At 41.3% G+C, this 119,500-nt stretch overlaps 5 protein-coding genes across 7 annotated transcripts; 4 read left to right on the forward strand and 1 right to left on the reverse strand.

Moving 5' to 3' along the window:
- Positions 1 to 40,984: 40,984 nt before the first annotated feature.
- On the forward strand, positions 40,985 to 50,005 carry ifnlr1 (interferon lambda receptor 1). Of its 2 annotated transcripts, none has more exons than XM_086217982.1 (7): positions 40,985 to 41,266; positions 41,976 to 42,108; positions 42,938 to 43,107; positions 43,198 to 43,382; positions 44,109 to 44,244; positions 45,404 to 45,534; positions 46,423 to 50,005. In XM_086217982.1, the coding sequence occupies exons 1-7, from the start codon at positions 41,224 to 41,226 to the stop codon at positions 47,347 to 47,349; spliced, it is 1,725 nt and encodes a 574-aa protein (XP_086074108.1). In that variant the 5' UTR covers positions 40,985 to 41,223; the 3' UTR covers positions 47,350 to 50,005. The 2 variants fall into 2 exon arrangements, with proteins under 2 accessions (XP_086074108.1, XP_086074109.1); XM_086217983.1 differs by lacking the exon at positions 40,985 to 41,266 and adding an exon at positions 42,205 to 42,261 and having other exon boundaries at positions 42,023 to 42,108.
- Positions 50,006 to 56,501: 6,496 nt separating this feature from the next.
- myom3 (myomesin 3) lies at positions 56,502 to 105,733 on the forward strand. Its single transcript, XM_086217984.1, has 37 exons — positions 56,502 to 56,712; positions 60,630 to 60,756; positions 67,728 to 67,832; positions 72,954 to 73,107; positions 73,465 to 73,622; positions 74,463 to 74,555; positions 74,646 to 74,734; positions 76,087 to 76,131; positions 78,420 to 78,560; positions 78,959 to 79,120; positions 80,549 to 80,690; positions 81,841 to 82,040; positions 83,435 to 83,488; positions 84,759 to 84,886; positions 86,452 to 86,635; positions 87,410 to 87,584; positions 87,708 to 87,829; positions 88,889 to 89,076; positions 90,313 to 90,439; positions 92,721 to 92,902; positions 93,266 to 93,380; positions 93,565 to 93,721; positions 94,888 to 94,994; positions 95,364 to 95,408; positions 95,695 to 95,831; positions 98,237 to 98,381; positions 100,376 to 100,435; positions 100,941 to 101,008; positions 101,230 to 101,340; positions 101,576 to 101,663; positions 101,830 to 101,868; positions 102,111 to 102,216; positions 103,350 to 103,513; positions 103,702 to 103,738; positions 103,925 to 103,947; positions 104,033 to 104,088; positions 104,187 to 105,733. The coding sequence occupies exons 2-37, from the start codon at positions 60,650 to 60,652 to the stop codon at positions 104,457 to 104,459; spliced, it is 4,287 nt and encodes a 1,428-aa protein (XP_086074110.1). The 5' UTR covers positions 56,502 to 56,712; positions 60,630 to 60,649; the 3' UTR covers positions 104,460 to 105,733.
- Positions 105,734 to 105,958: 225 nt separating this feature from the next.
- On the forward strand, positions 105,959 to 107,232 carry fabp10a (fatty acid binding protein 10a, liver basic). Its single transcript, XM_086217985.1, has 4 exons — positions 105,959 to 106,117; positions 106,238 to 106,410; positions 106,921 to 107,010; positions 107,142 to 107,232. Exons 1-4 carry the CDS (start codon positions 106,051 to 106,053, stop codon positions 107,190 to 107,192), a joined length of 381 nt encoding a protein of 126 aa, XP_086074111.1. The 5' UTR covers positions 105,959 to 106,050; the 3' UTR covers positions 107,193 to 107,232.
- Positions 107,233 to 108,272: 1,040 nt separating this feature from the next.
- srsf10a (serine and arginine rich splicing factor 10a) lies at positions 108,273 to 112,222 on the forward strand. 2 transcript variants are annotated; one of them, XM_086217987.1, is made up of 6 exons: positions 108,273 to 108,480; positions 109,722 to 109,825; positions 110,729 to 110,833; positions 110,910 to 111,084; positions 111,212 to 111,262; positions 111,348 to 112,222. In XM_086217987.1, exons 1-6 carry the CDS (start codon positions 108,416 to 108,418, stop codon positions 111,613 to 111,615), a joined length of 768 nt encoding a protein of 255 aa, XP_086074113.1. In that variant the 5' UTR covers positions 108,273 to 108,415; the 3' UTR covers positions 111,616 to 112,222. The 2 variants fall into 2 exon arrangements, with proteins under 2 accessions (XP_086074113.1, XP_086074112.1); XM_086217986.1 differs by having other exon boundaries at positions 108,274 to 108,480; positions 111,345 to 112,222.
- Positions 112,223 to 112,308: 86 nt separating this feature from the next.
- pnrc2 (proline-rich nuclear receptor coactivator 2) lies at positions 112,309 to 116,095 on the reverse strand. Its single transcript, XM_086217988.1, has 3 exons — positions 115,882 to 116,095; positions 115,159 to 115,377; positions 112,309 to 114,941 (listed from the first exon to the last, which is right to left on the reverse strand). Exon 3 carries the CDS (start codon positions 114,916 to 114,918, stop codon positions 114,442 to 114,444), a length of 477 nt encoding a protein of 158 aa, XP_086074114.1. The 5' UTR covers positions 114,919 to 114,941; positions 115,159 to 115,377; positions 115,882 to 116,095; the 3' UTR covers positions 112,309 to 114,441.
- Between the last annotated feature and the right edge of the window lie 3,405 nt (positions 116,096 to 119,500).

Here is a 119,500-nt window from a genome sequence, read left to right on the forward strand (position 1 = left end):
ATTGCATATTTGATTTTCCTTTGTGAGTCCACTCTTTGACCAAAGGTTTCTTTGCATTATACTTCCCTCTTTTCTAGTCATGTGATATTGGTGAGATTTGGCAGATAGTAAAGTTTTACTATAAAGACTGAACTGTAATGAATTAATGTACAGACATACATGATATGTGATTCTTAAATCCACCTCCAATGTTGATGTCATGTTTCTCGCTGAAACGAGCTTGAATGCATTTTTTTTTTTTTTTTTTTTAAGTCAGGAGGCGTCAGGAAAGTGGTTTTGTGTGTTGTGCATCTAGGGACCATTTAAAAAAAAAAAAGAAAAAAAGGTAAGCTTATGTTTCCACAGGTTTGCCTGAGTTTTGGGGTTTTGTTTTGGAACAGGAAAATGCTCTCTCAGTCCTCTCAGCCTTTTTCAAATCAAAGTAACAAATGGAGCACCGTCAGCTGTGTGACTGCGGTACAAGAGTAAGGGAGCGTAAGGAAAGCGCCGTTTGCTAGCCAACGCCAAATGAGTTTCCCTGTTTCTGTTCTTCTGCCATTACATGTGAATCCACGGCTGCCAATCCTGACGTTAAAGGCTCTAAGCGACGTGTCATTTCCATCGCTGTTCTTTTCACCACAGTTGTGGAGTGAATGTGCTGTACATACAGATGAAGCGAGTGACCCCTGTATGAGCTTGTCTTGATTTATTTGGTGATCTCTCTCTCTCTCTCTATCTCTCTCTCTCTCTCTCTCTCTTTTTTTTCTAAACTTCAGTGGTTATTTTTTCTGGGTTCTCTTTTGATTTGCTTCCCTCAGGTGTTTCAGTAAAAAAAAAAAAAAAAAGTTTGGAAAAAAAAACAAACTAAAAAAAAAAAGGTCTGATTTTAAGTCTAGCTTTTGCTGATATTAATTATTATTACTTATTCTTACTGTTTGATTTAAATTTCATTGTTGAGTATTTTCAAATACTTATAAAAAAAAAAGACCCGTGCAACTTTGTACATTTAAAACATTCAGTTGTTATGTCATTTTTATTGGACTTGTTTGTTTACTTATATACTAACTCCAAAATGTCAAATGTCCTGCTCTCTGGTATTTTAAATTGTTCACTTTTGACTATTTTAAGTATTATAATTATTGATTTTTACATAAAAAGTTGGGATGCCCCCCCCCCACCCTTACCATCAAGTATTTACAGAAAATGACAAGTTTATTTATTTATCATAATCTAAAGAATATAGTTAGTATATTTAAAAAAAAATAGAAAAACAAAATAAATGAATTACGGCTCACATTTTAAAATGAGATTTTTTTATTATTTTTTTTTAAAGCTGCTGTGATTTTATTGATCGTCACTCAATGATTTCAACTTATCACTTTTCAAGAATCATATAAAAAGCTCCTAAATCTTTCTCAATTTCTTTGGTTGATCTCTCCAAGGCAGGACATCCCTTCCCGTTCCCACACTGCCAGTGAAGAGGCAAGTATTTAGGCGATTGTCCACCTCAGCTCTCTTTCACTCTCCCAGTTGAACTGTTCAAATGGTCCAGAGCTCTGGTGGAATTTTGAAGGCTCGACCCGGAGTGAGCAAGGACGGGTACCACACTGGCTTGCTGCCTGCATTTGTTCCAATATTTGCTTCCAGGAAGTTCATTACAGGTTTGATTAAAGGAAGACATGTCAGAGTTGTCAACACTTTCAACAAATTTGATCTGAAAAATTACTAATGAGACTGAGCGATTACCTCTCTCTCTCTCTCTCTGTCCGTCTCCATCTCTCCATCCCTCTCTTTCTCCCTCTCTCCCCGTCTGTCACCTTCTCCTGTCAGGCCAGCAAATCAAGATTTAATATCATCCTCCAGAGATGATGGAGTTCTACTCACTGTCATCTGAATCCTAATTTCAGTCTGATAGCGTGAAATGATTTAACATTACCTTTAAATAGAATCATCAAGCGTTATTGGCATGTAGCAGTAATTTGAGCTATTGCTCTCAAATTCCACACAGGGACATTAATCTTTGTGACGTCTAGTTTAATTATTAAGTAGAAATTTCTGGGAATGCTCACTTATTCTCTCCAGGTTTGGCATGGCAATGAAAGGAAGGGGTGTAATCGAAGGGCGCAATTTGTACGTGGGCTTGTATGATCTCGCCAACGGACGTAAGTGGGAGGATCGCATTCCGTTTAAATGCACTTGAAACTGATGGTGAAGGACAAACACTGCAAAATAATCTCCTCCCTTCCTGTTTCTCTAAAGTCCTTGGCAAGCAGAAATGTCAGAGCTATGGTCCGGCTTGGCAAGACCTCCGTCCATCGAGGAGGGGACGAGCCGTCACTATCTCCACGCCACACTTGTCCTCTGGCTGTCCTGATCTGTGACGCCAGTTAAGGGGGAATAACCGGCATGTGGCGGATATCCTGTTTTTCCAGTTTAATGTCATTACACCTTGACTCCGCCCACCCAGGAGAACAGAAGAACAACACAACATTTTGTTTTCACTCCAGCTGAAGAAAACAGAGAAAATCGGAGTAAACTGGAACAGAGCACCTTTTAAATACTGATCTGTGTGATGAGTCGAATTAGGGAACGTACTCTGAAAATGTAATATGAACAAATTACAGGCTTCTGTTAATGATGTTGCATTTTATTTCCTCTGTTAAAGATAATGGATTAATCATAAATAAGGCCGTACAAAACCTGATATCAGAGAGTGAAACAGCGCTTTAGAGGGAGAAAGTTACGAACCAGCAGACGTTTCAACAGTGAATACTTGAAGACCTCATGGACACTTCAGCACTGCCACAGTCGTGCTACAGGGTGTGTATTGGCCAACAGTCAAAATTACCATCCCAAATACTCAGGCTAATTTCCACGGCATAAAAAGTACACTTTAAAAAAAAAAAAGTCTGATACAATTCCGACAACAGAGCCCCTTAAAAACATTATTTGCAGATTTAATGGAAAATACAAACATTACATTGATTGAATTGTATATAAAAATATATACAAATACATTCAATTTAAAAGTATTTCCAGGTAAGTGTATTTGACCAGTGTATGGATCGCCAAAATATCTCATGTTTCAGCAGTTTCAAAGTCCAGAAGAAGCCATGCAATGGGATCTGGGTCAGTACTTGTTAGTTGCAATATCGTGCTTAAATTTTATCTGTGCATGAAGTCAGCTCTGTCAACATGTGAATAAACTCAGTGTATATATATATATATATATATATATATATATATATATATATATATATATATATAAGCAAAGACACTATCTTCTCTAACCAATCATGCAGTTCACTTTATAGCTACATAGCGAACATTAGCATTAGCACCTGTTGACCAGTCCACATGAAATGTTACAAGTTCAGCGCCAATCATCGCTCAGGTGCATGACAGCAGAGCAACAACAGTCAAACAAGTCTTTTCTTAACAACAGTTGCCAACTTTTTCCAGTCCCTTTAACATCCCCCCCCCCCCCCCCTCCAAAAAAACAACAACCACCCATCAAGTCCGACCTCAGTTACGGTGAAATGCTCTATGGTTTGTAACCAGATGGTGGCGCTGCATGGTGAGAATGCACAGCATTTGTCTTAAAGACTTTGTTTGTTTTTGTCAGACTTTCCTCTGAGGGTGGGTTCAGAAATATAAGATCATGAGCATTAGCCATGAAAGAACACAAATCCTAATGTTCTTATATATTTATTTTCCCAGCTGACAACAGGAAGGAGTGTGATCAGAGCTTAAATTTCAAGTAATAAAGTCATGAGCTGACTTCACTTTGTCTCCTTTGATAGCAACAGTGAACTGACAGGTTCAGCCTCTTAATCCCACCTACCGCCACCTTTAGAGGCTTTGAATCAAAATCCCTCAGATGTATTCTGGGACAGAATGTCTTCTTACGTAGTTCTCCAAATACGTCTGCCCTGAAATGTCACTGTCTGACAAATACATTTTGTCGTGAAAAATAGTCGTGTTTGACATCTCATGCCAGATTATATTTTGTCACATTTTGTAGCTGTTGACTGTCTGTTGTGGGGTTTTTTGTTTCATTTTTTTTTCCAAACGATGTCCTTCAAGAATCGTCTATTTCACACTCCTGTTGCTCTTCACGCTCATGTCCTCCCTGTAAGGTTTGGTGAGCACCACTGTGTGTGTTGATCAAAGAAAATACCTGGCCTTGTAATTGGAAAAAAAAAAGACATTTTAAAAAACTGCAACCTTCCTACTGTACAGTAAATTCTCCCACATACAATGGGCTTTGCAGCAGGAGGTAGGTGTTCCATCTACAGCGCTGTTTCATAGCTTATACACAAATGCTTTTTTTTTTTTTTCCTAAACTCAACTAAGTTTTTTTTAATGACTAAAGATAAACAGAACTCAACTGATTTTGCATTTCATACATTTTCAAGCAACGAATTGTCACCTTAACCGATGCCCTCGCCTTCCGTGTACAGTGACAAAAGGCATTTTACCAACTTCTCAGCAGTTTTTGTTTCTCTGGCCTCTCAGAAAGCCTTCGCTGGACGAGCACTGCTAGAGGACAAGGGCTGCCACTAGTGGTAGTAGTAGCATGAGCATGACCACTTTAGGATTAGCATTGTTAGTTTTTTATTATTGTATCTCTTTAAACTAAATAAATGTACTTCTTCTACTTCGAAAACAGGTAGACACAGCGCATCCATGGTGCACCGCTGCCCTCGTCAGTCCAGACATCATAACTACAAGTCGGTGGCGTGGACGAGTGGGAAGGTGGTTTGGTGTATGTTTTTGGGTTTTTTTCCTCTGAGAATCCTGCTCGGCACGCTAAAGAGATTGAAGGCGATTCTAAACATCTACTCAAATGTTAATGAAAAAAGGGTTTCATCGAGTCCACAGTGGCCTGTGATTTAGGATTAGGAGCAAGAAGAACATTTGCATTTACAACCAAAATAAAAATGAGCAATGTTTCCTTTTAATGCTTTCATCCCTGTTCAGTGATACTTCATTAATTACATGTTTAATGTAATTGGGGGAAATAATAGAAAGAGTGTAACTGTGGACCAAACAGAACGGATTTGAAGAAGAAGGAATTTGTCAGCACAACAGATTTTCACTCTGTTTAATGGCATCGAGTCAGTCGACGCTTCTTTCTTGGACAGATTGTTGGGAAAAAAACAACTATATTGGATTAGTGCAACAACTGATTATCAAAGTCATTTATCCAGCCAATGTACACCCCCACGCTGCTTCGTCCCCAGCCATTGTTTAAATTTTAGACTCTTAACACGTTAATGTGATTTTACTAGATTCTGATCTGGTGAGATGATACTGTTTAGCCCAGTCATGCTGTCGTTTAATATTCATATTTAATTATACCTTTTAATTAGAGAACTAAAGTTAGCGGTCTTTCTTTTGCAAGTGAACGTTTCATTGACTCTTTCTCGAAATGACTGAGTGAATGAGTCTACAGCTCATGTTTTGGATATGCCGGCTTAGATGCATATGTGTTTATGCACAGAAATTCACCCATCTGTGTACTGAGCAGATGCTTCAGCCGTCAGATGCAGCGCTGTGTACATCCTGAACACTGTGTGCTATTCTGCACTGCCAACAATTTAGAGTCGGCCAGGCCAGCCTCATCTGCTGCCCCTGCACCTTGTTAGTGGCCAGGAGGGAGCACAACTGCATAATCAGCTGCTAATACTTCTAAAAATAACACGGCACACGAAGAAGGGCACGGTTACAACTGACAGGGTAGCACGTTCATTGACACACTGAGGGCTAGTTTGCTGCAGCTTGGTAGCTTCATACCTGCAGACAGAATAAAATTAGTGAATGTAGCCATGGTGACACTTTCCACTGGTTTGTACACTCTTGTTTTGTGGGCAAGTTTGACATTTTTGGAGAAAGCAGATGAAATCTAGATTTATATATGGAGCAGCTGAAGCAGTGTTGGAATTCTCACTAATCTAATGCTCACTGGGACTGTAATTTACAATACAACCATCACACTGTGGTGAAGAAGACTTAAAACTAGTGATACTACCTCAATATGTTGATCCATCTCTTAGCTATAACATGTCCCACACACCAGAGATGCTGGGTACCATGGACAGATCACCAGTCAATCACAGGGCTAATATCCAGTGACATGCACGTACTATGGGTGGCAGGGCTCAGGAGGTGGAGTGGTCACCTAGCAACTTATTAGTTACTGGCCTGAGCCAAGACGTGTCCTTGAGCAACACAATAAGCCTCGAACTGCTCCTGATGAGTAGGCTGGCATGCCAGCACAGCCAGGATAGATAGATAGATAGATAGATAGATAGATAGATAGATAGATAGATAGATAGATAGATAGAGAGAGAGAGAGAGAGAGAGAGAGAGAGAGAGAGAGAGAGAGAGAGAGAGAGAGAGATCGCCCAGTCACCACTCAGGTAGTTCATTAAGTTAGAAGGAGGGTTGTTTTCTCATATGCTCTAGATTCAGACTTCTTTGTGCAGCCAGAGGAGTTTCCCCACATTGATCACTAGGAGGAATGAAGGTCTAAGGCATCACCTCATTATCCAGGAATGATGCCATGAATGTCAGCACCACACTGCATTTCATATTATATACATATACATATATATATGTATATATATATATATATATATATATATATATATATATATATATGTATATGTGTGTATATATATATGTGTGTGTGTGTGTGTGTATGTATATGTGTGTGTGTATATATGTATATGTGTGTATGTATGTATATATATGTGTGTGTGTATGTATGTATGTGTATGTATACATATATATACACATGTATATATGTGTGTATATATGTATGTATATATGTATGTGTGTATGTGTATATATATATATATATATATATATATATATATATGTATATATATGTATATATATATATATGTGTATGTGTGTATATATATATATATATATATATATATATATATATATATATATATATATATATATATATATCGCCCCACAGCCTAATGATCCCAGTCATTGTGTGAGAAGGTCGCCAGTTGAGTTGCATGTTGTCGACAAGTGTGTTGTCTCATTGAGACAAAATAATCAGCAATGACAGAAACTCACGGTGAGAAAGCGTCTGACAGCGTGACGTAGAGCAGCGTGACGTAGAGCAGCACGACTCGTTCAGCTTTGCTCCTCCAGTGCTAAATTCAGCGGCGTCAGCTACGCAAAGTAAACCCTCCTGTTCAGTCTGGTGTGACTGGCAGCGCATCAGCAGCTGAGAGACGCTGGTAATACAACAAAACTACGACCAGGAAACACACGTCATTTCTCTGAATGCAGAAATCAAGACCTGAGCCAGAGTTTTAGCGTGCAGGCTAGTGGGGCATGTGCACTGGAACAGGTGAAACTATGACTCGTAATTCAGGACTACAGGTTAACAGTTTAAAGCGTGTTCTGTTTGTTCTCGGGTGCAGCACGAAGTCTGACAACTTACAGGCTCAAGTGGGCGGTTGTCATCTCACGCTGTCTTTTTTTGTTCTCTGTTTGAAATGCATAGTTGATTGTATGGGATGATGACACAAAGATTGCATTTCCAAATTTAGAGTCCTGAAACTCCAGCATGTTATTATGGAAACCAAATTGCCTTGATTGCCAATCAACAAAAGAAAAAGAAAAAGGCACGGCAGATGGTTGGACAACTTCAGGTCATTGAAGAAAAAAAATAAACATTTTGGGGAAAACACTTTTTCTGTCTTTGTCACATTTAATTAGTAGCAGCGTCAGTGTGGTTCGCTGTGAGTAAGACAAAACTTGGCATTCCCAACAAATGTGTTTCCAAACAACCACATGGTAAATGTTAATCAGAAGCAGCTAAAGCTAAATGCTAGCAATGTAGCCACTGCTTTCACTGATGATTAAATGAATTGGAATAATTTTATTATTGTTATTATTATTATTATTATTATTCATAAACTACACAAAAAATATGTGGAAATGTGAAGGAAGCCCTGTACCATTTTCCTTTTCAACCTTTTTTTTTAACTAAATTAGTTTATGGTGCTAATTATATTTTTTTGGATAGGAAGAAAATCTATCCATCCATCCATCGTCATCTTCCGCTTATTCCTACACATTAAGGGTCGCAGGGGGGCTGGAGCCTATCCCAGCGTCAACGGGCGAGAGGCGGGGTTCACCCTGGACAGGTCGCCAGTCCATGGCAGGGCCAACATAGAGAGACGAACAACCATTCACTCTCACATTCATACCTACGGTCAATTTCGAGTATCAATCAGCCTAGTCCCCAATTGCATGTTTTTGGACTGTGGGAGGAAGCCGGAGTACTCGGAGAGAACCCACGCAGACACGGGGAGAACATGGAGACTCACACAGAAAGATCCTGTGCCCGAACCGGGACTCGAACCCAGAACCTTCTTGCTGTGAGGCCACAGTGCTGACCGCTGCACCACCGTGCTGCCCAGGAAGAAAATCAGTTGACCAAAATGAGGATCAACGGGTCAGACTTGGCCAACACAACTGCAATCAATGCATCTCCATCCCCTTCGATGTTCCGTCGCCACAGTGGGATTTTATAGTGGCTCATCCTCTATGTGAATGAAGTGTTGAGAGGCTTTAAGGAGCTTCACGAGTGGAGTGATTTAACCCCGATGAAAGCTAACGCTAATTGTGGTAATTCTCACCATTATGAATATTCATTTGTCAACACCGTCTCACGTATGGGACACACCGCTTACTGGATTTATAGATATGAAGAAGCCAGGATTTGTAAGAAGTGCTGCTTTTAATTGAAGTAATTGATTATTGATACTCTACTGCTTTGCTGAAAGCTCCTCTTTGACCCGACTGACACCGTTGAATTGAATAACAGACTTCATATTGCTTAGTCAGCACAGTGCATGTATCTATAACGTGAAGTTCTTTGTTGCAAAATCCTTTATTTCCACTTTGCCAGTTTGGGAAGCTTCACCAACTTTTTGTATTTTGTACTTTCTTTCCCCGCTTGTGTCCTGCTTCCCTGATGAGTTTGTTTTTTTTTATTTCCCTTCATCTGTAACTGACAACGTTATAAAAAGGTTTAAACAAAAACCATTCATGTTCAAACTTTCCTGGGTGTCAGCTACAACTCCCAGCAGCTGAATGTCTGGACGCGCTTCAAACACCCGAATTCAAACTTCTTCATTTTTAATCAGTTTGGGACAAGATACAAACAGAAGCTCATGTGGGAAGGAGTGTCAAGCAGGAAGATACGTACACAAACTGAAACAAAACTTCAAAACTTCACAATGTACTCAAATGCTCCTCAAACTGGCCTGCTGACCCTGAAGCTGACAAATGCTCTGATCCGGCTCCGACCAAGTTGTTTTTCACTTTCAGGCAAAAGGGGAACACGTTCTGTTCATTTAAGGACAATAAAAAAAGACGTAAAATAGGGTTTAAAAACTTGGTCCGGTCCCTCTGTGTGTGACATCTACATATACCGGGTGGTGGTGGAAGCCCAGTGAGGGACGCAGTCAGTGGGCAGGAGGAGAACCACGGCATCTGTATCCCCTCACTGCTGCCGAGGAAACATGATGAAATAAAGACATTTACAAATTTACAAATTTCGAAGTGAGACATTCATCCAGCTCACAACAATCAAGTGGTGAAGTGTCACGCTTTAACTCTGTTCCGGTAGAAGTTGGTGTTTCACTTATCATTTTCCAGGTTTCATTTCTTTTATATAATGCAGTTCTTATTTATTGTTACATGCTCTTTAAATTGTATTTTTTCTTTGTATCTCTCTGCTCCTTTTCATCACATATATAATTTCTTTCTTTCTTTCTCTCTCTCTCTCTCTCTCTCTCACACAATCTCGAAATATGCAATTCTATCTCAGCGGGATTCACAATCTTACATGCAGGTTAATGAATACAATACATGGCACGCAGATCTATCACTTACCTGCTTTGAACCGTTTGCCATGAAATATCATTTATTAATCAGCTACTTGAACTTGCTGACTGTACCCTTGTCAATTTAATGGTGCCTTGACCTCCTGAGCAGATTTGCCATTTAACACAATTGATGGTGGTGATAACGGAACAACAGAAACTCAGGTGTTACTCGTGCTCTTATGCTCCATAAAACGCATTTACTAGCAACAACGCTGGACGTTACATTGCTGTCATATTAGTTCGTCATCTCAGAAATAAGATAAATGACCTCGCCTCTATTTCCACTGTGAAAAAAGAGAAGAGAACACTGAAGGATTTTCTCGATAGGGAAGATGGGGTTTTTTGCCTCAGTTTCTACGTCGCTTCATCGAAGTGATTGGTTGAAGTTAGCCTGAGAGAGACAGCGGTAATCACTCGCCAAGTTTTTTTTTTTTTTTTAAAGTGTCTTTTTCTCAGCAGTTTCTACGGACCACTTCTCAAATGTTCCTGTGAAAAAAAAAAAACCATGTGACATGGCAGCTCATCCATCTTTCACTGGTTTCCAAAACAAATGCCGATGCTGCAGCCAGGCATCCCGGCAGATCAAGATCTCTGAGACGCGAGCGGCAGTGATGCTTGTGAGAAATTCACTCTTCGTTCTGGTAAACACTGCTGTTTTTGGCCAGAGGGGCAAAAAAGAAATAAATAAATGAATAAAAAAAATAAACAAAAAGAAAGTTCATTGCAGTGGCTTTAATTAGAGCTAGTAAATGGCCGCGGCCTGTTTCCATTTCACACAGCGTGAGTATCAAAACAACGTGATTGTAACAGGGGCGATTACTGCAGATCTAAAAACACAGCTGCAGCTTGATGTTATGCTCTGATTTTAATATGGTTGAATTTCCATCTATAGCAGCCCCAGAGGTTGATTACAAGTGCAGGATAGAGCTCGTGCTGCCTTTATTTGTTTTGAAGTTGTTATTGCTGTTGTTGTTTTTGCCTACAAACTACAGATGTTCACGCAGCTTTTCTGGCGTTATGTAAGAATGTATTAACTTCATTTTACAGGATTTACCTTGTAACAAAATGAACTCAGAAGCTTCTGCGTAAAGAGGAAAAAGCCCACAACAAGAGAGAGGCTATGGCCTCAGTGCATTTCTGCCTGTTAGGTCAGATTCAGTTTATACTTTGACTGTCGGTGGTCTGAAAAAAAAACCCCAGACATTTCAGGTTGTATTGAGTGCGGTTTTAGCTGGGTTTTTGTGTCACTTTCAATAGACTTAATGCTTGTATAAAAACAGAAAATATTCAAAACATCGAGTGATGATGAACATGATAAGTAGATGTCCTCCTTCTGGTACTCTTTTTGACATAAAAAGTAGTCGCACATGGTGTGTTGTGGCTTTTAAACACGATCAGACTCGACGGAACCAGAAAAGTATGCCCCCTGTCCCGGGCAACATGAACACCCCCACCCAGCCCTGGGGTCACCTACCACCTATAGGCTAGCACGAGCTAAACGCCAGCTAGGACAGGTAAAACCAGGATACAGGACTAGCTAGGACAAGAGTAATCTTGTTAAGTTTAGATTTTGTTTTGTAAGGAAAATAATGTACCTTCAGTGATGAAATTTGAAATGACATAAAGTCAAGGGGGGGGGGGGGGGGCAGCAAAAATGTAGATAAAATGATTTTGTGTTTCAGCTGGAATTATTTTGTGTGTGTCTGTGTGTGTTTTGCTTTAGGTGGGCAACAAAAAATCCTTCAAATCAGGCAAGTGAATTGCAAGAACATATTTACATGAGGAGCAAAGGCACTTCTTAATCACATCCACATTCCCTGTGCAAAAGCAGATGGTATTTATTCGATTTAAACAAAAGCTGACTGACAATGGGGCTGTTTGCCTTCACACAAAATGTGATTGAAGTCCTCGGTATGTTTAGAACGTGCTCTCAGACAGCTTTGACTGCTAGCCAGCTGGCTCACTCTCGCTCAAGACAAAATTCCCTCCCATCACATCACAAGGCTTTTCACTCTTCACACATTATAAAAACCCTATTGACCTGATCCTTAGATGTAAGACCCGGAACTTTTGCCTTTACTTAAATGCTGTCTTATTGTCGTTGGCAGCCTTTGGCTCACACAGAAATGATGCAATAAGAGCCCAGTCAGCAGATGATTCATGGGATTTTCCTAAACCCCATTTTGAAAATAATCATTTAAAAAGCAGATTTTCTTTTTTGTTTTTTGTTTTTCCGTCACAACTGATTGCAATGTTTTCACTCCCCCTGGTGATGAAATTTTTACTTTGGACTGCATATGTAGGCATAAACAGATGTGCTGTTCATCAAAATGTCTACCGAGAACGTTGTCAGCTCCATATCATCATAATTGCTTGATGCACAGCCCTAATTATCCCTGTTGTCATCAGACTGCCTGCAATGACACTCCAAGTTGGTAATATTTCTTGAGAGGAAGGCAAAAAAAACCAAAAAAACATCATTTTATATTCTGAATTAGAAAATATAATTATTCTGATGGCTATCAGCCCACGCTCACATCTTGCTAATTGCCCATGTAGTCATTTTCATAAATAATAGCTCCTGTTTGTTTTGGAGGCTTCGCGTACGATGGAGCAGTAATCAAATGGCACCTACAGGCTTGTTGGAATCCTCCTCTACACAGCAAGTAAAGTACAATTTGCAAGAGTTCAACGTGAAACTGATCAACTTCATTCAAGCCTAACATAAAACATCAACTTATGTATATTTCACTTTTTGTTATTTGTATAAAATTAACCTCTGGATTGTTTTTGCTGTCCGTTCATTTGCACCAAGTCGCAAATGTACCCATGTGCAGACATTCGCAATAAACTAGCTTGAGAATCAGCAGCTCGTCTGTGTGGCAACTGCATGTCTGATGGACTAAACTGCCCAGTTTGGCATGTTGAATTTATTATAAATGGCGTTCAACTGAAAGGAAACAATGACCCTCAATAAAGCACATCTCTCCGATAAATGATAAGCGATATTGATGGAACAAAACTAGAACAGTTTGCCAGACGACGATCTCAAAACTGGGGATTTCTACTGGACAAATACATATGTGGGATGAACACACAGATAGAAAGACGGATATAAAGGAAGTAAATGCAGACTAAAAAAAAATGTAGAAATAAGATATTGAGGCGTTTTGCTCACCTAGAACACTACAGGTATGATTATATCATTTGAGTCTGAGGCTCATTCCCAGGCTGATATATTTCTCTCCTTGGCTGCTGTGGATTGATGGCAGTTTTGTTTTGATATGTCATCAATCACTTGTGATACTGTGGCTCAGAAGAGGGCCGTGAGTGCAGGCAACAATACTCTTTCATCACCATACCATGATGACAGAGACCCATCTCAGTCTCATCATCGTCTCAAAGGGTAGTCTTCTTCACAAGGACCAACCTTTTAGCCCCGCTGGTCTTTGTAAGCATTAGATGAGGATTAAATGTGTCTTTAGTGAGCGATGTCGCATCTCAGCTGTATGCTACATTGCGGTTGTATGAAGGGCAACTGATTGTGCAAAGTTTCAAAGTCCAAACTTTAAAAATGTCTTATCAGGCATAAAAAGCCAGACTTCCACCCAAAGACTGATACCAATGTTACACTCCAGGTAGCAATTTGTAATCAGGAGAGCTCTTTAAGAGTAAATATAGATGTCGGTCACATAACCACAAAGATTTGCTCCCCACATACATACTGCATGAAGCAATCAAAAATAATAAGCAACACACCAGTAATCTGCAATCAGATACTTGTGACAACATGGGACAAGTGAGAAACTAAATACAGAGAGGGAGCAGGGAAACAGATTTAGCCAACAGCGTTGCTTGACAATCAAGGCAAGAAATACGAGAGGGCAATGAGGAGCAGCTGCCTTCTCTGTCTCCATCTTTGTCTTTTATTATTTCCTTTTTTTCCCCCTTGTTTTGTTCATAGATTTGTATATTTTCCATTGTGGTCTCTAATACCAGAGTCTGTGTTCGGTACTCCTCACCAAACGTGCTTTTCATCCGTCTTTCTCCATATTTGGTTAACTGATTATCCTGTCTCAAATACTGCAGTTTCCCGGAGTCCGATGATATCTCCACATCACTTAGCTCTTCGGTTTATCATACTTACAAACAAAAGCAGCAAAGTCTCCCATTCAAATGCTAGGAAGATGAATGTAATAACTCTCATAGAATAAATGAAACTAAATTTCCAGTTTCCGTTTTGTTTTTTGTTTTTGTTTTCAAAATAATGGACAAATCATGAGAGTTTTAAACTGGAATTACCACCTTGTGATTGTGTACTTGTTATATCACGTCTCTTTGTAGTTGACCTTTCGTACAGAGAGTAAAACCACCCCAGATAGTCCTTTTAACTGTAGATTTCTGTGTGATCTTCGGTCTTGATCGGTGGCTTCCTCAATTATGGCCAATAACAAGTTAAATGTGGACAAACCAAAAACCAGTCAGCTCATCCCCGAGCCCAACAGGACATTCGCTCCAAGTTTGAAATCTCTTCAACAATATTTAAGCTCCCTCGGGGTATTTTTGAGGAGTTAGTCAAGAGAAAGGGCCTCGCTGACAACCTGATCACATGACGCTTCCAGCTGTTGCTGACGACTCAGACACATCTGTGACTTGGCTCTCTTCTTTGAAGGAGGGTCAAAGCTCACAAACCAAGGCCACCTTTATTCATACGGGTTTGATTAACAAGTGCATTCTTGGATCGGTTTTATAGGAAACTTAATTACATACTTATTTGACTGAAAGATTAATTGCGTGCGTGAGCAAAGGAGCAGCTTCAAGCTGACGTCTCAGTGCATTGATTTTTCATTCCAAAAATACCTCTAGCCTGCAAGAACAATTTTTGATCAGCTGGTGAATTTAATCAAGAACCATTTCAGTGGCAAATGGATATTAGAGGGATGATGTTATTGTCATTAAAATGCAATACCCAGTATGTCTGCTCGTATAATCAGTGATGTAACGTGTCAGAACAGATGGATGGTGAAGGCCTGCCAGAGTTGCCGTTCTGCAAATTAACGTTTCTTCTCCTCCGTTGTCTGGTTTAAGTACACACTTCTCACTTCTTCCTGAGAGAAAATTGTGTAGAAGTGCATTCAAACTGCACCAGATTGATTTTATTTTAATTTTACTATTTTAAAGCTTCCATACATGCACAAATTAATCGCCTGAAAGATTGCGAAAGATTATCTCCCCACCTAAATCCACTTTGGAGTGCTCTTAAACTGCTAGACAATCAGATCAATGATATTCAAAGCCTTTCAGGACTTATGTTGTAATTAAGAGTTGTAATTTACTTTCTAGGTGAATCCATTTTCTCTTTGTTGTATCATCCTGTGTTGGTGATTAACAATGTTTCCCAGTAGGATTTTCAACTCTCCACAAAGACAGATAAATCAGGGAGGCTCTCATTTCTCTTTTATATCCTTCCAGGACCCTTCCAGTCTCATGTGACCAGGCAATCGATTGAGATCTTCCATCATTAAGGTCCTTTCTCTTCTCTTAAAGCTGCTCTGAAGAGATTCAAGTGAGGCGAGCAAGAGCCGGGTAATAGAGCTGAAATCAATATTGAGATATTAATAAAAGTGAGACAGCCCACATTTGGCTGCAGTAGATCTGCAATTCCCATCTGGGGCCAAAATGCACCATTTTCAAATGGAAGTAGCAAGTCCAGTTATTAATATTAGGAGTTCAGGTTGTGCTGATGGTCGTATATTGACGGTTGATGTAATGATTGGCAACTGCAATCCCTTCACCGATATCAAGACAATTTGAAATAAATCACTTTTATGTTTTTAACCAATTGCAATGTGGCCATCGGCCATTTCCAAATTGCAGAAGGTTAATTAATGCCAAAGGAAGAGTTTCTTGAATGGCTCTTTAATTTGCTATTGTAATGATTTTATGCTTTTCTTGATCAAACATTATACTTAACAGCTTTTGTTTTGGGCTTGCTGAGCGGACTAAACCATGCATCTAAAGGGACAAACAACACTTAAAATCCCCAAAAAGCAAATTTCTGTCTTGTTGCACAATTAATCCATTTATATTGTTTTAGTGAGTTAGTCAAAGTTAGGATGTGTCAGTCTTTCCTCAATAATTGTAGAATTGGATGGGGTTTGATGAATGGTGCTCAAAGCGTCCATTCACCACATGAACCCGATCACACAATAGCAGGAACGCTACAGAGATCGGCCCAACTACCCTGCTGCCGGTTTCTTCTGCAATCAAGCACTTTGATTGCCACTTGAGCAGAAATGTGGATCCACGCAGGAGAAAATCCCTCTGTTTTTACTTTCATTTGGACACTCTGAGTGACGTTTTCACATCTCAGATGAAAATCAAAATTAGAAACTTGAACGTTCAGAGGTTTCTGCGGAGCTGAAGGAGACGGGATCTAAAGGGAGCTTAAAGGAAATGTCTTATTTGTCTTATACATTTCATGATATCATGAAATATTCCATGAGCTTATTATTGCTTATTTAGTTAAGAGTTTAAGAGTAAAGGCAGATCTTCTTTATATAGTATCTCCATCATTGATCAGACACGATTGCATTTGACTGTCGCACAAAAGCACATGACATCATCCTTATCAAGCCAAGCATCCGCTCCCAACCCACGAGAAAAAAAAAAACGGTGAAAAAAGGGATAAAAATTATTTAAAGGAAAGTGTGTGTCTTTCAGGTTTTCAGTGCCTTGAAACACTTTGAAATGCTTTTCAAATGTCTCCAATTAACTCTCAGAATGTTTACATGTTCAGTTTCAAAACTATCAGTGAGATGTGGTTGGTTGTACGCCTGAGGGTCTGTGAGAATTTATATGTAAGTAGAGAGACTGCACAGATTTAGTTTGCAGAGGCTCTTTTGTTCGACCGACTGCACTCGGTTTCTGAAGTTGTGAGAGAACCTGAGGAGAAAGTGAAGTTATGAAACACTCACATTTCCCACCGACGCTTTGAAATAGGACAGATGCATTAGATCAACTATGGCGAATGAATAATTGATGACCTTCTCTATACACATGCAATAAGAGAAATCAGCTCAAAGAATTTCATGAGACAACATTCTCTCTCTCTTTCTCCTGAAACTAAAAAAGTGAAACCCTCGAGACCAAAACAAGCAGGAAAGTTCTGTTGTTCGTCAGCTCAGAGAAAACTGCTGCAGTTTCTGCTACACCTTATTTTAAAAAATGACCATGCAGAACCAAGTGGATAGAGTTGGAATAAAGTCCCAATCAAACCACAGAAATACTTTACAGTGCAACTCCAGAATCATTTAGCAAACAGGACAGCCGTAATACATATTTCCATAATTAATGTGCAGTCGATTGAGAGGAAGCATGAATTAATCATTGATGGATGATATTTCTAGGTGTTTGTTAACAGCATCTGATAGTTTAACCTCACATCCTGCTCCATGCGCCGTTTGCTGTCCAGTATTCTAGATAAGCATTTTCTCATGACTCACCTTTACAGGTTATGTTTAAATTTCAAAATTCACCACTTCATTTGCACGGCTGTGTCAAAGAGGCAGAAGCTCCAAAGACTTGAAGAATCTCAGTGACTAAGCACAAATGAGATGGAGAGGCCTTATTGACTGGACAGTTCTTAGAAATGTAACAGTGCACTTTAACTCGGGTAGCAACCATTATGAGATTAATCGATCAAAAGAAAATTAACTTTTTTAGTAATCGATCAGTTGTTTCAGCTTGTTAATTGTTTTTTTTCCCCCAAAGCAAAAATGTCAAACAATTGTTGTTTCCAGGCTGTTGAATTGAAGGTTTTAGTGCTTTTTTTGGGAGGTTTGAACGAAGGAAAGGATCAATATTAGCTTGTCAGTTTGGGCTTTGGGATATTATGATGAGTCCTTTTTTTTTTTTTTTTTTTTTAATTAAAAAATTTAAAAAATTCTTGACATTTTAAAATCAACCAATTCATCTGTTAGTCATAGAAATAAAATGTGAAAATAATCATCAGGAGCAGTCCCTTCCTGAACATCCCCGGAGCTTTAAATGGAATCTTACTTTTGCCTTTAATTAAAAAAACATTCCTCAGAACATTTGAAAATCTTCCTCTCAAAGCATCAAAATGAGTTACTTCTTATTAACATTGTGACTGATACTGCCACAGCGCCACACTGTAATTTGGTCTGTCTTGTCGCTTCATCTCAGTTTCTCAACCTTGCTTCCAGCTGGGTATCCAGATGTGTTCTCTGCTGAAGGAACTCAAGGCCCTTAGCCCACAACTAGAGAGCAACAACAAAGACAGACGCAGGCTGGTGGACACCGAGGGAAGTTGAATTGTTTCAGGAGTCCAGACCAACGACGGCTCTCACAAACACAAGTTCTGTCACAAGTGAAACCAGCTTTTAATTTTCCTGTCAAATGAATGAAAAACTACTTTTCAGGGTAGTAAATTTTAATTTGATGCTACAACGAGTTAATCTGAGACCAAAAGGAGCAGGAGGAGCTGCTTTATCTACCGAATAGGGAGAAAGAGTCGTGGCTTGTCCTCAACAGGTCATTGCTTTTAAACTGAACTGATACTTCTATACCTGTGCCATAGGAGAATGGCGAGGCTGAAGCAATGCACAAAAGCAAATCCCTGCATTTGAGATGGATTAGCTTTGTCTGTATGAAACAAATTTCCCCTCAGTATCTCTCATTAAAAAAAAACACTACGGTGCCCGTGTGGAATGGTGATAAAGTGAGATGCACAAAAAAACAAAAAAAATGGACGCACTGATACATCTTAAGCATAGCAAATATAAACTAATCAGAGAGGCAGGCCCCACAGCTCTATTCTTCATCTTATTACTCATAAACCTCTCAATTTCCCCCAGCTGCCTGTTTTCCACAGATAATAAGGAAGCCAATCATTTTGCTTCAGTCGCTCCTGTAGCCTAAGAGGACGCTGCTATTCAGACATATTCTCACGGACAGAAAAAAGGCTTTCTTTAATGTAGAAATGTGATGTGTTGGATATAAACAGGAGAAAGCTAATTAGCTTTTGCTCAGAATGAAGCTCAAATATGCAAAATTATTTCCTATATAGCTTTGATGTGCTGATTCAACTCAGTGGGTGCCAGACATAAACGTCCAAGACATTCATCTCATCCGTCTGGAGATGGTGCTTTTTTTTTTTTCTTCTCATTTTCCTAAATCCAAATATCAGAAGGAATATTGCCACGTTTTCCGCTCCACTGATTGAGAATAAGTCCATTAGTTGCATGTGAGGGTGGTAAGTGGGAGGTGAGCTAGCCTGTGAGGAACGGCGGGGTTTCTGGATGATATTTTGTCCCTGCCAGCACCATCTGCACCGTTGGAACAGATTTCCTTTTTAAGCCGTCTGACTGGTCATTACATCTGCTACAAATTCTCACACTGGTGATACAACACACAATACGCATGTGCGTTTATCTCCTATTAATGTGATGATCAGTTATCGATCTGAAACTTGGTCGTTAGCTTTAAACTCAAATTCATGGCTGTAATACAACAGTAATGCTAATGGCTGAAGCTATGGGCATTGTTGTGCCAGTATGTGGAACTTTCTTTGATAGCTGACTGTGCTGATGTTGCAAAAGAGAGAAATATTGTTATCTTTTTAAATACTTCTGGAGTTCCTCTGGTCCACCTTCACATTCCAGCTCATAATCTATGATAGGCAGCTATGAGCTGGTATTTTTCATTCTCCTCACTGGTGGATGGGCTTTGGAGTTTTGTACTTGTCATTCATTTATTTCAAGGACTCTGGTTTCCTAATGGAGTGAGTTCAAAAAAAACAATTTAAACCTTTCTTCTTCCTGATGGCAAACAGAGTAAATCTACCAGTTACAAAGAGACGTCTGGTTGTGAAAATGGCTCTACACTTGAGTTGCCACGCCGGTCGACTGATGAGTTAGTTTTACATCTTTTTCAAAACACCACATGACTCGTGATTTTAGATGTCTTGCAGTTACTTTTCTTTCTTTTTTTGGCAGCTCAAGATACTCAAGAAAGCTATTGATAATTAGAAGAGGCATACTGATCATTTTTATTGATGTTGATTAACTTATTGAGGCTGCTGCATGATCACATGCAGTCCTTATTGATACTTTAACAGAAGGTAGTAAAGGAACTCCAGGATTACACATTAATCAATTCATGCAAAACTATAAATCTCTTCGCTGCATAGTTTAATTCATTTTTTTCCTCTTAGACGTCAACTTTTTCAGCAAGATAAACAAGTTAGCACCTGAGCTCGCAGGTTCAGAGTGGTTTGGTAGTCCTGAGCCAGGCCAGGACACCACTGGTCCGTGGCTCAACCTGCTGGGTAGTAGTACTCCTCACCATCTGAGGATTTAATGAGCCCAGAACAGTCTCGCTGATGCCAACCAGTTACAGAGCTCACACCCGGTCCTCAACGTTGGTGAGACCTAAGAATGGGTTTATAGTTCCCAGGAAGCAGGAATAGTGACCCAGAATGACGTGCATTACCGTGAAGTGCTAAACACGCCATCACTCTCCATCACACATACACGCATCCTCCTTCTCTCTCTCTCTCTCTCTCTTTCTTCATGTTCTGTACATCATTAATCGAAAAGATATAAGTATAATTGCTTCAAAAACGATGAGGGAAATCTAATGTGACAGAAAGTGCCCACACATGAATGAGCAGTCGGCTTAATAACTTTACCACGGCGAAACATCTGAAATTAGCGAGTAACACAGTCTGACTTCTCATTAACCCTTCCAAATTCTTAGCTGTCTAATTTAAAAACTCTCTGCAAATGAGCAAAAGTTTTCCGGCAGTATTTCCACACGAGGACATCTGCTGAGAGTCAGAGTCATGAGCGCACTTTGGAAGCACTTTACCATTCCAAGTCTGGTTGAAATGCTTTACTTGCTCAGTGTGAGTGGCAAAAAAAAATCAATACTGCGAGTTGTTCATGTTGTGCCCTGCAGTGATTTGGTGGTGTTGTCTTGAGCGGCTCCTGGCTGCTGACACTGAGAGCAGTGATGGTGGTGCAATCCTCCCTATGATCGAGGACTTTAAAACAGCTGAGCTCTCTCAAAAGGCCCGAGTGGAGCTCGCTCTGAGCTCTCTGATGGTGTTCTTCATGTTTTTGCAAGCCAACGGGGATTTCGAGTTTACACGCGTTTAGTTAAAAGGCAAAAAAGGAAAGAAAAAAAAAACAAAGAAAAAAAAAGCCCACACAAAATACAATGCAAGAGAGTCCTACTGTTCTTTTGTATCATGTAATGCCAAACCAGAGTCATGTTTGAAATGTTTTCCATTCCATTCAGTGTGGAGAGCGGTTAGTAGCCAATGTATTTCTTTATGCTTTTTATCCAAGTACTTTCCTTAGAAAATGGGCCAGACACATTTTCAATTTGTTTAAGTGATACAATTATAAAACTACTGAGAGTTGCGCTCACGGTTGGCAAATTCAAATGGCACAAGGTTTTAGTTGCGTTTGAATTTCATGTAAATATCTTGAGGAAAAGACATGGTGTTCTTCTTTCAAAGACTTATAACACTAAACATACAAGAAGTGTCAGTGCCAATACAACTCAACATAATCCTTATCAAATTGTAAACAGAAGGGAGCTTTGATGGATTCTTAATCAAATTATGGGACCATTCATTCGAGCTAACATTGTTTTTTATCCAATTCATATTAACACAAGAAAAAAACAAATTCAAAGCTTGTCCAAGAAAAAGCAAGTCTCTGAGGCTTAGTGGAACATTAAAGTGCTGTTATATTGAGTAAGAAACCTTACAGATATTCTTGAGAATCCTAAAATAAATGTGTAAAATCTTGGTCTCCCTTCACTAAGACTAACACGTTTATATATATATATATGTGTGTGTGTGTGTGTGTGTGTGTGTGTGTGTGTGTGTGTATATACTATCATGATTAATTCTGTCCTGGTTTTTAGGAACCAAGGGGGGTGATGAAGCTATTCCATCTATGAGATGTACCCCCATGCTGGGTCCAGACCCCGGGGATCCCGTCAACTCCAAATCCACTCTTCCCTTCTGTTAACCCCACGCCTTTCATGATCGACCATTTCTGCCCGTCACATACCTCAAGGCATGACTCAATGAATGCAGCACAGGTAATGAATTAAAGGCATAGCCAACATTGTTGTCTTTGATGCTAGCAGTACTTCATGAGTACAACTGTTGCTCCGCAGGAAAAGAGAGAAAACTTGTGAATCTCCAGGTCACCAAAAACACTCCATCCATGAACCACTAACACGAGAGAACCTTCCGTTAATGCGCTGATGTACCTTCCACGTTACGTTTCTGTACCTGGGTGACGAGGCTAGATTCCGGAAAACTGCTGCCCGTGTGGATTATCTTGACAGGTTGTTCAAGAGTCTCTGAAACCATCAACATCTTCCATATTAAATCCGAACCATGAGTAGAGGGGTGAGGGACCTTGACATCATTATATAAGCACGATAATGAATGCCTTTCATGACGTCATTGTTTATACGGCGACGTATTTGCTTCAGCAGTCTATGCTTTGTGCCACCTTGATCGTCAAATACTTGTTATACCAGTTCATAACACCCCCTTATCAGTGGTCTTTGGACAGAGCAGAGTAAACAGTGTGCTTCCTGTTTTCACTGGCGAAAAGTGAATGTGCGTGTGTGTGTGTGTGTGTGTGTGTGTGTGTGTGTGTGTTACTGTGGACGGGGATTAATTCTGAAATGGTGCTCAAACTGTTGTGTGCGCAGAGATTGTGTTGGTTTTAAAACTTTGTTTTAAAATGTAAACTTATTAGCAGCCGAAGACAAACAAACATCAGAGGATAACAGGAGAACAACTTTAAAACTAAAAGTGTAACTAACTTGCACCAACTCCCTCGGATAAAAGTGGCTTCTCCTCCTTGGTAAAGCAGACTTTATCAACACCGTTTAATTACTCCTTCATTGGCCACACAGAGGGATATTTATTGATGTCGCCCATTTTATGCGCCTTTGATTCTGTTTTTCGCTTCATGAGACGTGCCAGTTATGCCCCGCAGTTGCAAATAGCTAATGAGGAACTTTGTGCCTGCTGCTTTCTGCAACACACTGTAACTGCCTCATAGTCTTCTTCCCTTCTTCTTTTCTCAGCTCACATAATGTGCTCCTCAGGAGCTCCTAAAACTGTGCTTCTGCACGGAGGTGCTCTTCTCTGTCTGCGCCTCCTCCCAGCTGAGACTGTAATTAACTTGCACTGATTGAGCCATCAAGCCCACTCGACGTGTGCTCCGACTCATTTGAATTCCGCAGACAAATCAACAGGAAATGCGAGGCCTGCTGCTGTTTAGTTGATGACAGTTGGGTTGTTGCCTCTTTCTTCAATGTATATTGTTTGTATCTGTCAGTTGATTGGCTTTTCATCCCAGCACACACTCATGTAAATGAAGAAGAGTACATCGAGAGATGAGGCAAGAGCTCAGTAACACAAACACACTCTCAGATGCAATCCATGCTTTAATCCAGGGAGCTTTATTAGCAATAACTCTGATGATCTCCCTAAAGCTTTATAGGCTCTGACTCAGTGTGAGTCATCTATCCATACGGAGGCTTCCCTACCGGGCAGCATTATTAGAGCTCAAAAAAGACTCTTCAAAGGCCTTGTAACTTAACTCCTACGGCTCACAAGAGCTGGTTTTCAAGCATGGGGCTCGTCTGGGGTCAGATAGGGATTGCAAAGATTGTTTCTGTCCAATTATGCACATAATACGCTGTGCTCAGTGCCCTGCAGGGACTAAACTACAGCTCACTGATATCATCATCAATTTGATTTAGAGAGTCTAGATGCATTTCATGGGGATCTCAGAGGTTTCATATCTCGGCAGTGTTTTATTAGTACAGTCAAGTTGGGGCATTATTTCAGAGCAGGCAAGTGAGTATCAGGACCATCTGAGATGTCAGTTTAAAGTTTCTTAAACAACTGAGATGACAAGTAAACCTCCATCACTAGACTTTACACAGGAGAACAGAATGAAGGTCTCACAACACACCTGAAACCGTGCAAGAACCCTGACTCAAATGTTATATTGACAGACTTCAACTGAGTTGAAAGTGTACAATTAAGAGGGACATACGGAATATTATATTGATTGTTTCAGGCTGATTTACAATACATGACATATGTTGAGATATATATCCACATAAGACACGTATTGCATGGCATCTAAGTGATGCGTGTGTACAATCACAACATGATTCTCGTGAACCCTGGAACGTAGGTGGAGTATATCCGAATTAAAGCATTCTTGTTGATATTCAATTGTTGTTTTTTTTCTATTGGAATGATTTAAACATGCATGAAAAAAGTGAAGAGGAGAAATCCCATCAAGTTAAATTTAAGGAGAAATCCTTTAATCCAACAAATGAATGCACACAAAGCTTTTGTTTTTTTTTAATTTTTTTAATTAAGTTTATTCAACAGGGACAATGGAGATTAACAGCCACTTCCACTTCTCTCTCTCTCACACACACACACGCGCACACACACATACACACATAGATTATAACTATTGCAAATGACCAGTACCAATCCCTAGTTTTAAATAATGTCTTAATATAGCCAACAAGAGACCATTAAAATGTTAATGGATATTTCTGGTATTTTAAAACATGCCCCCCCCCCCCCCCATCTTTTCAGTTTTGTTTCTAAAGGTTTGATAGGGACCAATATTACTAGTTCCTTCCCAGTATTAAAAGAGAACATTATGACCAGCAATTCAAACGCCTGCAATGTAATACTGAGAGGGAACTTGTCTGCGTCACGGTCCGTCTACCTGCTTTGCCAATGAAAGGCCTCGAGTGTGACTGCCAGGGTCTGACTCAGTGTCCTCTCAGGGTTTGATGCTTGATTGATTCAGATTTTATCAGAGTGATTCCAGAAATTCTGTGGCATGTTAAACAGATTGGAAAAAAACATTACAGGAGAAATGTTTGTGCCGAGCCCTATGGCTGAGAAACAAATTCTTTATGTCACAGACTAAAATGCATGTAAACTGGAAAATGTGGAAAAAGAAAACAAATAACTGATGAAATTCTTGCTCCCACATGGCTCCTCAACTTTTTAACATTTTTCCTAAGTGAACGGCTGCCATTTATCACTGAGTGTCAGTGAGGTTGTCCAACAGTTGTCGCTGCATGCCCGACACAAAACACAGGTCGAAAGCAGAGCTACTGTCTCTCCTCCATAAACACATGCTTGGTGTTGCTAGCAGGAGACACATGAAGGGAAGCTTTGAGATTCTATGCACCGTTTGGGAAACAGCCTGGAATGAAATTAGGAGAGACAGAAGTGAAATGAATCCTGGCTGGCCTCTCGTTGCAGCTAATCAGATGAAACACGCGCGCGCGCGCACACACACACACACACACACAGGCAGCAATGTATGGTGGAGTCTGTCAGCAGCACGTTATGGTCCTGAAACTCCAAGGCCGGAGCAAAGCGAGGGTGCGAGGACACGGCTAATGCGTTTGAATGAAAATGAAAGATTCCTTGGAGGACCAGGAATGAAACTGCTTTACTTATGGATGTACCAGCAGGTGTCAGGCACATACCAAACCATTTAGATGACCTCAAATACGGTGATGCGTAGAAAAAAGGCATGTATGAAGTATGAGGAAGAGTAAGTTGCGCAACATGTGACGACTCAGAACTGGTATGGTCTCTTTCAACTCAACTCTTGGCTCGTCATAATCAGCACAAATACACACACAAACATGGATATTTGCCAAAAGAACTTGATGATATTGTCATCTGCATCTTCCTCGAGGTGAAAGATCTAATGTTTTTGTGTCTTCTCAGGAAATGAAACAACAGATTTGACTGTGCCAGAATGACTCACTCTCTCAAATATGTAACAGCAGGAGGTCCCAGCTCGAGCAATAAAATGTCAGATCGCTGTGTGACATCAACGCAATCCAAAATTACACATTAATGTTCAGATCTTCTTCAAATGTCTGCAACCAACTTGTTGAGAAGGCCTTGTTACATAAAAAGGAGACGAGGGAGGAAGACACACATCAACCCAGGAAGGAAGTACAGCTCCGATTAAAGCACCGTAGTTCTCAAAGTACAATACTGATAAAATGGGGTTCGGTGGGGTAAAAACACACAGATATTATGAAGCTAGACAGAAATAATATGTGGTTTACTTCACATCAGCCAAGCTCATCAGGGCAACACCTATTGCGGTATCTTTCAAATATCAGTAAACCATGTAAGACCACTGCTGAACAGGACAGGAACACTGATCTGAATAACATTGTCTCCATCACCATCCCACCACTAGAGGGAATCTCAGTGCATCTTTGATCAAGATATGTCCTCCCTGATAAACAAGCTTCAATGAACACTTCCTTTTCTATAAAACAGCCCAAATCTGGTTTATCCTGTCTAATAATGATGCAGAACACTCCTCCATACAATTGGATTGTTCCTTATTTTGCTCTACGTCCCAAAAAAACCATGGTGATCGAGATCACTGCTGCAAGTACACAGGCAAGGAGTTTAATAGTATTAATTTAACTCATTTTACTTACCTACTGCGCTTTTGGGGTACTAGGCTACGATACATCTGTAAGAATATGTGTACATAATGTAAGAGTGATCGTAGAGAATCTGGATGACGGTGCCTCCATCCATACAGCACCAAGATTCACCGGATACTTTGATCAAGACAGAAATGATGTGAACCAGATGTCTTTGCAGCCACCAGACTGACTTAATCAACCAGACACCTGTGGGCCCCGACTCCCAGAGACCTGCAGAATCGAGGCCAAGTAGCTGTGGCGGAAGTTTGAGGTGCAGAAAACTTTTTGGGGATTTTCTCAACTTTCTCACTATATGTTGAAACTGCACATCCGCATTACATCATGTCTGCACTCCAATAACATCTGATAATAAATAGCTTTTGACAAGAGATTACCCGAGAGTGTCTCCTGCCATCAGTGCTGCGAGGAGCCGACTAATTCACGACAGCTCCTGTAGATGCAGGGAGCAGTAATTATTGATCGTCTGTTGTATAGATTGAGGCTAGAGGACGTCTTGGAGAGATTGGCATCCATCTCCTGAGTAAAGTCAAGTCCATTTGCATCCCCACACGGAGTCTGAGCTGCTTTTAGAAAACGACTGTCTGTGTCATGTCAGCTAGACCCATCCTGCCCTCCGTTGTACTGCCCCTCTATACTTGCTATTTTACAGGCTCACTCCCATGTGCATTCACTCTTGCTCTGTTGTTTTCCTCTAAGTTCCTCTTTAAAATATATCTGTCGCCTGTAAGTCTCCTCCAAAACTCAGCATGTGTCAAGATGAGATTTAAGCCTGAAAGAATGCCTGACATGAGTCTGTAAATACACGCTGGAGGATAAAGTTTCTTATTCATATATGCCCTGATCTGGTCTATAAATATATATTCCTTTATTCCTGAGTAATATCATGTCTTTTTTGCGGTCAGCAGATTGTAAAAATTGGTTTCAAATCAATGTCAAGCCTGACCTTTTCTTTGAAAATTGGCCAGCATGCCGCGGCGTACATTGCTACTGTGCAAGTGTGCATGTGTTTCGATCCATATTCATGTGTGCATGAGCATGCTCAGTCTTCTTAGATGAAAAATACACCATAATCAGAATGCCACGGTCATTTACCCTTCATTTCTCAAGGAATGAAAAAAGTGTGAGTTTACAAAAATCTATTTGTAAAAGGTCAAGCAAGACAGGCCAACACTTTGCTGTTTCATTTTTATTTTGTACCACCATCGTCCTCCTTCCACGCTGCCTCACTCTCTCCCTTCCACCACCACCACTATCTCCCAGCGCCGTCCCTCTTCCTACACACGGTTTCTCATCACACAAACAGAGCCTGTCTTGCTTTCCAAAGCAACCATAGCGAGCAGCTATCAACCTGTCACATCTTATCTGAGTTTTTGCTCTCTTTCCAGGAAGAGAAGACAGAGCTCCATAGGAATCTTGGCTCTGTGGATGTCAACTATCAATAAAAAAACAAAAAAAAAAACCTTTTTTTAAGAAGAAAAAAGGGTGAGCAGGTTCTCTCACTGACCTTTTTCCACTGTCTTAGAGTGTTTCGGAAGGCTGAGTTTGTTTCACAAGTCTTCTCTGCCTGCATTTCTTCTGACGACAGCTCTTACACAGTCAGGTCTTAATGAAATGCCAGTAACGTTTTGATTTACAAAACAGCAGTTGATAACACTGACAGAGATAATACACACACGCACACACACACACACACACACGCACACGCACAAATCACAAAAATTCCTTTCTGTGTTGCATATTTTGCTAAAGGCACTTGTTTCTCAGACCTTGGAGTGCTTTCCAAATTGACATATTTAAACAGAAGTCCTCTTTCTAAAACAGCTGGATACTGGACCAGCACTGGTTTGACATGGTATCAAACAGCATTTGTGAAGAATGCAGCAACTATCCAGTGCTACTTAATACATGACATGATGTGAAGATACTGCAAATTCACACGATGGATTGGAATCGAAACGTTCACCTGTGTGCTCAACGGAGTCACACAGTGATGACACCAGGGAAGGGAATAGGACTAAAATAAGCTCGGCGTCAAACAACTTGCACTGACATTGTTCATAATGGTTTGTCTCAATAAGCACCATTTCTACGATTTTTGGATACACAAGTGCAATGGTTCGGGGAACAAAGTTAATGTTGTGCTACACCACAAATGCAGATGACCTCACCGTCACCACAACTTTGCACTTCTGCTTTTAGCGTGCGTGTTATTGTCTAGCTTACAGAAGCTCGCATGTAAGACAAGACGCAAACATTTGAAACGTTTGATACTGACTGGTGAATGAAATAATCTATAGAACAAGAAGTTGAGACTTTCATGGTTTTAGGGCTCCATCCTGCAGGACTCTATCATCCTTGGACAACGACGCAATCAAACAATATACATGTTTGTTGGTGACAAACTACTTTTTTCTTAACAGACTAAATCTACATAATTTGTTCTCTAATCGCAAAGAAAATTGTCTTTCAGATATTTGCAAGTCCCATTTCTTCAGGTCAGGGCAAACACTTAAACCATGTGTTTTAAGCTATTTTCTAATGCAATAAATATTTTAAAATTTAATTTGTTTAACATTTCCTTCATTACACTGCGCTCCGTGACAGTGATTTGTTTAAAACAGTGTTGCTACTTCCAGGAAGGTCAGCTTATAGCAGTATTTAGTTCATTTGTCTTTATCTCACAAAATAAAAAAAGAACTGAGTGGAGCCCTGCAAAAGTACCACTTCAGTAATGAGTATCTGTAAAAGGAAATTAAGGAGCAAGAGATGCGACAAAGATTACAGTTGAAATCTTTTAAACTTCCTGAGAGGCGAACACACGTCCTCGCCAACTTCTGAACCTCGATGGCTATTGAAGAACAGAGAATGCGTCAAAGGAGGCAGAAAACCTCGAACAAGTAGTTTAGTATTTGTGTGGTTTGGAGGCCTCTTGAACAATGTGACAGAAAAATCCAGCTGCAGTTTCAGAGTCGGTTTTAAATCGTCAAGGTAAAAGTATAGAAATATATATACTGTATATAAATCAGTGGGACACAGTAGCCAGGATCTTTATTCAAAATGTATCCCTAAAATACACATGTATAATGACTTGAGTCATGGTAGTTTCCTGGTAATGTTAGAAATAACTTGAGTTCAAAGCAAGAAACTAGTAATTTAGAGTCTTCTAACCAGAAGAGAGAAAAACAGAGACAGATACTGTGTAGGGATTCCTCCCCCATAAACTCCCTGCCTTCCTGCTCCCTCTGCTGCATGAGGAGAGGGCGTGGCTCCGGTAGCTGCACACCTGAGAGGAATCACGTCATCACCTACCTACAAAACCGGCTCGTGGAGGCTTCACCCTTGCCAGTGGATTCCACGTCTTCTGTGGTTTGTTGGCCCTCTAAGGCGCTTCTTACAAATTACGCTAAGCAAGCTTGATCTCCTTCTTGGAGTATTCTGGCCTTGGCCATTAAAGTATTTATGGTGTTGTTGCCCACCTGTTCATTGGCTCTCTGCCTTTCTTCTCTCTTTGCAGTTCCTCCACGAGCCCACACCACGCCGGCCCTCCTCACAACCGTTCGCCTTACAGATTCCACCTTGTCTAATAAATACTTTTCTATTGCACCTTCAACCCGCCTCCGATTTAAGCTTTTGGGTCCTCCACTACAACCCCCGGTTTCATACCGTCACATACTGTAAAACTTTGATATCTGTGAATCTCATTTACGTCTCTGACTCTTTCAGATTTTTTGTTTTGTGGCTTTGAATTAGCTTATAAAAAGGAAAAAAAACATAAAAGAAAGAATTCACTCGGATGGTATGATCAGGTTTTTTGTTTTTTTTAAAGCAAGAAGAACACAAAGAGGACGACATCCATCCACGTGTGTCGTGTCAGTTTATGTCACGGCAAAAATGAAACTTTTTCATGCATCTGTATATTCTCCTCACCAACCTTCATACAGAGACCACCTCAACAGTTACAGCCGTTTTCAAATATTCTTTTTTATTCCGTTTTTTTTCCCCAATGTCAAGTAGAAGAGGCATGCGGTCATAAAAGCCATTTTAACTTTGCTTTTCAGCTTTGGCTTTATAGATACGGTTTCATAAGGAATTGAAGAATGAGGTTCCGTATCAAACAATTCCTTCTTATAAAAAATGTTTTATTTTTGAAAGGTTGTTTTCTTTATTTATGAGCATTGTTTTTTTAATGATGTTCATTTAAATGCAGATGAAATGGATTTAATATTATATTTAATATTATTAGACCCGGCAGGCCCAAACGAGTAGTGAGGGTTTGTTGGGAACGCCTGGCGGAAGAACCAGTCAGAACAATCTTCAACTCCCACCTCCGGCAGAGCTTTGACCACATCCCGGGGGCGGTGGGGGACACTGAGTCCGAATGGGCCATGTTCCGCTCTGCCATTGTGGAGGCAGCTGCTGTGAGCTGGGGCGGTAAGGCTGCTGGGGCCGGTTGCGGCGGTAATCCGCGAACCCGCTGGTGGACACCCGAGGTGAGGGGAGCCGTCAGGCTGAAGAAGGAGGCTTACAGGGCATGGCTGGCCTGTGGGTCTCCAGAGGGAGCCGACCGGTACCAGCAGGCCAAACGGTGTGCAGCTGTGGTGGTCGCCAAGGCAAAAACTCGGGCGCGGGAGGAGTTCGATGAGGCCATGGAGAACGACTATCGGTCGGCTCCGAAAAGTTTGTGGCAAACCGTCCGTTGCCTTGGGGGAGAAGGCGGAGGGGGAGGCTGCTGACATCAACTGGGGAGATAATTGGGCGGTGGAAGGAATACTTTGAGGAACTCCTCAATCCCACCAACACGTACTCCATGGAGGAGACAGAGTTTGGGGAGTGCTTGGGGGGGGGTTGTCCAATCTCCAGAAGTCACCGAGGCAGTTAAGCAACTCCGCGGTGGCAGAGCTCCGAGGGTGGATGAGATCCGCCCTGGGTATCTCAAGGCTCTGGATGTTGTGGGGCTGTCCTGGCTGACACGTCTCTGCAGCATTGCGTGGACACCGGGGGCGGTGCCTTTGGAGTGGCAGACAGGGGTGGTGGTCCCCGTCTTTAAGAAAGGGGACCAGAAGGTGTGTTCCAACTATCGGGGGATCACACTCCTCAGCCTCCCTGGTAAGGTCTCCGCCAGGGTACTGGAGAGGAGGGTCAGGGCGATAGTCGAACCTCAGATCGAGGAGGAGCAGTGTGGTTTTCATCCTGGCCGTGGAACCGTGGATCAGCTCTTCACCCTCGCTAGGGTGCTGGAGGGGGCATGGGAGTTTGCCCAACCAGTCCACATGTGTTTTGTGGATCTGGAGAAGGCTTACGACCGTGTTCCCAGGAGCACCCTGTAGGGGGTAGTCCGGGAGTATGGGGTGGATGGCAAAGGGCCATTCGGTCATTCTACCAGAGGAGCGAGAATCTGGTCCGCGTTGCCGGCAGTAAGTCTGACTTGTTCCCAGTGAGGGTTGGCCTGGGAACGCCTCGGGATTCCCCTGGAAGAACTGGTTGAAGTGGCTGGGGAGAGGACAGTCTGGGCTTCCTTGCTGAGGCTGCTGCCCCCGCGACCCGGACCCACCCGATAAAGAGGAGGAGGAGGAGGAGGAGGAGGAGGAGGACGACGACGACGACGACGACGACGACAATTATTATTATTATTTATTATTATTATTGTTATTATCATCATCATCATCATTATCACTCTTGATGTGGGTTTTTGTTTAGTTTTTAATTCAGAATATTTCATTATTTTTTTCTACCTCTTTTCCCTAATTTTAATTAATGAATTTATTTATTTTATTTAATTCACTGATCTATTTCCTCTCTTCCTCATTTTGCCTCTCCTTCATGATGTCACTTCCTGTACATTTTCAATTATACAATCCCAGTTGTTTGGTTGTGTACTCAAGCATTTTGAACTCTTTGTCCTGGTGAATATCCATGAGGTTAAGTGGGAGTGTTCATGATACTTTGGGAGGTGGGTGAAAGCGATTTATTCCCAGTACCACAGAGATTTGAGAGCGTGTGTGTTGTTTTCTTTCCGTACTCTGAAATCATGATGACAGTCCCATCGTCTAGAGTCAAATCTCAGCGCTGCTCATTTGAGTTTTCATGTTTCGTCATTCCCTCCCCGGCTCTCTGGCTCTCTTTTCTTCATTCTAGTTTTAAAAGGCAGGCCACGGTTGCTGGTTAAGAAATTGAATACTTTTCATTTAACGATCTTCTCTCACCCACCAGTTGGAGCCTTTTGTTCTATTATGTATCTTTCATTTGATTTCATTTCAAAGTTGACTGGTTTTGAAGGGTGGTGTTATGTGCTTTGGCTTTAAGTCTTCCATGCTGTCAAAATGAGTAAGCAGCTTTCTAAATGTGAAAGAAACCCAAGGGAGTATAGCCACACACAAAATGTCAGTAACATGCACAATAATCCTGGTGCTGAACAGCTTAGTGAATGTGGTTTAATTGAGGAGACGGTGGGAACAAGGACATGCAAGCTTTCCTCTAAACACTAAAAAGTCAAACGAGGACCGACAAGAAGAGGAAGACAGAAACCAGTCTGGTGTGTCACGACGTGAAGTCCTGCCACACATCAAGATGTTTTCAAGTTATGCAAACGGTACAGTGAGTGACAGTCAAATCTTAAGCGCAAAGAACTTCATATGCACATGCATATTTTTAGGGATCATGTGTCAAAAATGGAATCAGCCTCATTATCTACAGAAGCTAACAGACATGCTAGGTTGCTTTTCTTTAATGTGGCCCTACAAGATTTCACTGTGGACACACGTATGCATTTGCTATTGTGTATATTTTTTTTTTCTCCTTCATTTTATTGTGTTCGCTTAAAGTTATCCAGACACACACAATTTTAACCATTCTTACAAGCTCATTTTCTCACTTTTATTTCTTACAGGAAGTAACTTATTTGGCCTTTCTTGAGATAACTGAATAAATTATCACGTAATGGCAAACTGAGGGTTCCGCCTTCTGTTTCATGCCAAAGAAGTTAGCATTTGCTTGTTTCTTATTTCATATGGTAGTGGAAAGCACGTCAATTATCTAATATATGCTCTCTGCTGCCTTGGTGTGTGGACTGTGTAGCCATTGCTAAATTGAACTTTTAGACTTATTGTAAACGTCTTGATGAAGGTCACTGTCACACTGTTTTTCCTCGACAGGATTTTGATCAACAGCATTCCATAGTGTCATAATATAGATAAGTTGTCACACACCCCTATGACCTTTAGTCATACCATGTAAATATAAAGTCCTTGCAACAAAAAGCCTTAACGAGAGCAAATGGGCTTGTGATTTATTCCCTTGCCAAGGTGAAGAGCTTGGGAGGAGAGCTGTTACATAAGCTTCAGAACGGGGGCTGGTTTACGCCTCTTTATTGTCACAGTTTGATTTGTGAATCCTTCGAGAAGGCCTGAGGGCAGTTTCATTCATTTACAGTTTATTCTATTGTGATATATTCTATCTTTCAACTGCATATGAAATTCCCAATATGGCTGCTTCTCTGGGAGGAGTGATGGATGACGGTTGTCAGAGCTAAGATGAGGAATGGGCTGTGCAGTAAACCCTTGTCACTAACCAGTACCATCTTTAGCTCTCTAAGGTGTCTGTCACTGAGCACCCTCATCACTCACTAAAGTTGGGTTAAGAATGACAAGGCTGACTTTTAAACCCTCACAGCTGCTGGATACGGCCCACTCTCCTCCAGTAATCGATGATTTACTTGCTCAAGGCCTTTAAACATGAAAGTTGGCTCGGAAAGTACTGGATGTGCATTACATTTACCAGAGTCAGAGTGTCTTACAAGGAAAAAAAACAACACGTTAGTGTTCATTTCAGTACTATTGCACACACACCAATTAAACTGACATGTCACAGTCAAAAAAAATGCTGGGATCGGAGTTGGTCGATAGGCAGGAATTTGAAGGTCAATTCTTTGTTGCAAACCATTTTCAAGGACAGTCAGTTGGCTCTGGGATGAATGTGTGGTTATACAGGCGCCAAAGCACCTTTTTTTTCTTTTCCAAGCTTTATTCTCTGTTTGTCTTCATCCTCTGGATCTCCAGGGATGGGTTGAACTTTAATCAGGTGTCACTTCTCTTTTTGCCATCCTTCCTTCTCCTTCCATCTCTTTAGACTTGAACCTGACTGGTGATTCCTCACCTGTCCACCAGCGATGACAGACGACAACCCCTTCACTGGTTCAACACCTCATCAGAAAGTAACCTCAAGGTAGGTGACAAGATGGTCTGACTGATGACTTTAACGTACCAAGTCGCCATCAGCTCATGTCGGCCTGAGTGAAGTCAAAATGGTACCATGCAGAGGTCAGCTTTAGTTTGCCACCTTGAGGTCTGGAGCCTTAGGTTGGTCTCCAAGTCAAGCTTTGTTCAGCTGTTCACCACCTGCCCTTGAAAAACAAAGGAGAAGAAGAAGATTCTAAATCACCAACACAAACCCCTTGGCTATGGCTGGTAATATGTTTACCAGCAATAATCTGACTCGATTCTGGTTGAGGTTATATGAAACTACTGCTTACACAGCAGTGTCCTTTTCAGAGCAGTATCTTAATTGGTTTGTTATATCAGAAGAGACGAAGCTAACATCCATGATTCAGGGCTCATTACTGCACCACTCCATACCCGTTAAAGGCCAGAGCCAGCATCAGCCTGTCAGATTCCTTTCTGTCGTGACTTCTGCTGATCTGGGACGTGTGCTTATTGGCTAATATATTATTCAACACATAGCATAATTCATATGCGGAGCTCAGGTACCCCTCATTGTGGATGCAGTGTGAATCACCTTGTAGATTTTATAATGCTCAGTCCATCAATCAGTCTCCCCTTTTGACTTAGTGCCCCCTCAAACGCCTCCGCCCCCTTCTGAAGCTATAATGATCTGGTGTTAATTGATGGGTTTGGATAATGTCGTGGCAGCAGGCCAGCCATGCACCAAACTAATCATATTACGGATCAAAGCAAAGGCCGTAGCCTCCTGACACAATGTAGATGAGTTTCACGTGAAGAACATTCCTCATTAATTTATGAAAAGGGCACAGCTTCATATCGCCAGTCACATCGTGTTATTCAGAGGGATGCATCTATTTCCTGCTACAGTTGTTTGGACCGTATACACGCAGCTCGCCTCACGGTTTGAGTTACATATTAATGCAAGGACAAAGAATGTGATTTTTTTGTGAAGGATATGAATGTGGATTCTGTGGTTTAAAGGCTGCATATCAATATCCATGTAGTCAAGATGATCACCTTGATGTTTGTCGTCTGTTTACCTGTCGGTGTAGGGTCTCATCTCTGAATATCTATCTTTAGAGTTGTATTTTTATCTTGCGCTCATTCTGCCTGTCTGTAAATGAAGTAGTTCATCTGTTAGCCTGCCTCCCTCTTTGTCCACTTGTAACCCAACAGCCTTTCGGCAAAGACTTCCATTCAACACTGCATGAACCCTGACTTTTCTTTGTTTCCTGGAATCGCAGCTCATCTGTCAGGTTTTCATGGTGGCACAAGAGATTTCATTAATATCATTCGGAGGTTTTCAGCAGGGACAGTTGAGAGGAAGTTTTCACATTCTGGTGTCATTTAGCTTGAGTTTGATCAAAGGCTTTGCCGTGTGTCCCGTGTCTATTTGGTTTGACACGCAATACACGGCTGATAATACAGGAAGTTAAATATACTGACAGGGGTGACAGTTTACAGCAGAGAACACAGGGAAGTAATAAATGATGTTGTAAAGAAATTAAACTTAATTAAAGGTGAACTGTGCATGTGAGATTCAGGAGTCACAGTGAGAATCCCCAGATTGCTGGACGCAAATATGACGTCATTTCAGGCTAACAAAGCCAGAAACTCATTGGGAGATTCTGCAAGCAAAAACACTGCTGTGAGATTTTGCTCCGTCAACATGTAACCCTTCAGACTACGAGTACAAAAAATAAAAACAGCATGCACGCGGTCAGGTTGATCTTCACACAGCCTGCACAACATCTTTCATAATAAAAAAAAATCATTAGAGTAATAGTTTTGGCAGCTGAGGTGTTTGGCCTCTTTAAATTAATCTCTGAGTTGAGAAAATTTAAAGCGCCAGACTAGGAGAAACCTTGGGGTGACGCCAGTGTCACTCTCCTGGCATTTAGGCGATCAACCTGTCGTTTCATGTTGGGCAAGACTGCTTCACCGCTTCAGGGCACCAATGTCAGGGACTAGAAAACAAAAAAGGGACATCCTCGATAACAGGACGACAGATCTCCAAAAATCCCCCCTGTAAAACCTTGAACTCTTAACATGGCAGCATGACACGAGTCTGAAGTGAGTTCCTAGCTGTAGTTAGAACCTCACCATTCTTGGGTTTCATTATTAGATAAGCCCTCCTCTGCATTCAGGAATCATCGTATCAAAAAAAGAAAAAAATGGTTTGTGCTGTCTGGCTCAGAACTGATCGACTCATCTCAGGCATGCGGACGTTAATGTTTCAAATCAAATTTGCATCCACTTGAATATATTTTTAACAACATTTACTGTTCAAAATTAAGTAAAGAACTATTTATTGTGGCATGGATAACATAAAAAAGTAAACAACCAGTGGGATCTCTCTTTTAGGAGCTTTTTTGTGGTCATGTGACTGTCATGACCACCTGAAGAACATTGAAGTGTTCTCTGTACCTTCCCCTGTAGAACTATTCAGGTCAGAAGGCCTTGGATGTTTGTTTTTTTAACTGCCTCTCTTTACTTTCTATTATTTTTATTCTCATTTTCATTCATTTCCATATTTCTGAAGAGCACCATATTTAAATTCTATATTAGCGACACCAGTCTCCTGACGTGGTGCAGCATTCTCACATTTCAAACTCAAAATTTTGTTTGTTGTTTGATAACCACCATGAAAACACTTTGTGCAGGGGCACGCGTGACTTTTTCACCTCGGGCAAGTAGACAGTGGACTTGTGTGTGCGAGGGAGCGAGTGTTAGATAACAACGTAGAACCGTTTAAGCATCATTCTGTTCAACGTTGCACTACATTTTAAATGGAAAATCAATTTTGTGCCCTGCCTTTACTCTGAGACCTGATCCAGAGCCAGAGTCCTCCCAGGCCAACCTGTTTACTGAACTAGATCAAAAGGTTTCCCACAGCCTCTGTGACTCAGACAGGCTGGTGAGGTGAGAAGTGCCAGATCAATTTGATTTGCTGTGACAGTGCAGAAGATGATTCATTCAGGACGTTCTTGAAGCGAGAGAGCCAACAGAAGTGCGTCTTCTTCTCCCCGGTCTAGGTTCGACGACATCAAAGCTTTTCTTGCTCTCAGGGTTGCCGCCACTGTGAATTAATTTTGTGACAACAGGAAAAGGAGAGGATCTTTGGCAACAAAATTCTCTGAAGGAAGTCAAGGTGTCAAACTGGGGGACAAAAAAGTGCGTCAAACTGTGCAGGAAAGCATAGACTTAATTAATGATGTTGGTTTTACTTGCAGGCCCAAGTCACTTTGTTTCAGTTGGCATTTTCAGGCCTGAAAAAGCGGCCGATTGGCAACGAGCTGCACATCATTAACAAAACTGTTATGGACTCGAAGCAAGCTGATCTAATTAACATCTCCTGTCACAATTAATCATGCTTGCAGATGTACAGCTGACAGAAACATAATGTTGTATTAGTGAAAAGGTCAGCGGTGATATTGAGCATCTGTTTTGGATGAAAAGTCAGATGATTTTGTGTAACAAAATTACACAAATGTTTTATTTGCCGTTTTTAGCACCAAATGTCCTCGCATGGCAACTGCGTTTATGAGTAGCTTGACAACTGTTGAGAACCGGACTTCACTCCAGCGCTACTTCTGGTTTTCCACAACATGGAAGCAAAATGCAGGAAGAAAACAACACTGTTTACTGTTTCCAAAAAAAACAAAAAACACAAACTACACACAGTGCATTTTGTTCTCCATCAAGACAAACACACCTAACTTCCTCTTAAGAAAAGCTCGGAAAGTTCCTCGTAAAGGCTGCATATTGTCCAACAGCTTCATCCTATCACTCAAAAGAAGGTCCCAAATCAGAAAATAAACATTTTTCAGCATTGCAGAAGTTTTGTTTTTTGTTTTTTAGTTAGTGGAGAAGGTTGCATAAGGCAGAGATTCCTAAAGTGAGGGCTGTGAACTTATTGGGGCTTGGAGGTCCTGTGGGTGTCTAGCAACCAGGGACGATGTCGTTGAGAACCCCTAATTGCTCCTGATGCACCTTGCATCTGTGAGTTTGTGCGTGAGTGTGGGAATAAAAGACACTGGAAAAGCACTTTGAGTACCGCAAAGGTAGAAATGCGCTACACAAAAATGAGGTCACGGTGATTTATGAGAAGTAACCTGGAGGACTCCCAGATCCTGCCGGTGTGAGCAGCTGTTATTGAGAATTCAAAGTTAGATTGATCGATCAAAAAAGCAAGCAAGATGCCAAGCCCCTCTTCTTGTAATTAAAACCGCTTTAATCAATAGGCCAGTTCATGATCGAACAATGCCAACATGTTTTGAGGCACTGTTTGTCACTCTTACCATGATGAAGGCTTAGATGGTGGCCGAAACATGTTGGCATTGCTCTCAAGTCGATCATGAACTGGCCTATTGATTAAAGCGGTTTTAATTTCAAGAAGAGGGGCTTGGCATCTTTCTTGCTTTTTTGAGATTACCGTCTTTTTTGCTTAAGAGCACCTTCAAATTACTATCTTAACTACCTGAACGCCGCAGCCCTCCAGTCCTTTCATCTTTGGCTTTAGATTGATATACACATATATACACACACACACACACACACATATATATATATATATATATATATGGGGTCTGATTTTATGTTTTAAGGGTAATTATTAAATAGCGATGATATAGGCCTGTGGGCCTGGCTATTATTTGAAGTCAATGACTCAGCATTTGTTGCTTCACGAATTGTTGATATATACAAAGAGAGCGAGAGAGAAGAGAGAGGTGGATTATTCATTTGCACTCCACTGCTTGCAATCACATGCAACTGTTTTGTTCATCAAATCTGAAAAGCTTATAAAGGAGAATACTTCAACTTGCTGTCTTATGCCGGATCAGAGTTCTGATAAGATGTCGGAGTTGCCTGCAAAAGATTTTCAGGTCAGCTCCTAAGAGGACCAGGGTCTTTATGTCATAGCCGCATAGCTGGGTGACACATTTAATGATATTACCTTATTAATGTAGTCAAACAATGGCCTAATTAAAAATCAAAGGCAGGAGCAAATCCTGACGGGGGGGATGAGGTGGCACTGGCCATTACCCAGTGATAACACCTGATTACAGACAGATTGTGTACACAAAGACCATGAAATTTAAGATAAGGTAGAGGAAAAGACTACGAACAATCATTTAAATCAGGTTAGGAGATAGTTTCTGCTACGCAGGAACACATCTGTACTTTGTAATTCTGTAAGAGACAATATCAGTAAATTATTTATTTTTCAGGATTAAGCCTTTTCGAAATCCGTCAGTTTGAAACCACTTGTTTTCAGTGGATTGAATCTGAGTTGTGCACAACTAGCAGCACAATCTGAGCTGTGATAGCAACAGTTAAACTGCAAGTTAGAGAAAATTTGCTTAAAATATTTGACGCCAGCGTATATAGTTTGAACTCAGCAGAGTACATACTTACATACACACATATATGCAACACAGTCACTACATGATGCTAACCAAATGGAAATCGTTACGGAGAAGGAAATTACATATTTTGGGGAGTTGATGACACGTGCGGTATCAGAATGAAACAATACGTGAAAAGTGTTCCTACTCTGCTGCGTGTTCCTGGTGCCTTTTGCTTAGCATCTGTGCTTGAAGGAGGAAGAAGCAGTCAAATGTAGGGTGATTAAAGTGCATCAAAGTAAAATGTTCCAATTTTCAGATTAATCGCAGGATTAACACATAAACATTCACGGCAGTAGTTTCAACTAGAGGAGCAATTTTTTTTTACGAAAACGTGAGTTCACCGTGAACTTTAGTTGGATGGCATTTCCATATCTCATGAATCCATACTTTCATAACTCAATCTATTTAGTTCTACACCTCTGAATTAACTCATTATGAAAATAATTTATGAAAAAACACATGGGTGGAAACGTTTTGAACAGAACTACGATGTGCAATCGGACGCGTTCATTCAGCGCGAAACTACACCAGATGATAACAGATGTTTTATCAACCATGTGTGCACTCGTCAACCAGAAACATTCTTCTCATCTGTGATCACGTTCTTTCACTTTCTGTTTTAAACTCCTGGAACGGTGAATGAACTTTCTCCAGAACCTAAAGCAGCCTGAAGTTACAGTAAATAAAAGGGGGAGGAAGTGAGAGAGAGAGAGAGAGAGAGAGAGAGGTGGGGGAAAACAGTAGAAGGCACAAGTCAAAGGTTCACAGAGAAAATAAAAATGGGCGGGACATACAAGTAAGGACCAAAAACAAAAGGGAAGGAATGAAAGATCAAGTACACCTGCACACCTGAGCGAGGCCACTCCTTTCCCACTTTCTAGAGACGGTTGAGGAGCAATGCCAGGAAAATACACTGAGATCTGTCACGCAGCCACTTTGAAGCCGATACTCAGTTTATTTGAAAAACTTTAGGGGATTACTTTTTTTTAACTCAACTATTATGAGCGGCAACTTTAGAGTTCGACTGTGATAATCTTTTTGGGACTAAAACGCTCACTGAAAATGCGGTCAGTGTACGTCACCATCCTGCTTCTCTTCTGCTATGGTATGTAGATGCTGCCTTTTTCAAGTACACCAGTGGATTATTGGGCTGTATTGAATTATTTTACTTTGTAAAGGACTCCTAAGAGGAGAAAAACACACTAACACCAACGCCATAAAGCCTAGAATATATATCTGACAGAAAGTGATTCCCTCTCATTTGAAATGAATGAGTCCCAGAACATAATGGAGGTACTGGTCATTTTAAATGATAGTGATCGATGGAAAATGTGATGGCGGTTGATGTAATATTGACTATATAATTGTAAAGCTTATAAAAATGCTAATTTCAAATTGGACCTCTCAGTGTGTGATTTGCAACCTTTTATTTTTCACAGAGGCTATAAAATCAAAACTGTATCATGCTCTGGGTTGGTCCAGCAGAATTCTGAATATATGGTTCGACATGGCGACAGTTTGGTCCATGAGTTAAACGTTTACCATGTAAAAAAAAAATAAAAATAAAAAAATGATGGTATTTCTCAACCAACCAGGAAGATCACATTAATTTTCTGAGAATAAGGATTTGCAACTGCAAAATTTAAGAAAGCGTGTTTAGCGTGCAATCTCCCTGTGTTACTGTGTCGCTCGAGCAACAGCACAAAAAAAAATAAAAATGAATGAAGATCAAGAGGCAGGTGTGCTCATATATAATTTTGAACAAATAGCATTATCTGCTATGACTCAAGTAGACTTTGGCCTTTGACTTACAGCATCAGCCAGTCTTTCTTCCTGCAATGGGAAAGTGTTTTTCGAGTCAAGGAACTTCTTCAATGTACTCCACTGGGACCCGGTGAGACCAAACTTCCCCGGCGAAAAGGTCCTCTACAGCATCAAGTTCTTGAGGTAAGATGAGTATATTATGTTATTGTATAATTATAATCCATCAGGACGCAATTAATCCACAGCAAAGCATTCTGCCATTTGCTTTTGTCATTAAAGTCACATCTCGTGCTGACAGCAAATGTTCAAGGAAGCACAAGCCCAGTGGGAAAGAATGTATGTATCTATGCCCTCAAAATCGGAGGGGTTCTCCCTCGGCTCAACTGCAGTCCGCCACCAAGTTTAGAGAAAAACTGGCGTCATAATTTCTGGATAATCCTGCTGAAAGACAGACCAAATGCCAGTAAAGTATTAACTCCTTAACAGGAGCAATAACTTCAACCTTTCAGGTAATTTAAAAATGTATTTATAATTACAGTTAATGACTGAAAGGAAACATTTTGTTGTGTTGGGTTGATCCAATAATTACTGCACTCTGATTAGGAACGAAACTTTTTTTTAACGACAAGCAAAAATATTTTTGTTTTCATCTTTTCACTTTTGACAAATTGCCTCAACAAAGTGGCAATGTAACCTGGCATAAGTGCTGATCTCCAGGAAAAGTGCCTTCTCCTGCTGCTTCTGCACCAGGCTACCGTCACCTGGATGATTTCAACCATCACGTCTGCTGCCAGTTTATCAATGCCCACTCAATAACATCCTTCCTCGAACAAATTGCTGTCTTTTCGCTTTTATCTCCACCTCCTACGGCGTGCTTACACCGGTGACTGCGCGGCGTGTCGGTTGTCAGAATTTTACAAGCTCAATAATGTTGGCTTGTGGCAGACATCACTCAGGAATTCAACAGCATGTTTTGATGTTCAGTAACACATTTGTGCTGCGTTTATTACAGGTATGCAAATGAGCAGCCGTATCAGATAAAGGAGTGTCAGAACATTACTGCGCTGCACTGTAACCTGACTGCAGAGACTCCATCAGTTCCTAGTGTTCAGTACCTGGCTTGGGTGTTTGTTAACGACGTCTGTCATGGCCGCACCAACAGGTTTACACCTATCACTCAAAGTAAGAAGTTTCAAAGATAATCTGCACTTTCCAATGAAAAGATCTTTTTTTTTTTTTCAATTCTTACACACTTCTCTTTGTGTTTCCTAGCTAATTTTAGTAAACCCATCTTGTATAAACGAGTGACAGTGACATCGTTGCATGTGAATGTCACGCTACCTTTGGGGCCCAACGGGACCTCAGTTGGGGACATTATCACCGGAAGCAAAAGTGGACCTGTCAAACCTTCAATTGATTATACCTTAAACATCACCTCACCAAAGTGGGCTGCACAGGTGAGTGCACTAATGCAATGTGGCAATACTGTAATACAGGCTTTCCAATATGAGAGTGGTACAGAGAGCTGAGAAAAGAAGGATTTATACTCCCAAAAACTAAAGGATTGAAGAGTCAAACGGTGAGGTTCTGGAAGTGGAGGTCCCATTCATATACTCTACAGAGATTATTATTCCTAATCTCATAACCATGCGGGGAAGAGTGTCCATGAGGTGAGAGATTTTGAAACGATGCGCTGCGGGAGAGGCCTCAAGATTTTGTTGTTATCTCTGATCTCATGCACTACGTTACCCACAATCCTAACGAGGAACAGCAATTTACCAACACAGTTAATCAGAGTTCCCCGCACCACAGAACTCCACAGTCCTTCCCCTTTTCTTTTCCTTCAGAATCAAATTATTTTATGGTGACGTTCTATTCATCAAGTAGATGGTTGTTCACAAAGCTCTATTTTGCCTCCTCATTTTTTTGTCCTTCCGACCCCGATTATTTGCATTGGTTTGGATTTTTTTCATCTGATTTTTGGCGTGTGCTTGTTTTTTCGTTTTTTTAACTCGTCCAACCTTCAGTGAACAAAAATCAGACAATTAATATCCATTAAAAAAAAATGCCGTTACAGTTAGTCTCCTCTCTGCACATACGTTCTGTTTGAGTGGTAATCAGGACCAAAGCAATTAATGATTCATGTTACTCATTAATTACAGTGTGAACTGTTGTGTTTCTAGGTCAACAGAAGCAAAACTGGGAGGTTTGTCCTGGACTTTAAAAATAACGGGACCGAGTACTGTGGCTACGTCGTCTACAAGCCTTCATTTGAATGGCGAGAGAGTGAGAAAGCCCACATCTGTTTCACACTACCAGGTAACAACAATAGTGACTAGTATTTTTCTAGTACTTGTTAATATCTGTGCAGTAAATCGTGTAAATTGTGGATCTTTTCCTCAGACTGTCTTACTGGTACCTGAGGCAACAACCCCCAACAAAAGGGAACAAAAAGAAGAGCTTGGAAAATATTGCTTGCTAAATTTGATATTCTTAACCTTGGATCCATTATTTAACAAATTATTTTAAGTCAAATGCAAATTTAAATTTGTTCATTTTTAGAGACTGATTTTCAAATGAAGAAATGAATCATTCCTCTTCTTAGGGAATAAGAACAGCCAGTAAACAATAGGCCACAGAAACAGTTTCATGATAAAAGAACGTACACATTTTCTGGTGAATATTTTATATAATCAACCAGTATTGAACATCAAATAACTGATGATTGCTTGAAAAAAATGTCATCTTTAAATCAGAGAAAAGAAAACAGATGCAAACAACTAGGCCTTTTTGGGGGGGGGGGGGGGGGGGGCTTGATTAAAAGTGTAGATGATTCAATCCTTCATATACGAGTGCAGTTGAACAGTTACTAGCAGATTATATAAGACAATGTTCATTAAATGTACAGTTCTTAACTTGACTGGTATTTTTTCAAATCTAAAATTAAAAAAACCCATACACACAGGAAGGAACGTGTAACATTTAAGCGGACCTGCTGTGAGGAATTGATTGTTAAAGAGCCTTTCTCAGAAATGTGCTCTGACAAAGTGCCTGTGACATTGCTCCCCTCTCTTATTGTGCCACTGCACAGACAGAATATTACACGACGCAATCTGCTTGCAAAGGCGACGTCCTCAGATTAGCCTGCCTTAATGTTCATTCACTACTGTTAGACCTGTTCATGACATCACACTTGTTCATACTGAACACATCAGCGCATTAATAACCTTAACTAGCAAGGGGAATTCAGGTCAGAGCCTTGTGTGGTAAAGTTCCTGCCAAGCCGTGAATGAGTACCTGGAAAGTAATTTTATGAATATACTGCTGTTCCAGTATCACAGAAACTACACTTCCACTTACTTAGAACAGGCCTGAGCTTGTGTGCCATCATGTTACTTAATGTTCCTAACTTGCTGGAGGGTTTTTTTTTTTTTTTTTTTTCCCTTACTGCATTATGTTCTCCTCTCTTCTTGCCCAGTGGATCCTAAGATGCTTCTGCCATGGTCGCTCGTGGGCTCCGCTCTTCTGGGGACCGTCATCATAATTGCCATTGTGTGTTCACACATCTATATTACCGGGGGAAAGAAAACTAGCATGCCTCCGTCTTTGGTAAGCTTGTTCTTTCTCCAGAGTCCAAGGTAGCAACGAGGAAATGTTCTTGAAATTCAAGGCCTTGTGGCCCAAGAGTTACATAACACTTAATCAGCATGCCAATGTGAGGCGTACTTGAGCGCACAAAAATATTGCAGATGTTGTTTCAGAGAGGTGTGATGGTGTTTCAGTGACTCAAGGTGCACAAATGATGACAAGTGTCATATGATTGAGGGCTGGTGTTGTTATTTTAATCTTCATGAATTTCATTGTTCAGAATGTTGTTTTTGTACAGGACAGACTGTACAGGGACTGTACACTGGCTCAGCGGTGACGCTCATCCAAAAATTAAATTATCATTTGATTATCAGTTTCTCACCATTCCGTGTTTTAAATTCAAGATTTTTATTTTTTGTATTTTTTTTAATCCAGCATGATTTAGAGGTGAATCCAGAATTCAAAAACACGTGTTGATGAAAGCTCCTGGAGACCAAAAATGACTAATCGCAAAAGTATTCAAAACGTCCATTTACATACTCTCAATCACATGGTACAGTAGAGTCAAAGTCCTCTTTATTCACTCATGGTCTAAGTAATTCACATACTCTTGAGATTCGTGAGGTACAAAACAACTGACTATGAAGAGGAAGAATTATTCCTCAAGATGTGTTTGAATTTTGAATTCTGGATTCACCAAAACATTCACTAAAAACAAAAATCTTCATGAATTCAAGACATCCAAAAGGCAACTAACTGATAATAAAAAAATGATGACATTTAGTTGAATTATCGGTTTAAGTTTCCACATTTTATATTGTGCATCTGTATTTCTGTACCATACATCCATTTTTCTTAATCTGCAAAAGCCGTCATTTCCATTAATCTCTCTTCTATGTCTTCAAACAGGAAATCGTGCCCAGCAAAGCACCAAAAGTACTGCTCAATCCAGATAGTCATGAGATCATTTCCAAATCTGTGGTCTGCTCTCAAAATGATGAGATCGTGTACGCCACAATCAGTGTGAAGCCAGATGTGCCACCAGCTGCGTTTGGAGGTTACTCTGCACAGGACATCCCCAGGATTGGCTCATCTGTGGGCAGAGTGGTACAAAGCCCAACCCCAAATCAGCAGGACAGCAGCTCCCAGTCTTCTGAAATCTACAGTTCAGTGACTGTACATGTCTCAGCTGAAGAAAGCAAAGGGCTTCAGCCGGTAAATATGGATGACTCTCCCTTCAGCAAAAGAGGAACCCGGGATGAATGTGGAAGCAGTCCTGAGCTGACCTCCTGCAGTGCAGCACCATTACCAGATGTGCACAGCCAGCTGTTGTTGCACACAGTGCGGGACCTGAATGGAAAACTCGTATTGCCTTCGCTTAATTTCCAGGTCCGGGGCAGCACAGATGGAACGGTCTCATTTTCCAACCCTGAGGGACAACCTCTTTTATCTGACCTCATAGACTCCAAGGAGGAGCTCTCGCTAGCATCCTTGCAGTGCTTGGACAGCTCAGAGTGGTCTGACTCTGGCTGTGACGAAAGCACAGTGAACACACCTACCCAGCCCTACTGCAACACCCACTGTTTCCCAACTCAAGTGACTCCAAGTCTCCACCTAGAACATCAGAACTCCTCGTACAGTCATGGACATTTTGAATCTGGTTACAAACCAAACTGGATTGATGAAATCTCTCTTGGAGGTCCATGCAAAGACAATTGTGACTACGACAAAGTGAAATTTCCTTGGACCTTTACTGGCCCGGAGGAAGGAGGGGATGAAGAAGTACAGGCAGAGCAAATTCTTCTGAGAAATTGGGTGGTAACATTTCAAGACTAATTCTTGATTCCAAGGTCTCTACGGCACTTTTCCTCATAGTGGTCCTCAAATATCACAGGAGACATTTCAACCCAATATCCTTTACATAAGCAGTACGAGTTACTGTGGTGACGATGCAAAACTCAGTGACTGGGTGGTAAGGAAAGGTAAGGAAGACGGGCAAAGCAATATCAGGCAATGGAAAACCAAAGTTTGCTCTGAGCTTCATTACCCCTAGCACCTTCTGGATCTTTTAAATCAGGCTTTTCTGGAAATCTGAAGACAAGAAATGACTCACTTCTTGTGACATATTTTCGGAAAGATCAAACATTTTTACTGACTGAAAATGTGAACTTAAATCACGATAACTGATTGCTTATTGACTTTCTTTTCACATATATTTATTCCAATTCTTTGTAAGTGCATTTCCATATTCTTTAACTATTTCTAAGATGTCATTGCTCCACCCCCTCTGCTGTTCTGGGAGGGCCTTAAACACATTCTTCCTCCATTATATGCCGAGTCGCCAGTAGATTTCCAGCATTGTAAATGATTTATTACTTCATGTGCACTGATATTGTTTGTATAACCAAGTTTGTACTTTCTGTCAGTTTCATTCTCTTTATGTGAAGCACTTTAAGCTTTGTTACGTGTGTACGTATAGTGTAGATAAGTGACTGCCTTGTGCCTCCATGTATAAATGTATAGTAGCCATCAAGGGTGGTACTGAATTTAGCCTTTAGTTGAATACACACGTATCAGAGGAGCAGTGATGTCTATTGAGCTGCAGTGACACTGAGAGCTCAACAAACTCCAGAGTTCAATAAAACACAAGCAAATTAAGACAATGCATAGTGCTGCAAAGGTACAACACAATGGATGCGTTTCCAGGAGCATTTCAAGGCCAGAGATCACACTTATTTAAGGCGGAACTACATTCAAATGGCTGCTGGCTTGACCCTGTCAGCAGTGGGTGGCTCATTTTACCGCAGGACTGAAGAAAAGCATCATGAGCTGAACTCTGATCACTAACTAAGGCAACAACAAAAAAACAACGACAAAAAATAACAAGCATATCCAGATGTTTTCCCTCGTCTTCACTGTGTTTTTTTTTTTTAATGCTGCACATTTGCGTGTTTTAAGTGTGTTCAGCTCTGCATGGCCTCTGCACACGTGTAGACTAATAAATCAGATTTGTTTGCATATGCAAAAACCTGATCAGATGTTTTGTGATGGTTTTAAATATGATTCAAATGACATTCGATTCAACACAATCTGATCAACTACCAAACCTGCAGCCTGTACACTGGGAACTCGTTTATGTGTAAGAAAATTGAGGGTACATGTCTTGGGGCAAGATATTTGTGTGTCATCCCTATGACAACAAATTATTGTAATTTATTGCTCACTCCGTATAAACAACGCCAATCTGCTCATGTTTACCTTACAATATGGACAGTCAGGCTGAAAGATTAGATATGAAAACAAGTGTATCTCAACAGAGCAGGAGCCAAAGTCCAACGTCTCATTCTGAGCTGTTTTGCTTTGTATTTCCTTGACCTGCAGAGTTAATGGAGCCATTTTTTTCACTTCATTGTTTGCTGTTCTGTCTGAAGAAAAAGAGTGTAAAAAAACAACAACTGAATGACGGGTCGCTGTGACAGTTGCTGATGACAGTTTTAAATGGACAAATAGAAGCACAGCCTTGTACACACAGCTGTAAAGTAATAATGTCAAGTATGTGACTTATACAGACACATTTACAGCAGGACAGAGAGAACAGAGTGTTTCTAAAGAAATTAGATATAATAAGTTAAACATTTTCTATCTTGTTTTATGCAATTATTCATCAATTTAATCGTGGGAGGTTGTAATATTGTTTTAAACTCTGACTTTTAGCATCTTTTTTAATGCGACTATCTCAGAAACACAGAGCAGCTATTGCATCCAGTCAGGGCTTTGACCGATGATTTAAATGCAGCGCCTCTTTTATTTTCTTCTCTGAGCAGCTACAAGCCATCCTCCCATTTAACTGGCCGCCACACAGAGGTAAAAAGTGCATCTATCTGCCTCCCTCCCACGTTTTAAAAGGGGTAATATAAGCCCTGGATGGATCCTGGGTTTATTACCTGGTGTGCTCAGTTATGCAACTGCTTCCAGATGGAATATTTTACAATAAAAGTTTGACCTTTATGCAGGTAACAGGAAAGAAATGGAGTAGCAGATACCGTACACCTGCCTTGAAAGGGTAGGTCTGAGTTATTTCCAGTCCGTCTAAATAATGCACATTAAAATATGACTGCAGCCTCAGTACATAGGGGGCACGCTACCAGCTGAGCTATCAGGCCACCACAAGTCTCACAACTGATGATAGATTGTAATCAGTTGGGTGACCAAATCTACAACCCTTGTTGAACTTTACAGAATGCCTTTGTAAAGTTCAGCTCAGGCTAAAACTGGGCTTCAGCTGTTGGAATTAGCTAAGTAGAATCAGTAGCTTTCTGTGTCACAGTCTCTTACACCAAAATTTAACACAAAAAAAAACAAAACAAAACCCATAGCAATCAAGCACTTAGCTGTGATGTAACTGAAGTTTGGATAGTTTTTGGTGGGTATGAACATTTCTGTTGTAATTCTTGTTTTTTAATCTCAATAGATGATCTCTGGCTTTACCCATTTCCAGGTTTTTGATTAACTGAGTAAGAAATGTTTACATAAACCAGCCTTGCATTTGGTTTTAAAGCCAAATGACTCGTAAGTAAATGCCTCCATCTTGTCCACTTGCAAAAACCTGTGTTGTTCAGGAGCAGCAAATAAGTAAATTATTAACGACGAGAAAAGAGACCGTTCCATAAATAAATTCAACAAACCTCACTGACTGAACAGACAAAGCTTTTAAGAGAATTATGAAATGCAACAAATCTCATGAGTACTCAAGGGGTTATATTTATGGCCGGGTTACCTTTTAGAAATAATTGTAGGTCTGAGGATTGTTAGAAGCTGCTATGAAATGTCAATATGTTTCTCTTATGTCAAAACCTTTTCACATTCTGTCCATCAAAGTTAAAGAATGTCAATTAACAATGTGCTTTTGTTCACCTCCTGTTTTTTCAGATGGACTTTTAAAAAAAAACCTCAGTGTTACGTGTGTGTTGTGAGTGGGAGTGAGCGGGAGGTAGAGAGATAAAGGAAATGGATCGATTTACTTAAAATAATTTACGGCCGCTAAATAATCACGCAGGGTGTAAAACTGCAAAGAAGAGCCAGAACAAAAGGAGAATTGAATCTTGACAGCACAGCAAAGGTTAAAAGAAAATGTATTTGTAGCGAGAGCTGTGTTCGGAAGAGGAGAAAACGTGTCCACCTTTTACCCTGCTCTTTTAGTCTTCTTTTCTGGCTTCTCTTTCGACATGTATCTTAAAACAGAGTTCTTTTATGTCTGACTTCCAGAAGGCTGTCGTTCTCCTCTTTCAACTCCTGAGGTTCTGAGAGGATCAAAGAGGAGACTGCAGGGCAAAGTGCCGAAGGCGTGATAGAGAGGCAGGAACCGTGGTTTGGATTAGCACAGTGCTTCTGCACAAATAAACTAATTTCAGTCACTACACAGGATGTGTGTGATCAATGACTACATTGATAGACCGGATGTCTTGACCACTTAATTAGTTTTTCATATTGAGAGCACACGGAGACCAACCAGGCTTGAACTTTGTACACGAATGTACTTTGAATAATTACAGCTAGAAAAGTTCTGACCGGAAAATCCAGAAATGCAAACTTTAGCCATCTGAAATGAAGACTCACTGCTACGCGTCCTTGAAACTTTATGAAGGAAGGATAACACAAACCTATCCGGCCGATTTACATAAAACAGGGGAAAGGAGTTTTCACAGTAGCCAAGGAAGAACCCATTTAATCTTGGGCTGGATCCAGTTAATGATCAGTTGTATCTGTCATTGCAAACTATTTGCATGAGATTCAAGAGGTGTTTCACCAAAACCTGTGACACTTTACATGCGTGTCAGTTAAAGTCATAGCTTTTGTCACTGTTGCCAATGTTTTGAGGCAGACATATTGCCTATCATGCAAAGTTACCAACACTGATTTTCAAGTACATAATGGTGCCATCAAGTTACTAATGTTTGCAAAATAGAACATTTTTTAAAATGTGGGAGACCACAGGCAAAATGTATTGTAATGCACGTGTGTGTGTGTCTGCACGTGTGTGTGCGCGTGTGTGCGTGTGTGTGTGTGTGTGTGTGTGTGTAAGGATGGACACACGACACAACCAAGATGCAGAGATGCACACTCGGCTTTCATCCTCCAGAGCGGTGACTTAGGATCACAGGCACTCGTGTGATCAAACATGTCTTTACAAATGAATGGAATGAATTGGAATAAAGGTTTTACTGTTGTGAACTGAGGCCAGTGTGAGCTACCAGCTAAACTTATGAGTACACAACAGCCGGCTACTGTTCCTCTCATTGGCTATTGTGTGTTCCTCTTCTATGTTCCATCTCTGTTCCCTTCACACTAGAGGAATTTGAGATCAGACCCCAGATCAGCCTGATTATCCTCAAATGTGTGTCCAGCATTAATGAATGTTTCTCATGTGCTCCCATAATTGGCAGCGAAAAAGCGATGCGTTTATGAGGACAAGCAGGAGCATACATCTTCTTCACCAAATCATAAGCTTGGTTTAGCCAGAGGTTATAAGGGAAACAAGCTTTCCCCTTTATCTCTTCCAACATTGTTGATGAGACATCATTGTACTTTTCTACTCTGATGTGACAAATCACACCAAAAGGCCTTTTTTTCCTCCTACCGTCCCCATTAAGAATGCACCAAACTTCCTCTCCTAGCAGACTTGATGAATTGAAGTGTGCATGTAAATGGTTGCAATCACTCCTCCCCTCCATTTCCTCTCTTGCATTCTAATGAACTCTTAATGGGTCCTTGATTAGAAAAAAAAAGACAAAAAAGACACGACAACAGCTGTCAAGTCCAACCAGGAAATGATTGATCGTCCACAAGTCTCTGGTGTCCATTAAGGTCCACCCTGTGGGTGAGATGATGATGGAACACTTCAACAAGGATATGAGCATTAACTAAATTTATCCCCCAAAAATTCTACTTGCCCAGATACTGAAGAGTTGACATGCATGAACATGAGCTCCTCTATGAGAGCTTTGTGGCTGCGGTGCTGCTGGCTCCAGTGGTCAAGGTCACTGAAAATAACTAAAATCTCAGCAAATATACTTCAAATAAATGAAAGAGAATGAGCCAAACTACATACATTTTATGTTAAATACTTCTTGTTATAAATTGGGGGGGGGGGGGGGGTGAACCCAAACGCAGACGTGACAGGCAGGCAATTTGGAACTTGGTGAATTTTTAAAATCTTCTAAAATAACAAAATGTAACTAAAAATGACCACAGCAAGGACAGACACTGGAAACTGATGTCACATACAACCTGCAGAAGCAGGGCTCATGTCCATCCTCAGATCGTGCAGCATTGCTCTAAGCATAAACTTGCTAATTCTAGCATTTGCACAACTAAATGCACACAGAGAACAGAGAACATCATCTGATGTAATGCTGCTTTCCGACCACAGGAGTTGTTTGAGAGGGCAAGGGGGCGTTGGGGGGGGGGGGGGCAGGCATGCTTTTTCTGTGGCCGTGCAAACTTGATGAAAGGCCCCTGTGTGTGTGCGATCATTATTCACGCAACTTGTTTTGCATCTCAGTGAAAAACCTGGTTTTCTCTGGCTTTCAAAAGGCTCTTCAATGTGCGTTTAAGTGTGTGACATTTAGTCTTTAATTTCTGTGTGCTTCCCCTTTTTTAGGGTGTTAAAGACCTTTGGTCAACTTCTGTATTTGATTTCATATGTGGACATTTTCTGTGAGCTGAGATTTTCTTAATACAAATTGCACACAGCCAACTCGTGTTGTAATAGATTTGATCCAAACACCTGTAACAACCAATGGTTATTCAACGCATGATTTTTTTTTTTACAAATCCACATGAAATATTTTAGGGGATTGGCCCTTCAACAAGTTCTACTAGTCAAAACTTTCAAGGTTGTTCCACAATCTCATCTTTCTTCCTGCAGCGTGACCTGAATGTGGCGTCAGACATAGCTGAGATATCCTAGACGGTTCTCTCCTCAGAGACCCATCCACTAAGGGTATAATATTCTCTGCATCTATCAGGTGCACATTAATACAATAACATCCAACAATGAATAAATGTCACACAGCCAGAATGATGATGGCTTTTATTCATAATTTATGTGCAGAGAGCAAGCGTGAATTGTGAATAAGCATGAATGATTGATAAAACACAAAAAAAAAAAAAAAACGTTTGAGTGTGCAGCAAATATTCATTTCATGTTGGCGTGCCATACATGTTTCACCTGGCACATGTGCAAACAAATTACATACTTTGTCTCTTAAGGTGCTCTGGGAGAATGCATAAGTAATCTGAAGGAAGCTGAACAGGAAGGATTTTGAGCAAGCGGAAACAAATTCGAATACAGTATTTGGCACAACACAAAGCCGGTATTTATGCATATTGTTTTTCTCCACAATATCCGGAAAATGATGAATCTTTGGGCAAAAAAACAAAAACAAAAACCCTACATCAAATAATAGTTCTTCCCAGTAACTGAGGGCACGGTACTAATACACACACAAGTAATACACAATAATATGTATGCTCTTATATCTGTAACCAAGTGTTGTTTGTCCCTGGACTGATCGAGACCTGAACCCACCGGCACTGTCACAACTATCTCAGAATAATACATTTTGGCCTGAGAATGAAAGGAATCTTGCTTGAGACTCTCACAGGAGGAGTTTGTGCATGGCACACCGATAATGTGGATTGATATTTAAAAGATTATACGCACATAAAGTGTGCATGACTTTATAAGAGAAGGTTTTTCATACGTTTATTGATTTTACTGTAGGAGGAACTTAAAATCAAAGTGGAGGTGATTTAGCTGTTTAGCACTTAGAGAGCAGTTTCTTGCTAGTTCACTTATTCTGGCTACATTCATGGCAATGGAAGAAAACATTAGCACAGACAAAGCTGGCTAACATCTGTCAAGATCTGCAGACCACAATCGCTTGTGTTTCAATAATCCAGTATCCATGGAAACCAGCCAACTTCTCACATGTGACCACACGACAACACAGCCACATTCCACTCCTGTAAGTGTGTTTGTCCTTTTATTAGAAAGCACTGACAACTGAATGCTCATTTTGAAATTGTTTATTTTCTGGAATGGAAGATGTTGTAAATGTTTAGTGCCGGGTTTATGAAAAGCACAATCCAATATCACAATAAAGTGTTTATAATTATCATCTTATTGCAGTTTATTGAAGAACACATTAAAAATGTAGTATTCTAAAAGTCGACATCATAACCTCTCTTAACATCCCTGGCAGTTACTTCAGCAGCGTTGTTATCAGGCTGTTGAAATAAGTCAATTTAATCAGAGCCCCCACCATCAGGAACCCTTTCAACAAAACTGCCATAAGAAATTGAAGGTGACACTGACATGAGATGTCAGGTAGATGCGGGAGCCAAGGAGTCTTTCAAAGCAAAAGGAACCAATAAAGGTGGCGCTCAGCTGCTTTGTCCCTGTAGTTATTCTTAGTCTGACAGTCAGTGCTAATGTATGATGAGAGGAACAGGCCTGGCAACTCTCGCTTGTATTGTGAGCTGATATTCCAGAGGCAGGTGTGCCCACTAAAAGCATATAAATAACCTCCAACCTTCCATAAAGTGATGCAGCCTCGAATGATGCCATCTTTCCTCACAGCTCCTGTGTGCTTTTAGTCCCTGTCACTCAGCAGCAGCACTAAAGAACTCATCACCATGACAACATAGATAATTATGATAAAAAATTTGGACCCCTTTAATTATTTGCTAGTGAGAATTATATTACATCAATTAGCAAATACCAACAAGAACCTGGATCACGAGTTGGGCATCTCCTCTTTGAAGAACGGTCAAGTTTTGCTGATCTTGTTGAAGGCTAATGTATAGAGAGAGAATAGCATCAGCCCGAGGACCGAGCCCTGAGGGATACCAGAGTTATGTGTGCTGGATCTGGAGAGATAAAAGTAGGTGAAAATAGTATGTTAGGTTTATAGGTCAGCTAAGCTCTGCTATTACACTTGTACATGTATGAGCCATGTCTACGCTTCACACACAGCATGGAGTGAGAAAATGAGTGCACAGATATTACATAATCAACACGCAAAGACATCAGCTCAGCTGTCTTTTTGTGAACAAATTACTAAAACCATTTGAAAAACAATATCCATGAAAATACTGAAAGGAAACCTTTTAGCATTGGTCATTTCCAGGTATTTTGTCCAACCCTAGCCACATAGTTAAAGAATTAATAGTGTCAGTAGCTTAATATCACACGCTGTACTTACAAACAAGATATAAGGGTGAGTGAGTAAAGGAGAAGGAAAAAGAAGAGAGGTATTATATGGGATGTCTCAGGTGTCGCTGATGCACAGTCGTCATTAACCTTTTGATGTTTTGTTTTGTTTTTTTAAAAAGAGTTCCGATTTTTAATGAGGAGGTACCAGGTGGTTTGTCTTGACAGGCTGTCTTCCATTTGCTTCAGATTCTACCGCCCTCTTACCCTCCCCATCCCCCTCTGAATCTTCCTTCAGTCTCCACGGCACTCTTTCATTTGCCAGCTATAGTTTTGTATTCTTTTACCAGAGTCGGATAGTGAAGAGAAGGCTGAAATAAATTCCATGTGCCATAGTTATGGAGCAGACATTTGTGGTTCTTCTGCTGTCCGTTGTTCTCCTGAGGCCATTCCAGCTGTTTCTTTCAGCTGCTCAGGTCATTCGGTTTAGCCTCTCTTATTGTACAGGGAGCTATTGTGTTGTGCCCTAGCTGTTTGTCTGCAGAGTCGTCTGTAAATCGATCCGGCTGATGGCAGGGATGTGAGACTGTTTGCACCCGTGGTGCCATTGTATGTCCATTTAGGACTAAGTGCTCTTTAAAATACAGTGTGCAGTCACGTGTGTGTGTGATTGTGTGTGTGTATGTGTGTGTATGAACATCCTAGGGAGATGTCATTGGTCTATATTTAAGAATGAGAGGGCATTGTGTTGTCCACATTCTTGGCACGGAAGGGCACTTTGTGCTCACTGCTTCGTCAAGACAGGGCGAGGGAAAGGAGAGTGTGGGCAAGACAGACAGGAGTGACAGTGAGAGGTATTAAAGAGGTGAGACAGCAAGACTGAACAAGGTCTTCAAGGAAACAGACAGACAGGTAGACAGAAAAGGAAGTGGGGTGGATCCGTCCCACAGAGGCCCAGAGGACTTCAACTGTTACAGAAACGAGTGAGTGGGGCTTCCTTAACTCATCCTTCATCTAGATTTTTTTTTGTCACAAACAGCTTCCAGCTTTTCTGCCTTTACTGAAACATTTGAGTATGCAATTACTCTCAATAAATATATAACTACAACAATCAGCCTTGGGAACAATCACGACCAACTCTACAGTGCATCTGCATGTTGATCATTGGTCTCTGTGTGTTGTTTTATTGCCCTTGTTTCTCTCAAGAGTTTTTATTCTGTGGTTCGTTTAACTTCTCCCTAACATTTTTACTTCTTCAATAGATATACAGATACTGTAAAAGGGGGAAAAAAAAACTGACTAAAAATGGAAATACGGGCCTCCATAACGCAAAAGGGACCAAAGACATTCATGTAAATCGTGTGTCTCTGCCTTCACAGTCAAATTGTCCTGAGCACCTCTGGAATACATTTTGGAACAATATCTCAAGGTCTTTTACCACTTACAATGAATGCGCATGTCTCTTTTGTTGGGTGACCCTGCTTTCATACAAAACACAAATGTTATGCAGTGAAAAAGGGACCTTTAGTTCCAACAGTGAACGCATGTTGTGCAGAAAGAAAGCCAGTCTCGAGAACAATGTCCCAACTACAGCAGACCTGTGCACTCTACTCCAGGTTGATAGGATCCCAAGAGTTGATCCTCTGCCTCCTCAGATTCAGCAACCCAGAGGGACCTCAAACTACCCAACGATACCCTAAATCATGTCAGGAAATGGCCTTAGTTGTGACCATTTCTTGTTATAGATAGATCTTTCTCCACTTTATGAAATGGGATTTACCCAAAATCTCCTCATATTTTAACCCTGTAAGGAAGGAGTTTTGAAGGTCAAATCCATCAACCTTGCTGCTTTTGATTCGAAACGCTTGCAGTCAAGTATTTCACGTTTTCATGTCGTTTATCCATCCGTCCCCTGGTGTGTAAAGACCTCTGAACTACAGGGCCACCATCTTCAAAACACCAAGTGAGTTCCAGAGACATGTTGAATGAATGCCCAGACGCACTGAAGCTGTTCTAGGGGCCCGGGATGGCCCAACATCCCCCTCAGACATTACAGGTTGTTTTTTTCCTTTAATTTGACATCCGTTTCTGGTAACAACAAAAAAAAAGCACGCTTCTCTTGTCCTCTGACACTTTTTTCCCTTCAACAAGTAAAATAACAAATCATTTGTCCCTTTGCTCCTCTGTTGCCTCTCTTTTTATACTGTTATTTTCGGAAACCTGCAAACTGAGCTCTTATTTCACTCTGGAGACTAAAAATTGCATTGTGTGAGCTCTGCTTTATTTGTGCTTCCCCTCACTCCAGGGGCCCAGAATCCAAGCCTCCCCATGGAGACTGGTCAATTTTAATTTGCCAGAGGTCAACCTTCCATTAACAGTGTACAAACAATCATCTCCCCTTGTGCAACAAATAAGCCCCAAAAAGTCAACAAGGGAATGAGTTGGTAGATCCACCGATTCGCCTGCTTCCCATTGTGCAACTGAATGAGATGAGAAGGAATAACACGTTAGACTTGTTTATGGTGCCAACACAGGTGGCTGCTATTGGGAGAGGGCGAATGAAGCTATAACTCAGCTGCAACCTGATTCTGTTTGTTGCGTGCGTCCTGCATTCACTTCCCCAGAGCAGCCACATGATTAATGATGGGCAGGGTATGAGCAGCAGCATGGCAAACCTCAACTGATGAATTATTAGGATGCTCAGTGGAAAACAAAGGGGTGATTCATTTAACATGGGACTGAAATACATCTCTCCTCCTCACCTACTCCTAAACTCAGTCTGGAGTCCAGTGACAGCGGGACACTGAGGTGTACACCTGAGATATTTCATTGCAAAACAACTACAGCCTCCAAACTGGGATAAACAAAAACTTCAGGTGCAAAGTTGCAAGCGCAGAGCTAAATATTTAGTCGGTGGTGTCTGGACTGTACTGGGTTTTTAGTTTCGGATTCTCACTTAACTTAGTATTATGACGGATTTCTTGGTCTTTAATCTTTTTGTTGTTCCTCGTTTTCCTTGGTGTCCACTTCATGTTTCATGTTCTGATCAGATCTTGGGTTAGTTCCTGATTTATTTTGAAAATCTTGTTACTGTTTTCTGTTTCTCCTGTGTCCCACTATTAAGTGATTTCTATGTGTCCATCCATCCAAATTTGAGCTCCAGCAGGGAACGTCCCTAACCTGAACTACATCCACCAGCTGTGACTTGGGGATCCACTCCCAGGCCACCATGGAATTATAATCCCCTCCACCTGGTCCTCAGTTTGCCTGAACCTCCTCCTGAACTGGATCCATTTGAAGTGAAGGAGTCGCAGCTCTACTCCAAGTCCCCCCCGAGACTGAGCCTCCCACCGTATTCGTAAGGGAGAGGCCAGCCAGCCTCCTGGGTGAACCCATTTCGGCTCTCGTATTTATGATCTTGTTCCGCCAGTCACGACCAACATTTCATGACCACATGTGAGAGTAGAAATGAAGACTGAAGACTTTGCCTTTGGGCTCAGCTGTCTTTTTGTCATAAAGCGAAAGCCTCCACTGCAACAATTCTTCGGCCCATCTCACGCTCACTAAAGATCAGGACCCTGAGATGCTTCAGCAGCTTTATTTGGGACTCATTTCTGACTTGAAGTGGGCAGTCTGTCGTTTTCCCGTGAGCCGTCACTTCCCTTTTGTTCCTCATCCAATCAGCTCCTTCCCAGCCCTCGCCTTCTCTCATCCACAGACTTTGTATTTTAGTTTGATCTTCTGTTCCTTTATTTGTTCTGTCCTGCAGTTTTCCATGTTTCTCTCCATGGTTCAATTATTTTGTAACATAAGTTTTGTATATTTCATATTATGAATAAATCATCTTCACATTATTGATGCTGCCTGTCTCTGGAGTTCACATTTGGGTCCACCTGACACCTCTTCATATCCACCAAACATGATCTTTTTCGTGTTGAAAGAAAATCTTTTTGTAAGGATGCCAAAACATTACTAGTTCTAGCTTCTGAGACGTGAAAGCAGCTGTCTCAGTGTTCCGTGTGTACACTGAGCATCTTTGGGTTTCGGACTGTTGGCAAGACAAGATGAAACATTTTAGATGTCATCTCGGGCTCTGAAGGAAAACATTTCTGACATAGTTCCACTAAAAGTTTGGCAGTTTTGAAAAATAACAATTTGAAGATTGATCTGTTTACATGTTGGCTCTTGGAATTCTAGAGCATAAATGACACTCAGAATCGAAATCCACTTGTGCTTTGTGTTAAGTACTTCTTCGCAGATGGAAGTCAGGAAGGTGACTTAAGTTTAAAACACGATTCTTTTTGATCCAGAGTAATTGTGACAGATATTGATTCAGAAACATCATGTTATCAAAGAGCATCCTTCTCTGGCTCAACAACATGCACTTTCGTTGATTTTCCCCAGACGCTGAGATTTTGGAATAGTGATTCTTCTTTATACAACTGTAATCTATCTGGGAGATAAATGGCGAAGCTACCGTTTTCCATACACTTCTCACACTCTTTGGGCTCAATAATAACTCTCTGAGAATGGCAATGGAGACCAATTTATATTTCTGCATGGCCACGATGAGGAATAGTAATTACTTCACCACTTCCAAAGAGCATTCTACTAGAAATCTGAATACAAACTGGAATAGAAATAGCTGTGCCTCCTGCCAAGGCTGAAGTAGCTTCGGTGTAAAGCAGACCTTAATTTGGCAACTCATCTTCACTGAATATAAAAAATAGAGCTTTGAGCTGTTCCAGAGGATAGTGTCTGTTGAATGCTTACATAATGATGATGTATTATGCTCTTAGCTGAGGCTACAGCACCTTTAGTCTCATACTGACTTCCAGTGACTCTGAACTGACTGCCTCCTACGCACCTCTGCATCCAAACTTCTGCCCTTCCTCCACAGGTGCTGGTTGCGGGGTTACCATGGAAACCAGGATGGTGATGCAGCGAGAGAAGGAGGAGAACTTGTCAAAGATGTCTCATGGCATGGAAATGTCCTCCCAGGCCACAAAGAGGACCTTTACCTCCAGGTACACTCTCGTGTCATAAAGTATGGGACATTTTGTGTCTAATGCATTCTTCCTCATCTCCACCCTGAACACTTCCATAAAATAACACAGCTGAGGGACCAGTAAATGACAGAGGAACACTATTGTCAGGGAAGAAGAAGAATTGAAGACAATACGTGTTACACTTCTCCTATGAAAACACTGGAAACCATCCTGCTGATGTTAACAGGTCATCGTGTCTCACAGTCAGCTCCTTACCCTCTTTTTAATTCAACCAAGAGACAAATCTGACTGGAGATAATTTGGTTATTCGAGTGGAGTTTCTCTACAGGCATTTTTCAGAAATTAGTAGTTTAAAATGAGGACAATTGCTGCACTGGTAACAGGAAAATGGCACTGCAGGCGACTCAGTCCATGATTAATACTAGAAATAGGTTAAATTATTTGAGTTTGGGGCATATTTACCTCTGATAAAGAGCTTATGTGATCGGTTTGGGCTGTCAGAGGGATTATGTAAAAACCAGCGGGCAAATATAACTTGGTGGAGGAAAGAAGCCTGGACCAAAGAACAACCCCCCGAAGTTGAGGACAGAGAAGATTTTTCTTGATGTTTTGCTCACCATCTGTACCATTAGCAGGTAGGGCACGTTTGGCATTTTCACGGGACACAGCACTGTACATGAGTGAAAGCAACTCTGGATCATTTCAAGCACATTTGGAAATATCGCTAGACACAGATGATGGTTTCACTTGCTAATTTGGATTCATTTCTTCCTTCTAGCATTGCGAGCTTGGTCATTCTTTGAAGATTCTTGTGACTTTACTCAGAAAATGCACCTTATTGAAAAGAATATTAATGGGAAGTATTTTGTGCAGAACAAGGCCACTTCCAAGTGCAATTCTATGTTGTCCATCTGAAGAATTTCACACAGTTTAAGGGAAGATTTTTAAAAACATTTCACCATGGAACACAAAAAAAGAACTCATCTGATCATGAGAGTGATCCAGATCTAATCTTGAGGAGTTCTTTACCATCATGGTCCCAATTTGGCATTTGAGTTAAATGTAAAAATTTAACAAGGAGGTTTATGGAAACATCTGGCACATCTTTTTTTGTAGTTTTAGAAATATGTGATGGTTTAAGTTACCTGCATATATACTTATAGGAGAGTAGACTATTGGAGGTGGAAGTCTGCACTCACTTTCAAGTGTATTTCTATTTTTTTCCACTCTCGAGCACGATCTTGGTTTTTGGAATAAATTTAACAAATTTGCATAAATGAATTTGTTTCTCTATATTTACACCGCTACTTTGATGATTAATACACTTGATTAATTTCATGTCACTGTTTGCGTACAAAACTGTCAGACTGATGAAAGCTGATTTGGATCCACAGCTGAAGGATGACTAAGAATCAAGTATGCATCAAAGAGAAACATATGGCAGGCTGGCTATTCTGGGCTCAATGAGTCATTAACTCAAGTGCACCCTGTGGACGACTGGTAGATGCGAGCACAGAGTCTTCACCCGCACAACATTCACAAACATGTCACTGAGACCGGCACTGCCGCGGCAACGCCCAACTCTGGTATTAAAGCACCTGTGGTTGAGAAATAAAGACGAGTCCTTCCACACTACACACACTAGCTCTGACACACACACATGCACCCACATACACACTCTCTTACCACGTCATCTGAACATGCCAGTTCAAAATCGAGTGTGTAAAAACACCAAGTCACCAATATATTCATTATATGTTCATTGTATATCCAGTACAATTACTTAGTAAAATGTATAGATCAATGTATCACAATCAGAAAAGATAATGTTCTGAGTGGAAAATGTCAGCAGCATTTGAAAGTTGTCCTTGTGGAGCTAATTGAATTACATCTAAAATATTGACGTGTGTCTGTGAGGGATTAAATCAGCTGACCAATATAATACATGAACCGATGAACTGTCAGATAACAATTAATAACAAGCAGCTGCTTCAGCCTTCAAAGTTCACTGTGATCCTGGAAACTTCCAAGCAATCTTAAGGTCAACAATAAACTTCGCGCTTGCAGCCAGCATGGACATTGTTCTTATGTCTACTATCAAGATCACGATGTGACAGAGAGCTACAGGAAGAGACGAGACTAGTTGTTATCAATTCATTTTAGATTGTTGTCATTCAGAGTTAGTGTTTCACACACCAACTTTACAAGTTTTCAATGGGAACTTCAGGTTTTTTTTTCCCAACTGGACCCTGTGTATCCACATCTATGAGACATTTGTACCAACAATCTGAGCCTTACATGATGATAGTTGTCACTCTTGTTGCAAATATAATGTTTTGATTAATTGCGCAGTCAAATGAGCATATTTTAGTCTTAGTTTTGGCAAAAACGTGTTTTGTGAGGTCACAGTGACATCGTTCGTCGCTGAGAAACGTAATGAGACATCATGTGCAGGAGCATGAGATGGACAAACAGCCTGGAATCATAATGCCTGTGGAAAAGGAAATGAAGGAGAGAGAGAAAAAATGTTTTGTGGAATAGAACTCGGTAGGAGTGCACAAATCAGAATCGATTGCTTGTTTGTACAAACGCTCACATGTATGTGTCCACATTCTCACAATGGAGCTCATCCTTAGATGCCTCTCAGATGTTTCTTTTGATTTCATTCTTTCTCGTAAATTAAATGTTTTGAGGAAGCAGACAAACGTACAGCCTCCACTCTCTCCCACACACAGCAGAAATATCACCTCTTCTTCAAATGTTTTTACGCGTGCCGGTGCACATGTATGTGCATGATTCTGTTCATACATGGTGTGAGTGTCCCTCTGTGTGTGTGTGTGTGTGTGTGGGGGGGGGGGCTGTATTTGAACAGTACTTCATTATTCAATGAGCTCGAGCCTCTAGACACACACTCAAAAGGAACCTAAACAAAGCAAAAGAAAAAAATAGCAAAAGCAGAAGTTGTTCTCTTATTGTAGCGAAATGGGGAAATTTCTCATCTTACAAACAACAGAAAGGAGAAGTCAAGTCAATTTGCATTGCCATTTGTTAAATGAGTGGTTGAAAGTAAAGCCCGGGGCTAAAAGTTTGTAACGGCAGCTGGTGGTTGAGTACACACCTGGGTAAATATACAGTTCTGACACACCAGCTTTGAGATTTGTATTTTGGTGTTGCAATGATGCGCCTTATTTCCAAGCCAAGCAAAAGCATATTGGAATGAGACGTACACTGACAGAAGGAGCCAAGGTACATAATAACAATACTCCTTAAGAAAATTAGAAAAAGGTCTGCATCTGCTCTAACATGATTGGATTCCTCTTTGGCCTGTGTTCCACCCCACCACAAGTTTTATGGTAGTTGGCAGTTTTGCATAATCCTGCTGACAGACAGACAAGCTGATAAATGTTCACAAAAACACAACCTCCTTGGCGGAGGTCAACAGAATGAATAACACGTACGACACACTATGGTTCGCTCTCCTCTGTGGTACAGCAAAATTTCATCCATCTCCTGTTACAAACATGCCTTTCAGCTCGATTGGCTCAAGTGACCTTGTCACTGACAACAACTGCCCCTCTGAGACTGGGTACACCCCGAAAAGGTCAGCCAAGTTGTTGGTCCTTTAAATGGAAAGGTCATGTGTTAGTGTAGGCAAACACGTGTGTGCCAGTGCAACAAACACAAACAAAAACATGTACAGAATGTTAGTTGTTAGTTGTTCTCCGACACGACGCATAAGCCTGTTTACATATCATAAAATGATGATGCTGGGTGGCACAGCAGTGCAGTGGTCAGCACTGTCGCCTCACAGCAAGAAGGTTTCGGGTTCGAGTCCTGGCTCCAGCACAGGATCTTTCTGTGTGGAGTCTCCATGTTCTCCCTGTTCCTGTGTGGGTTCTCTCTGGTACTCCAGCAGCTCCAGCGGTCTAAATTGACCGTAGGTGTGGCTGTGAGTGTGAATGGTTGTCTGTCTCTATGTGTTGGCCCTGTGATGGACTGGTGACCTGTCCAGGGTGAATTCCACCTCTCGCCTGAAGGCTGCTGGGATAGGCTTCAGCCCCCCCATGACCCTTTATCAGGATAAGCGGAGGAAAATGGATGGATGGAAAATGATGATGTCTCAACTTGGGCTGCAACGATTCGTCAACGTTGTCGACAAAAATCGATAATAGAAATCGTCGACAATGAATTCCGTTGTCGACTACTGTCGCCAGACGCGTTTTTCCAACAGAGTGAGGCATCTCGCTTGATCACGATCTCTGCCGAGAGTCGCTCATGCGCAGTAGCGTCTCTGTCTCTGAGCCGTAACATACAGAAATGGCGGCGTCAACATCAGGTACACGCACCAAAACTTCTCAAGTTTGGTGGCATTTTAGCCTGGATACGGCGAATAAAAAGACTGCTTGCTACTGACTCGCCTCGGTGAGATTCAAGTAACATTCAAGCCGATACGGTTTTTATAACACACATTGTACATTTTATTAGCGTATTTTCGCTATAAAAGAGAGCTCTGGCGTTATGCCAGACTGTGCCTGACAAACGTACTTTAAATTAATCAATTCAACAAAAGAGGTATTTTTCATTGTACCGTCTTTCTTGTGTTTATTATCATTTGCCACATGATTAAATCAACTTCATGCTAAATTTAAGAAAAAATTAATAATTATCCGATTAGTCGACTAATCGTTTCAATAGTCGCTGACTAGTCTGCGATTAAAAGAGTCGTTAGTTGCAGCCCTAGTCTCAACACTACGTCAAGGTCTGGTTGGATTAGTTAGGATGAGGAAGGCTTTGGTTTGGTTTCAAATGAGCACTCAGGTCAAGGCCTGAGTTTTACTTCAACCTCAGGTTTTTTTGTTTTTTTTTTTCCTTTCAAGTAATCACACATGGATATCTTGAGCTCACGGAATTTCTTTCCCTCCTGACTCCAGAATGCAGAGGGAGCCAGCCACGTGTGTTTAGCTGGAACGTGATGACGACGTAGGGTAATAAAAGCTACGGCAACAAACAAACTGTCCAAACACAGCTATTTACGAACTCGCCCGTATCATGTGGCGTTAGCCATTCTTTATCCACAAACACATTGTTTTATGCGAAAATATGCTAAAAACAGCAGCGTGTCTCGTCAGTGCCACCAGGGAGCACTGTGCCAGCTGCTCAGTGCTACCTTGGGTGTGCAGAATAAGGAAAGGTTATGATTTATTTTTTTTAATTCAAGTTATTTTAATTACCCGTCCATTTTACTTGGGAGGACAGTTTGACTTGTGGTCTTTGGGAGTGTTTGTGAGTGTCTGCCTGAATATGTGCTATATTTGAGTGACTGTAGAGGACTGCAGAAGAACTAAACAACTATCTGACATAGGTACATGGTGCTTTTAATAACGGAACATTCCACACACAGTAATTGCATGCTGGAACGCCACGACTACTGATGCTTCCATCATACCCTAAATAAAACCATCTTGGCTCATAAACAACACAGTTACCATCGTTCACATCAGTGGCTCCTGTTCCTCCTGATTATACAAGCTCCGATAGACAATAGCACACGAAGCAGCTGATGGTGGTCATCAGATTTATCTCACTTGAGAGAAAACAGGTCATCCGCTGTGATGCTTTGGTAGGTGGATTAGGATTAAGAAAAGAAAGAAAAGGGGAAAAAAAATCCAACACTCTAAAAACAGGCAACAATACTGTAAAAACTACAATATGTTATTAATGCAGCAAAGACCATTTTGGAGAAAAGTGCAAATGGTGACTTTTAATAAAGCAATGCTACACAGCCTGTCCATCCATTGTCATGGGGCTGGAGCCTATGGGCGAGAGGAGGGGTTCACCCTGGACGGGTCGCCAGTCCATCGCAGGGCCAACGTCGAGAGACAAACAACCATTCACACTCACATTCATACCTACGGTCAATTTAGAGTATCAATCAGCCTCGTCCCCTCTTGATGTCTTTGGACTGTGGGAGGAAGCTGGAGTACCAGAGAGAACCCACACAGGAACAGGGAGAACATGCAGACTCCACACAGAAAGATCCCGTGCCTGAGCCAGGACTCAAACCCAGAACCTTCTTGCTGTGAGGCTGTGAGTGCTGACCGCTGCACCACCGTGCCGCCCACAGCCTGTCCATTTCCATTCATTGTGCTAAGCTAACAAGCAGCAAGCTGGTTTCAGCCTCTTCATGCAGCCCAGAGAAGAGAAGTGTAACCACTGAGGATGATAAATTGGCACTTTAAAAAAAAATTAAAAAGTTGCATGTCCCCTCAATGCCAATCTTTCTTGTTTTTTGTCAAGAGAAGATGATTGAGTTTTAAATTCATGAAACAGTACAACATTTTGTATTTCCTCTTTAAATACAAGCAACACTGAAGAGACAAATCTGCTGTGCAGCACAGTGGTGGCTTATCCCTGAGCTGCACAGACTGACTGAGGGTATTCGTGCAGCAAACACTATTGACATCATATTTCAGGGGGTTCGTCTTTTGTGAATTCTTGCTTGCATTTAAATTATTGTTTTTTGTGGGGTTTTTTTTTATCATTGTTTATTTTGCCAGCGCTTGACAACAGGAAGAAAAATATCAATTTAAGCTTCTTTTCTGTTTGGTGCTATGAGATGCCAGGTTTGAACTCAATCCCTGGAGAGCTTGAAAAATGAAACATGGTTGTGTTTGTGTATATAACTGAAGCCCTGGTGTATGGCCTGGTGTGTGTTTCCCACACACACTCCAGGAGTCACTGCTGCTGTCTAGTGGCAGAAGAGAAAATGGCCCGATGAGCTTCAGATTGGATAATGTGCCGTAAAACATGACCAAATGAATATGCATGCTAATATGAGCGCAATATCTCCATCGATAGAAGAAATGGCTGTGAAGATACCTATTTTTCAATCTGCCACCTGTGTCATTTGATGATATGCAGGACATCTTTGTGTTCATGAAGCGCAATTTTGATTGTTTTTCCCTCTCTCTGTTCTTATTATGCACCAGTGACGAGGAAGCCCCCTACTCAGACTACTACCCCATCATCCCGGCTAACCTGATGTCTGTTAAGGAGATCCTAAACATGGACAACCTTCCCCGCCACAGGACATGGTGAGATACAATATCAAATATATGACAGATGATTTTTGTTGACCATTAAGAACATTTGTGAGAGTTAAAACAGTAAATCAGCGAAAGCAGGATATCTTGTAATCCACATCCACATTTTGGCCTCTAGAAAAACCCCTTTGATTGTATTTTGGATATGTGGTCCAATATCGTGACTAATATTAAAAAAAAAAAAAAGGGTATTTTGTGAAATTCCTTGAGGACATGCTTTTTAATTACTTAGAGGGACAAGTAATAAACTCATGAAGATGGTATTTTTGGAGCAGAGGAAAAATGTATTATTCATGGGTTAGGGTATTTGTTTATACAGTATAATGTTCATATTCTGTATCCACAACGAGCCTCTCAACCTTCTCGTCGTGCTTTGTAGATTTTTTTTTCTTGTGGAGTCTTTTGTGGATGACGCTGTTGCTCTCAAGCTGACCCAGTCACTGAAATCCACTTCTCTTCCTTCCTGGAAGACCCATCAGTAGTTATTGCGACATCCTCGGTCTTTCCACTTTATTTGATATAGAGGAGGGGAACAAAATTCACTGGAGCTTTGCCTCACAAGACATAACAGCACCGGAGCTGTATTTTTCAGCTTTCATTTCCTTCCTTCAATAAACATTAAAAATCAGAGCTCTTTGTTCGATCTCCCCACAAGTGTAGAAGGCGAGCTGGGACGTCTCCCATCAGTTACCGTCTCACGGAAGTCACAAAACCAATAAGCTATAACCACTCAGCTGAGACACAGCGTTCATTTGTACCGGCCGAGAAGAGGATGGATCCTCTCATTCCGTCTGAAAAAAGTCAATCAGGTTTACTTAAATCAAGATTGACAATTGACCAAAATCATATTATTTAAATGTAGTGGATACAAATTGTTTTGATTACCTTTTATTGAAGGGACAGGTTAACTATAAAAAAAAAAAAAATCCACTTGCTAATGAAAAAGTCGGTATGTTGCTGGACTTAATTACCCTTTAGAACAGAGAAGCTGTAGCTTATTAATGAACATGAATCTGACTGGGTTGATGCCAAGTGTGAAGTATCTTTTTACTTTTAAAGTGTCTTATTATCATGTAACCAGGACAGGATTACTGCTCAGCTGTCATGGAGAGGATGTCTCCATCTAAAAATAATTCCCAGAAGTGAGGCGCTTTAGGTCACAGGACCAGAAGAGAGTGGATTGCTGCCTCTTGTCGATTGATTTGCTTCTACTGTAAGGGCACCTTGCCCTGTCCGTGTCACATTTACTGGATTCGGTAGCACTTGGCTGTCTCATTTAAGCTTATCTGTCCATGCAGAAACTTATAGATTCAATGTGTCAAAAAAGGTTTGAGGCCTCCCATGTATGTAGATTTCTCTATCAAGGCTATATATAGTGTTTTCTTCTTAAAGCCATGAAAGGGGGCTGACAAGGGGCTGGCAATGGTAAATGGATGGACCGACAGAGGTCACGATGTGTGTTGAAGGAGCAGATGAGGAAGAGAGGAGGATACACTTGCCAAGTGAGGAGTGGGGGAAGTCATTGAGGGTGAAATTGCACTTTTAAAAAGACAAAAGACATCTGACAGTAATGAGGTTCAGCTGCAGCACTGTGGCCCTGCCAAGTTGGCTCCTCATTAGGTGCCCTCTCCCATGATGCAACCAGAACCCTCCAGTCTATCCACCCGCTAATGGAGTTTGCTCCATTTCATGACTTGACTCTCATCTTTAGATTTTCCACCTGTTACTTCAATCTACCTCGAGTTTGTAACACCTTCAAAAAAAAAACCAAACAAACAAACACAGTTTCTCCAAATCGCAATTCTTCACAAGTCCTTCAACTCTTCCCCCATAAAGAACTGCCTAAATTAAAATGGTGTGGGTGGGTGTTTTTGGGATAGGAACTGGAAATGATATTAAAAGATGATTGACTCCCTCTAGGATAAGAGAGGAAGGACAGAAGGATGAAGTTGAAAGCTCCCGAGGATTGGTGGACTATTTCTGGAAGGCCTGAATCTGGCGGGATGAGAAAGCATGACATTTGATTTGATTTGTGTACAATGAACGAGCTTTGTCTGGTGAGAAGTGTGGCTCCAATTGCGTATGACTATCTGGTTCACTCTATGGCTTCTCTACTGTCTTTTCCTTGTGGTACAACTTCTAAATTATGCAGCTGACTCATACACGCCTGGTTTGTCTTGGCAGGAGGGGGTTTGCCTTTCTTTGTGCCAATAAGCGATGTTGAAATCTCCATTTGGAGCAACAATTAAACCATAAATCATTTCTTTCCTCTCGATTTGATGTGTTCAAGTGGCTTTTTCCCTTAAGGATTAAAATCTCAGAGCCTGCTGGGATTGAAATCACTGACAGTTTAGGCCCATAACAGAAAAGGTATAAAACACAAACAAACACCAGCGATACGGCACAGGCCTACATAAGAATCTTTGCATACATGTTTTTAATTCCATATTTATGTGTACTCTATGCTCTGGTGGTCATTAAAGCGCAGGCTGGTGTTTGTGAATATTTAAGATTTTGTCTCTGCATTCATGACAGCAATCTGTGTGTGTGAATCATGCATTCCAATAATTAAACTCTCGGGAGTGTCAATCAAAGGATGGGGCTGGGATACACACACCTCTGGGCGATGAGGGACGTACCGAAAGGCTAAATTTATAAAGCATGCTAAATTCACAGTTACGGGTGTCGGACAGCCTGTGCGCTACACATGGCTAAGGTGAATATACTGTATTTATGCGTGAGGATGGGGGATGTGCTGCACATATGGATATCCAGTTTTGACAGCATTTATTCACTGCTCACATGGGTATTTATTACAGACGAGCAACCCGAGTAAAGTGATCGCTAACACTCCTGATCTAAAGCAGATGGGGCCAGTGGCTCTGAGAGGGCGTCCAATCCACTTACATTAGTTAAACAATGAATAATCTGAGGGTGAAGCTCAGTGTAAGGTGCCAAGAGGTTGCCATTGGTCTCTAAATGACTCATGGTGATGTCATGTGCGCTAGATGGCGGATCTTAAAAAGCAAGAAAGAAACAACCTTTTTTGTTATTTCAGAGGAAACAGCTTTTTTCTTGCATTGGTTTAATGTCTCCCATTTGCTACATGTTGGGATGTTACTTCAAGCATGGAGAAGTTTACAGTGAGTGATGCAGCCGCTCTGATCTTTTAAGTGAATGTTATAGAAAAAAAACCCAATACTTGAATACGAAAGACAGCGTCGACATTCCCTGAAAGGCTCCTGGCGTAGATTCGGTCTCAGATTCAAACCATCATTGATTAACACATCGTGGTGCCCTCCACCTAAGTGCACATTAAATAAAGACAGAAATGTTCTATGGTTTCAGGGAGGCAGGAGCACTGTATCAATTATTAGTTCATTTGGCTCACAGCAGCCATGATGACGAAGGCTTCTTCTTTGACAGGAACAACAGCCTCCTTTGTCGATCAGGCCTTTCAAATACAGCTGGTCAACCCTGTGGCGTTTGAGGACAGCAGCTAAAACCATAGCACGAATACGTCCATCCAGTCACTACAATGGCAATTAACTCGCAACGAAATACAGGCTCACCACACGTTGGCCTACAACAGACGCAAGAAAAACTTTTCTCCTCATTGTCAGTTTACCACTGCAAAATATTAATAAGCATACAAGAAATGAATAAGGACCTAATCTTGAGCAGTTTTTCTTCTTCTCTGACTTTATGCATGTGAGGTTGTTAATTAAATCCTCAGGTTATGTTGTGCAGGCAGGATATGAACCACTACTGAATGGATTTAATGATCCAAATAAAGATTGTAACCAACAATTAAGAAATGGCCAGGAAAATGTGTAAACAAGACAAGAAAAAATAAATGCAGCTTAACTAACACAACGAACAACAGGTGTGCTGGAAACGGAAAAAAAAAAAAAAAAGACAGGAGGTGTAATGCAAACTAAGACACAGGTGAAAGGTGATTTCAAAATAAAACAGGAAGTGACAAGGGTCTGATCTTAAAAGCAAAATCCTAGTTACCCGTTGGTCAACGGAGACAACTTTTGAATGCTGCATCAACACAGGGATGCACCAACACTGCACCTGACCACACTTTTGTCAACAACATTGGTGAGAAATGGGATGACACCTCCACTTGGCTTCACCTAAGATAGAACCCTGTAGTCACTGGTATCTTTGCGGGGTGCGTGGCTTGTTGCATGAAGCCGGAGGGGGTTCTCTGAGTAGCTTAAGAGCTGCAGCATCATGTTGGCATGAATCAAAAACAGCCCTGAACCTCAGACCCCAGCTATGACAGTTGACCTACTTAATATGCCACATTTCTGCCAAAACAAAGGAAAAAAAAAAAGGTTTGCTGAATTTTTTTTCCTCGGTTGACTGTTAACTTTCAGCCTTCGCCATGACAGCAACATGATCAAAGGGAAGTCAAGGATGTCACCCAGTCGGCGACACAGCAAAGCTTTGAACTTTTCCACCTGAAGGATTCTTGAGGAATGCATCATGACGTGAAAGATTTTAGGGTTGCCAGCACCCCGGAGTGATGAGAATCAGCAGTGAAAGAGTGGCTTGATATTGCACACATCCAAGAGCAATTTCTCAAAATCTCTGAACTTGTGTGAGAATGGGGCTCATGCAAAATGACAAGTCGGTATAAATGGAGTAGCATAGCACTGCTCTCATTTGAGTATTATAATGACCAACTGTCAAATATCATGAAACCAGCAGTTTTCTTTAAATGGACTGGGACAGAAAGAAAAAAAAATGTTGGCAAAATTGTTTTTTGTTTCTCTCAGAGGTTGAGCACTGTTGTTGCAAACCCAGAATAGAAACAGCAGCAATTAAAAGAGTTGTTTGAAACCCCTCTTTTGATTGCTCTCTGTATTTCTGACATCTCTGATGAAGATCAGGGTTATTTTGAGAATCTGCTCCAAGTTTCAAAAAAGCTAATTGCTTTCTGTCTCGAATTTCTTTCGCCGGTGAAGCTTAGCTTTCCAGTACGCTGTAAAGTTGAAGAAAGAATGAATGTCCTGTAAATTAAATTCTTGCCAGAAACGATCCAGTGACGTCAAACGAGAAATAACAAAAAACCCCAACATTACTGAATTCTCTTCCCAGGGAAATCCTGAAGGAAACCATGGCTGCTGATGAAGAGTATCACAGAGACAAGTGGACGCTGTTTGGGAACGAGGTGGAGAAGGTGGAGATAGATGTGATCAGGAACCAGCAAGCCCTCCGCACTCGCCCGGACATAATGGGGCTTCGCAAGCAGGTGGCGTCTCACATATGACTTGAACCTGGGTCATGTTCAGGTCTTCTAAATCATGCAACATCATTGTTGCTGATGTTATCGGAGTTTATTCAATACTGACGCAAGTATCCGACATGCCTCGAGTATTGGTGCGCACATACTTGGTCCAAAAATATGTAATGTCAATATTTTACCTCAAAACAAATTGCTCATTGCCTTCAACAGCTGATTTGACATTGTGTTATTTACTTGCTTCTCAAAGCCTGCTGAAATGCCCTGAGATGCCTGCACTATTTAGAGATATATTGACCAGCTCCGTCGTTTTTATCTTCATAATTAAATTAAAAAATGTACCTTATTCGGATCTGTGTGCTACAGGCAGAACAGAAGGCCCGTGATCACATGAGGTACCTGGAGCGTCTGAGTCAGAAGGCTCCAGACTTTCCAATCCCTCTCAGGGCTCACACCGTCTGGGAGGGCATGACCGTCAAGCTGTCCTGCACCGTCCAGGGCTGTCCAACCCCTAAGGTCACATGGTAAGAACTTCTGGACATTCTTTTGGTCAGTAAGTATTCACTCCTGTCACCCTCTATTAAATTGCCTCCCAGGGTCACTAACTGGCTGACTGGTGTCAATTTAATTTTGTCTCCAGCTTGGTAGAATTGGTTTGAAAATCCCAGAATAGGGGCTTTAAGGGAACAGCTGTACATAACAATATGAACTCCTTATGAAGTAAATGTACTAGAGCAGAAAGTTATTTACTAACGGTAATCATTTCAGACATCCATGAGAATTATGAGTAGTAAATTTGTTGATAAATATCAGCTCTAATACAGTGTTTTTACCTCATAAGAGACATGACACTACGCTTCTGAACCCTGCAACCAACACTACCCGCTATATAAGGACAGAATTACCTGAATAAATTCGGGCAACGCACCAAAAGTGTCGACCCTGATTCTTGAGCTGCTGAGAGACTAACTGATGAAAAGACTGTTTGTGCTCAGTATTCATGAACCTAAGCTGAGATCCAGATAACCTGCGGCTCGTGGGTTTCTCCATCCCATATGGGACACATCGAGCCCAATGAACAGAAAAAAGATCCGCCCTCAGCAGTGCCCAGGAAGAGAAAGAATGAGAGATCAAAGGGTCCCATCTTGCTGTTACGTATTCAGCCAAACAAACATTTGATTAGGGAAAGATGTGCATGATAATCAGCGGGCGGGGGCATGGCGCAGCCTCTTTTTAACTTCTGTTTTGACACACACACACACACACACACACACACACACACACACACACACACACACACACACACACACACACCCAAACAAAAAACAAAAAACTTCTCATTGTCATGTATTCTTAACCTTCAGGTATAAAAATGGTGTGCTCCTGAGAATGTCCGAACAACCATGGAATTACAGTCTTACACAAAAGTTTGGTCTTAATTCATTGGAGATCAGAAGGTAGGTCAATAAATCAAATAAATGGATAATTACACTGTGAGCTCCCGCGTTAACTTTTCAGCTCAATAACATCACGTATTCTACCTGCAGGTGCTCGTCTGAAGATGCTGGTGAATACAAAGTGATAGCCAAGAGTGCCCTGGGTGAAGCTATGACCTATGCAACACTAGTGGTGAACTGTGAGTAATTCCCAGTCTCCCATCACCTCCAACGAGCTGCCAAAACCATGATTAAATAATAAATATGAAGGATAAATAAATGAAGATGATTACAGTCCTTCTCCTTCAAGAGGCTGGAATGTGAAAGTCAGTATCCGATTTAATGGCGCGCTAAGTAATGAAACTTAACCTTCAGACAGGATTTCAGCCTCTGAATTTTGTACATTTGCAGGCGATTCAAACCTGGTGCGCATTCCTGACCGCAATCATCAAAATGGCAGCTTGACTAAAACATCTAAATCTGGGATTATTTTGGTTGATATTTTAAATCATGAGTCCACGTTGGAAACGAAATGCTTGATTCACTTTCCTCATGAGACTTAACAGCTAAATTGTTGTTTTTTTTCTTGCTAACCAATTTTCTGTCACTCCATCACAAATTGGGAGATGAAATGGAATACAATCATCACTTCAATGATCTCAGGTTTCATAGTCGCAGGAAGCCAAACTGCAATCAAAATCATGACAAAATTGGAATGTTCTTCGTGGCCCAAACAGCAAGATCAGTAATTTATTTTTAAAGAAAAAAAATGATGATATTTTTCAATAGATTTCGTGTCTTGTGACCAAGTGACACCAAATCAATGACGGATATCATTATAAGATAGTACACACATCCAAATCAAGCGCTCATAAAATGAGATCAGCTTCAATAAGAGTATCACCCAGACTACAGAATGTTTTCACGTTCTCACACGCGTGTGTGGATATCCTCCAGGCTGCTGACACAGGCTCCAAATCTTGTCAAATTGCGCAAGTCAAATTAATTTTCTTTTGTAAGCTGCCCCGAAAGGACTCGTTTCTAGTGTAGATGCCGGTTTTGCTCCTTCTCTCTTGCAAAGTGTTCAGTCCAATAAAAACAGATGTCGTTGCAGCACTCGTGTGTAATGAATCACAATGAGATGTCGGATGTGGCGATGACTAAAAGTGACTACCGTGGCCTTAGAGCGCTCTGGCAGAAACACTCACAAATGTTGCTTTCTTTTCTTTAACACCTTTTAAATGAATGTGCCCGATGGGAAGGCTCCCGGTTTTTGGTTGGTTTTTTTTTTTACATCAGTTAGAAGGCCATGGCTCTAATGAGACACTTCTCTCGTCGTCATCTATATTTCACAGGCTTTCTCTGGCAGTTAAAAGTATGTTAAAGGGAATATTAGATGTGACTTGCATAAATGTGGCATAGTATTTGGCTGCTGTTCTCTCTATTTCTTTCTTCTCATTTTCACAATGTCTGTCTTTGTTTCCATCTCTTATCTCTGACCCTCCCTCCCCTCCTCCTCCGCTCGGCCCTGACGTGCTGATCTGTGATTCAGCATATGAAGGAGCAATGGCTGGTTCAGAGCACTCACGCACCTCCGGTAAGCTCCACACGTAGCAAAGTGTCTCCTCTTATTACATCAACCACCCTTTGAAGTTCCTCCCTCACGCTACACCTCATCAAGAGTCATGGGAGTTTGTGTTTGTATCTCAGGTGTCCAAGGATTTGGGTCTATCGGGGTGTTTATGGGGTATTTGCACTGGGGAAAGAAGGACATGCTTCCAATTGAGCAATAGCAGTCATGTGTTTCCCTCCAGGAGCAGCGGGGAATTCTGTTTTACGTCAAGCTGTCAAGATTCACAAGTTGTTTACACTTACTTAGCCAGCTTGTGGTCCTGTGAATCATGAGCGTTTATCCTCAGACAGCACCTGATGGATGGATGGATGGATAGATGGATGGACGGATGAATCAAAGAAATGAAATCTGACCCCAAGCCCATGCTTTACTAGTGTAGTTATCGTTCCCTACTCGCTGGGGCCCGTCACAGTTTGTTTTTATGATTTTCAACCGTTGATTTTTTTTTTTTCATTAAAGTGAATTAAATCTGGGGTTTTATATCTGTCCTATCAATTTTGCAGCCCGGTGAGGTGTTTCGCATCTTGCGAGCTCAATGAGTAATGACTACGAGAGGGCAGTTTACCAGCCATGAGAGGGAAGCTCCCTCTTCTGATCAGTGTAACGAAACACGTGAAGCCATCGCATACCAAATCCAGAAGGAACGATGACAAAAAATCTTTTTCCTCTGAGAAATTCCACTGTCAAATCCTCCTATTTTTGTTGTAATTGCTGTTATTGAGTCTATTTCAGCAGTAACTGCTCTTACAGCCATGTTTATTCTACTAATGTTAGCTCTTTTTGCTTCGAGAGCCGTTTTCTCCGACTCTGTTTTGCCGGCAGTGTCATCAACTGTGAGAATCAATCAGGAGCTGAGTGGCAGGAGAGCAGTCAGAACACAGTTGTGATTGGTCGATTGCGTTCTTATATTTCTTAGTGGTTTTAGATGGGACTGGTTTCAAACGTAACTGCAGGGCTCCATGCATGATACCTGTCTCACCAGGTTACTGGGAGATTTCATCCTGCTGCAAGTTGCATCAGATCCGAAAGAGCTGGGATTTGACCTTTGACTGACTTGCTGCTTGCTACTTCAGCAGCTTATCAGCGGACAAACACGTTGTTACCGCACTTCTACAGAAGTACGAGTGGATGCCAGCAACTATGCTCCCCTCACACTCACAAACTAGTCAATCAAATCACCTTGAGTGAATTTTTATAAGCATGTAATGCATCAGAACCTGCTGGCTGCGGAAATGTAGATTTTATTTTATGACCTCGTATGGAGCAGATCATGTTTTCCAATCACTCAATAAACAGCAGTGTAACTGTGGTGGATTTATCATTAATCATTGGGACTTTGAGTGATGAGAAACAAAGAGGTGTGTTTTAATAGTGATTCACATTCCTGTGATAGCAGAGAGTACAAGCAGGAGAGGATCATTCTAAAAACATTTTCTCATTCAACCCTGGGACTGAGACTCGACTAGACCTCATAGCACCCGTATTTCTCACTCCCGGATTGTGTTGCATCAGTGCTTTGACAGGTGAGAGACGTGAATAGTGGAAGGAGTAACTTGTCAGGAATTGTTCACTTTCAAAAAGAGTGTCACATCTATGGCTTTTGTGTGGTTATTTCCACCAGGAAATGCCCATCTTGGCTGTCCTTTGAGTCTGCGTTTCCATAGCACGAGCAAGATTTTGTCTACAAAGATGGTGCTTCTAGGTCATTAAGACCCTCTGGGTTTCTTTGCTCATTTTCGCTCCCCGCTGCTATTGAGAGGAATAGGAAAAAGCTGTTACTGTTGAAAATAATGAGAATTGTATACGTCCAAACTCTGTTTTGAGAAATGCCAGATTAATATGGAGGCAGATCTGGGAGGATATATTTTCATCATAAATCAGCTTTTTTTTACCTCCTGCTGATCATCTGTCTCCTGATTCAGCTCCTTTCATCTGTCATGCTTCATTTCTTTGTAGCAGTCCAAAGGACAAAACCCACCGACAATTACTACTGTCTGCAGTGTTTTATTTTGCAGTCATGCTTTGTGTGAACACACAGTTTAGTATTGATTTTATTTTTGCCAAAGTGGTGAAAGTGAGCATGTATTTATGAAGAATTCTCCCTTCTGTCTGTTCCTTTTTAGTACTCTTCTTCTATCCTGCTAATTGACAGTTTTCTCCTGTTTATGCCTTTTTACTTTTCTTTTCTTCTACTTCATTGATGTCCTGCTCTGTCTCTCGCCCTTCATCTCTGCTCGCCTCCTCTTCCCTAGCCCTCCCGCTGAAGGAGGAAGCCCACTTTGGCACCACTTTCCCTCCAACATGGGTGAAGGAAGGTGAAAGCATGACTCTGCAGTGTACCTTCACCTCGGGTCTGTTGCCCTTCCAGCAGGATGTCAGCTGGTTCAGAGACGGTAAAGGATGAGTCCGACAAGCCATAATTTCAAAGACAGATGCCAGACAAGATGATTGATACTCTTTGCTCCTCTGTGGATGCGCTAAAGGAGACACACGCTACTTAGCTTCAGGCAATGAAAGGAAGTGGGTTGGAAGTGTTAGCAACTGTCATCAAAACTCATCACAACACCCTCATCCACTCTTAAATGACCCATGATGAGTAGCAGCAGTAATTCCTCTAGTAGTATACAAGTGTTTACTAACAATGTCCATATGCCAAGCTAACTAGCAGTCAGCTGGTCTCAGGATCCCACACTGAGGGGAGAAATGTATCTGTTGTCTTATCTGGCTCCGGGGAAGCTGACAAATTTCCACAAAAATGAGTGTGTTCCTTTCATTGTCACTCTTTTTCCAGGGGTGCAGCTGCACCAGTCTTCCACTGTGGACATTAAGACGATGGAAAACAAAGCCTCCATCACTTTAATGGCTGCATACAAGGAGCACGAAGGCCTGTACACTGCCCGGCTGAAGACCTATGATGGAGTCCAGGACTCTAGTGCCTACGTTTATGTCACAGGTTAGAGCCTTTATTCCTCCCCTATTCAGATAGAATATTCAGACAGAATATCATCAGAATCCTCTGCTTAATGACTTTTTATATTGATATCCCTTGTCTTGCTGCTGGTGGCATCTGACACTTAAAATTGGTTTCCCCTCTAATTGTAACCCGTCCATAGCTGTCACATCAGAATATACTCTAAACACTGAAGGGTTTCTCTCAACAGCTCCAGCCTGCCTTTCAAGTGCTGCTTCGTTCTGAAATGAGTGTTAGGGAAAAAAACGACCAGAACTTCAGAATGACGAGAGACCTTTGCATACGAAATATCAACATCCAGTTGCCTCAAGCACTGCAAACGGTGTTTGATGGAGAAAACACTATTTGTATTCACCAGATTTTGGCTTTAGTTTACTTTCCCCTTCAAAAATTGTTTTATATGGGAAAATTGCATCATCAATCAACCTGCTCGATAACTTTGTTGAAATATATTTCTCTCGTTCTATATTTCTCACAGCCTGATGTTTTTTTCCTTGTGTGTAAATGATCAAGTCAATTCTGTTTCTATATCAAATCATATCAGGAGTTACGTCAGAACACTTTTCAAACAGAGCAGGTCCAGACTTTATGATACTGTGGCCCAAACTTTCCTCAGGTATGAGTGTTTGGCGACAGTGGAAAACTCCCACTTGATTCATCAAACATTTGAAATCTGTCTTGGCTCAGGTCTCTCTCTCTCTCTCTCTCTCTCTCTCTCTCTCTCTCTCTCTAATTGAGGAGTCATTTTTTCTGGAGCTGGAGTTACTTTTCAGTGAATTTTCCTCTTTCAGCGGCCATATTTGCATTACAAATAGGAGGTATAGGAAAGAAAGGCAAATGAAAAAGAGAGAGAGAGAGAGAGTGACAGAGGAAAGGAGCGTCAGGATGGAAATGTAAAACAGGAAAAAGATGTGCTTGATGATGACTTACTGAAAAAAAAAAAAAACATCTATTCCTAGCCTCAAGACAAGGTTTTGGAGCATGTCAGATCCCATCACTTCAATCCGCTTAGCATAATTTCCATATTTCTTTTTCAGACTGTCTGTCTCATCAAATTCATGTGGCTGTGGTGATATTGTATATGTTTCGAACATAACACATAGTGACATGTTACTTCCAGTGTTTTCCTCAGCTATTCTCTCTCACTCACTGGGCCAAATAATATTATCTTTATGCTAATATGGATTACACAAGCTTACTTTAAGTACTCCCTCAATGACACTTCCGCTACATCATTGGCTTTTATTTTTCACACTCCTTTCCTCTTCACTAACATTCAACACTTTTCCCCATAGCTCGATTCCTTCCTGACTCTCATCACCTCATTTATCATTTCATTGCATCAGTCTCTCTATCTCCTCGCCCAGCTTTTCACTCCCCTAACCAAGTGTTGCCTCCATCTGTCCTCAGATGCATCAGCAGCAGTGGTGGGGGGTCCTGCCTCGCCTCTCTGCGTCCAGGTATCTGACATCAACAAGGACTACGTCTTCCTCACCTGGCAGCCACCCAGTGCAGATGGAGCCTCACCTGTGGAGGGTTATTATGTTGAGAGGTAGTTATATAAAGAATCAAACCCAACATTGTGATTACTTCTAATGAGTTTATGAACTCGGTGTGACTGCGGACTTTGTATGAGAGTGTCATTTGATAGAGTAATTTAAATTCACCATGGTAACAACCAAGAAGACTGAACTTTTTCTGAACTTAATTCCAGTAATATAAAGACAGCAATGTCAAGATATCATCTCAGTTACAACTAAATGACTCAGTCTCAGCCTCTTGTTTTAATGGCTTCTTACAGCGCCTGCCGGGTTTATCACTGTTGCAACAATAAGACAGTGGGCGAATCCAAACTGTAATAATTAAAATATGATTTCAATTACATTATGTCTTATCACTTTTACTTTGTAGTTCACAATTTCAAATTTCAGGTCCAAAATAAGCCAAGAGTAAGACCACACCGTTGAGGCTCTGTGAGGAAGCCTAATTGTATCTGATAAAGATGATGGCGGTGGTTACGAGCAGCGGTGAAATCTCCGTTTGGCCAAGTTCGTGTTAGATGGATGATACACACGGCAATTACCAGCTCTCAACATCGTGTTTACACCAGACTCCCTCATGGGAACAGGTGTTGCACGTACCACTGAGACCAATCAATCTGGATCATTGTGTGTCTGTGTGTGTGCGTGTGTGCTTGTGTGTGTTGTAATACCCGTGCTTTTTCTTATGTTTCTCCTTGTGCATGTTCTTTTTTGTTCTTGCATACTGTCTTTATGCATTGGAGGAGATGCCACTCCTAAAAAAAACAATTGTTATAGGTAAAGGATAGAAAAGTATACCTCTCAGTTCCCTAGCAACACTCTTACTGCTTGAAAACAAATTTATGTGTCATTATTTACGATCGCATTCAACTTTTGGATTCATTCAACTGGAGGCTGATTGTTTTCACCTGATTGTCTCTGGTTGCAGATAGAGGTTCTGGTGGGTTTGAATTCGTTGTGCAGACTTACATTCTTTACATTTGTTAAGGTGGTTTCAATGAAAGTTTAAGAATATTTGCATTCATATTTTGTTTCTTTTTATCTTCCCTTCCAGTCACATAAATGTTGCATCTGATTCTGCAGGATTGATCTCTCTCTCTCTCTCTCTCTCTCTCTCTCTCTCTCTCTCTCTCTCTCTGTCTCTCTCTCTCTCTCTCTCAGATGTGACCTCAGTCAGGGCAAGTGGGTGCGCTGTAATGTTCATACTCAGAAAATGTGCTATTACCCAGTGTTTGGCCTAAAGGAGGGAGCAATGTACCAGTTCAGAGTTCGTGCTGTTAACAAGGCCGGCGCTGGACGTCCCTCGAAAGCTACCAAGCCAATTGTTACTGCAGACCCACTGGAACAAAACAGGACCATGGGTAATATTCAGGCTTGTAAATTGATTGATTGATAAAGCTAGAAATCTCTGTATGACTGTATGTCTTCTTCTTGATCAACCCAGCAACTCTTCATCAAGTCAGTGTTGCTGGTACCTTTGTTGTATGAGCAGTTCTCATTTTTGTCAGCCAGAAGTTGGTGTTTCCACGAAGCACACACTGCAGTATAGGACATTATGACCCATTTATGATGTCCTTTAATGGATGTGAACATGTTGCACATCACTAAACAGATTTGGCACAATGCTGGAAACTTGCGAGAAGAGGAGTCGGATCAGAACCGAAGCGTCAGCAATACAGTATATAAAAGCCACATCCTGCCACCGACTCATGCTCTTCAATATGATCCAGATCTCCTTCAGATGTAAAACACTTTCCACCAAATTTCATCAAAATCCCTCCATTACTTTTTATTATATCCTGCTTATATAAACACACACATTGCTCTCTTGCCTTACTCTCATTCACCTTACCTCCTTGGCAGAGGTATAAACTTGGACCGATAAACAGACTCGAATACGGCATTGCTATCAATAAAATCTCATCAATTACCAAACCTGCACCGAAGCCAAGAGGGGTTAACGCCATTCAACCATAGAATTGCCTCATTTGCTGCTTTCATGATGAAGGGGAGGAGTGCTGTTTAATATATCATCTAAATTCTCACTGGTGTTCAATTGGGGTGAGATCGAATGACTGTTTTCCCAGCGTGTGATTACGTAACTCCTGTATATGAAACCTACCTCCTGCATGGAAGCAACTGCATTCATTATGTTTTATTTACTCTTGTATTTTGTCAGCCAACTGTATCTACTGCTACGAAGAGCATCAGTAATGTGTTAGTGACTCAAAGCCCCTGTTAATTCACCTCATCTGCCCCTGTTATGAAGTATCAGCATAAGTAGGGAAAACAGATGTAGGTGTTTAGATGGATGTTATTTTATGCAACTATTTTATATATATATGCAGGTTTAGTAGCCATTATTCGGTTGTTGGCTCCATGCCGCTGTGGAACACTTTTTGAACTCTTTATACGCTGGAGTGACAAATGGTCGAGTGGGGAGGTGAGATGTGGCATAGATCATGTGTGGGTGCGCATGTGTGTGACTGAGGGGCAGATGGGCTCTGGTCAGATGCTGTGCATCATTAAACACTGATGAAGGACAGACAGAAGGTTGACTTGCCTCCTGCCTCCTCGCCATCCTTCCATGTTTCTGTTGCCTCTTTGTGTGTCTCTTTTACGAGAGGCTGCTCCTCTGACATTTAAACTAATACTGTTATCACGGATGCTCATTCATTAGCCTGAAATCTCTTCTTTTATTCCTTTATCCTTACTTCTCTGCCTCTCCCTTGCTCTCGCTCACTCTGTTTCTCAGTGGTCAAAGTGGACAGGGGAAGGAAAATCACCATCACAAAAGATGAACTGGAAGGTGAGAATAATGATTTAAATTGCGGTGCATAATTATGTCCTGAAATTATGTCATTTGAACAAATTCAATAGGCACTACTGCTGCAAACTACGCAAGCTCATCTACTTTTGGTTGCCTCTGGCATATGGTTTACTGTGTCCTTGTATATTTAGAAGAGAATGAGCTGTGTGTAGAGAAATCACAAGCATTGCCACTCAGTTAGGATTCATACAAGATGTAGCAGGATTTGTAGTTTTCCAGCTCCAGGAACGCGGATCTGTCGGTGTTGTTAGTCTGATTCGCTGTTCCTGTTTGTTAATAGGTTACTGCTCAGGTAGCAGGCCAACACCTATAGCATCTACACACATTAACGCTCCGCAAACACCCTCACAATGAGGCATGGTTTTTCCCTGAGTCAAATCTACCATATTCATGCAGGAAGTGTCACAGCTCATAGAATTCATCAAAGCATGGAAGAAATAATAAACATTTTGTAAAAACTGAACAATCCAACATGGCCGCAACCGCATGCAATCATGCATTTCTGAAATTATACACCCTGTCATGATGAACATTAATTAATAATATAAATGATTGTGTAGAGTTCAATCATCCATTGAGGTCATCACAGGAAGTAATAGCAACAGCAACTTTGTAAAAACAACTGGGGATCAAGCTTAGATCAGACTGAAACATTTTGGCAGGATTTGGCTCTTGAGTTCCTTTGTGAACACGATGAGCGGCGGCGGTAACAGGGACAAAAAAAGGTGCTACAATTATACTCATATATACAGTTGTCTCTCAACAGCAAACAATAACAATATTTTTGAAGTCATTGTGTTTTGATGGCACAACCACGCACCGAGGCTCGCTGCCTCTCTTTGCTCTTGAGGGTCTGTCTGATCCACACTGCGGTGCTGATAAATCTTGAGGGGCCAAAGAGAGAGACGAGTTTTGTAGAGAATCGGACCAACACACAAACAGAGGATTTCTCACTAAACCTCTGCACTTCCGTCGTCCTTGATTCAGTCGTGCTGACTCAAGCCATTTGACAGCATATCAGCTTGTGTGGACTGATCTAATAGAAATGGAGGTAAAACCGGAACAGACGGGTGCAGCGTATCTCACCCACCCCTCAAATCCCCCATCGAGGCACACAAGAAGTGAATGCAAACATTTTGACAAGATTTCAGGAAAAAGCCTCAGCCAACACTTAATACCCCGCTTCTTTTAGACTGACCTTGTTCAAGTATTTTTCTTCACTTTCCCTCTTCTCTTCTTTTCTCCAAAGGTCAAATTAAAAATCCCTCCCCTCCCACCAACGTCCACGCCTGTGAGGTCAGCGACACTTTCGTGGTGCTGAGCTGGACCGAGCCCGAACCGAGAGGCAAGGAGCCTCTCACCTTCTATGTGGAGCGGGTCAGTCAGTACTCCAACACGCTGAATTCTGGACATATTAAGTACATTTTAAGTGCATTTTCCCTTTCAACTACTCAAACATGGGTGTATTGAGTTCATAAAGAGCCCCCCTGGAGCTGGCTCATTCTATATTCAGCATCGTCACAAAGAAGTCATGCAGGAGGGAATATCAGGTATTGCCTGGCCAAGACACTCACGACACCAATTTGTGAATATTTGAAAGGCCAACTACAGATTTGTATGGCTTTACGGAGGTCTCAATGTCAGTAGAGAGAGAGAGAGAAAGAGCCAGAGACCCCCTGTATTTTGCTCTTTCTATGCACTGAGCGCAAGGATCACTGTTCTTGCATCATTGGATCCCCAGACGCTTGTGTGGTTTGGGCAGTCCGGCGCTGGAGGATGTGCCAGGATAATAGCAAACTTCTGACCACAGAACTAATTAAAGAGACAGGAGGAGTAAAAAAAAAAAAACATGCACACACACACACACACACACACACACACACACACACACACTCTTCTACTACTGTAGTGTCAGTTCAACTAGAAATTTGTGGACTCATTAAAACAAACGGGCCTTGATGTTGCTCTTTCAGGCCACGCGCTTTAGAATTGGCCGTTTGATTTTCCTTATTTGCGTACTTGAAAGGCGCTTTACACTCCACTAATGTACGGTAACTTCCCTGAGTGGGATTTGAAGGTTGTGTGCAGTTCAGTCAGAGCATCATATTGTGGAGAATTCAGCTAAAGTGTGTTGTGGTTTTTGAAGACAGTATTCAAAGTTTAAATTGATGCTCAAAGTGGAACCGCAGACTGACCTGTTCTTTACTGCAATAAGAACCTTGGCTCTCCAATATCATCCCAGACACCAAACAGCTTCTAGCTCCAATAATCAGAAAACTGCCACAGGAAATAGATTTTTATTGAAGTGTTCAAAGTTACCGGGGTAATAAAACTGTCAAATCTGTCAAATGACGCTCCTGAAATGACTAAAGTCGTAGTCTTCACTCCCGTTTATTTAATGAAAATATTCATCTTACCCTTGAGCAGGCTTCTTAGAACCTGTACCATTGTTTTGTTTTCTCTGTCAGGCAAGACAATAGTAAATGAAATAATGATTTCTCAGAGCAGAAAAACAGAGAAGTAAATGTAAGCCATAAAGTAGGCAATATTCAATATCACAAAGCATCATAAGATGAAATTATTTATTGACAAAGTTGAGATCCGAATCGTCCATGTGTCTTTGACTACACATCTTTCTGTGCCTCTTCTTTTTTGGTCTTTTTGCAGATTTCTTTTGCCTTCTTGAATCCAATAATGTGTCTTTCTAAAAACCCTACTGCCATCTTTAGTCTATACAGTGAGGTTCACCTTTGAAAACTAGCCAATCGTCATTCAGCAACACGAGATGACGGCACAAAAGTGGGATGAATTATGGTACTTTAGAAGGCAGTCTTGTACCGATTAAATCCTTTATAATACTGAAAAGATCCTGAACACTGAACATGTCCTTGAGATGGATTATAAACGTTCTTTTTGCTTTTTTAATGTTGTACTGGGATTAGTCTCTGACAGGGAAGAGCAGCTGGGAGCTGGCCAGTCTGGACATGGTGGTAAACTCTCCCAGATTCCCGGTTTTTGACCTGGTCAAGGGCAAACAATACAACTTTCGAGTACGCTCCATCAACAAGTTCGGAGTCAGTGACCCCTCTGAGCCCAGCATGCCCATCTCCTTGGGAAAGCCACAAGGTGAGAGAGTGTGTGTGTAATGTACTTGTCGCCACTCGTCACTGTGGCATTTGTAAAGGTCAGGTCTGTTTTGCTTCCCAGTTCAGCATCACCCTTCCATTTACGTACTCTAGGTGGGCGCACAGTTAGACATAGACCTCGACTTAGATTTGCTTTTTTGTCATTCAACAACCACACCATCGGTGCACATATCAAACGAAATGTTGTTGCTATTGGCTCATAGGGTCGACACATAAATACATCTAAAAAAAAATACACGCTATGCAATATTCACAGAATATAAAGTGCTGGAATGACCTCTCATGAGCCAAAGCAGCCGCACCCAACCTGGGTGCCGCCATTCGCTTTGTTGTACAGTAAAAGAGAGGATTGGTCAAATTTGAGCTCAGTCTTAAATAGTGACTCGACATGGATGGATGTTTTCAGAGCTCTTCAAGAGATAGCTCAGGTTTTCTCCAACCTAGCACTACTTGCCTCTCCAAAATGTTGAGATTGATTGGTAGAGGTCCTTTTCAGCACAATCATGCTTCTCCTCGTGATGCCGCTCAAAAGACGAAAAAATATATATACAGGGTTAGGGGTCACACTCCTGCATGTCCAATTCCGTCAACAGTGCACACAAAGTAAATTTCAGTGTGCTTTCAGTCAGCTTGTACATACAGGACCATGACCCCTGCAATTGTCTTTGCCCAACATTCAACTTCAGTATGAAACCACAGGTTCAATTCCTGCACATGAGTTTTCTCTGATGTCCCTCCATGTGATTTCCGTCAGAAGTTCCAGCTCCACCTCAATCCGTCATGGCCATCAGAGACACGGACACCTCAGTGCTCCTTCAGTGGAAGGAGCCCAAAGAAAAAGACGACATCTTGGGATATTATCTTTACTGCAATGAAACTGGCACACAAGAGTGGAAGATCGTCAACAACAAACCTGTTAAAGGCACCAGGTGAGGGGGATGGATCGCTGCGGTAAGAATAGCCCGCACCTTTTACAGTAGCACCGCTGCAATAGATCATCCTTACGTTTTGCTAAATGTTTGAGACCAAACTGCATCCCTCTTCTTCGTCAGGTTTACAGCCCACGGGCTCAAGACCGGAAAGGAGTACATGTTTAGGCTGAAGTCAGTGAGTCGAGCAGGAAACAGCGTTTACTCAAACGTGTCCCTCCCCATCGTGGTCAAATCAGCCCTCTGTAAGTGGACTGACTCCTTAAAAAGCGCACAAAAATGTAGACAAAAAGACAAAAAAATAACATGTCAACTGAGCTATACAGAATTCCCAATGTAGTGATGCATTTTTTATGGTTGATATTTATATCAAAGGGTATTTTCACTTGCAGTTTTTTTTCCCATAACAGTCCAACAGACTGGGACAGTTCTTTATTTAAGATACTTGGTCTAGCTAAGAGCTTCTAACGTTTAGACCCAGATGCATGTGGCATGTGTGATAAAGCTAGTCTGCTTCCAACTCAAGAGCTCTCCCTGAGGATGAGCATTCTCCAGGAGAAAAATGTGTGCGCATGAGAAAACCTTTCAGCTACGGGTTTTCTTAAGTGTAGCTTCACGAGCAACACAAACGCATTTTAGAATAGAGCCAAAGATTTGGGATCAGTTAGTTATTGCATTATCTCAAGATAACGAAGGTCTGAAGAGAAAAATAGGCTTTTTCTTTCAATAAGTTCATTAACAACTAAATGCTGCTATCTCGAGAAGACGAGATATATTAACTTGCTATCACAGGGAAATGATCTTGGTTATCTGGGAATAATCCAGTAGTTGATTCGTGATCTCAAAATAACGAGTAAATACGTGACTGCCGTATTCCTACACGCTGGAAAAAGACAAAGAAACAGAGGTACTGTTGCAATAATTGACGATCTCGTACCAAAGATGTCCCTGCGCAAGAGCTAATGACCCTTCTTACTTCCCTTGTTCCAGTCTCCAATAGTATGCTCTCTTCAGTCCTCGGTATCGTAGCATCATGAATCACTTCACCTGCCACTTTCTCCCAGAATATTCACATATCTTTTCTGCCAGTCAGCAATTACCTGTAGAAAAGAAGGCTCAAGTCAAACTTTCTCTGAAGAATAAATCTTTCACTTAGAGTAGAGGTTTGGTCTGTATGTCCTTCTCATTTGAATGACTAATGTAAGTCAGGAGTTTTGGCTCTGCTACTCAGGGAAGAACTCTACTTGCTTAGAATTTCTGCTCATGCTTTGTTCTTCGTTTTTCATTCCTCGTGTCTGGTCCAGATGTTCCTTCTGCTCCGTCTGCCATCGCCCTACTGCTGTGCACCGGATCAGAGATGGTGCTGGGTTGGAGAGCCCCTGCTTATAACGGGGGAGACCCTGTGCGTGGATACTACTTGGAGAAGCGGGAGAAAGGCATGACAACCTGGAAAGAGGTCAACGTCAAGCCGGTCAATGAGAGAAAGATTAAGGTCAGTTAAGACGGATGATAAAAGTAGAGAGTGACTTTGTACGTATCGTAAAATTTAATGTGACTTCTGCTCAGTGACACGGTATAAGGATAAATCATATATTTTCGCCACAAGTTAAAAAAAGGGCTTACCTCTAATGTAATTATAGTAATCTGAATAATTTCTCCAGTTAGCACTTGCCTGAAAATAATGACAGTATTGGCTAAAGCTCCTGCTCCACATTGGCTGTGTCACTAGGCAACAAGCAGTGTCCATGGATACCCAGAGGAAAGTTAAATCTTTAACCTGTCTGGGAGAGATTACAGGTGCTCCTTAATTAGACATTGTTCAAATGTGTTATGTGTGAGGGGTTGTTTTTAAGCTCCCGGGGAAAAAGACAAAGCCAATTAAAGAGGAAATGTCTTTGCTACTGTATGTCAAGATCAGCCCCTACACACGGCGAAGGGCAGCATCTGGAGGGTTAATGAACTCCAGCTTAAAGGAGGCTTTTGGTGAGAAGATGCAGCCCCACCTTCTGGGCTAACAACCTCGCATCCTGGGAAAGTGCTGTATCTACTTACAACATCTTTATATTTTTATGGAAGTTTAAAAAAAACAGTGGAATGAGAAAAGTTTCATCCCCCTCCTGAAGATGGAGAATGTGACAAATAATCAAATGCAGCCTGCTCGCCATCTAGTGGATTACAGCTGTATTTCTACTCATTGTGGAAGACACCCCTGGGATTTCAAGGGTGGATTCTTGTATATCTAATATGACGGTACCTAGGTAAGGTGAGGAGAGGGATCTTTATGTTGTAAAAGGGTGTGCTTGGACTGTAAAAATGGGTTTTTGCATAGCAATACCTTCAAATATGCTCCCTCTGGTTGTGTCAATTAGTTTCTGGGAGAGAGCCAACAGCAGCTGCAGAAATGTTCAAGGAGGCGATAAGAGCCTTAAAATCTAAGTGGCTCTGAATAGAAGAATCAATGAGCAGATCAATAAGGATGAATTCCCTCTTTTGCTTGCAAAAAATGCTGTGGCAGCAGCAGCAGAGCTATAGTACTGCCGATGAGAAAAGCCTGCTGGAGTCAGGAGAGGTGTTAGTGTACAATCAGGGAATAATTCCCATGATATAATGTGACAAGTCATCTATTTTAGAAGCAGTGTGAGCATATAGGGATATATCATTAAGATTTATTATCATCTGAACCTGACTGGTGTACGGCACTAATGATTAGCTGTGTTCGTTTCCGTAGGTTTCCAACTTGACCAGTGGGTCCCTCTACCAGTTCCGTGTGTTTGCAGCCAATGTGGTTGGAGTCGGAAACCCATCGGAAGCCAGTGAAGCTTTCCTGTGTGAGAAGTGGACGATGCCAGAGCCAGGTGAACGCCTCACAAAGCAGATCATTCAATCAGATACATTCAGACAGCCACCACTGATAGTGTTTGGTCATGAACACGGGTCTCCATTTGAAAGCATTTGTGGAATCCTGTCTTCTAAAATTTGGAACGGGAAACTAGAAAATGACTTTTCTGTTTACTGCAGAGTAGAGGAACCGTGTGACTGACAGAAGCCTCGATATCAGTATCATGGCTGTCAACACGTGTTCAAACAACATTAAAATGCACTTTTTAATCACCTACAGCACTGTAAAGAAAACACATGCACATTGACAAAGTGGAAACAAAAAAACCTGAGAAAAAAATCAATTTGACCACATATGAAAGAACGGGAAACACACTGAGAACACGCGAGAGAGCACGGACGAGAGCTGATGTCATGAGATGAGTCAGCTCTCTCAGTGCACAACCTCAGCCCAATAACTCCAAAAGTTGCATGTTAAATAAATGTGCCCCAAAATTGAAGGGATTCTTCCACGATACAGCCCTCCACCAAAATTTGATGAAAATTTGCCTCTTAGTTTCAACAAAATTCTGCTGGCTGAAGACAAACAGCGCCGTGATCACACGACCTCCCCGGTGGAGGTCAAAAACAAGCGTATGCAGATGTGTTTGGCACTCTAAAGAGCAAACACTTCTGTTCTCCTTTCATGGAATTTGTACTGTTACTAGACTGTGTCGCCGTGTCGTCAAATTGATGGAGACGTTTTCTTAATTTGCATGTGTTTCGTGTAATTGCGTGTGCTTTCATCAGTTGCACTGAGCTGAGCTCTCAGGTCCACCATAGAGATCAGGAGGAAACCTAAGCCTCTGAAAATGACTCATTCTTACAAACAACTTCAACATTCAAAAAAGCAACTCCCACTTTTGCCCTCCTGAACTGCATTTTCTAATAATTGCTGTGAGTTCACGTAACAAAAGTTATTTTTGACCCTGACTTGAAAAGGGTGGTGGGATGAATTTGAGGACAACCCATCAACTGGGACAGCCATTACCATTTTGTGCAGTTTTAATGGACAGCACACAATTAAAAGTGCATAACAACAACATGTCACAGTAAAGTAGATGGGTCAATATGAAGTGCTGGAGGGAACTATGTGGTTATTTGCATATTGTGCCATTAAAGAGAAAAATGGAGGCTAAGGTCAGCAGTCAAGTGCATCATACAACAGCAGAAATAATAGTAAAAATAATAGCCCGGAGTTGAAAGTAGTTAGTTGGATTAATTGAGGGCTGTTTGATGTGTCCTTGCACACTTAAATCTACTATCAGCCAAAGCTGCAAACTGCTTTGAAACAAAAAGCAACTTTTTCCCTCCAAGAATCAGATGTGCATCTCGGGTAATACATTATTATTTCACAAACAAACAAACACAGCTGTATGTGGACACAACTACACACATATTCAGTGTGTGGTGGCTCAGACAGCCCCGCAGTTCTCGCTGCTCTCATATCAGCTTCCTGTGACATTAATATTGAAAATGGAGAGAGGCTCTCACACACATGCCACTTTTAAAGCGCAGCCCATTAATCTTGGCAAATGGGCTTTCCTCAGTGCCATTAATAATTTAAAACTGACCGAAAATCATTAAGCAAATTAACTACCACATGCCAGCATGTAGTCAGTGGGGGTAGATTAAGGAAAGTCACTGTGTTCTTTTACATTTAAGTGTTATTTTTGGCTTCTCATATAACCACAAAGTGTCTGTTTGATGTGTTCACTGGCACAAAAAAAACACGCAAACGTCCAATTTCTCTAAATTTTTTGATAGTTGAAATGTGTTTTAATGTGACTGAGCTGGAGCTGACAAGTGCACAAAAACGTTAACCCTGATACATTTAATACATCCACAGCTAATTTCATCAACAAAATTCAAATTATGTCAAGTAAAACTATTCCCCTCTGAAGATTTTGTCAACTAAAGTGATACATACCTCCGCTGGGGTTTTGGTTCAAATCGATAATTTCTTCCATTCCCATAACAGTTCCTCAAAATCCATCCAAATATTTTTTTTTAATATTCCTGCCAACAAACAGTGATCACAAACTCCAAAACTAAATCTAAATCCGTTATTGTAAAACCAGAGGAGATACATGAAGGCTCAAAGAAATCAAGGTCTGTTTTCAACAAGTCAAACTGGGCTGACGGCACAACTGTTTAGGCTGAGACTAAGATCACCCTTCAAGTCTTTTTAGACTAAAGTTACATTTAGAAAATCTGCCAAAGTGAACGATCCACTGACCCACGTGTCCTCCCCCTCAGGTTGTCCCTATGACCTGGAGTTGAGGGAGGTTAGAGACAACTCCCTGGTGCTGCTGTGGCAGGCTCCGCTGTATGAAGGACGGGGGCCTGTCACTGGCTATTTACTGGAAATCAGCCAGGGCTACCAGTCAGACAACTGGACTGCTCTGAATGACAAACCCATCTCTGGCACACATTACAAGGTGAGTGAAGATGTAAAAATGTTTATAAGCGTGGTTAATTTCTGACCTGTGGAGCATCTAAGAGAAAGATGATTTAAAATACATGATATATGTTTGAGGGTTTTTAATCATCAGGGGTTGTTGATTACCTGGTTTAACAGGGGGAATAGTTTCTGTGTTGTATAAATTATGGGTGCATTTAATAACGGAACACAGTGCCAATAAACTTTGACTATAAAAACTAACCTTGGAGAAAGTCACCCAGGAGAAGTGCCACAGTTGTTAATTTATTTGCGCCCATTTGGCTGTGAATATCCAAAAAAAAAAAAATGAAACATGATATCAATGAAAAATAAATATTCATACGTTCCCTCTTACATGCAGGTTTCAGGTCTTCAGGCAGGTCAAACCTACCGTCTCCGTGTGTTGGCGGTGAACGAGGCCGGAGTGGGATCTGCTTCCCTGCCTTCTGAGTCCGTTACAGCTCAGACTTGTCCAGGTTAGCCCCCATGATTCTCAATACGTAAGATAAAACAAAAATGTAAGATTTTAATTTTTCTGAATTATTTGTACAGTCATCAAGGTCATAGACTAGAAACTGAAATTAAAATATACAGGATGGTTCCATCAAGATGGATCTCTTTTGATGTAATAAAGTTAACTGTTGATTGTGTCATCGTCAGGCACCAAAGACATCGAGATCGGCGTGGACGATGACGGCTTCATATATCTGGGATACGAGTCTGATGAGATCCGTGACGGGAGCCAGATGCTGTGGAACAAAAACTACAGAGAGCCCATTGATGCTGAGAGAGCCCAGGTGCAGACCACCAATGACAGGTAGGATGATTCATGTACAGCCTGGATTGTTTATTTGCACTCCTGTGAATATCTGACCTCCAGTGAATCTGCCAGAAATTCTGCATTTACAAGAGGTGGTATTTGGAAATCATGTTTTTTAAAAAATATTGTGCATCATTTTTGGAATGATTTTGCATAAATATGATGCCAAAACCTGATGAAAATGAGATCCTTTAATGATTCAGATTCAGAAAACTTTACTTATCCCCCTGGGGAGCAATTAAGGGATGTGCTTTCTGCCTTTAAGAAGACGCCATCTGAGCAGCACAAGTGGACCACACACCCTTGAACATGACCTTTAGAGGTCAGTGGTTAGAGGACTGAACTCTCCCGAGCACTGGAATACACAAATATCACATACAATGTGTACTTTGACTTTTGGTACTCAAACCAACTCAATTAGAAACACTTCTTTAATTTTACTCATCAAATGGAAAGTTAAACTCTTACTTTAAGGGTATTATTTTTCTGCGTATTTCTACTTTTACCTAAATAGAGAAAGTGCCGCTGTCTGTTTACTTTTCTTGCTTCCACAGCAAGCTTTTAATTTCCATGTGTACTCATGGAGGTGCGGGGAGCTCCTAGAACAAAGTCATACCTTCAAGTACTTTTTGACAAAATGAGTCCTAACTGAAATAAAGACTCTTGTTTGCACACCAGAAATGTTTTCTATCCTCCACAGTTCTAAAAAACTGTGGAAATATGAGAGACTATTCTGGCATGGACAAAAAAAACAATTTAAGGGGTTATGAAAATTTGTGTGGCAAAGTGGTGCAGTGGTCAGCATCGTCACCTCAAAGCAAGAAGGTTCCAGGTTCGAGCCCCAGCTCCATCACAGGATCTTTCTGTGTGGAGTCTGCATGTTCTCCCTGTTCCTGTGTGGGTTCTCTCTGGTACTCCAGCTTCCTCCACAGTCCAAAGACATCAAGAGGGGACGAGGCTGATTGATACTCTAAATTGACTGTAGGTGTGGCTGTGAGTGTGAATGATTGTTTGTCTCTATGTGTTGGTCCTGTGATGGACTGGCGACCTGTCCAGGGTGAACCCCGCCTCTCGCCTGAAGGCTGCTGGGATAGGCTCCACCCCCCCAGATGGATGGATGGATGGATTGTGAAAATTTAATGAAAATTCAATGTGTCCATCAGGTCAGTTCTGACCTTCACCGACCCCTCGGAGGAAGATCTGGGTCTATACACGGTGGCTATGAGTGACAATCCCAACGTGTCGTCAAGCTACGACTTCACTGCCGAAGGTAAACCGATACCTTTGATTGTTAGAGTGTGTGAAGTTGTCAAATGAGATAAAGCAGAGTAATACTCACCCTGGGATACTGTCATGTCCATTTAATATTTCATGTTAGGCTCAGCGAAAAAGACAGTTGTGAAGTAGCTGACATCAACCAGAATAAAACATAGTTGGTCGCTTACTCAAATAGTTGTAACTCACAGGCACTTCTGCAAGGTTACACATCCAACAAAAGGTATGTTCTACTCACAAAAGAGCTCTGCTAGCTATTGTTCTCACTGGCACTTGATCAATATGTAGGAAGAACAAAATGTGATCAAAGTTTGAGTAACATTTAGCTTCTCTTTTTCTTTTTTTTCTTTTTCTTTTTTTGCAGACCTTGAACGACTCAAAGAACTCAGCTGGCAGGTCAGAAATCCATGTATGTACCACCAAGGCTATACATTCATGAGTACTGGTGCCGATATTAGCAGAGAACACATCATTTAAGCTGCGTCGGTTGTTTTCATGGAGAGATTTGATAAATATACATCAATCTATTTACTTTTTGTTTTGACTTGAAAAGACATTCAGACACACTATGCCTGGATTTCTATGTAGATTGTAAATAAAGCAAGACTGGCATCCACACATTGGCCGACAGCATTTCAGCAATAATCGACTGCAGCATTGGTTATGATGCTCGGCTATTGATTTCTCTTCGGCAGTGATCGCACTGAAGTCGGATTGGCAGGTCGAGGTTTCTGAGACAGGCAGCGTTCGTCTTTGGCTTCAGACAGAGAGTCTGAGTGATGCTGCAGAACTCCGACTCATCTTTAATGACAAAGAAATCTCCAGCACACCGGTGAGAACCAACACTGCTTACCCTGATCATGACAGGTTAGAGGATAGGACTCTGGAAAAGTTGTTCTGTTTCCTAATTGGCCCAGTTTAATTAAATACAATATCAAATTTTCAAATCACTGTTAAACCCAATTTATTTCTGATCCTGATTTTAAAGTTTTCCATTTTGTCTCAGCCACTTTCTGCCCAGTTGTTTTTTTTCTCGGTTTTTTTGAGTCGTGCAGAAATGAGTCCTAAGCTTAAGATTCTAATTTATTGCTCTTCAGCATAAAATACACCAATAAATGCATCACTGGTGAACTTCTAAGTTTCTGTGTGTCCTGAAAAAAAATATCTGTTGCTAACTAGAAACTGAACAAAGTGTAGATATTGTGAGGATATGCTGTGTTTATTTAACATTAGCATGAAGGTGTTTGCGCCTGTGCTTACGTGTCACCATGACAACAGCAATTAGCGTTCTCATAAACATCCAGGGAGGCAGGAAATTGAAGCTACTGAGGAAAATGAGGCGCAGGTGTTCAAGGTAGCAGTGAGGTCTGAGATCGGAGCTAATTTTACCGAGACTGGTGGAGGGGAGGAGCAACTGGGGTGAAGATGGAGTAGAAACCCGCATCTGGTAAATGTGTCGCTGGCGGTGGGATGGCGAAAAGTGGCAGAGGTAGAAGAAATTGACAATTTATACAACAGTACTCAGTCTGGGTTGTGCTGTTTGATCTCCGGTGCTGGATGGAATTGCTCTTTTGAACTGGAAGGTGAAGAGATGTGCAAGCAGACTTCAAATTTGTACATTTGAACTTAATATTTGGTTCACGATTCTCAACAATGAACTTTAAATGAGTTTTCTGTCACAAAAACAAAAAGCAATTTACTTTTTGGTCCTTCCTTTTCAATGATATTGTGGATTTTTACTAAAAAATAAATAAAAACAAACCAGGTAAATTGAAGTGACTTCACCTGTTATTCTAAATTAAAGCTGTAGTGTATTATATTTTCATATTAATGACGCTTCCTTAAAGTCAAGCCTCGATCACGAATTCTCTCTGTTCTCATCAGGCGCATCGCCACCAGGTAAACCTTTCAGCTACTTCCAGTTAGCATTCTGCTAACTTGAATATGGATAATAATTAAATTGTGTGGCTCTCTAGACTTTCAAAATGTTATCAGGAAAAAATCTGATAGTAAACTCATTGTACAGCAGCAGTGTCAAAAGTGTGAGTGGCTACAGTTGGAGCCGATGACGTGAGCACATGTGGACAGTCGTGTGCAGCAACTGTCACTGCAAGAATCTCAGAATAACTGACATTCAAGTCAGAGATGGTCAGGGAGGGTGTGATGTCACGGGATACATGACATCACACAACCCATGGCCCTGCCCTTCAAACAACTGGACTGCACTAGTTTAAAAAGCTATCCAGAATCTTGTCCGTCATTCTGACACGCCCTCTCAGACCCTCGTCTCAGAGATGAGGGTTCAGGGTGTGGAACTTCAGACCGACTTTGACCCCTGACATCCAACTCACAGCACTCCCTTGTGGCGCCAGCAGCAGACACTCCAAGACACTGATGGGATGAAAAGTTGCTGGATTAATGAAGTCAGACTCATCAGACAGAGATGGGACTTTTTTTCCTTTTCTTTTTTTTGATTCATTGGGGTTTGTTTGGTTTTTTTTCTTTTTTAATTTGAACTCAGATGACCTGAAAATGATGGAACAGCATGATGATTGTGGGACATCAACTTGATGTGAATAAAGACCTTAGCACTGATATTTGTTGTGGCACCAAGCTAAAAATAATCAGCACCGCTGTCAACTCAATTCAAACAGAAATATGCGCCGTTGCGTCCGCGGAGAGAACAACAAATACTGAGCCGTATATTTATTGGGGTTTCACCACTCTGTCAGCTACTTTTATTTGTGTCGGTGAGACCAATGGAACACTGCTTTATATTCTATTCCTTGGTAGTATTTCATCTTCATTTATTCCATTACTTGCCAGTAATGGAGTTCCAACTGAATAGTCCTGATTACACGTTATTTCTAAATGATCACAGCTGAGGTTTGCAAATTCAAAAGCCATTTAGTTGATTAGGGCCCTCAGGCTTGCCATACATCACAAATCACATCTACCAGTGAGGCAAGGCATACACTTACCGTAATGAACGTAAAAGCTGTGAAAATGAACTCAAAGCCTGTTTCTTCTGTTTGTTTGTGTGCACGTGTTTGCCAATATTCCATCTCGAGTCTGCGATTTCAGACCTCTTTCATGACTGACAATAGACATTTTCTCTGCATGACTCCAAGCTAAATTGCAAGCGGTGGGTCTAACCATCACACGGGATCATCTGTCTGCACATGAGCTGATGTCTACCGTGTGTGTGTGTGTCAATGCTTGTTTGATTTCCTGCAGCGCCGTAAGATCAACTTTGACAAGGCCAAAGGTTTGGTGGAAATACTGATTGATCAGCTCTCTCTGGAAGACGAGGGCTCGTACACGGCACAGCTGAAGGACGGACGCGCCAAGAACCAGTTCACTTTGGTCTTTGTAGATAAAAGTAAGTCCTTCACTCCCCTGCCAGCGACTTGTCACATTGCCTGTTGTCATGAAAGAGACGCACTAAAGCAAAAGGACAATAGAATAAACAGGATGTGTTCTAGATGTCAGTGTAAATGTGACATCACGACAGCTGCTGACAGTTTTAAAAATGAAATTGTCGTCACTTCCTAAATATAAAACATTCTCTTTACAATGAAGTGCAAGATTGTAAGGTACTGTACATTCACGGGCGATTTCATCAGGTCCACTTCTATAAAGTACAGACGTACAGATGCATTCAGCCATTTCTTTTCTTGAAGACAGTTTTAGTATTGTAGTTCTTTGTGTCACATACATATCAATGAAAAGAATAATAAGAAATATCACAGGAGTACACAGACTGAGAGCACAGTTGCCTGCCAAGTGCAAAACCTTGAGAGAAAGCGATGCCGCTAGAGGTTGTAGTTTCCAAGTGAGACACTGGAAGAACTGTCAACTACATCTGAAGAGAACCAGGTTGAATCTGAACCAGTCTCTCACCCAATGGTTTAATCAAAGGTGTTATTAAACGGATGGAGAGTCTTCGGCAGCTATGGGGGAGTCGGAACTGTAAACAGCTCTGAAAATTGGATTTATAGCACGAGTAAAATGTCTTGCAAAATGGGAACATAATTGGTCCAAACGGAATGTTTGACTGAACTGTGATTATTAACGTCTGAAGTCTATAGATTGTTTTTTTTTACTCGCTAGACATGTTTGAATGATGCTGAGTCGAAGAGCTTTAGCGAGATGTTTAGTAGAAATAAACATGGAGGGAGCGGGTGGACGTCCTCAGGCTGAGGATGATATGACAGAGTTCAAGCAGAGTGATAAAGTTAATAGAATCGGAGCAGCAAGGATAAACTATTTACACATGGAAGCTCTAATGTCAAGTACTTTGTCTCCAAAAGAAATGAAGTGGATCCTCATATGAATAAGCTTCCAAACAGGAGGGGGTGAGTGGAGGAAATGACCAGACTTAACATAGGAACGTACACCAGGACTGATTTTGGAGATTTTAAAGGTCAGAAAAGTATTGAGCGCCGGCGGTTTTGTTTTTTTTTTGACAGCTTGCTGTTATTTCCCAAAGAGGCGTTTCAACATTTGAAATGAGATCTGCCATTTATCATACTTCCCCCTCGACTCAGCCTGGCTGCACATCTTTCTTAATTCTTTCAAATTATTATGCCACGGCGAACTGCCCTACCTGAAAAATAATGCAGTCTCTTGGATGTGTAGCGACAGAAGAGAATTTAACTTTAGATATCAGGATGAGTGGGATCACAAGTGTGCATGTTGGGGTTATGAAAGTTTCAGCATGAGGCCACGTTAAGGACATTATTTTCATGCGAATATAACAGTTTATTTGAAAGTTAATATCTTCTTTTACTGGCAAAGATCTGACAGCAGAGAGTCTTGCTGTTAAATTATGGTTTGGATGTCTGTTTTTGAGGGCAGCACACAGCAAGAAGGTTCCAGATTCGAGCCCCAGCTCCATCACAGGATCTTTCTGTGTGGAGTCTGCATGTTCTCCCTGTTCCTGTGTGGGTTCTCTCTGGTACTCCAGCTTCCTGCCACAGTCCAAAGACATCAAGAGGGGACGAGGCTGATTGATACTCTAAATTGACCGTAGGTGTGACTGTGAGTGTGAATGGTTGTCTGTCTCTATGTGTTGGCCCTGTGATGGACTGGTGACCTGTCCAGGGTGAAACCCGCTTCTTGCCTGAAGGCAGCTGGGATAGGCTCCACCCCCCCCCACCCCCCCACGACCCTTAACAGGAATAAGTGGAAGATGGATGGATGGATGGATGTCTGTTTTTGGGTAGCTTTTGATTTCTGCCCCACAGTAAGAGCCTGAAATGAATACAACGAGGCTTGAACATGAGGGATCTGATCTGTAATCAGCCCCACTCAAAACAATATTACATAATGAAAGTTTACTTTAATTTTTAATAATGTTGGTGTCTCTTCCAGAGTTCCGAGATACGCTGGCCCTTGCTGACTCAAACCGACGTGACCATCAGAGAAAGTCCGGTGAGAGATCTTCAAACATCTGAAAAAATAACGAGAAGTCAATCATAGCGTCTGCTGCCAGAAACAACACAGCTGTACTGTTCAAATTAAAATCCCTTTCGAGTTGAAATTCTGTGAGTGTAAAACCAATATCTGAAACACCTGTGATGCATCCATTGGAGGCTGAGAGCGACTCCTCTGAAAGATAAACACATAACTCTCTTTTATCTTATTCCAAGGTGAAGAGTACATCTAAAAGCTGCTTTTGGTTATCTTTGTGTTTAATGATGCAGCTGCTTTGTCTTGTCCAAACATCTTGAAAGTAAAGAGTCACATAAAGACAGAAAGAAAACTTCCTGAGCTCTCAGACGTGATGATGTGCAAGCTCAGTCCCAGTTGATCGTGTTTAAAGAGTTCTAGATCCAGCAGTCGATACGATTCTGGTTCATCGCACAGATATTCTCATGCTGTAAGGTTTCATTATCGTCTGTGTGCTTCAAGTTAATCATGTTCTCCGTCTTCCAAGGACCCTACTTCCAGGAATTCTTGTCATGGAGTGTTAATGAGGATTGCGAACTGATTATTAAGTGCAAGGTACTTTAAAATTTTTGCAGTACAAAATTGCTTCTGGCAATAACAAAGTTAACTTAACATCATATTTCTAAGGAGCTCAGACATGTTTTGTATTACTGATGAAATCATTTGCTAATGGCTATGACAGACCCTCACACATTAATTGGTAGACACTGCACCACTTTTATTATTATTAATTTTGAACCAGTTGCGGCGACTCTTAATGACCTCTCCTTACACAGGTGACAAACACAACCAAAGACACGTCTCTCAGGTGGTTTAAGGAAGGTGTGGAAGTCACCCAAGCTGTGTACGACCGGGCGTCAGGGGTCAGCTCTCTCACCATACCACAGGTACCCAGAAGGATTCGACCTCGCTTTGTTTTCAGGCTGACGGAGGAGGGAGAGGCGATGGGACCAGAGATGGGACTCTCCCCAATCTTTACCTTCAGTTTCAGTCTTCATCTGCAAATAAAGATCAAATAAACCTTTCATGTAAAAAGTTGGATCTGAATGGATAACTGGTATTTTTCAACTGATTCGACTGATTCCCTCTTATATTGATCAATACTGGCCGACTATTCCTCAGGTCACTAAGAAGGAGGTTGGCTCATACAGAGCTGTGGTGTCTGATGGGAGAGGAGAGGACGTGAGCACCTTGGAGTTACTGGGTGGAGGTGAGACTTCACCTTGATACCATGTGAACAAATACTGACAGTTTGTTCCTTTGCTAACTGTTGCTAGAAATATTTCCTCCGTAAAGGGACAGAGAAGACTCATCATTGCGCTTTATTTGGTATTTTGAAAATGCAAAATAAAACACAGTATTGTCTTTATTTTCAGAGTACGACAAGCTTCTCCAGCAACTGAGTAAACAGTGTGGTGAGTTTGGAAGCTTTACGTTAGAGAGCAACCTTGATGAAATGCGCCAAAGCCGAGGCGGAGAAATGACAAAGCAGTGTTAATTAACTCCTCCATGCAATGTTTCAGAATATTAATGTCTTGAACTCCCCAGATAAGAAAGACTGTGTTTTAAATTGCCAAGGAAACCAAAATGACTGCAGACTGTGACATGAAGCAACCTATGTGCTCCATCTTCTCTCCCGCTCTCGCTCACTCTGCAGCATTGTCAGCCGGTCCGCTGAGGATTCAGGGCACTGCTGAAGGCTTGAAGCTCTACTGCTTGCTCAAATACTACGTGAGCTACCTGAAGGCCATCTGGTACTTCAAGTGAGTTCACGTGCAACGGAGACCTTCCTGACTTGACACAGGAAATGTAACCTATTAATGTTGTAGAATGTTTTGTTTTTTGTTTTTTTAATCACCAGGTGCCCAAACATCTGCAAAGCAACTAGAAATTAGTTTTAATGATGCAAATTTCTCTCAACAAAGTCTATTATTTCTACCAGAGATGCAAAGTTTGCTGAGAAATAGTAAGAGAGGCGGCCGACAGAGCTGCAAGAGAGACTACAAGTGCAGGAGGTACAAGATGAAGTGAATAATACCGATGTATACTCTAATATTTGTTACCATGGTTGCGAGTGCAGGCCTCAGCTTGTCGAGGACTTATATAAGCTGAACTGGTGACAGCTTGAAAACATAATATGGCACGAGAGTTGGATTTTGATGCATCCACATAGCAACAAATATTTGGTGGTTATGAATACGCAGCCAAATGTTTCATTAATATATCCTTGCACTTTTTTCTTTTAATGAGATGAAGAAGAATATGGGATGGGGCTGAATTTTGAGGGGAGACAAATATAGATATAGAGCTGGAACGATACAGAATATATAGATAGTGTATGATACTGTCAGACTGGCAAGAATAAAATGTACTTTTACATTTTAGGGTTGTAGGATTGAAGAAACCTGAAACACATCAAACACACACACACACACACACACACACACATATATATATATATATATATATATATATATATATATATATATATATATATATATACATATAAACATACATTTTTTGTTAAGGCATCTGTGACAGTAAGTTTATCAGGTGAGTAATTATTTAATGATTTAAAGACATTAATATTTAAATTGCATAGATGAGGTGGGGCAAAGGTGCTGCTTGTTTGGTAAATGCGGCTCTAGCACCCTCTTCTGGTGCTTATAAGAATAGCATCGCTCTATAAAAATTCCTAAAAAGTCAATAAATACCTACATAGAAGTGACACACATTGATAATTGTACCACAGCGTGTCCTTACACCTGATCTGTTCTGAGCTCATTGAAAGAGATCCTCAATTTTACTTGTCATGCGCAGAAAGATGAGGTGGCCATTATTTTATATTTCAGAGTGACAATTAACAAACAACACCACTTCACTGTTCTTTCTGCAGGGAGAAGAGGATTGACCAGGAAAACAGGACAAAAACTGGCAGCAGTTTGCAAAACATCTGGATTGAAATCTTGAACCCAACAGAGAGCGACAAAGGTGGATACACCTTGGAGATGTTTGACGGAGAAGAGACACACAAACGTCATCTTGACCTTTCTGGACAAGGTGAGTAGACATGTGGTTTGATTTATTTGAAGGATTTTATAATATAACTGACGTGTGAGAGATGCTTTGGTTGGTGTTATTGTCAGTTTAGAGCTAATTTGAACTCGACCTTGACTTCTTTTATGGGTTTAATATGTGTTGAATGAACCATGAGTGGAACTTAAATGTAGGTTATTGTTTTTTTACAGCCTTTGCTGATGCTTTGCTGGAGCACCAGAGGTTGAAGTAAGTCCAGCCCACAGGATATGACATGTCTAATATGACTTGCTGTGAAAATAACACGGGGAGTCAGAGTTATTGGGGTGTATCAGCAGGACCACAGGGCTTTCCTTTAGTGTCAATGATTCCCTGATAAACATCTCGGCGTGTTCACCCGACATATTGATTTGACCCTTTGTCTTTATCCCTCAGGCAAGCAGCCATTGCTGAGAGAAGTGAGTTATGGGTTACATGTTCCTCCTGAAACATTTCTGTCTGAGGCTAAAGATTCCAGAGTGGTTACTGTTTGTGTTGTTTCAGATCAGGCCAAAGTGACAAAGGGGCTCCCTGATGTGGTAGCCATCATGGAGGGCAAGGTACATCACCTCCAGGAGGACACACACTTGTTCACGCGACTATATTACCCAATTGCCCTGCTTTAATTTTTGCACCGCATCCGCTTTTCTTCTTCCAGTCTCTGTGTCTAACATGCTTCATTGACGGCGAACCGGCTCCAGAGGTCTTCTGGCTTCGTAATGATAAAGAGATCAATAACCAGGGTCAGTTCGTCATCACAAAGGAGCCCAAGTGCAGCACCATAACTGTCAATGACGTCAACACGGAAAATTCTGGAAAGTACAGCATTTACGTGCGTAACAAGTTTGGCTCCGAGACGGTGGATGTGACTGTGAGTGTGTACAAGCACGGTGAGAAACCTCCAGCCAACGCGGTGGAGATGGGTCTGTGAGGACAGCAGACACATTCATCGATTTTGTGCTTTGTGTTTGAAATATCACCAATAAAAGCTATGATATATAGTTTAGTACCTCATTAGGCACTAAGTTGTTGCTGTGATATAGATTTTCAAACTGAGGATTGTTCCTATTTGTCACAAACCTCCCTGACAAAGACACTGAAAAATGGGAAACACAATATCTGACTATCATCAACAGCTTTTCTTGATTTAAATGTTTTTATTTTTTAAAGGAGCACACCATCTTTTTGGGAAATACACTTACTTTTTATTCTCAGAGTGAGATTGAGACTGAGAAGAAGAGGCGAGAAGATAGATGTCCTTCTCTCCCCTATGTGTGCATTAGGTAGCAGCTGAGACCCATACAAACCAGCTGACTGCTAGTTAGCTTAGCACAATGACTGGTAGTTGATGGGAAGTGTTAGCATACCTCCATCTAAAGTCATCAAACACACCTTTCACCTAAACGGCCTTTTGCCTAATGTAAGTAGTTATGTTCATAACATTTGTTGGAATTATTAGCTCCTATAATTTTACAACCACTAACATCGTTTCAACTACTTTCTTGAAAAAGCCGCTCAGCGCAGTGTTTTCCCACAGCACCTCAACAGCCCAGTTGTAACTCTGGTTATTGATCATGGCTGACTTTGGAATAGAGGAGAATTACTTCTGGACAAATCAAGTTCCTAAACCTCATCTAATCTCTGATGGCCTTCGACAGACGTATGCTAACTCTTCGCACCCTCAATCATGAATTTTGCTAAGCTAACTAGCTCCCTCTATTTTCTTGTGTGGCGTTTGGAGTACGACAAATACATCCTGATCAAGGCCCTATGCTGAGGAAAGGTTAAAAAAAAAAAGGCAGTCTGTGTAGCTTGCTTTTTTTCTTGCTTTTTTTTTTTCTGTGAGTAACTTTGCGAGATGATGTCTTGTACTTGAAGAGCAAACAGTCCAGAGTGTCATTAACCCTACAACTGGGCCTCACCGGGTCAGGTAGGTCCACCTCAGAGGTTCAACGGCACACAGACGAAAGGCTGCAGACATGTATGACTTGGTACTGTGTTTTGTGGATGAGTCCATTAATAAAGTTCATTTTGAACTGAACTCGTGCATTTTCTGCTTTGTGCATGTGCTGAATGCCAGGCTGAGCTAGATGAACCTTGCGTGAAATAGAATGTATGCGTTTATCATGTGCAATATGTTTCTCTCCTACCTCCCGTCTTCCATGAGGCAAATTTAAACAACTGCTATGCTGATTGTACACACCACCCCATCTCTGTGCGGGACATTCTAGATGAGATAGAATGTTGAAAACGTGACCAAAAAAAATCACCCCCTAAATTCCTCTATGGTGGAAGTTCGTGTAATTCCAAAGAGGAGTAAGTGAACTCTAGGTTGTTCAAACAGCAGCGACGACCTCAGTTTGGGTTTGTTACTGATTAGTCTTGGCCCCGGGACCCCTTTACCTGCCAGTATAAGAACATGAGCGGGCACTTTCACGTTCTCCACATTGCGTTGAGCTTCACGCAGCTGTCTCAGCCTCCAGCCCACCTTGGTGAAGGAGAACCCAGATCTTCTCGAAAACATGGACTTCAATGGAACATGGCAGGTCTACGCTCAGGAGAACTACGAGGAGTTTCTTAAGGCCATGGGTAAGATACATGCCACCGGGGATGTTTGCTTGTTGTCATTTTGAATTCATAAAAGACATGATTTGCTAATTCTACCGTGGGCGACTTTATAAAAATGTATGGGGTTTTTTTTTTCTCCAGAGCTCCCAGCAGATATCATTAAGATCGCAAAGGACATCAAGCCAGTCACTGAGATCACGCAAAAGGGCAATGATTTTGTTGTAACCTCCAAGACCCCCGGAAAGACTGTGACCAACACGTTCACCATCGGCAAGGAGGCTGATATCACCACCATGGACGGCAAGAAGCTCAAGGTTTGTCACTCTTATTCAACTTCTCATGGGAGTGAATTTCAACAGCGATTCTGCAAGAATATTCAGCGTCCAATCAGCAATAGGGGTGTTTTTGTATGAAATTTCTATAAATGTGTGTTTTGGCATGCAGAGGTGGACAGTGAAATAAGAGTGATGTTAATTACATTAAGTTGATTTCTTTTTGGAGTGTCTTTGATTTCTTTCTTGGCTGTGGTTTTACTCTCTATTCTGCCTCATTTGTCTGTGTAAAAAAAAAGTGTTCTGTGTTAAAAAAAAAAAAGTACTGGGAAATTTGGAATATGGAAATCATAAGTTAATACAATTTCAGTTCACTATTGTCTTATTTTTTCCATTTCTTCATCATCAATCCTAATTTCCCATTCTTATTTCCCATATTATAGTCCCAAGTACATTAGTTGCCCAAAATATTTGGGTGCACCAAGTTATTCTGTGACTAGAAACTCTGCCGTCATAAAATACTGATGTTACAACTCTTCCGCCCACCCCCAGTGCACTGTCAACCTGGAAGGTGGCAAACTTGTCTGCAAAACTGGCAAGTTTTGCCATATCCAGGAGCTTAAAGGAGGAGAGATGATTGAGGTACCAGAATTTGCTCTCACACACACACACATACACACACTGAAAATAATCAAATTAATAAACATGATGTGATTTCTTTGTCCTTTTGCAGCTGCAGGTTGAATTTGTCTCTGTCTTTTATTTCATGTCAGACTTTGACCATGGGCTCCACAATGCTCATCAGGAAGAGCAGGAAAATGTGAAGCTACCAGTGAAAATAAAAGTCTATTTAAAGGAAAGTGCTTGTTTGCATCTTTTGCTTGTTTATTTTCTTGTTTTTTGGGGAGGGGTGGGGCGACATTCCACAGATCTGTTTGCACAGACTTCACCTGCTACAGTGACTAGGTACAAAAAATGAAACTGGAATGTCTTCCAGTTGACATAAATTCAGCTATATTGGTTCAGCTGTTGTTACTGAGCATGTGCAAATGTGAGAAAAATAATGACAGGAAATTCCATCCTTCCATTTTCTACCCCCTATCCTGTTAAAGGTCATGGGGGGGGGGGGGGGGGCTGGAGCCTATCCCAGCAGACTTTGGGCAAGAGGCGGGGTTCACCCTTGACGGGTCACCAGTCCACCGCAGGTCCAACACATATAGACGGACAACCATTCACCCTCACAGTCACACCTAGTGATGGGAAATTCTAAAAATACAATTTAAAAAAACAAAACACTTCAACACTGAAGTTGGAACACACTGGATTAAACAGAACAATGCACTTATGAGGGAAATATTCATCTTGTCTACATGAATGTGCATTTTCCCCCTCCTTCCTCAAACACACAACCACTGCCCACTTCATCCATACCTGTCCCACACATTTTGCAATATATATATATTTATACACTGTTCAATATCGCTATATATTCATCTATCTGTATATAAGAAGGTCCTCTGTGCAATCTGGTGCATCCTACCGGTCTTTTATACATTTTCTACACATATCCCTTCTTTTTACTTTGCATATTTATTTTTGTACCTACATATTGCTCTTATTTTATTCATTTGTGATTAAAATCCAAATGACAACAGAAAGTCTTAAGTCTAAGTCTTATGTGGAAGAAAGAACTCAAGATTTAGCATTTTGCTCTTTTCTTACAAACATTAAAGAGTAAAACCGGCCTTGAAACATTAACTGACCTTGAAAAAAGAGCTCATCGAATGAATCAAGACGAAAGATCTGGATCTCAAGATAAAGCAACCTTGACGTTTAGTCACCAGTGGGTGGCAGCAATGCGCTACATATGTGCCTCCTCTCCCTTAAAATCAAGGAAGAAGACGTATAGCGCATGCGTGTTACACAGATAAAGTTGTCCACGTAGCTAGTGTTAGCTGCAGTGAAACGAGGACTGTAGAGGGAAATCTGTAACGTAGTTATCTACAAAGGTTGTTATCGCAACTACAAAATAGTAGCATAGCTAGAAATGGCGAGGTACCTCCGGCCTCCTAACACTTCTCTCTTTGTCAGAAATATCGCCGACGAGTCCAGGTACGTTATCGCTAAAACCGTCCGTGCCCGTAAAGCATGATTAGCTAGTAGCATGCTAATTTGAAATGCTAACCACGCACCGCCAGTTGCTCACAACAATGTGCACTCGAAAAGCAGCGCCTTGTTACTGAGTTGTAAATTGTAATTTGACGGCAAACATTAATATTATGTCTTCGACGCGTAAATTGGCCCGCGTCTATATTGCTAACTCGACGACTACTCGTTCCACACACGAAAATAAACGTTTACGGCAGGAATTATATTTGTCGATGAGGTCATTACGTGACGAGTGGTCGCAAGCTTTGTTTCTTTCTACCAACGACAGTGGTTTTCTTCGGAGTGATAAGCTGATTAGTGCATCAATACATTACCTCAATAAAAGCATGTATTTGTAGACAATAGACAGGTATATTATTTTCAGGCAAATAGCGAACATTGAATTTGGGGGGAAAGAGTAATGCTCAACTTTACGTTCACCGTCGCTGGAAAGGTCATACCTCATGTATTTACCACATTGTTTCCTCAACAGATGACAAGCAAAGAAGACGAGACGTGCAAATATCTGCGCAATATATTGTATCGATACCAATATATCACATTTATCTGCTGATACAACGAAGTGCTAATATTGTGCATCCTTAGTGTTGCCTGTAAATTATGTTGTGTGACTTGAATCTAACTCACTAATCCAACAGACTATCAAACCAAGCTACCTCAGAAATGAAATCCCATTGTTTATGATGATACTTATCGAGTTAGAAGTATTCAACATCATTAAAACACAAAATAGGATTTAAAAATTGCTTTAGGGGGCCAGAGTAAATTTTTTTTTAAAAACAGTAGCCCTATAGAAATAACTGCATCATGAAAAAGGTGAGTAAATAGATAAATCTTGTTAATTTGTTTTGAGCTGAAGGGTTATACATTTTGAGGTAATGTGCTTGTCGTTAACTGAAACTTCGCCACGCCTCTGAAGAGATGATGCATGGTGTTTCGAGTGTTAAGGGCAGCTGTGGATGTGTGAAATTGACAGTTGGCTTTGGTTTTACGATTTCACCTCAATCCTTAACATGAGTTTACTTCCTTTTTGAGGTGAGGACAGCAGTTGTATGTGTCTACTAGTAAGTATGGTTGTATGCTGTGCTGGCATCAGCCCTTGTGTCTACCCACACAGAACTGGGCTGAAGCTGAACTCGTATACTAGCCAGTGGAATAAATGTGCTTATTTCATGACACTTTAGGCCTGAGGACTTACGGCGTGAGTTTGGTCGTTACGGGCCAATTGTAGATGTCTACATTCCACTTGACTTCTATACACGGCGGCCAAGAGGATTTGCTTACATTCAATATCCTTTATTTTTAATTTTGATTTGGAGATGGTGTCTTCACGGGTGTTTGAAAAGCACTCATTCTGACTTTATGGGTTGGAGCAGGTTGCATTTATTTGAATTTTTTTGGAGGGGTTTTGGTCACAAATCAAAAACATGGACCCAGTGCACTGGATGATTTTTATTTATATTTACACACACACTTTTTTCCAAGTGATATTGTTATATCGTATACTGTATCTAGCTTAAAGCATATTCCTAACCAATATTTCTTCTGTTGTTGCCTTAGAATGGTAAAGATACAGTTGGAGACCCCACACCAGAGACAGTTGAAAGGCGGTTGTAGAGTAGATTCAAGCCAAAGACACCCAGGCGACAAGCAGTAGTGGAAATTGGAAAATAAAGAGAGCAAAAGCATGAAGATGCACAGAGGAGAAAAGAGAGCATCCAGGCTTCCATTTGTCTACCAAAGGGAGGAAAAGCAAAGTGTATATTGGGCAAAGACAAGCAGGAAACCTCAAGTTCTTCCAACGAGACAGTAAAGCTCAAGCTGAAGGTCAAAGGTCAAGCATTTTAAAGGTAACAAGCCAAACTTTTTGTATCCTACCCAATCTGATCAGTACTTGCCTTGTCTTCTCAGTCTGAAATCACAAATGGACCTAATTCATTTAGTCTTATTAAGTTGTGTAAATACAGTTGGTATGACAGAAGACAATGTTTTCTTTTTTGTATTTTCTCTTTTTGAACCATCACCTGAATTACCACTGCACTGATGGAAGTCCAGTAGCTGTGTGTGCTTGATACGCTGGTGCTGTCCAGCTGTCTTACAACCGACTCCCCATAATTGTTGTACATATATGTGTGAAGCCTTCTGTCCCAACTTTCAAAATTTGAAAAATAAAAGCCTTAACAATACAGAAAGTTTGAGGATGTTCGGGATGCAGAGGATGCGCTTCACAACCTGGACCGGAAATGGGTTTGTGGGCGTCAGATTGAGATCCAGTTCGCCCAAGGAGACCGGAAGAGTAAGGAGCCATCTTGGTAGAATAAATTTAGCTGCTGTTACGGTCACCTAAAGTCTCACTTTGAATGTCCCTTCAGCCCCGAACCAGATGAAGTCCAAAGAGCGGAATTCCCCCCCTCACAGCTACTCCTACTATGAAAATGATCGGGACAGTCGCCGTGGTCGACGATCCCGGAGCCGCAGCTATGATCGCCGCAGGTCCCGCAGCCCCTCTTACGAACGCCGTCCTCGCAGGTCGGAGAGCCCTAAAGAGTGAGTTTTGTTCACGTCAGTTAACCACAGGGGGAGAGTCCGGGTGCAAAGCTTGGTAGATTTCAAATGAAGATCAAGAGTCCAACAGAATAAAAACCCAAACTGCTTCGTCTCCTGTTCTCCTCAGCTCTCGGTCCTACCGTCGACATAGACCAAGCAGAAGCCAAGAAAATGACAAGTGAGCTGAAGCGAATAAGCTTATCGCCTTTTGATATGAAGGTGTTAAACATTACACACTGATGCATTTAATTATCAACCAGCAGGTACAGAGGTCCCCCCCATGATCGCCACAGGACCCACCATGAACAAGGCTCTCGTAGCCACTCGGCGTCGCCCTCGCCTTCTACAGTCAGGCCCAAGGGTAAAAAAAGTCCGTCAAGGTCCCACAGCCCGGTTGAGGACTTCCACCCAGCCTCCAGCTCCCACAAACAGTCTGTTGGGCGATCTCCATCCCGCTCCTTCTCCAGATCCATGTCCCGGTCACGCTCTCGCTCCAGGTCCTGGGCTGGACGCAAGTCTGCCGGCCACTAAACTGTCGGCTCTTCCAAAGCCCATAATTTTTTTTAGGATGTTTCTTGTTAACTATGACTACAGTCAGTTTTAGTTTTTGTTTGTCATATTTTGTAGAAATCTGTTGCCAAACGGAAGCAGGCAGTAGAAGCCAGAGAACTCGTCTTTCAAAGTTTTAAGTGATTCATGGAAGCACAGTTTAGTTGAACAAGGAGTTTGGAGACGTGTATGCTGCGGTTCACTGGAGGTGAACATGACGCTGTTGCAGATATTTTTGTATTTTTAAGTTAACATTTTCATCCATGAATTTGTGTTACGTATGAACAGCAATACATCATCAGTTTGGCCTCATGCCCTGAACTACCAGTGTTTTGAGTGTCCTGGCCTTAGTCACACCTGGTTGCAGGTGCATTTGATTTTACTGCAGCCAAACTGTCAAAGCCTCTTTTTTTTTTGTAGTATCTGTGGCAACCAGCAAATATGTTTGTTGTTACCAAATAATCCAGTATTCTGGCATATTAAGCTTTTTTTTTTTCTCTTGTGTACTTTAGTGAGTGAAACAAAGAATGTTCCTTAGTACTATTTTTCCTTGTCTGGGTATGCTTTGTCAATAAAGGAGTAGACTATTTCTGGTCTGGCTTTCAACCTTCAATTCTAAAACATGCAGATTCTGCATCTAAAATCACATGGGAATCAAGACAGTCAAACAACAGGTAGGGGGGGAAGGGAAAAGGGTTTTTATTTGTTTTTAGTAAAATTTTTGTATTCAAATTAAGAGTAAAACAGTTTTTTCTCGAACACCAATTCATACCAATCTTTTAACAGGGCTTTTTCCATTTCTCATTGTGACAGTTTCAGAGGGATAAATTAAAAGCCAATTCAAGTTTCAATTTAGCAGACGGAGACTTTGCCATGCATAACTAGGGCAATAAAAATGTTTACAACTGAACAGCCAATAAAAGAACATAAGGGCCAAATTCAATTGTCAGCTTGCGGAAGAACAGCTGAGAATTGAAGGTGGTTCCGATGAAAGAGTTTGGTCAATCTGTGGCATTGTTACTGAATGAAATGTCACCTTCAGCATGGGTTTCAACTTAGGCACAAATAGGTTAACATCTGGCTTACAAAAAGTAAACATATCCAGAACTTAAATTAATACATCTGCAAGTCTCCTGGGTTCCAATTGATGTCTTCTTTAAATTGTACTTAATTTGCACTTAGCATCTTTCACCCTACACTGCAAAATACAAAACCATAAAAAACATGTGCAAGATCTCTGGAAACAACAGTGCAGGGGTACTGACAAATGCTAGAGGCAGTTTTTTTTTTTTTAACAAAAATATTCTTCAGTATTGAAGTCAAGACATGTCCTTAGCACATCTTATACATTCAGTGTTATTACTAAAAATACTTTTGTAGGGCAAGCCACAAACTTGGCCTGCAAATGTACATATGCTACAAGTACTTTATACATTTCATTATTTACATGGCTCTTTAACACACTATCAAACTCTCATACTTTGTTTTGTCATCTTTAGGCTGGCCTAAAACAGCTCCAATTCTGCACAGGGAAACAAAGATCCTCAATGGAGGACTGAGTCACAAAAATAGAATCCATAGGAAGATAGTCAATAACGATAGTCGATTCAAATAGTATCCTGGCCTGTAACTTATGAAAAAGAAAAATCTGATTGCAGTGCAAGAGGGTAAACAAGAGGCAGAGGCATGAAGTGTCTCTTGATTATGGGATGGTCAACCATTGGGACCTATTTGTAAACAACACCAGCCTTCTGCCTCACAACGAGTCCTTTGGGTCACAGACATGTTCATCAGCTCTGCCTTGTTCACATGTGCAAGCAGCTAACAGGACCACGACTTCAACCAAAGGTAAACTAAAGTATAAAGTCGGGTTCCCTTCCGCATGTTTAGGCTGCAGCACCGTTCTGATGAGGCAGAGACCGAGGAACTACAACAGTGCTGTTCGGAACAGATGAAGAGTCACAGTTGACTCTGGCAAATCTTAACCCAGCGAAACATTGCTTTGGTTACACACAACATTACACAATCTTTTGACCACAACAAAAAAGGACTTATAGAAAATAATGCTATGATAAGAGTGTTGCAGGCTTTAGACAGGCTCAACTCCTATAGTGCATGTGCGCACAGCGCAATAAAAAAGGGGTACAGGAGTTGACCGTCTAAGACCTGTGTGCCACGGTCTCCTTATTACCCTTTAGTTTGAGGTTACTTCTGTCCTGTACTCGCCCACTACAGCCTATTATCTCCTGTAAGGTAGCATTTTCCCTGCAGAATTGCAGTTGAGTGTCTTTAGGTCCCCAAAAATTTATTAAAAAGAAAAAGTGGCCCTAATTAAAAAGAAAAAAAGGCTACAAAAGTTTGCTTTAGCACCTGAAGCGTTAGGTGACCCCAAAAGATCACTACCGATGAAATCAAAAGGTCTATCCAGAGAAACGGACTATAAAAGTGAGGGGAATTTACCTTACTATACTACAGAGGCCTTGTTTGGGGAAAAGTGCACTCAATCTGCTTTGACAGCCAAAATAAAAAGAACAAAACCAAAACATAAGTACAAAGGATTTTCAGTTTGACACTTTCACAAAAGCTGACTCAACTAAAGGTACCACCAACCAGCAAGGCTTCAAAGCTGTAATGACTTTGATATATTTCTTTTAAAAAGTAATCATTTACATGTTGTATATGCCTCTTGACTTCAAGGATTTAATCTAAAAACGGTTTAAAAGTATTACAGCACTGAGGTGTTCCTGGTAGGTGGATGCCCTCAAAAGAGTTCTGGCTCATTCTAACAATCAGCTGTTGTTTCCTCACTCAGGCCTGCACCTTGAGGAGGCTCTTAAGTTGGAAGGCCATCATCTCCCTGTTGTCACAGGAGCCAATTGGGAAGGACACCCAGTGACTGGGGGGTTTGGGCAACACGCTGGGCGAGGGTGGCTCGCTGAACTTAGGCCCCGCGTAGCTCGGACTACCCTGCGTGGCCAGGAGCGTGTTTAGGTGAGACACTGCACCCTCCCAGTTCTGATCATAGCTGGTGGCAAAACAGACAGAAGCATTTTTCTCTGCAGACGCGGCCTGCCGCGCCTCTGGAGATCTGTGGTAGGCTGCGCCCTTGTCACTCCTGCGGTGGCCATGATGGTGAAGGCCCCCTGCCCCTCCAGCAGATGCTGCGACTGCTGCTCCATTCTGGTCACGGCTTCTTGGCTTAGCCCGACCAAACTGATGGTTCTTCTTAGCTATAGGGCGCTCATGGTGAGAAACTGGAATGTTGTATCTCTCTCCACCTCCCATACTGCTTTTCCCCTAAATGTCACCTACAAACAGAAAATGGGATATTTAATTGACTCGTGTTATTTGCTTGCATATTACGAGTTATTATGACTTGGGTGTCATAATACAATAGTCACACACACAGGCAGGCTTTTACAGTTTGTCAATAAAAACAAGCAGAGAAGTGTACGTGCAGAGACACCAGCCAGCCCTGCACCGCCCCTCCCCCACACCACCAAGAGCAAAACAACCTCAACTCACCTCTTTGTTGTCGGAAAGTTGACTGGGCAGAGATCTCGCTTCAATCGTTCACCTCCAACGGGGCCCCAGGTCCTCGAAGTAGTTTTCTGTCTACTTCTCGCTGCACTTTTAGGTCCAGCAAGGTCTGAGGTTTTCATGTGCCAATGAGCGTTGTTTTCTCGTGAAGCCGAGCTGAACATCAATTCACCTCGGCACACGACGTTCCACGAAGCCGGGGACCTGTAAAAGTGGGGTGCCAGTCGATTAATTTTTACTCTTCCTACTTTTTCGTACGTGTTCCGTTGAGTTCATCGCGTGCACGTCTAATCTGGGAAGCTGTAATTCCGAGTGCGTCATTAACGTTAATACGTACACTGCATTAAAAAAAAAAATCAATAAGCAGATTAGCGTCGGCTCAATTACAATTTCCTACATTGTAATATACATACCACAATTCCTGGTGACCCAAAATGTTACATAATATATCTGATTGTAATCCCACTACAACTCCGCTTCAGGGCAGTCGCTTTGTTCCGTCGACTGTTTTGACGCAGCAGTTTTACATTTTGAAATCCATTTTCCCAAACAAAAAAAAAATGATCACAACGACTACGTGCATGACGATGCCCTAATCTTACTCAGCAAGTCAATCTTTTGTGTTCTGGGTCATTCTTCTTTGGCAGGAAACCAAAACAAAGAAACTGGACTCAACATGGCGACGAGGCACAAAACGGGTTCACTTACCGACTTCCTCAGGCTTGGTTGTTGAAGCCTTTCGTCAGAGAAAATACGAGACTAGACTTTGAAATCCAACGGCGAAAATTGAAGGAAGCACAGTAAGATGTATTTCCAACAAATCCGCCACCCTCGAAGCTTGTCTGGTGTAAATAAAGTGGCCAAATGACTGCCACTTCTCCCTACTGACTTCGTCTCTGAATTGCAACAAAATGGAATCTACAGAAGTAATATGTAGCTGTTTCGCACTCACAGCCAACCAATCACGTATCGAGTTAAGGCTGACGGACCAATCAGCAACGCGACTGCCAGACGCATTCACGCCTGTTGCCAGACTGGTGACGTCAGTCGCTGCCCGTCCTCTTGCCTTCCTTTGTTGGATACTTCCTGAGACAAGTGAGAAAATAACAAAAACAACAATTTTTAACGACCAAAAACCGCTCGGTTTTTTCCCACCGTGTCACATACAAAATAAAACAATCACACATGCAACACCTTTCACTGTTTGGGTTACAATAACAGCAGATTAATGTTATGTAATGATAATCCTTCCGTCAAATAACACGCTCAAAGCTACAATTAGAATCACTGAAGTATTTCTATCATACCAGAGCTGTTGCGATGTGCTTCAGTTCCTGTCAGTGCAGCTTAAACCTGTTTTTTTTGGGGGGGGGGGGGCGTGAAACAGCTGCAACAGGCTGTAATGGACTCAACAGCTCTTGCCTGAGAAAAGCCCATCCCCCATACCATGTCTCCCCTTTGTAAACAAAACCTTGTCTGGATTTAACAATTGAGCCATTTCATTATCTTCCTCATGATAGTTGAGACCTGAAAGTGAACGAGAGTTTTCACATGTTTGTGTCCCTGTGTTTGAACTGGCTGTAGATATCCGTTCCTGTTGAGGACCCTGCCGAAGACATGGGACGTCACCCTTTTCTATACGTTTTCAAAAACAACCCTTCATAAAACATCGATGAAGAGATAATATAAGATGCAAAGGAGTTCTCCCGGAAGTTTTGCGCTTGTTCGAACATGTGGTCAAGTTATCGGGGGTCGTTGGAACCTTCCTTCCCCCGAAAGAAAGTTCTGTTGATACAACCCAGAGCCCCAGCACCTTTAAGGGTTTACGATGGGACTCCAGTATCCTGGACTGCAGATGTGTGTCAGGTTACATACTAAAAGCCATAAAAGTACAGATAATATCAGGAGAAAATAACCTGCTACAGCACACATAGACCCTGTGCACTATGAATGTATCTTATGTATCTCATTACCTTAAAAAAAATATAGGGCTACAGTAGTTAGTAAATGTAATACTTAGGTATCAATTTCCTCACACAATATAATGTAGGTTTTGTGCCAAGTAGTTACGGACACTTAAGAGGATGTAAAATGAGTCTCTTAGCTGAATCAGGTAACATTTTTGGTCGCATCATATTTGTGATTTTTCATTGTTTTGATGACTAAAATGATTGTTGAAGAATATAGTAAAAACTCCTTTTTTGGAGTGTGTGTGTGTGTGTGTGTGTGTGTGTGTGTGTGTGTGCGCGCGCGCTGACTTTTGGTTTGCAGCCTGGGCTGTATGTCACTGTGACCTGTGTTGTTTTGTTGGATTTATTGTTGCAGTTTGTTCAGTTTCAGCCGCATGTGACCCATTAGATACTTTTGCTGAAGACATCCCTTTATTGTAACTTCCTCCATTTGGTTTCAGGAAAATTCGTTTGGTTTGAGGATAAATAATCTAAAACAACCTTATTGGTTATCTCACATTGAAGTCCATGGTCAGTGCTACATCGCTTCCCTCGTTTAAAGTATTTGGGCTTTAAATGTTGTGCAACTCCGCTGTCGTCAGCCAATGTTCACAACTGAAGGCCATGGAAGGCCACTCCCCAAAAGCAAAGCAACCTTTGAAGGTGAGTGTACCAATCCAGAGTCAGCTATCTATGGAAAGTAGGTCACTGCAAAACCCCTGTAGGTCATGAGCATGTAGGAGGAGGACAAATCTCTATATTTGACTGGTTGCAGGGTGTCGTCGTGGAAGCGCGTCACAGCGTGTAAAGCTGGGCCCCTTGGACTCTTTAAAAAGAACATTAAAAACAACTGTTCTTATCTCACATAGCTCGAGTACGCCATACCAGACTCTTTCTTGCTCTCATGCATTCACAGCGCTCGCAGGTGTTGATGAGAGGTCACTGATCAATAGGGGGTTTTCATTCATTTCAATAGTCTGACATGTGCTGTGAAACAGCACCCACACATAGAGAAGTGAGAAAGTACAGAAACAGTTTCACACCACTTTGAGCTCGCCCACTCGCAGAGATACTCACGCCAGCAACTCAGCTCCAATGAAATCTCCGCTCAGTTTCAGCCTCTTCAGACAATTCTGAACAATCAACATTTTAAAAGCAGATGGTTCAAAACTGCCACCTTTGTTCAGAGAATTTGACTCCGTCTCATCTACATTTTGGTTTTTAGACCTTCTCAAGTCAAATAGAAAACTAAAACAATCGTTTTGAAAGGGAAAAAAAAGTACTGTCTGAACAAGATGAATCACAACTGGTGCGATCATTGAGAACAAGGCAATCAGTGTTTCTTTTCTGGAAATCGACTTATTTGTTGCTGTTTTATGTAGAAATGTTCTTTAAATCTTACACATGCAGATATTTCAGGATGAGAATCAGAAATCCTTTGTTAATCCTTTGCAGGAAATCATCGATGGGATGATTCCTGTGTTTTTGGATATCTCTGTTTAAATGTAGCGATACGCGTAGAGCCTCCAGTGAGACGGATTTATAGAGGCAATGCTCCAAGACTGAAAGTCAGATTTAGCTCTGTTAATTATCAGAAAATAGAAAAAGAAATAAAAGAAATAAAAACATATTTTCGTGAATTTCTGTCTTTTTTTCAAGCATGGTATTTCCCTATCTGGTAGCCATCATAAAAATTCTGAATACTGCTTTAAATTGGACTATTCTCTGAATTTAAATGACTGAACCAGAATTATTGAATCAAAAAGAAAGGAACTAAACTATCTCAGTAGGAGCTCAGTATTCATGAGTGGCTTGTGATCAAAATCAGCGCGAGTCAGTACGAATGTTTGATTTCTCAATACTTTAAATCGGCCTTCATTTGAAAATAAATCATGAATGCTGGAAAAGAAAGGTCAAGTCTTTGACTTTACTGTATTCCCTGACTGAATATTGTAATTGACAAAGTGGAAAATGTAACAAGTTTGACAATTTTTGATTGAACGTTTTCGCAGTTTCAGTTCACAGCAGGAACCCGTTTTAACATTTCAAGTGACCAGTGAAAGTTTCACTGTGCTCATCAAAAATCTGAACCTTTGATCAAGATTTATGACATCAGGTCTGGTGTCGAGCCAATCAAGGGCCAGTTTGAGTAAACAACTTTTAAAAGTTTGATGTGGACTTTGATCACTACAAGCATGAAAGTTGGAGACATCCTGTGTACAGGAGAGTGACATTTTGAATTGTCGAGTAGCTGCTCCATTGTGGGAGAAAGACAAGTTGACATTTTAAAAAATTTTAATTTGACAATAGAGCTTTTTTTTTTTTTTTTGGAAACAACAGACACAATTACACAGTGTGTTGCATCAGGCTGGGGGCTT

Source organism: Aulostomus chinensis, chromosome 11, assembly GCF_037954235.1.
Source record: "Aulostomus chinensis isolate RoL2024-O1b breed Wild chromosome 11, RoL_Achi_v1.0, whole genome shotgun sequence".
NCBI classification, from domain to species: domain Eukaryota; kingdom Metazoa; phylum Chordata; class Actinopteri; order Syngnathiformes; family Aulostomidae; genus Aulostomus; species Aulostomus chinensis.

What these genes read in the sequence shown, in the direction of transcription:
- ifnlr1 (XM_086217982.1), top strand. Translation starts at nt 41,224, where the DNA reads ATGCGGTCAGTGTACGTCACCATCCTGCTTCTCTTCTGCTATG. An exon ending in GTTTACACCTATCACTCAAA is followed by an intron (nt 43,108 to 43,197) that starts GTAAGAAGTTTC and finishes TGTGTTTCCTAG; the next exon opens with CTAATTTTAGTAAACCCATC. An exon ending in CTAGCATGCCTCCGTCTTTG is followed by an intron (nt 45,535 to 46,422) that starts GTAAGCTTGTTC and finishes GTCTTCAAACAG; the next exon opens with GAAATCGTGCCCAGCAAAGC.
- pnrc2 (XM_086217988.1), bottom strand. Translation starts at nt 114,918, where the DNA reads ATGGGAGGTGGAGAGAGATACAACATTCCAGTTTCTCACCATGAGCGC.
- fabp10a (XM_086217985.1), top strand. Translation starts at nt 106,051, where the DNA reads ATGGACTTCAATGGAACATGGCAGGTCTACGCTCAGGAGAACTACGAG. An exon ending in GGAGTTTCTTAAGGCCATGG is followed by an intron (nt 106,118 to 106,237) that starts GTAAGATACATG and finishes TTTTTTCTCCAG; the next exon opens with AGCTCCCAGCAGATATCATT. An exon ending in TGGACGGCAAGAAGCTCAAG is followed by an intron (nt 106,411 to 106,920) that starts GTTTGTCACTCT and finishes GCCCACCCCCAG; the next exon opens with TGCACTGTCAACCTGGAAGG.
- myom3 (XM_086217984.1), top strand. Translation starts at nt 60,650, where the DNA reads ATGGAAACCAGGATGGTGATGCAGCGAGAGAAGGAGGAGAACTTGTCA. An exon ending in AAACCTGTTAAAGGCACCAG is followed by an intron (nt 87,585 to 87,707) that starts GTGAGGGGGATG and finishes CTTCTTCGTCAG; the next exon opens with GTTTACAGCCCACGGGCTCA. An exon ending in TTTGGTCTTTGTAGATAAAA is followed by an intron (nt 98,382 to 100,375) that starts GTAAGTCCTTCA and finishes TGTCTCTTCCAG; the next exon opens with AGTTCCGAGATACGCTGGCC.
- srsf10a (XM_086217986.1), top strand. Translation starts at nt 108,416, where the DNA reads ATGGCGAGGTACCTCCGGCCTCCTAACACTTCTCTCTTTGTCAGAAAT. An exon ending in AGGTCGGAGAGCCCTAAAGA is followed by an intron (nt 111,085 to 111,211) that starts GTGAGTTTTGTT and finishes TGTTCTCCTCAG; the next exon opens with CTCTCGGTCCTACCGTCGAC. An exon ending in AGAAGCCAAGAAAATGACAA is followed by an intron (nt 111,263 to 111,344) that starts GTGAGCTGAAGC and finishes ATTATCAACCAG; the next exon opens with CAGGTACAGAGGTCCCCCCC.